Raw genomic sequence first — 144179 nt, forward strand, 5'->3', positions numbered from 1 at the left:
CCTAGTCATAGACTGTTCTCTCTGCTACCGCATGGCAACCGGTAACAGAGCACCAAGTCTAGGTCCAAGAGGCTTCTAAACAGCTTCTACCCCCAAGCCATAAGATTACTGAAAATCTAATCAAATGGCTACCCAGACTATTTGCATTGCCCTCCCCACCTCTTTTACGCTGCTGCTACTCTCTGTTATTATCTATGCATAAGTCACTTTAATAACTCTACCCACATGTAAATATATTACCTCAATTACCTCGACTAACCGGTGCCGCCGCACACTGACTCTGTACCGGTACCCCCGCATATAGCCTCGCTCTTGTTATTTTACTGCTGCTCTTTAATTATACATTTTTTATTTATCTTAAAACTGCATTGTTGGTTAAGGGCTTGTCAGTAAGCATTTCACTGTAAGGTCTAAAACACCTGTTGTGCTCAGCGCATGTGACAAAATGTGATTTGATCTCGGAGATTCTATGGTATCGTCAACCTGAGTTAAAATGAAGTTTGACATTTCCAAATAAAACAATGGTTTCACCTGTGGAAGTTCAGATCCCTTCCTTGACACTCCCACCCAAGGGGTTCTATAGACACAGCAATCAAAAGTTGCATTGATGTTATTTGTCCATTCTGTGAGACATTTTGTTTGTGATCTTGTGTGCAAATGTCACATCCATAACACGGGAATTGCTCCTCTGTCTTAATTGTCTTTCTTCTTTCCATTTTTGTCCTGTTTTATTTCTTTGTAGATGTTCATGGTCTTGGCTCAATTTGTTTCTAAAGCTTTTCCTGCAGTCACTCTCCTGTGTGTTAAGAATAACCTTTGCCTGTTAAGAGTAACCTTTTAATTTAAGCTTGTCCCACAGTCACCACAGCTAAAGGGTTTCTCTCCTGTATGAGTCCATATGGACCTCTTCAGGGGCCCCTTAAGATTGACATTTTTTCCCACTGAGTTTTTTTTTTAGACGTGGTGCTGCGTTTAGTGCTGGGTTTCTTCAATGGAGGGGTTTGGAACCCAATGGTGGGCTGATGTCAAGTCCTACTGGATCGCTGCTTGCGGCTGATCTGTGGCTGGAGGCACAAGAAAACATTAGTAATGTTCAGAGAATGTTATTTAAAAACATAATCATTCCGTTCTCAGCATGAACAAAAATCTCTCTATCTCGTTAAGTGCCCACTAATTGGCCACACCTGATCTAGAGTGCTTGTTTCCTTTGAAATGGGGTTTGTTTGAATAAACTAAAATGAACAGCTTTGTATGAGTTACAAAAACATGGCATGCTAGCTCCATCCTGACGGCGCAGTGGACAATAGAGAAAATAAGATCATAGGTTTGAATCTCACTGATGCCGTGCCACAATAACAAATGTATGTTTGTATGATTAATGCCGAAGCAAATTAAATTCCATATGTACTATCTGTGCTTGTTATTAAACGTTTTATTGAAACATGTTCTCAGAATGTTAATTATTTTCAAATAACTTATAATTTCCATTCTCAGAACGTTACTAAAACCTTCCAGGAATTTTTTTCAGGGAACCATAGTAAAAAGTTCTCAGAACCTCCCTGCAACCTAAAAGTTCACAATCCCAGCACAGGTAAATGTTTTACTTCCATTCTAAGAATGTTTAAAACATGTTATTTTTTACTGGTCAGGAAACGTATGGCTTTGTTCCCAGAACCAATAGGAAACCAAAAAAAAGGAACCAAGGAAGCAAATGTGCTAGCTGGGTAGTGGCTGTTTAAAGAAATCTGAACCATGATTACAGCTTCTCTTGGCCCATAGACCACTTTCAGGGTGAGGAACAGTCTAACATAAAGTTGTAAAATCCTGAGCTACTTCTTTAACATCCTTTCAGAGAACTTACTGGGGTAATAATAACCAGAGTTGATTATCTTGTGATGGTATAAAAATCCCACTCAAGTGAATACTGATGCAAAACAAAACAAACACCAATTCAATTAAGAAAGCAACATTTACACCAATCATCCACAGCACAATGAGGAGAAAAATGAATGATGATATGTTATTTGGTTATTTATTTGTAAATGAACAAAGATAATATATTGTGGATTGTTGGTGCGTACATGAGCTCTAGGGAGATTCTCAATTGGGCTTCTCAAGTCCGTCCTCTCCTCGACTCATCCATCCTCCTCTCCTCTGTGACCCAGAAACTGAGGGGATTCGATTAATGCCCCAGGTGAACCGGGTTAGCGTTGATTGCATGCCTCATGACACGCAAGTGGAGACACCTCTCCTCGATTACCTTTTTCAAAAGGCGAGGAGAGGACAGCGGTGAGGACGCGAGGAGTCAAGCACCCAAATTGAGATTCTCCCGTTGTTTGCATCCCAATTCTCCATACTTCTCTCAAAGTGTGCACTTGAACACTCCCGGTAAAGGATTTCAAAGCATTGAGTTGGTGAAAGCATTGGCTGGAGGGAGTTTCCATTATTATTAAATCCATCAGGACTCTAGAGAACATAATAGAACAGTGTTCCTCAATACATTCCCGGGGGATCCCCAGGGAGTGCATATTTATGTTTCAGCCCAGCACTACCACAGCTGTTTCTAATGAGGGACTTGAATCAATGATTGGTTCATTAGTTCACCCCCCCCCTTTCCCCTGAACATTATAACATGTTTAATATGTTGATAACGTCAGTCTTGCCATTCTCTCACAGCCCTGAGAGACATAAAAAAACCAACCAGGAATTCCTGTTTCTAATAGGGTGAAAACATCAACATACTTTGAACAACAGACGTGTGAGTTTCCTCACAGACCAGGACTGGTTTCCTACAATACTCTGTACTCTTTGACCATGAAACTAAATCTCACTCATTTTATAAAACTAAATGAATCACACATACAGTATATTTATCTTAAACCTACAACATGAATGATCCAGAGTTGCTTTGCTTTCCTAACAGAGTTGTTCATATCCAGCCTTCTTATTCCCATCTCCTGATACTCCCCTGATCTCTGTCTTCCTTGTCTTTATTTTATCCAATTTTTTCACTGTTTACTTTCTTTGTGGATGTTCTATATATTACTGTCCAGGTTCAATTAGTGTCTGAGGCTTATCCCACAGTCACCACCGCGAAATGGTTTCTCTCCTGTACCTTTGTGAGTCTGCAAATGTGTGCATTTGCAGACTCACAAAGGTACAGGAGAGAAACCATTTCGCTGTGGTGACTGTAGGTTTTCCTTGAGTCTGAAGCTTTTCCCGCAGTCAACACAGTTAAATGTTTTTTCTCCTGTGTGTGTCAGTAAATGAACAGTTAGGTTCCCCTTCTTGATGAAACTTTTCCCGCAGTCATCACAGCTAAATGGCTTCTCTCCTGTGTGAATCAGTGCATGTTTGGTTAGGTCTCCCTTATGCTTGAAACTTTTCCCACAGTCGCAACAGCTAAATGGTTTCTCTCCTGTATGAGCCCATATATGCCTGTTAAGGGTAACCTTCTGTCTGAAGCTTTTCCCGCAGTCACCACAGCTAAATGGTTTCTCTCCTGTATGAGTCAGTAGATGCGCAGTTAGGGTCCCCTTGTGTCTAAAGCTTTTCCCACAGTTCCCACAGACAAATGATTTCTCTCCTGTGTGAGTCTGCATATGCCTGTTAAGGCTAACCTTCTGTCTGAAGCTTTTCCCGCAGTTACCACAAACAAACAATTTCTCCCCTGTGTGAGTCAGTACATGCCTTTTAAGAGAAACCTTTTGATTGAAGCTTGTCCCACAGTCACCACAGCTAAATGGTTTCACTCCGGTGTGACTCCGGATATGCTCAGTTAGGTTCTTCTTGTGTCTGAAGCTCTTCCGCAGACATCACAGCTAAATGGTGTCTCTCCTGTATGAGTCTTTATATGCTCATTTAGGGTCCCCTTGCGATTGAAGCGTTTCTCACAGTTACCACAGCTAAAGGGTTTCTCTCCTGTATGAGTCTGTATGTGCCTGCTTAGGGTCCACTTGCAATTCAATCTTTTCCCGGTGAGAGGTTTTTTAGACGTGGTGCTGGGTTTCTTCAATGGTGGGTTGGGATCCAATGGTCGGCTGATGTCAAGTCCTACTGGATCGCTGCTTGCGGCTGATCTGTGGCAGGAGGCATTGTCTTGATTATCTGGAGGGTCACAGTGATTGTCAAGGTGGGTCACAGTGACAAAAGGTTTGAGATTCACTGGTTTAGAGGTTTATTCACTGTACTCCACCGTTTGGTGAAGAGTCAAGGACTGAAGTTGATCCTCCTGATCACATTCACTTTTCACACAAGGAGGAGTGAATATGAACTCTATGATGTCAGCCTCCTGTTCCTGAAGCTGCCCTACTTCCTGACTGGTCCTGATTTCCTCCTGTTCCTCTTTAATCTGTGTGGGCGCTGTGTCCTCCTGCCCCAGACTGGGGCTCCACTCCTGCTCACAGTGTTGCTGCTCGGGGGTGGGGTCCTCTTCCTCAGAGAAAGCGGGAGAGAACTGGAGGGGGTCTATTCTACATCGTTTTATTCCGGGTGTGATCCGCAGCAGTCTCCCTAGCCGGTCATTCTCCTCTTTAAATTGGGAAATCTCCACCTGGTACTCCTCTACCACTTTCTCTATTACTCCCAAAATCTCTACTGCAGCCACTGTTAAACGCTCACTAGCAAACACACTCAAAGACTGTAGTTTAGACATCTTCAGTGGATTGACAATCACTGGTTTAGGGTCACTCTCTCTGTGCTTCCCCGTTTGGGGAAGAGTCAAGGACTGAAGTTGATCCTCCTGATCACATTCACTTTTCACACAGGGAGGAGTGTATATGAATTCTACTGGGTCAGCCTCTAGCCCTTGAATCTTCCCAACCTCCTGACTGGTCCTGAGATCCTCCTGTTCCTTTTTAACCTGAATGGGAGCTGGGTCCTCCAGACTGGGGTTCCATTCCTGCTCACAGTGCTGCTGCACAGGGATAACCTCCTCCTCAGAGACAGCGCGAGAGAAGTGGAGGGAGTCTATTCTACGTAGTTTTATTTCTGGTGTGATCCGCATTAGTCTCCGTAGCCGGTCATTCTCCTCTTCAGATCTGGAAATCTCCTCCTGGTCCTCGGCGACCACTTTCTCTACAACGTCTAAAATCTCCACTGCAGCCACTGTTAAACGTTCATTAACAAACACAATCAAAGACTGTAGTTTAGCCATTTTCAGAGGACTGGTAGTTGGGCATTCAGTCGAAAACAAACTCGCCTCGACTTGTAGAATTGCTTGCGTTGCCGTCTTCTTTTGTGCTTTCAGGGGGGTGGCGAGCCCAGAAATAGACAACAACGCCACCCGCTGGATGGTGTTTTGAGCTGGGCTAGATAAAAAAAAGCAAATTGGAAGGGTGATATTGTGAGTGTGATGTAAACGGAATCAACATAATAATCTATTTCCCGTATATAGTAATAGTTCAGATGAATGATAAGGCTGTACAGATATCGTTGAAATACAAACAATTGTATTGGGCATACAATAACAGACTTAGCAAGAGAGAAGATGTTACCGTGTCATTCTGTTTTCACTATTTTACAACTTGATGTTAAACTGTTCCTCACCCTGAAAGTGGTCTATGGGCCAAAATAAACTGTAATCCATTGGGGTCTCTGTACCTTACTTAACCTTTAACTTCACTACATTCCAAAATAAAAGTATTTCTCCATACATTTTCACTGACACCCAAAGGTACTCGTTACATTTTCAATGCTTAGCAGGACAGGAAAATGGTCTAATTCACACACGAATCAAGGGAACATCTCTTGTCATCCCTACTGCCTCTGATCTGGCGGACTCACTAAACACATGCTTCCTTTGTAAATTATGTCTGGGTGTTGGAGCATACCCCTGGCTATCCGTAAATAAAATAAAAACAAGTAAATGATGCCGTCTGGTTTGCTTTAGTCCCAACAACGAATATTCCAAATCAAAACTCGCCTACACCGATGTATGCTCGCTTCCAATTCTACTTTTGCGCTGTCGTCTTCTTTTGTGTTTTTCATCGGATGGCGAGCATCCAGCTGGATGGAGTTGTAGCAAAGAGTGTAGTTGTAAATTGGTGGTCGGGCACGTCATTCTGTAAACTTAAGCAGATCTTGCGGTGTTTTTTTTTATACTTCTCTCCAGTCTCAAAGTATTATTAATATAGATTTTAGGGAAGAAAATAAATGTATGTGTATGTGCGTGGCAAACGTTCAGCTCAGATGATAAGGGTAGGTTCTATTGATTCACAAAGGGGCCTGTTTGCTTATCATATAATTACAGCTAGTAACAGTTTGAATATTTACACATTTCCATGACACTAGTGTGAGTGAATACTGTAAGTCATTGGCCAATTTGATTCAATTTAATTAAACTTGGTCTGTTCAAAATTAAACTTTTAGGCAAAACACTGACATTCTTGCAACGTAACGTACCATTAATTAACCATCCGAGAGCCCAAATAGTACCTTATTCAATAGGGGTTCCTTTGCCTGTACATTTGTTTACAAATATTGTACACATAATTACAGTCACTTTGATATACTCCTTACATCTGTGTGTGTGCATTTGAGGAAAAACATAACAGTATTGATGATGAGGTTCTCTTGTGCAAGTAACACTACTATTTTATATCACTCCGCCTCCTTGAACAGGGAATGTAATGGCTGACACTGTGCGGTTAAGCGTACATTGACTGAGGGGATTCAGCAACAACACCGAAACGACTTATTTGTATTAATTGAGAAACCAGCCTTCTCATGGCTCTTAGAATGGGGCGTTGATCATAACGTGTGACGATAATTTCTTAAAAACTCACTGAGGTAATTAATTTCTTTCCACTAATTTTATTAGCCAAGGCAAGTGGCTAGTTCACCACCAGCTAACGTTAGCATCATCACGCAGCTCGCTAGCAAGTTAGCTACCCCCTTACCCAAAACAAAACTAGGTTGGTGCTGTATTTTCGAGTAGACATGATTAGCTAATGTATTTAACAAGCTACGTGTACTAATTTTGAAACTGTTATAGCCAACAATAACTAAGTAGGTAGCTAGCTATCTTGTCAGGCTGTGAAATCTTGTTTGTTTTTAGTTGGCCAGCTAGCTGCCTAGATAGGTCACGTTAGCTACTAGCAAGTTGACGTTACCTACGCAAGTGCCAGCAAGGTATTGTAATTCCTAGCTAACTGTAATTCCTACTAGCAAGTGACAGTACTTCCCCCTCCGAATTGAACATAAGCTTTTGTTTTGAACATCAATTGTTCAAACTTCCCAAGGGCAGTGAATGCAACAATTAACGTTAGTTAGCCTTCAACGTATTTTCCATTATCGGAATTTCACCCCCAGTTTTCGCGGGGAAGGTAGAGGGGGCTCAAGTGTTACCATGGCGTTCAACTTCATGTTGCCAAACAGTGACAAAGCCAAATGTAAACTAGTTTAGAATTGCATAGCTACATTTGGTATCCCAAATTATGAATACGCCGCATCGATTTGTCCCTATACTTTCTTACGTTAGAAGTTCTCAGAGGGGGGCTATTTGTTGCTAGTGACAGTTGGCTCCTGCGAACTCACAGAAGTGGAGGGAATTTCGTAAACTTTACCGGGAATTCTAGCGGTCTACAACGCAGAGGTTTAACGCTAATCCATCTAGACTAAACCGTGCCTTTTGTCGTGAAGTTGGCAAACTAACGTTACAGTTAGTCATCAAGAAATCCTTACTCAATCTGCTACCTCTCCAATAGCAAACCAACCAATTAATAGTGGGTGACTGAATACACCGCACAGGTACGTAATCAATAGGTAAGGTAACGTTATTGAAATCGGTATCGTTTATTACTATTAGCTATGTCATAAATAAGTCATACACTGGTTTGTAGCAAGCTAGCTGTAGTGTTTTGGATTATTAACGTTATGCTTCACATGTTATGGTTTAGTTTACTGTAATACTTGTCATAAGGGAAAGGTCGGTGAATGTTGACTGTTGCTTAGTTGCAGGAACATTCCGACGAACAAGGCACAGTTTCTGGCTTGAGGCTGTTTCTGAACGCAACAAACGCCTCTAAAATCATGCACTCTGTTAATGTCATTACGGTGTAGCTACTTTGGAAATACACCTCTGTATTGGTTTCCTTGTTTGTTTTGACGTGTGTGTGTCAGGGGTTCCATTTGGAAAATGTGGCCCAGACAACAGTGACCTGAAATATTTTAACTTGCTGTCAATTTGAGAAATGTTCCTGAGCTATAATGTTATGCATTGTGTGTGTATAACCCATTAGGACGTCCACTCACAGTGCTCAGAATGACAAACATTTTGATTATGGTATTCATCTTAACAGAACATCCAACTCCTGTAATGAAGCAGACACTAAAGCATTATTTTCAAAAATGTGCTAAAATTCAATTTGTGGGAAAACAAACAGTGCACCTGATGCCAGCGGTTCTATATGTGACTGAGATGACAATCTCTGTTAGAAACTTAGGTTGCTAATATAACTGGGATTTGATATGAAAACCAACAGGAGAGATGCTGGTTTAAATGGCATATGAGGAAGTATTTTTATAAAATAATTGCTTCCACGTTTCTATGGTCAGGTTTTTCCTAGACTGCTTTGTAGCAAGGTAAGACATGCCTCATAATATGAATAAAAACCTTCAGGTTTCAGACAATTATGGATGTTTTCCAAATGCATACTGCCGCCAGCTCACATTGCCAAGTGGTGGGTGCCGCACTGATAGCATGCCTACCGTTACCTTTGTACTTAAATGGGAGGCGCGTTGCAATTGCCAGTTGAGAAATAAAAGTATTACATATTTTTAATTGTGGCCATCAAAACCGTTTTGAACAGGTGACTGCGTTAGAATTGTTGCCCAATGACTGGTCTTATTAAAGTACATGTTTTACTCCAGCAACAACAAGCTGAGGAGCTGCTGCTGCTGCAGCTCTAGCGCTGTCTGACAAGTGATATTCTGCTCAACATAGGCTCTGTGTGCTGTGCGCAGGTAAGAAATTATATATTACAACCAATGTTCCCTCGTTTTCTTTGTCACTGAGCAAATTTCAGATCTGCTGAGAACAAATTTGAAAGTTGTGAAAATTTTGTGCAACTTCTAACGCGCTGTTACTCTGAGCACTGAGGTTGTATCTGCTGTAAGTTAGTTTTAACAGTGGCCATGTGTGTCGGCAACTGTGGCTATTTGATCATAATGTAGGCCTGCCAGAGTTGCCTAGCATCAATAACCATGACGAAAATGCGTCCCATAACATTTTAACATGGAAATAGCTGTTCTCTCTCAGCCTACAGTAGCAGCCAATGTGTGGTATTCAATGTAGGATTCCATGAGACTTTTGGAAAAAAAACATGAAGGGCTTGACAATAACCTCTTCATCAACTTGTCCTTCAGGCAAGGTGACTGAAAATGCTGTTTGACGCAAGAAACGACTTTACAAAATAAAATGCGTTATTGTCATACCATTATTACAGAGAATCAGAAATGATGATACCCTCTGCCTATAGGCTTGAATAAGCTAAGTAGCCAGTCTCAATTTTCTTTTTATACACAAATTAATGTTGTTACTCCTGTGGACAGAGTACATTGGAGGTCGATCATGTTTGACCGGTTGGTGACCACTGCTCTAGAAAGTTGAGTGAAGTTATCTGTGAGCTGGTATTTCCGCGCCGCAGTCGCGGGGGAGCAGACTCCAATTTTATTTCCACTAAATTTAACAAAATAACCTAATGGACGATAAGCATGACTGTGAAATGTATTTCCATCAATTAATATGAAGCATTATTTTTGCACGGTGAGGATTTTATTTTATTCTCCTGCTCAATTTGGCTGGCAATAATTTTATCGGCTTCATTTTCTTTATTGTCCTAAAGCCAACAATTACCGGCTAACGGAAAACCTGGTGAGTGTGTGTGAGTAAATGAGTTGTTTACAGTATGCCAGTATGAAAGAGTCTCCAGTCCAAAGCTGTTCTAGAGTGTTGACTGACGATGCATGTCAACGACCCAACAGGTGCGGAGCGGAGGAGCACATGGCGACCGGGGGCTCTCCCTTTGACGACTGCGCAGACGAGCAGGAGCTGCACAACTGGACCGTTACCAACGGCAGTAGCCTGGAGGACAGGCTCAACAACATGGTACAGAGGAGATGAGAGTGACAATGGTTGTGTCCCAAATGGAACCCTATTCCCGATGTAGTGCACTACTTTTGACCAGAGCCCTATGGGTCCTGGTTGAACGTAGGGTACTGCTGAATAGGGTGGCATTTGGGACCATTGAGAATGGACACTAAAAGGCTAAATCCTAACTGGAGATTTGCGAAAGTAACAAAAATCTTTGTGATTGCGTAAGTCGTTTGTGGATATATAGCCCCACAGTGGAGGTGTCATAATACCCATAAAGCCTAGAGGTCAAACAGGGAAATGGTTCCAATCATTTTCCCACCATTCATCTACACGAAACACAGTCCTTATTTGACGTGTTTCTAAAAACCCTTATGGGGGGGAAATGAATGGTGCAAAAACAGTTGGAACTATTTCCCTGTTTGTCCGCTAGGTTTTATGGGTATTATGACTCACACTGTGGTATCTATAGCTTTAGTAAGGATTCATCCCACTCACTGACTAGCTCTAGAGTCTTTCAATCTACCTACAATGCTGACCAAAGCAAGACATGGATTTGAAATAGTGTATTACAAGTTTATTGTAGTGTGTCCTCTTTGGGCAACCATGATGTGCAGTACATGGTATTACATAAAACACATGTATATGAGCTTCTGTCCTTTTAAACTCCAGGTTGAAGTTTCCCCTAGGTAAATGTCAAGGATCAGCTTCCCCCTCCCTCAATCCTAACCTGAACCATTTGTGGGGAGGAAATGCAAAACTGACCCAAGATCAGTGTTTAGGGATAACTTCACCCTACACCCCTTTTGAGCTTCCTGTCCCCTCTCAGGACTGGGGCATCCAGCAGAAGAAGGCCAACCGCTCGACGGAGAAGAACAGGAAGAAATTCTCAGCCGGCGGCGTGGCGGAGAGCCGGCTGACCAATGACATCTCCCCGGAGTCCACACCTGGCACGGGGCGGAGAAGGACAAACACCCCTCACACATTCCCCCACGTCAAGTACACCACCCAGATGTCGGTGCCTGATCAGGCCGAGCTGGAACGTCTCCGGCAGAGGATCAACTTCACTGACCTCGATGAGGTGAGAGGATTCTCCTTAGAGTTTTCTGAACTATGCATTTCTTGGCGGATTCATCTGTGATTGTTGGGGGTTGGTGTCTGGAAGGGGGGTAATAGTTCATCCGGTAATGTGTAAAGTAGTGATGCGCCGATATGACATTTTTGGCCGATACCGATATCCAATATTTTCCCTGCCCAAAAAAACGCTAATACATTTTTTTTAACCTTTTTATTTAACCAGGTAGGCCAGTTGAGAGCAAGTTCTCATTTACAACTGCGACCTGGCCAAGATAAAGCAAAGCAGTCCGACAAAAACAACACAGAGTTACACAAACAAACGTACAGTCAATTACACAATATATATCTTTTTTGAAAAATATATATACAGTGTGTGCAAATGTAGAAGGGAGGTAGGCAATAAATAGGCCAGAGGCGAAATAATTACAATTTAGCATTAATAGTGGAGTGATAGATGTGCAGATGATGATGCGCAAGTAGAGATACTGGGGTGCAAGAGGGTAAGTAATAATATGGGGATGAGGTAGTTGTGTGTGCCATTTAGATTGGCTGTGTACAGGTACAGTGATCGGTAAGCTGCCCTGACAGCTGATGCTTTAAATTAGAGAGGGAGATATAAGACTACAGCTTCAGTGATTTTTGCAATTTGTTCCAATCATTGGCAGCAGAGAACTGGAAGGAAAGGCGGCCAAAGGAAGTGTTGGCTTTGGGGATGACCAGTGAAATATACCTGCTGGATGTGATACAACCTGGATTCAAACCATGGACTGTAGTGATGCCTCTTGCACTGAGATGCAGTGCCTTAGACCGGTGTGTCCGTGTGTGTGATAACTTTTTAACTAGAATGCTTAAAATGCCACAAATTAAATATTAGTTATCGGTAAGGTTGCAAAATCAAATTCCAAGCTTTTCAGAAATCCCAGTTGGGAGATTCCTGGGTTTCCTGCTTATTCCAGGAGTTTTCACACCAGTATTTCTGGAAAACCTGGGAATTGAGAAAGTTAACGGAATTTTGCAACCCTAGTTATTGGTCAGGTAGCCTAGTGGTTAGAGCGTTGGGCCAGTAACCGAAAGGTTGCTAGATCGAATCCCCGAGCTGACAAGGTAAAAATCTGTCGTTCTGCCCCTGAACAAGGCAGTTAACCCACTGTTCCTAGGTCGTCATTGTAAATAAGAATTTGTTCTTAACTGACTTGCCTAGTTAAATAAAGGTGAAATGTAAATTAATAATTAACATTCGGCCGTGGTTGGGAGTCCTATAGGGCAGCGCACAATTGGCCCAGCGTCGTCCGGGTTTGGAAGGGGTAGGCCGTCATTGTAATTAAGAATTTGTTCTTAACTGACTTTCCTAGTTAAATAAAGATTACACACACACTGACCAAAAAGTCATTTTGTTGGCATTTACGTATGTCCCCATTACCAGTAAAACATAATCAAAACCTATTTCTTTCACTTGCTGTGCTGTTTTGTTGTTCATTTGTTCAGTCGTTTCATTCTCAACCAGGATTTCATCATACATGTCAAGCAGTGAAGTTTCAGCTCTCTGTTTGTGGCCTCTTCCTCGGTGCGCACTGTCACCATGTCTGTTTCCATCTTGTCCAGCTGTGTATGTAACATTTCACGTAAACCCTGTTTCTTGTATGCATCGAAGTAGCGGTCCTTGTACATAGCATCGAGCATGGCGGTGACACCTTAAAGAGCGAATGCCACTGACTCGCTTGTTCACAGCCTGTGTTGGCAGTTTTTATAAGCAGTCGTTTCAGTGCCATGTGGTGGTTCATTTCTTTACTATCAAATGAGGAGAGACAAACTTATCACACAAGTCAGAGTTATACTTTAACTAAATCTTGAATCACTTATTAATAATAGAGGTCAATACAACGCACACATATATATATATATGTGTGTAACTCCGGTTGGGCAACATCTGAAATCTAGCGCACTTGGTATTGTGTGTGTGTGTATATATATATATATATATATATATATATATATATACATACAATATATATATATATATATATATATATATATACACACAATACCAAGTGCGCTAGATTTCAGATTTCATCGTAAATCTCCTGTCAGTGTTATCTCCCAGAGGCCCATCCTCAGTAGAACACACACAAAAGTTAAGAATACTCTATTCTGTTGAATAAAACAACCATTTGATGCAATAAAAGTATTATAACATAATCTTGCAATTTTGCTCTCACAGCCATGACAGAGGGTATCACGTCTGCTGCAGGCGCAGTTGATGAGCTTATTTCTCGAGTCAGTTGTTCGAATGGAGCTAGCTAGTGTGTTCATGGTTCCAAGTTTCAAACATGTTCTCAAATGCCATTGAAATGGCAGCAGCGGAATGACAACCAGCATTTTCATGAGCATGCAATACGACTTTCCTCAGTACGAAGTCCTCGACGACCCATTGTGATGTCAGACTCGGCATGCTCATGGTGTTGATATCGCCGGTCCAAATGTCAGTCGTGAAGCTAATAGCAGTGACGCTATTAGTGTGTTACTCCGGTAGGGCAACATCTGAAATCTAGCGCACTTGGTATTGTGTACCGGTGCTCAACCAGTCGGCAAAAGCCAACCTCACCCACGACAGAGAACTGTTGATTGTCAAGGGCAAGAAATTCCAATATCTTGCCGTTAATGGATTTCGCCTTTGAGTTGTCTCGCTGAACTTTTCTTACTCTTTCGAATGGCTGCTCGACTTGTTGACTGCTCGATCCACACAGCAGACGTTGTGTGGGCTAGGTTAGGAATGCTGTGTTGCATGTGTAGCGCCAAATTTTACGTAGCGTCAGTATGTCATGTTATATAGGTATGCACGTCAGCTTTGACATCGGGCGGTGAACTAGACATCGGGCCGATACCGATGTTGGCATTTTTAGCTAATATTGGCCGATTCAGATATATCGTGCATCCCTAGTGTAGATTTCACCAAAGATGTTGTGGAAGGGTACTGTTCTTGTTAAAAAGGCACACTTTTCTTGTTGTCTTTAGGAATGTGAATAGTTGAAAACTTTCAATGTTCCAAATAACCTTCTTTCCAGCTTTTTACATCGCAGAGGTTCTGCTGCGTTCTGTTTCATAGTACTGTAATATAGATTGGAAGCCAGGTTACTGTAATATAGACTGGAAGCCAGGTTGTGACACATCCCTCGCTCTCTCTTTTCCCAGAGGAGCGTCGGCAGTGACTCCCAGGGCCGCGTCACAGCAGCCAACAACCAGCGAGAGCTGGCAGCGGAAAACAAAAAGCCCTTCAAGTTCCTGCCGCTGCACGTCAACACCAACAAGAGCCGGGAGGCGCCCTCAGCCTCGGCCCCCGCAACCCCCTCCGTCGCCGCCACCGCCAAGAAGCAGAGCCCTGGCCTGGGTCTCAGGGACGCGTTCACCCCCTCCCTGCCCAGCAATGACACCCCCAGGCTAGGTAGAGGGGCCGAGAGAGGGCTCCTTCCCCCTAGGGAGGATGGGAGAGGAGAGCTCAGCATCGACAGTAGCCAGGTAGGCAACGTCTAGGCACTTGGGATTACTGAAGGATTAGGGCTTTTCAGGACTTCTATTTTAGACTACACACAGACAGTATATGTTTTGTTTGATCAACTTCTTATTGCACAATGCAAATGATTGAAGTTTGTAGTTTTCAATACTTAGTTAAAATAGAACAGACAGGACAATGCATACGATAAAGGTAGTTTAGTTGTGGGTAAATTTGTCCTACTCAGTAACCCATTTTGGACAAATCTATATAAATAGCATACCTTGGAACAGCATTTTCACCATTCAAGTATGCTTGCACTGAACTGATCGTCATGTACTGTCTGCAAACGATCACATGGTGTGCTGTGTTCTCGCTCCTGTAAGAAAATAAATGGTAGAACAAGGATGGGAGCCTAGGCGAGCAAGATGACGATGAAACCAGTGTGTATTGAGGGCAATTAAAAAAAAAAAATATGCCACCACCGCAGGTTCCCAAGTGAGTTCTGCCCTCGTTTAGCTCAGTCTGCAGTGAGCGGCCTGGTATCCGCGCTCTCTCACACTATTTCTCTGTCTCGCTCTCTCTATCATTTACACTCGCAGACCTGCACGCACACATGCTCTCTCTCTCTCTCTGTTGTCACACTATCTCATACACACCCTGTCCCTCACACACCCTCACACTCTCTGGTGTCCCTGTCAGGTGGTGAGCAAGCTGGTTCAGATCCGGGAGTACATCGGCAAGGCCAGCTCCATGAGGGATGACCTGGTGGAGAAGAAGGACATCCCGGCCAACGTGGAGCGCCTCACCCACCTCATCGCCCACCTCAAGGAGCAGGAGAGGTCCTACCTCCGCTTCCTGCAGAAGATGCTGGTCAGTACAGTACACTGGCTTATCCCGGCTTTCTCGCTGTCTCTCTTTCTGTGTCTCGTTGTTTTTCTCCTTTTCTCTCGCTTTGCCTTGATCTGTCTCATTTATTTTTTTTATTTTTTTGGGCCCATCTCTCTTTCCATCCTTCTGTCATTTAAGGATGAAAGGGGCTGCTTTCGGAAGACTTTTAGTTTCAATTCACTTTTTCTATGGTATTGATAGTAAAAACAAGCTACGCTAGCCTTCTTGGGCTTTTGCCTGTTAACTTATGGCTGCATCCCGCTACCGGGATCGATATGACAGCAGCCAGAGAAAGTGCAGGGCGCCAAATTCAAACAACAGAAATCTCATAATTAAAATTCCTCCAACATACATGTGTCTTATATCATTTTAAAGGTATTCTTGTTGTTAATCCCACCAAAGTGTCCGATTTCAAATATGCTTTTCAGTGAAAGCACTACAAACGATTATGTTAGGTCACCATCAAACCACAATAAGCACAGCCATTTTTCCAGCGAAAGATAGCAGTCAGAAAAAGTCGAAATAGAGATAAAATTAATCACTAACCTTTGATTATCTTCATCAGATGACACTCATAGGACTTCATGTTACACAATACATGCATGTTTTGTTTGATAAAGTTCATATTTATAAAAAAAAATCGGAGTTTACATTGGCGCGTTACATTCACTAGTTCCAAAAACTTCAAGTGATTTTGCATAGCCACATCGTTTCAACAGAAATACTCATCATAAATGTAGATGATAATACAAGTTATACACATGGAATTATAGATATACCTCTCCTTAATGCAACCGCTGTGTCACATTAAAAAAAAACTTTACGGGAAAAAGAAAATCATGCAATAATCTGAGACGGTACTCAGAACAATAGCCAAATTAGCCGCCATGTTGGGGTCAACAGAAACCAGAAAATACATGATAAATGTTTCCTTACCTTTGATGAACTTCATCAGAGTGCAGTCCTAGGAATCCCAGGTCCACAATAAATGCTTGATTTGTTCGATAATGTCCGTTATTTATGTCCGTTATTTATGTCCAATTAGCTACTTTGGTTAGCGCCTTTGGTAGACAATTCCAAAGTCACAAAGCGCCTCCACTATAACGTGACGAAATGTCCAAAAGTTCCGTAACAGTCAGTAGAAACATGTCAAACGATGTACTGAATCAATCTTTAGAATGTTGTTAACATACATCTTGAATAACGTTCCAACCGGAGAATTAGATTGACTTCAGAAGAGCGGTGGAACGAACGTCCTCCTCATGTGAAGGCGCATGGTGAATGGGTGATCAGCTCGTGGCAGTGGTGACTAATTCCTGTCTCCTTCGGCCCCCCTTCACATTAGAGTCATCAGACAAAGTTCTATTGACTGTTGACATCTAGTGGAAGCCGTAGGAAGTGAAAACTCATCCATATCTCGCTGTAATTTGAGAGCTTGGTTGAAAATCTGCCACCTCAGGAAGAAGTTCAAACAGGAAGTGGAACTTCTCAGGTTTTTGCCTGCCATATGAGTTCTGTTATACTCACAGACATAATTCAAACAGTTTTAGCAACTTCAGAGTGTTTTCTATCCAATACGAATAATAATATGCATATATTAGCAACTGGGACTGAGGAGCAGGCCGTTTAATATGGGCACCTCTGTGCACCTTTCATCCAAGCTACTCAGTACTGCCCCTGCAGCCATAAGAAGTTAAAGAAGCCTGCAGTCCACTGCTTCTTTCTCACATTGCTGTTGATAGTTCAAGTTGTTGTGTTTGGGAACTTTTCACTGCACCCTGGTCATGTATATATTTTTTAATGCCAAGGTGTCTGAAACACGCCGACAAGACAGTCGTGTGTCTTGTTCCATTTGGCAGACAAATCTAGGACATGACACGCATTGCTTCTGAACTGCTGGATGGCACGTGTCATTTGATCTTGCTATCAATATTAAATAGGTGACCCCCCCTCTGGCATTTATGTGAGTAATTATCAGCAGTCCTTCTATTTTCATTATTGTATACTAATTTTATTACTCCAACCACTGTTCAAGTATTACATTGAAAGGGAAGGAAATGCTTGAGGAGACCTGGTTTCCATAGCCACTACACAGTCAGTATAGGTCAGGCCAAAGAGGGAGCCCGTGCTTGCAGTACGTGCCTACTATTTTACTGACCGCCCCCTCTTCTGTAGGCGAGGGAGAACGAGGAGGACGAGGCGGGAACACTGGACTCGGCCGTGGGTTCAGGCTCATTGCCAGAGAGCGCCTCCCTCAACATGGAGGTGCGCTCCTCGGACGCCTCCAACGCCACCGTGAGTAGCCATTCCTTTAGTTCTGACAGCCCCTCCTGCTTCAGCTAGTTTTTAAAAAAAAACAATTATTTATTATTATTTGCTTTTGTATTAGAGGTGTTTATCTCGTTTGTGACCAATCCAATCTGATACGCTGACTAGGGATATGCATTACAATCTCTACCAGATAGTAAGACGCTGCTTCTAGAAGTAGTCACCCAAGCAGACCGAGGCTAATCTTATTGCCCACCATCCCTCACTCTCGTCATTCCTTGCTCTCCCTCCCCCTCTGCATCCCTCCATCCCCCTTCCATTGCCGGTGTAACACCAGGAAGTCTGCGCGGTCAGCATCTGACGCACAACCAGATTTGCTTGTGCTGGCGATTTTTTTCTAGTGTGTGTGTGTCTCCAACAGGGCCGTGTTGCAGGCCGCAGTGAACAGAAGGAGGAGCTGGAGAACTTGAGGAAGCAGCACGAGCTCCTGAAGAAGATGCTGGAGCAGCAGGAGCAGCTCAGGGCTCTACAGGGCCGCCAGGCAGCACTACTGACCATGCAGCACAGCTCCCAGCACGCCTCCCACACCATGGCTGACACCGGTGAGACACGGGCCGTATAGAGAGGGCGCATGCAAAGGAGCACACACACTGACTGGACACACAGCGCACATGCAGAGCCGGTAGGTACACACACATACGTAACCTTTTTCATTTGGTGTGTGTGTTCCAGTGCCGACAGAGACCACAGGCAGTGTGTCAGGGCTGAGCATCACCTCGGAGCTGAACGATGAGCTGAACGACCTCATTCAGCGCTTCCACAACCAGCTGCACGACTCCCAGGTACCAGCAACATACAATACCGGGTCGTAGGAATTAGGGCACACCGTAGCCAAAAGTATTAGCGTTTTCTTCTGTCTGATGCCTAATGAATACAACCCTGGCAAACATCAAAAGGTAGCACTTTACGGCACAGGCTGATGTGGTAATAACAAGGTATTGTTACCCCTCTATTACAGACGTGGTGTATAACCCTGTAACTAGAATGATTACATTTAAATGAAGGGATAACTGGGCAAAATGAAGTCTTCATGTTGAGTAATTAGAGCTTGTTACCATTTTATTGTCACTTTATCCTGTGTGGTAATGTGAAGTGCTACCCATCAAAGTAATATATGCTGAGTTATTTGTGTTCATGCACCTACTAACATCCTGTGTGCCTTTCCTTCCTCAGACTAAGGCAGCAGTCCCAGACAACCGCAGACAAGCCGCGAGCCTCTCCCTCTCCCGGGAAGTCTGCCGCTCTCGCTCCTCCCAGCCGTCCCCTCCTCCCCACTCTGCCGCCTCCTCCTTCCTCCGTCCCCCCCCTCTCACCTCCCTGACCTCCATCACCCCTACGTCGGCCTCGGCGGCGAGCGCGAAGCTGACCAAGCTGCAGGAGCTGCAGGACAAGAAGCAGACCATGGACAATATCCTGCAGGAGCTGCACTCGCTCCGCGACCAGACCCTCAACAACAACTCCTGTAAGTTATGGTTTGTCTCTGTAACTGACTAGGAGTAGGTTAACACCGTCAGGGATGGAGGCCTGGAGAGGGGGGAAGTTATATTTTATTTTTTTGCTTATTTGAACACCTGCAACTGCCATTTCCTGCAATCTAGAGCAAAACATTGCCTTCAATCATAACAAACTTTTACATGTTTTCATTTTTTTTGTGGCGCAGCTCCCATCTTAGGTTCTTTGGGGAGAACCCTGGTGCATATGATAGAAGCTTGTAAGTTTGCTGTTGTGCATGTGTGAGTGATGTGTGGGTTGGTCCCTCAGGTCGCAGCGCCAGTGTGTCCCTGTCCTCTCAGCATAGCCTGGCTCTGGGCGCGGGCCCCTCCTCGGACCGCCCGTCTGCCCTGTACAGAGAGCCCAACGGGGCCTCAGCCATAAGACGGGACGCCTCCACCTACCACCCCTCCACACACACCCAGCAACCCCAGCATGAGGACGCCCCAGCTGACAAACTCCGGTACTAAACTCAAACTATTATTATGATCAGTGCACATCACACCACAGTTGTATTCATGGGGGGAAAAAAGGAAGAAAACTGACAAACGCAGAGGGACTTCCTGGACTTGCCCAAATCAAGTTTTATTGGTTGCATACACATATTTAGCAGATGTTTTTGCGGATGTAGCGAAATGCTTGCGTGCTCCAACAGTGCAGTAACATAAAAAAATTCGCAACAATACACACAAATCTCTAAAACAATGGAAATGTATAAATATATGGACGAGCAATGTCCGGAGTATAGGTATGTATGTACACTACCGTTTAAAAGTTTGGGGTCACTTATACATTTCCTTGTTTTTTAAAGAAAAGCATATTTTTGTCGATTTAAAATAACATCAAATTGATCAGAAATAGAGTGTAGATGTTGTAAATGACTATTGTAGCTGGAAACGGCAGAATATTTTTTATATGGAATATCTACATAGGCGTACAGAGGCCCATTTATCAGCAACCATCACTCCTGTGTTCCAATGGCATGTTGTGTTAACTAATCCAAGTTTATCATTTTAAAAGGCTAATTGATCATTAGAAAACCCTTTTGCAATTATGTTAGCACAGCTGAAACTGAAGATTTCGTACAAAGCCGTGTACTACTCCCTTCACAGAACAACACAAACTGTCTCGAACCAGAATAGAAAGAGGTTTGGGATGCCCCGATGCACACCTGAGCAAGAGGACAAGTACATTAGTGTCTAGTTTGAGAAACAGATGCCTCACAAGTCCTCAACTGGCAGCTTCATTAAATAGTACCTGCAAAACACCAGTCTCAACATCAACAGTGAAGAGGCGACACCGGGATGCTGGCCTCTAGCAATTTGATGTTATTTTAATGGACAAAAAATGTGTTTTTCTTTCAAAAACAAGGACATTTAGAAGTGATCCCAAACTTTTGAATGGTGGTGTATGTGTACAGTGCATTCGGAAACTGTTCAGACCCCTTGACTTTTCCACATTTTGCTACCTTACAGCCTTATTGTAAAAGGGATTAAATAGTTTCCCCCCCTCATCAATCTACACAGAATACCCCATAATTAATTACAAAGGAAAAAACGTTTTTTAGACATTTTTGCAAATGTATTAAAAATAATGAAAATATTACATTTACTTAAAGATATACTTCTCCTTAATGCAACCGCTGTGTCAGATTTCAAAAAAGCTTTACAGCGAAGGCACACCATGGAATAATCTGAGTACAGCGCTCAGAGACCACAACAAGCCATACAGATACCCGCCATGTTGTGGAGTCAACAGAAGTCAGAAATAGCATTATAAATATTCACTTACCTTTGATCTTCATCGGAATGCACTCCCAAGAATCCCAGTTCCACAAATGTTTGTTTTGTTCGATAAAGTCCATAATTTATGTCCAAATACCTCCTTTTTGTTCGTGCGTTTAGTTCACAAATCCAAATTCACAAGGCGCGAGCACTAGGTCCAGACAAAGTCAAAGTTCTATTACAGTTTGTAGAAACATGTCAAACGATGTATAGAATCAATCTTTTGGATGTTTTTATCATAAATCTTCAATGTTTCAACCGGACAATTCCTTTGTCTTTAGAAATGAAAAGGAACAGAGCTCGCTCTCACCGGCCGCGCGCCTGACTTAGCTCATGGCATTCTGCCAGACACCTGGTTCAAACAGCTCTTATTCTCTCCCCCTTCACAGTAGAAGCCTGAAACAAGGTTCTAAAGACTGACATCTATTGGAAGCCTTAGTGTAAATTTGGTCTGATTGCACTTCCTATCTTGGATAGGCAAAGACTTGAAAACCTACAAACCTCAGATTTCCCACTTCCTGGTTGGATTCTTTCTCAGGTTTTTGCCTGCCATATGTGTTCTGTTATACTCAGACATCATTCAAACAGTTTTTGAAACTTCAGAGTGTTTTCTATCCAAATCTACTAATAATATGCATATCTTAGCTTCTGGGCCTGAGTAGCAGGCAGTTTACTCTGGGCATGCTTTTCATCCGAATGTGAAAATAGCACCACCAACCTTAAGTTAAGTATTCAGACCTTTTACTCAGTACTTTGTAATCCCTGCCAAAGCTGCTTCAACAGCCTAGAGTCTTCTTGGGTATGACGCTACAAGCTTGGCACACCTGTTTTTGGGGAGTTTTTCGCATTCTTCTCTGCAGATCCTTTCAAGCTCTGTCAGGTTGGATGGGAAGTGTCGCTGCACAGTTATTTTCCGGTCTCTCCAGAGATCTTCGAGCAGGTTCAAGTCCGGGCACTGGTTGGGCCACTCAAAGACATTCAGAGACTTGTCTCAAAGCCACTCCTGTTTTGTCTTGGCTGTGTGCTTAGGGTTGTTGTCCTGTTGGAAAGTGAACCTTCCCCCTAGTCTGAGGTCCTGAGGACTCTGGAGCAGGTTTTCATCAAGCTTCTCTCTGTACTTTGCTCTGTTCAGCTTTCCCTCGATCCTGACTAGTCTCCCAGTCCCTGCCTCTGAAAAACATCCCCACAGCATGATGCTGCCACCACCATGCTTCACTGTAGAGATGGTGCCAGGTTTCCTCCAGATATGACGCTTGGCATTCAGGCCACAGAGTTCAGTCTTGGTTTTAACAGACCAGAGAATCTTGTTTTCTCATGGTCTGAGAGTCTTTAGGTGCCTTTTGGCAAACTCCAAGCGTGTTGTCATGTGCCTTTTTTTTACTGAGGAGTGGCTTCCGTCTGGCCACTCTAACATAAAGGCCTGATTGGTGGATTGCTGCAGAGATAGTTGACCTTCTGACAGGTTCTCACCATCTCCACAGAGGAACTCTAGAGCTCTGTCAGAGTGACCATCGGCTTCTTGGTCATCTCCCTGACCAAGGCCCTTCTCCCCGATTGCTCAGTTTGGCCGGGCGGCCAGCTCAAGGAAGAGTCTTGGTGGTTCCTAGCTTCTTCCATTTTTAAGAATAATGGAGGCCACTGTGTTCAATACTGCAGATATTTTTTGGTACCCTTCCTCAGATCTCTGCCTCTATATAATCCTGTCTCGGAGCTCTACTGGCAATTCCTTCGACCTAATTACTTGCTTTTTGCTCTGACAACTGTGGGACCTTATATAGACAGGTGTGTGCCTTTCCAAATCATGTCCAATCAATTGAATTTACCACAAGTGAACTCCAAGTTGTAGAAACATCTCAAGGATGATCAATGTAAACAGGATGCACCTGAGCTCAATTTTGAGTCTCAGCGAAAGGTCTGAATACTTATGTAAATTATGTATTGTGTGTAGATTGAGTTGTTTTTGTTGTTGTATTTAGTACATTTTACAATAAGACTAACATATCAAAATGTGGAAAAAGTGAAGTGGTCTGAATACTTTCCGAATGCACTGTATGTTATGGGATGTATAGACATTGCGGATCGTATGTGGATAGAATATTTAGTATGTCTGTAGGATAGAATATTATATATTCTGCAATAGTTGAATAGGATGGCATTGACTAGAGTACAGTATATACATCTGAAATGAGTAAAACAGTATGGAAACATTAAAGTGACCAGTGTTCCATGTCTATTGGGACTACCTGGACTTGTGTGCCCTAATGAATACAACCCAGTGCCAATGAAGCAAAGGAGACGAGTAGAGGGAACCAACTCAGACTATTAGCATGCACCCTTTGTATCTCTCTGGTACCGGCAGCTGAAGATCCATACTGCACTGTTCCTTCAGACAAACTCTACCATCCATCACCCTTATCCCTCTTATTCATTCATCAGTCGGCGCAACAATAGATCCAATTAGTTAAGTGTCTCTCCTTCATTGATTTCAGTTGTCCGTGTATCAACCTTGGTCTCTTTCCCACATTCCATTTCTCCCTATTCATTCCCCCACATTCTCTCTGAAATTTGACTCAAAAGAAAGACTTGTGGTGCTTTCAATTCTTGAGGGGGGTGCACACTTTGGGCAGAAGGCCAATCCAATGCTTTTAAATCCTCGAGGTGGAGACATTTAAAACAGAATCAGGCCATTTTTAAAACAGAATCCCCCTCCCACCACAGGAAGCTGAAGGAGGTGCACAAGCGTCTGAACGAGCTGCGTGAGCTGGTGCAGTACTACGAGCAGACATCGGACATGATGGTGGACACGGTCAACGAGAACGTGAAGGAGGAAGAGGCGGAGACTGAGGAGGACGGCTCCATGCTGGAGACAATGTTCGACTCGGAGCAGGAGAACCGCCGGCCCCCCATCACAAACATCAGGTACTTGAGGGACAGACGGAGTAGGGTGAAGTCATTATTACTACTCATTAGAGCTGTTTATTAGTGGGCCTTGTCCATTTGTTACTAAGCATCATTCGAACCGGCAACCACTGACAGTAACTGGTTAGCTTCAAAGCAAGCATATAATCTGTTCCCTTCATGTGCCCCACATTACCAGGTCTTTATTGTAAAAGATAGCCAGGCAAGTCATTGAGAACAAACTAAGAAATATTATTAAGGTTTAGATGAATACAATTCCCAAGGGTAAATCATGGCAGAAAGTGAAATTGAGTCTTGACCCTCTTCTCCATCTCTCTTTCCCCTGGTCAGAAACCCACAGCATTCTGGGAACTGGACAGAAATGAACAGTCTGACCAACGGCCGAGGAGGAGGCAGCACCAACAACCACGCTGACGGCAGGCTCAACACCGAGTGTGAGATCAACAACCGCTCTGCAGCAGCCAACCTCCGCAGCCTCAACATCCCCTCAGCCATAGGTAGCGCAACGCACATTACATGCTGTACACCTGTACACACACATCCCCCCCCCCCCCCCCCCCCCTATCCCTGCTGTTCTCACACATACACACAACCCACTCATCTCACTAACCCTGATTTGTCTATGCCTCCACCAGAGTGCCAGTACAACCGGCCCTACAACCAGGTCAATGACGACGATGATGACGATGCCCTGGAGGATGAAGAGGTGCGGGGGGCCAGGGGCCGGGACAGCGAGGGCTCGAGCAGGAGGAGCAGCCTGGGGAACGAGGACGCAGACTTCGCCCACAAAGTTCACCGGCTGCAGACGGCCAAGCAGAAACTACGGCAGCTCCAGGAGCTGGTGGCCATGGTGCAGGTGAGAGGACTGACTAGAAGCAGAGAAACATAGCATAGCGCAAGTCAGTAATGGGACCAATCTCCTCCAAAAAGTTTACTCAAGTTTGCCAAAAAGCACCTGGATGATCATCAAGACTCTTGGAAGAATTTTCTATGGACGGATGATTCAAAAGTATAACTTTTTGGATGGCATGGGTCCTGTTATACCTGGCGAAAACCAAACACTGCATTCCAAAGTAAAAACCTTATACCAACGGCCAAGCATGGTGGGGATAGTATGATGGTTTGGAGCTGCTTTGCTGCCTCAGGACCTGGACGACTTACCTTAGAGCAGAATTCCTGTTCCTTCCATTATCAGAATTCAACAGGGAACTGTCAGGCCATCTGTCTGTGAGCTGAAGCGCAGCTCGGTCATTCAGCGAGGCAGTGAGCCAAAATACACAAGTCGACATGAAAATGTCTAAAAAGCAATACATTTGATGTTGTGGACTGGCCTAGTCAAAGTCCATACCTAATCCCAATTGAGATGATGTTGTGGCAGGACAAGAAGTGAGCAGTTCATCCTTGAAAACACACAAATGTCACGGAGTTACAGCAGTTCTGCATGGAAGAGTGGGCCAAAATTCCTCTTCAGCGATGTGAATGACTGATCAACAACTACAGTAAACATTTGGTTGGAGTCATTGCAGCTAAAGGTGGCACAACCAATTATTGAGTGTAAGGGGGCAACACATTTTTCAAACAGGGGCTTTGGGTGTTGTATGTAATTGTTGTGTTATTTGTTCACTCAGGTTCCCTTTATCTAATTATTAGGTTTTGGTTGAAGATCTGATAACATTCAGTATAAAAAAAAGTGTATATATATATATATATATATGCAAAAGCAGATCATATAAAAGGGGGGCAAATACTTTTTCACAGCGCGTGCGAGTAGAAACATATCAACACACACAAATAAGTCAATAATACAAAATAGACCACATGGTACAGAATCTAAAATGACCATGGTGCAGCTGACTGGTCTAGACAGTTAAGAGTGGAGGAGGACCCTTTTACAGTCCAAGAAAATAAAGAGCTGGAATTTGAGCCGTTCAAGATGGGCAATGGCCTTACGGAATAGTAACCATGTGACTTTCTGTCTCCCAGAGTGACGATACAGACGCCACCACGGCCAACGAGGACGAGGGCCTCCACCAGCAGCCCAACAACACCAGGGGTGCTGCTGCTGGCTCCTCTGCAGCCAGGAGCCCCAGAGACCTCACCCTCACAGACAAGGCCAGGTAGGAAACTCACTCACACCCATACGGAGCACTAACACACACACCCGCGGTAGAAGCCGTTGAACCATCATAAGTGTATGAAAGTACCTCCGTCTATTTATATCTGAGTGAGTGCATTTCTGCCTTTAAGCGTGTGTGAATTACACCGCCGGTGATTCTGTTTGTGAATCTAAAATAAGTTGTGTGTCTCAGGGAGAAGCTGTATGAGGAGAAGCTTCGTCAGCAGCAGCAGGAGTTGCAGCAGCTTCACGAGGAACGCCAGCGGCTGATGGAGATCCAAGACCAGATCCAGGACCTGCAGTGGGCCTGCCCCGACCTGCAGGTAACACACACTGAGCACACACCACTCTATTTCCTGATTGATTGTGTTGAAAGGCTTTGGTGTCAGAACTTGTTTCTGACTTTTTAACCTTAGTGCTCTATATCGGGAATAGGGTGTTATTTGAGAGAGCCTCGCCCTTCCTCTCTCCTATCATTCTCTCGCATACACGCTCTACCTCTCCCTCCCATCTTCTCCTCTCCAGTCATCGGTGTCCAGCAGCACAGTGAGTCAGCAGGCCCTGATGAGGAAGGTCCCGGCTGCAGCTTCCACCCCAGCCCCTGCTCCTGCTGCAGCCCCCAAAGCCAACGCTTCTCCTGCCGCCACCGCCGCGCTCAAACCCACAGCCCAGGCCGCCGCGAACGCCTCTGTCACCGACAACGAGGTGGGTTCTTGATTTGTTTTGATCTGACAGTGTCAATTCACAGTAACGTCAAGGATAGTATGCTCATCCCACGAACTTGATGGCTCGCCAAAATCATACAGAAGACTTGAAATCACCCGCTCAGTGCAAGGATTTACCTGAGGGTTAGCGTGACCGAGTTAGCCATGGCTGGATGTCAGGGAGCTGTATAGGAGTGTGTGAGTTATCATGCAGACGTAACCATGAAAATGACAGCGCTCATTTACCTTCATGTTTCCCCAGCAGCTGTGGTGTGAGATGCGGCGCCACCAGATCCTGCGGGAGGAGCTGCGCCAGCGGAGGAAGCACCTGGAGTCCCTGATGGCCGAGCACCAGAGGAGGAGCGGCCTCAGCGACTCCCCCTACAGGATGGAGGACTCGGAGGATCACGCCGCCTCCGCCACGCAGCCACTCGGCAGAGACGAGAGGTGAGCGAAGCGTTACCCCCCCCCCCCCCCCCCTAGATTAAGACCCCCAAATAATCGGGTGAATTCCATGATGTGAAGCGTTCTGAATGTATCAGATGGAAGTAGATTGATGCTGTTAGCCATCAAATGCTTTCATATCTACATGAAGTGCCTAGAGGGATTGGTTTTGTCTCTTGGTTGGGCCTTGATTGACTTTGTTACCTTCCTCAGGACCATGGCCACATGGGGCGGCTCCACCCCGTGTCAGCTGGACGAGGACGGCTACCCCTCTGAGTTGGGCGCTGAGGAAGAAGAAGAGGAGGAGGATGAAGAAGAAGACGGAGCAGAGTCCAGCTCCAGTGATGACCTCCCCTGCTACACTAGGAAGCAGAGATCCTACAGCAACAGGAAAACACTGGGCAGGTCTGTGAAAGAGGCATACAAGGAAACCCATTGTTTTTCAATTACGCATAAATATACAGGGCACAATAGTCTTAACCTCAAAGTCTATTTGATTTTGAATTTTAGGAACCCTTTAGGTATAAAAAAAACTATAATATACATCTAGGCACATATTTAACCCCTTATTTTTTGGGGCACAAAACTACCTTTGTGCTTCCATGTGTTTGTAAGGGTTACCTTCAGACGAGTCACGTGACACTTGTGGGGGTCGTAGAGCAAAGCGGGGAACACCAACGCGTTCGGGAGTCTCGTCTTTCCGTCGCAATAGTTTGTAGGCCAAACCGTTCCGCCGCCACAGACGTTTTCGTGAGAAGACCAATTTCCGGGACGTCTCCTGGTCTGACTGACAACGCTGTGGCTCAGCCACCTTCCACCGCAGAAGCGAAAGGTCGACATGGGTGGATTGAGATGCAGCCCATGTAAACTGATACCACTAGCTTAAACTGACCTATTTGTTTTATATATATATATTTTTTATTACAGGTTTGTTAATAGACTCTTAAGGATGAATCCATTGTAGTAGTGATATGAGGGGTTAGGGTTAACCTTAACCTAACTCCAGTCCAAGAGATACTGAGTCTGCAGGCTTTTGATCCACCCCGTATGATTCTATTGATATATGGTTGAATACGGTATTCTACTGCTATTTATGTTCGTTTTCATATTGTTTTTTTATTGTTGTCGAGAAGGAACCTGCAAGTATGGACTTCGTTGGACGATGTATACCATATGTAGCCCCCATACATAATACAAATAAAACTTGAATCTTGGCATCATGAGAGTTCTGTGGGGAAAATTGGGTCTTGCATTCACAGCAGCACCCACAACTCGCTGGACACCCAATAATACAAATATATCACTCTCCCCCTTTGTGCTTTTTCTCCAGCAACGTTCTGAAGCCGCCGCAACAATTCGCATCCGAAGCTAGTGGCCGTCCCTCTCCCCGTTCTCGAGCCAAAGAACAGCAACAAGCCCACGGCGGCGTTAGCATCGGGGGTGCGAGGCGCCAGGAGAACCTGCGCTGGGCGGCCGAGCTATCCTTCCAGGAGGGTTCTGGCCCTGGGTCTGGGTTGGCATCACGCCACTGGCAGGAGCAGGTGGGCACACTACAGAGGCAGCTGGACTTCAGCACCAGCATGTGTCAGACCCTACTGCAGGATCAGCAGGTTGGTATAGCAGTTGGCCCACACTTCAGTCACCTAGGCTTATCTCAAACGTTTGACATGGTTGAGGCGTGCCTGATTTAGCCTGTCAGGTACGAGGCTAGCTGGCATGAGTAGTTTGGTTCCATTGTACCTGACGAGCTAAGCTATATCAAGGGAACCTCGCATGTTCACTTTGTGGAATGTATTGATTTTAGCGTGTCTGGCATGAGGGGTTTGCACCATTTTTGTTCTTTGTACCTTCCAAGCTAAATTAAGTACCTCAAGTATTTTAAATGTTTGGAGTACACATCCGAACCAGGTCTCTCTTACCAAATGAGGTACTTAAGGTTCATTTAGCTTGCCTGGCACGTGGAGATTGTTTCCATTTTACATGACCAGCTAAGCCAAATAAAGTACACCAAGTATTTCAAATATTCTGAATATGATGTATTCGCCCCCTGGTCTGTTTCACCCAACCTATAGAGAAGGTAGCAGCAACCTAAGGCTTTAGGCACACCGCCAATTTTTTTGGGGCATTTCTGCTCACTTTCCTTTCTGTTCAACGTCTATTACGTTTCACTAAAGTAAGTTAATAAAGAAAATGTATTACTCACGCCAGTCTTGTGTTAGAGGTGCCTAAATGGATTTTCTCCACGTTGTCATTGATATAGCACGGTGGCGGTGACACTTATTAACCTATAGGGCATGGTGTTGAATTTATTCAGCGTGTGTCGTCCTGATGGAAATGCCAACGCTGCTATTCCTTTATAGAAATCAGCCGTTGGCTTGAGTTCCTATTTGACTGGGTGTCAGAACCTGTATGGGGAAACCAACTGACGGACAGGTTCATGAATACCATTCTGTTCTCTCTCTCCCCCCTCTTTCTCCTGCCCTTCTCTCTCTATCCGTCTTTCAAACTTTCTTTCTCTCTCTCTACACACACACACACACTCTTTCTACATCTCTTCCTCTCACTCTTCTACCCCCCCCCCCCCCCCCCCCCCCCCCCCCTCCAGACGTTGTCCTACATGCTCCAGACCCTGCTGACGGGACCGTACAACGCGCTGCCCAACAACCTGTCCTCCCCTCAGGTTCACCTGGTCATGCATCAGCTCAGCCAATGTTACACACAGCTGGCCTGGCAGCAGAACAACGTCGAAAGGTAGACCGAACACACCGCTACAGACCAAAACAAATCGACTAGAAAAACGTATTCTATTGGTTTATTTACATTTTTGTCATTTAGCAAACGCTCTTATCCAAAGCGACTTACAGTAGTGAGTGCATACTTGTTCGTACTGGTCCTCCATGGGAATCAAACCCACAACTCTGGCGCTGCAAGCGCCATGCTCTACCAACTGAGCCACAAGGGACCCATTTGACACAGATGTACAACAAACATTGCACCATATTTTAGCAATATACTGCAGCTAATTCTCATCTGAAGTCCCCAGAAACGTTACTAATATGTTAATGTCACTGGCTGAATGTACTGCATGAGGGAAATTATCAGCGTCTGTTTTCCAGACCTCACAATTCAGTTTATGAACATTTTATTTATTGCAGCTTTGGGTTGTTAGGTTCACACGCATGTCATGTCTACGTTAATGTATAGTTCTAAATGCATAGTCAATTAACCGTGATTGGCTATCTGCAGTATATGTGAACATGACATCAGGCTTAAACTTGGGAATACATGAATGTGATTTAGGTTTTAACACTAACTTGCCTGTATCCCGTTTGTCCCCAGACTGAAACTGGTGCTGAGCGACCTGCTCCGTCAACAACAACAGCAGCAGCAGCCGTCCTCGTCGTCAGGTCAGCAGAACCAGGGCTCCACGTCCCGGGACTCCGGCAGTGCCTGTCCCCCCCTCTCCCCCACCAGCCTCTTTCTCCCCTTCACCTCCTCCATGCCCCCCTCTGTCAACCAGGCCCTCAACCTGCCTCCCGGCCTGGCCGGATTCTCGCCCTTCTCCTCCGGTACGCCTTCCAACACCCCTTCAAACTTCCATCCTTCCATCCAATGTTTTTAGATCCTTCCTCGATGTTATGAAGTATCTGTTTTTGTATGAGTGACAGTTTTCTCAAAGGAATGTAAAATCCAAGAATGTACACAGACTATAACAAACATACACACCCCCCCCCCTGTCAGAACAGCCTCAATTTGTCAGGGCATGGACTCTCTAAGGTGTCGTAAGCGTTCCACAGGGATGCTGGCCCATGTTGACTCGAATGCTTCCCACAGTTGTCAAGTTGGCTGGATGTCCTTTTGGGTGGTGGACCATTTTTGATACACACTGGAAACTGTTGAGCGTGTGAACCCCAGCAGCGTTGCAGTTCTTGACACAAACCGGGGTGCTTGGTACCTACTACCATACCCCGTTCAAAGGCACTTAAATTCTTGCCCATTCACCCTCTGAATGGCACACAAAATACATGTCTCAAGGTTTAACCTGTCTCATAGCTTTCACCTGATCAGTCTGTCATGGAAAGAGCAGGTGTTCTAAATGTTTTGTATAGTTAGTGTTCAAATGTTTCTTTCAGGGACTGGGTGTGCAAAAATGTATCAATTGCTTTTGTAATAATGTTGTAGAAGGCAGTCTTCTACAAATACCTGTCACCTTGACCCAGTTCAATTCAGAGGTTAGCTTTAGAAATTGAGAAGCTCTGGCATAGAGGGCATACTGGAATACTAGGAGAAATTCCTGATTTGATACACTTGTAACGAAGTTGTTTCCAGATCACAATATACGCAGGTTGATGTTTATTGTCATCAGTCTTGTCCAGGAGGCAGAACTGAGCTATTTTATTTTTAAATGTATTTTTTTCCCCCTTAAATAAGCCAGCCAAAATGGTCTATATTGTAAAAATTCTCTAAGAGCTTTTTGTTCTTAATTTAAGGTTAAGGTTAGGCATTAGGGATAGCAGTTGGGGCTAGATTTAAAATGAGATTTTATGACTTTGGTCACTAGCTGGCACAGCCGCACTCTGTAGATCTGCCTCCAGAACCAGATTCATAATGGAAAAACCGCTAACCTGCACAATATACCTCAATATGTGTGCTCACTTCGTTTCTTTCTCTCCTCCACAGGGTTTAACTTCAACCCCCTGTTCCCTTCTGCTATGGGTGAGTTCCTTCAGAGTGCTGGTAGCCAAGCCAGCCCAGACAACCAGCAGCAGCAGCAGCTGGATCCCAACACCTCAGTCAAGACAGAGTACTTGAGCTTCCCCCCGCCCCTACAACGCTCCCCACTCAACACTGTAGACAAAAGGTGTGTGTTAGTGATGGGAGGAAAAAATCCATAGTTGCATGTCGTGATATTATTTTTGGACGAAATTGTAACGATATTATCAACGTTTGACTCCCAAGTATCGATTTTGTAAAATCGATGTAGGTTGCGTCAGCTAGCGCTAGTTGGCTGTACATGTGCCCAAAACTCCAGTATTTTTCATGTTCTGTCTTTTTTAAGTAGTGAGCCAACATGTTTTCAGCACTTCTATTTCCCTGACTGATCAAAACGAGTTTTCTCATGCTCTCTCTTGTCCCTCTGTAGCAGGCATAAAGTGAGCAATATGTTTGGAACATCAAATCGCAATACAATCTCTGTCGAATCGCAATACATATTGTATTGGCCCCTAAGTATCGTATTGTGATGTCCCTGGCAATTCCCAGCCCTAGTGTGTGTGTGTCTGTGTGTGCAAAGAATGAAAGGCATACTTCATTACTACTTAGTTTTCTGTTACTCTCACAAAAAAAAAAATCCTTCATTAGTCCAACCGTCTTTCTCTGTCTGTATCCATCCCACCAGGCCCCAGAGGCAGAATGAAGGAAGCAGCAGTCGTGGCCATGAATCTGGCTGGCTCAACGTCTCCCAACCTCCAGCTCCTATCAACGAATCCCCCTCCCCTCTACCCCATAGAGGGGCTAACATCCCCCGGCCCCAGGCCTTCGACCAGGCCTCCCAGGAGAGCTTCAGCAGCATGCCGGACCCGGCTGACCCCACCACCGTCACCAAGACCTTTAGGGCAGGACGTAAGGTCTCTGCCCAGGCCTGCCTGGCCTCCCGCGACAAGACGCCAAACTCCAAGAGGAGGACCCGGCGGGCCAAGGGACACCACAAGAACACGGGTATGGGGACAGTGTCGGGACATGCAATTCTCAGTGTCGGGACATGTAATGATTTATATTGAGCACTTTTTCTCGAACTTTACATTTTCCTTCCTCTCCGGCAGCTCAGTTAGGAAGGTCGGGAGGTAACTCGCTCCAACCACCACCATTGTGTAGCACCTGCCTGTTGATATATTTAAAACATAAGAATGGATATTTGAAGACCTCTTAATAATTAGGAGACACAAGCTGAAATGGTGTTGACCAAGTCGCCTTGAGCAATAATTAATTGTAATTGTTTGTTTCTGTTTTATTTCACACGTTCTCCCCTCGATTTGTTTTGAATGTTTCTCTTTCCTTGCTTGTGTGTATCTCCAGGAGTGGAGAGTGACAGCGTGTCCAGCACGGCCGACTTTGTCCAGGAGAGGGCGCCGCAGCCCCATCGCCAGCGGGACCAGAACCAGAGCCTGCTGGACAAACTGACCCAGGAGAAACTGGACAGCAAGACCAAGACAGGCAACAAGCCCAACGACCTCTCCTCCGGTACAAAACCTTGACCCGATCACACCACACCTTGTCCACTCACATCTTTAGTTTTATTATCATTTTTTATTTGGTTTATGTCCCTCACCTTTTTGTTATGTGACCACATTTTACTTTTACGTTTATTTATGTCGTCACATTTTTGTTGTTGATTTTCCTCACAGCGTATGCTTGGAGAACACCTTTCCTTTCTAACAGAATTGCATGCACTGAAGCGCCAGGTAAACTCACCCCTAGCACACAGCTAAGCACCAGCTAACACTGATTGTCACTGATTGAAGTTCGGAGTGTTTAAAAAAATAAAATAATAATAATACTTTTGTTTAATATCGGTCTTCCAAGCACCTCTTGCATGTAATACAGTTAAACTTTTAACGAACTCAAACTAGATCCCAACCTTTAACCTTAGAATCTCTAGCTTGATCTAATATACTTGGCATTCTAATTGGCTTTAAAATATATACATTTTTCAATGCAATTGCTTTTTCTTTTACATTTAAGAACATATAACCTGAAATTTGGTACAATGTATTGGATTGTACAGTATCATTGCCTTTGATTAAAGCCATTGCTCTTAGAGAACTACTCGGTGTGCAAGCTTTTTCTCCAACCCTGCTCTTGACACATCTGATTCAGCTAATCAAGGTCCTGATGAAGGTATGTTTTAGCAGGGCTGGAGCTAAAGCCTGCAATGCCACCGCTTCACTACTGGATGGAAACCTGAGATATAGACTGCCACATATGACTGCTTCTTATTACTTGCGACAACATCTTCTAGAGTGTCTTGTCTTGCGGTTTAACACCTCCAGGTGCCAGCAGTGACTTCTCCCTGTTCGAGGCCCTGAGGGAGACCATCTACTCGGAGGTGGCCACGCTCATCTCCCAGAATGAGTCGCGGCCCCACTTCCTCATCGAGCTCTTCCACGAGCTGCAGCTGCTCAACACCGACTACCTGCGCCAGAGGGCACTCTACTCCCTACAGGTGAACACGTCCGAATGAGGATCTAGTGCTGATTCTGGACCAGCACTCCTACTCTGAGACTGTAAATAGTATTTCATACAATCTATGGGTGAACCTCCTAGGAATGGATACAAGCCACAAGGAGCTGCTGATAAAGACCTGAGGGGTTGAAATGTTGTCAAATTATTGTTTATTTTTATTTTCTCATAATGTACAGCTCCTTGTAACCTTCTTCCTTGCTATTGGATTTTCATGTTTAACCATGTCTCTCTGCTGTTGACCGCCAGGACATAGTGACCAGGCACCTAACGGAGAAGAGTGCGGCCGAGGACCAGGCCTCCTCCCTGGGTCCCGTGGCCTGGGCGGCCGGCTCCCAGTCAGAGCTCACCCCAAGCGAGAGCCTGGCCACCAGCGACGGGGTGAGACAGACGGATATACGCGCACAGGCATATACACACACACACACACCTGCCGCCTCATTAAATCACGTGGCTGTCATATCTCCCACTCCCTCCTTTCTTTTTTCAAACTTTCCCCAGCTCTTTTCTCTAGCTCGCTCTCTCCCATAGCTCATTCCCGACACCTCTCGCTCTCTCCAGCCATCCATCTAAAACACTCTGCCCGTCGATTTCTCTCTCTCTCTCATTACCTCTACCTCTCTCTATACCTCTACCTCCTTTGTTCTCCACCCCCCACTCTCGTCTTTGATATTCAGTGTTCCAGTTGTCAGAAAGGCTGTGCCTTGCGGCCCATCCGTCAGTCTGGGCAAAGCGTTGCGGTTGCTGCCTGCCGGACAGATTAGATGTGTGGCTGTGCAGGTCTTTGTTCTAGCCCAGGTCCCCGGAGGTTTCGCTCAATTAGAACCATCCCTTTTGTAAATCACTCCTTTGTTCCCCAGTGATGGATGAGATGCCTGATTTCCCCATGTTAGGAGAAAAGGATACAAGGGAAGATCCTCTGCCCATTGTTTTTAGTCTTTTGCATCCCTCACTGATTTCACGAGAGAGAACAGGCGAGAAATACGTCAAGGGAGTTTAGCAGAGCTGTCTCTGAAATGAATCAACGTGTTTTTTTTGTTCCCCCCCCCTCGTTCGAGACAATGATGGATGAATGGGTTCTCATTTTGGAAATGGTCTTTTTTTTTCCTTTTCTCGAAATCGTGTTTGTGGTTGAGTAGTGTAACTGAATTCCCTTTTTACCTCTGTCTCTCAGGACGTGTCGGAGAAGAATATCCGGGTCATCAAGCATCACGACCCGAGTAAGCGGCGGAATGACGCAGAATCGGTGGACAACGAGAGCACCCTGTCCACCACCTCCAACCTGGAGCCATTCGCTAACGACGACTTAGGTAAAAATAATAATGCACAATCAAAAATGGACACAGTGCTCTAATATACAGCACATTAGGTCAAAAGACAACTTCAGCTTGTGGTAACTTGAATGTATTATCCCTCATTGCTCTTCTAATATCCTTCTCTTGCTCTCTCCCACCCCTCCTGCCCCTTGCTCTGCTGCCAGGTAACACAGTGATCCACTTAGACAAGGCTCTAGCCAGGATGAGGGAGTACGAGCGCATGAAGCTCAAGGCTGAGCTTAGCCCCAACACCACCACTGCTACTGCCTCTGAGGCCTCTGCTAACTCTTCTGCTAGCGCTGCTCAGCTGATGGAAGGTACACATCTTTCTCTCGACGGCTCTCTCTCGACGGCTCGCTCTCTCTCTCTCGACGGCTCGCTCTCTCTCTCTCTCGACGGCTCGCTCTCTCTCTCTCTCGACGGCTCGCTCTCTCTCTCTCTCGACGGCTCGCTCTCTCTCTCTCTCGACGGCTCGCTCTCTCTCTCTCTCTCTCGACGGCTCGCTCGCTCTCTCTCTCGACGGCTCGCTCGCTCTCTCTCTCGACGGCTCGCTCTCTCTCTCTCTCGACGGCTCGCTCTCTCTCTCTCTCGACGGCTCGCGCTCTCTCTCTCTCGACGGCTCGCTCTCTCTCTCTCTCGACGGCTCGCTCTCTCTCTCTCTCGACGGCTCGCTCTCTCTCGACGGCTCGCTCTCTCTCGACGGCTCGCTCTCTCTCTCTCTCGACGGCTCGCTCTCTCTCTCTCTCGACGGCTCGCTCTCTCTCTCTCTCGACGGCTCGCTCTCTCTCTCTCTCGACGGCTCGCTCTCTCTCTCTCTCTCGACGGCTCGCTCTCTCTCTCTCTCTCGACGGCTCGCTCTCTCTCTCTCTCTCGACGGCTCGCTCTCTCTCTCTCTCTCGACGGCTCGCTCTCTCTCTCTCTCGACGGCTCGCTCTCTCTCTCTCTCGACGGCTCGCTCTCTCTCTCTCTCGACGGCTCGCTCTCTCTCTCTCTCTCGACGGCTCGCTCTCTCTCTCTCTCTCGACGGCTCGCTCTCTCTCTCTCTCGACGGCTCGCTCTCTCTCTCTCTCGGCGGCTCGCTCTCTCTCGGCGGCTCGCTCGCTCTCGGCGGCTCGCTCGCTCTCGGCGGCTCGCTCTCGGCGGCTCGCCATCTCCCTCGACGGCTCGCCATCTCCCTCGACATCCCTGGTAGAAATGTGTAAAGCTTGCTCCCCAAAGCCATGTGCTCCGTCTCACTCTCTGGTCTTGTGGTTGGAGGGTGTGAGCACTCCCACTAGTGGTTCCAAGTGCAAAGCACTTTGGCTGTCTGCAGTCTCATGTAGAGGCCTTAAAGTGTGCCGTCTCACCTTCTTAGTAAAGAAAAATAGGACGTGGCAATGGTGTGCTGAGCTGTTTCGTTTCCTCTTGATGCCAGCTTAAAAAATGCACACCTCAGATGGGAGATAATAAGTGTGTGTGTGTCTGGTCAGGTGACGTCCACTGTCCCCAGATCGACACCCAGCAGCTGGATCGACAGATTAAGGCCATCATGACTGAAGTCATCCCCTTCCTCAAGGTAGGACACACCTCAATACTCTATAGTGGTCTCACTTTTGTCTCCTCTCCATTTATACTAGGGGTGGTCATTCCTCATCCTGGAAAGCTACTGGTCTGGATGTGCAGGCTTTTGTTCCAGATTTATTCTACATTTGGAGTGAGAGTCACAATATACTTATGTTATGTCTTGTGTGACTTGAGCAATGATTCACATTATGTTCTAAGAACAGACATTTTCACTCTTGGAATGAAATGCTTGGTAATGTTAGAAGCCCTTGTTTCTGCCTTAGCCAACCTGTTGATGTCCCAACAAACAATTTGACAAAGCTAGCATGATTGAATCCAGCAGCAATGTGGTACACAGGCTAGCAATGTAATATGTTGTTAAAGGCAAAGCCCTGAAAGAGGTTGTTGTGGTCTGTCAGGAGCACATGGACGAGGTGTGTTCCTACCAGCTGCTGACGTCGGTGCGGCGCATGGTGCTCACCCTCACCCAGCAGAACGACGAGAGCAAGGAGTTTGTACGCTTCTTCCACCGACAGCTGGGAGGCATACTGCAGGTATGATAAGCATTGTGATATTATAGCAATTTAGGGAGAGGTTTTCCCCACTGCGACTCTCAAACCTCAGATTAGTCTGGTAACTGTTTATTTTGGTAGAATAAGAGCTGAAAACATCAACCCGAACAAGTTAACGAAGTGCAGACTAACATAAGAATATATATATATATATATATACAGAAATATTGGTTCAGCCATTTTAAAATAAGTAGTATCAGCAAAGATTTCTATAACTAAACCAAGATAGACCACAGCCTGTTGTTTCCAATGGGAACAAATGAGCCACAGTGGGCAGAACAAGCAAGGCTGGGGGCAGAGCCAAGCACGAGCTAACAAGATCCTATTGGTTCAGCCATTTAAAAAATAATAAGTTGTATCGGTGTGCAACTTTCATAGATTTCTCAACACCTATTCTGTCTATTACCTAGTGCTGTTTTTAGCTTAGCGTTATTGTCAAAATGGAGCCCTAAGTTTCTCCCTCCCCCTCAGGACTCTCTGAGTAAGTTTGCAGGGCGTACTCTAAAGGACTGTGGCGAGGACCTGCTGGTAGAGATCTCTGAGATCCTGTTTAACGAGCTGGCCTTCTTCAGACTCATGCAGGACCTGGACAGCAACAGCAGTAGTACTGCTACTATAGCTAACTCTCAAGCCAGACACAAGAACCACAGGAGACAATCCCCTAATAATAACCAAGTCAAGCGTGAACACAGGAATAATGAGGTAGGTGGGGATAGGGGTGAGTGTGTTTTCATATTGGATTTGTGTGTGTGTGTGTGTGTGTGTGTGTGTGTGTGTGTGTGTGTCATTCGATCTGACTAAATGAGGGAATCCATTTCAAGACTGAACATTTCCGTCTACTTTCAGGAGAACAAGTCGCCGGCGGTCGAGAAGTCCTTTTCCCCAGCATATCTTGAAGACAAAGTGAGGAAATCAACATTCAACATCTGATTTTCTAGTGTGGTTTCAAGCCAGGTCCCTCTTTTATGTGTTATATTTCTGTCGTCAAACTTGACCCTCCCTAAATGTGTAGCTTTCATTTCAGTGATTATTAGCTGGACACTATGAATGTAGGTCCATTATAATTTTAGTTTCAATTTGGTTTAGTCATTTTAAAGTATATTGAGTTCGTTTTCTACCCCAATTTGTTTTTAATAAAATAAAAAAAAAAGGTCATTTGACACCCCTAGTGTAGTCTAAAGGTTGGGGTTAAGGATAGTGTAAATGTCTTAAATAACTGTTTACATCTCACTCTGTGTGACAGGATGAAGACGAGACAGAGCAGAAAGAGAGGAAGGACAGCAGGAGCAGCGAGGCCTCTGAGATGGAGGAGGAGGATGGAGAGGGTCTGCCTCTCTCTATTAGTGAGTGAACACTACAATACGAGAAGCCAAAATTAGTCTAAAAGCTTCTCTGCAAAGTGAGTTAGTTCAACCACAGCAAACATTGCTAGTGACCGTAACCACAAGAGGAAGCTTGTGATCGACTGTTCGGCAGGTTCACAATGGAGGATTTGTTGTGAATCTTTATGGTCACGTCGTTACAACTCCCGCCAACTTATTTCCAACCAAGTACACCCCTACTAGGATTTATGATGAGTGCCACACCCTAGACTAGTCATCTCCCAGTGCTTAACCCTTCATGGTTGTTCTTTGCCAGGTCTGTCCAAGGCGGAGACCCAGGCCCTGACTAACTACGGCAGTGGGGAGGATGAGAACGAGGTGGAGGAGATGGAGGAGTTTGAAGCTGAGCCCCAGGACGTCCAGACCTCCCTGCAGGCTAGCAATGACGGAGTTGAGAAACGGGTTAGGACACGTGCCCACACACACTCAGTACACACACTTCCACTAGACTCTCTAGTTACCATCTTCTCCTGTATTTCAGGGAGCAGCAAATGGAAACCGAGAGACAAAGTCCGACCAAGAAAGCTCTGAGAGTAACGATGGTAAGAACGCTCACTGTTGTTTTTTCTGTCTCTTTAGCTTTTAGTCAGCCACAATACTACCCGTTTTTCTTTTCATCTACCTTTTGATAAATGGCTGTCAGATGTTTTCATTATAGCAATGTTTGGTCTGATGGATGACTGTGTTTTCAGCCCCTCTGATTCTCAATTAACCCCACCCCCCCCTATCCTTTGTCTCTCCCTGCTTCCTTTTTCCCTCACCTTCTCCTCTCTATCCTAAACTTTCCTGCTTGCTTATCCTCCCGCACCCGCCCAGTCAAGAGCAGTAAGTCCGAGTCCATCGAGGTGGTGGACTCCCCAGAGGAAGAGGGGGAGGAGCACAGGAGACCAGAGGGGGAGAGCCAGGGAGGTGTGACCTCCGCCACCACCAACTACCAGGAAGGCTCCCACTCCCAGGGCTCAAACAGCAGCAGCAGCCCTGACACAGAGTCACCCGTCATGGTCAACATAGATGTAAGACCACCACACAGACCTATGGTCCTTTTTTTTTTTTTTTCAAACTACAACAATCTATAAAAAAGTTGATTATGTATATTTTTAAATGTGTATTCCAATGTCTTTATTACGTTTCCAATTCTTTATCATTTATATGCTTTCATTCATGCAGGAGGTGGGATCAGGAAACACGAGCCAGAAGTCCGACGAGGAAGACTTTGTCAAAGTGGAGGACTTACCCATGCAGCTCAGTGTCATATGTGAGGTGAGACTAGCCAGACCATTTCCCCCGTTATCAATACGTCCACTTCCCTTCTTCCTCTTCTTACAAACTCTGATCATTGGTCTTGTGAAATCTAATAATCTGTGTGTGATGAACAGGAGGCACTCCAGAAGAGGATAGTCGAGGAACAGCAGAATAATAATCTGTCTGCTGAGATCCTCAATGGGAACACTGACACACTGGCTGGACTAGTGGGCAACGGACACACACTCAAAGAACCAGGTAGGTCTAGCACAGTTTTCATGAAACCGGTGGAGTGCAACTTCTTCACAGAATGTCCAGGTAAATAAATGTATGTTGCAGAACTGATATTATTCTGTCATGTAGACAAGTAAATGTTGGCTATAATACTATTTTATCCATCTGCTGTGTTTGCGATATCTCTAGGAAGAATGATTCTTCTACTTTTTTTTCTCTCCATCTTTTACAGAAACGATAGGTGCACAAAGTGCATGAAAAGACTCTTGTACAAAACGTTGTCGAATGACCACTACAGAATCATCCTAAAGATGTTCAGACTCCTATTTGTACTTAATGATAGCAAGGGTTGGCGAGACAATGTCATGACGTGCTAGTGACCTGAGCTTTGCTCGAAACGGTTAGAACAACTACAACTGTAATGTAACCAACACTGTTTTTGTTTATTTCTACTCCTGAGGCTGTATCTATTAAGCACATCAGAGTAGAAGTGCTGAAGATCTAAGATCAGTTTGGTCTTTTAGATCATAATACATATTGAGTGTATGGACAAGTTAGACCTGATCCTAGATCAGCACCCCTGCTCTGAGACTGTTGATACATATTGCCCCTGATTCCTGAATGTGTTCTATGATTTGTTGCTGATTTGGGGTTTTAGGGCGGGGTTTCTCTCGCTCAATGCTGCTGTGTTACAAGCCTCGTTTGAATCCTCTAGTCTAGAAAACTTGTTAAATCGCCTTAGTTCTGTTTTTTACGGATATGGGATCAGTTTGGAATCGGTTTGTCATTTTAAATAGTTTTTTGTTCTGTCTTCTTGGCCTCTTCTCTTTCGCTAGCTCCCATGCTTTAAGCATCTAACCCTTTGAACTCAAGAAATACAACTCTAAAGTACGACTTCAAACTAGATTCAGGCTGCTGGTGAGGCGTTTCATCTTCGGCTGTAAAGACATTGGCACCTAACATATAATTTCATGGGGCTGTCGGTAATGTTTACCTTCCTTGTTGACATTTTGTTTTGCTTGTTTCTCATGTAATTAGATGTTAACTACTGTACGTAGTTAAGAATAAAATGATGGAACTTTTCAAAGTGGTGGCTTGTCTTTGTGTAGTCTGGAGACCCAAAATCAGTTTACTTGAATGCAAATAATGTGAACTGATTGATCAATGCTTTCATGAGCCCAGTTTATTCCTGGGCACTTTATCAATTGGGTGAAAATCATTCTCTTCTCCGTGATCTGTATATAATTGGTTAATGGAGATGTTTCCTTGTCATCCCTACCGCGGTAGAAAGGCATGTTAATTTGGAACAAAGCAGTTAGGTGCCATTTGGCCAGTAAAATTGAATCTAAAACAAACAAACTAGACTATTCTTGGAAAATGTGGGGTGACAAGTGTTAGGCAATTCAGAGAAACAGTGCGTGTGCAGCAGTGAAAAACCAAGGGTATGTGTCATCTTGTAACTGTACATCAAACATTGACACAGTGTATAGGCATGATTTGGAAATGTTAAGTGCGCATTCACTCACAGGTGTTTTGGGTTGCTTGTATGACAAAGCTATTATAATCATCTTTCACAATATAGTCCTTAATTTACAGTATTTTCCTCAGTAAGACCAAAAGTTGCCCAACTTGTTGCGCAGTGCAAGTTCAAAATGGCTGTCAACCCATACAGAGCTCTGATGTCAGGTATAGCATGTTACTGTACATCCACTATGTTCCAATGTAGGTGCTTATTAGTGCCCACGGGTTAAGCAATTGAGGTTGAGGCAATATTTGGATCGGCGCAGTTAGTGCAAAGACTTGAAATATGTACAACATGATTATCCAGTTGTTTCTGAATCAGTTAAGCCCATCACCACCGTTCTGTGCAATAGATCATTTAGAAACCGATCTGAGGTCTGTGTTGGAGGCTTCACCAGGGCATGCAGGGGTTGGGGCAGTCACGGATGTAGGATTCCAGTTTGCCCTCGTTCACGTCCATCAACGTGGTGTATGTGGTCAACTGCAATGACAAGAAGTCAATGTCACTCAGGTGGTCTTTTTGAAAAATACTGACAGGATTTACGCATTAAATTTATTTACTTTGGGAATGGTTCAAACTGATAACAGTAAATAAGGGCTCACCTTGTTCAAGACTGGTTTTGTCGACAGCACGTCGTACACTGTCTTCAGTGAGATGTTCTGAGGAGAAAGGATAGAGGGAAAATCTTAGCACAGACCTTGACTGAGTCAATAATGTAAGGAGCAGAGCTGATCCTTTTTGGTCAGCCAGGAAATGGTTATAGTACTCACTGCCTGCATGGTCTGGTTCATACACTTCATGGCTGGAGTCCTTCGGTTGTCCAAGAACAGAGGCTCCTTCCAGTGATCGTAGTTGGTTTCCAGAACGTACCAGCGGCCCAGCTTCAGCTCAATCCTTCACAACAGGAGTACAATGTTTAGGAATGTGATGCTTCCTGATTAAATCAAATATCTAGGCATCCCCGTGCTAGAGGCGTCACTACCTATCCGGGTTTGATCCCGGGCTGTGTTGCAGCTGACCAGGAAACCCATGAGGCGGCGCACAATTAGCCCAGCATCATCAGGATTAAGGGAGGGTTTGACCGGCTAGGATGTCCTTGTCCCATTGTGCTCTAGCGACTCCGTGTGGCGGCCGGGCGCATGCACACTGACTTTGGTCGCCAGCTGTATGGTATTTCGTCCGACACATTGGTGCGGCTGGCTTCCTTCCGGGTTAAGTGAGAAGTGGCTTGGAGGGGTACCCGCGGCTCTTGACCTTCGCCTCTCCCGAGTCCGTATGGGAGTTGCAGCGATGGGAGAAGACAAAAAAAACGACCTACTTGACATGCATCCTTAGGTTAGTTTATTACATATCGGCTAGACATTTCAGATTTCCCTTTTGTAGTCTTGATCACATCCCTGAATGTTTTACAAACCCAGTATTTTAACAATGACTATTGTGATGTAAGGTGATCTTGGGCATCATTATCTACTTTCATTAGTTGAAATTTGGGCTCTAGAATTTCCAACAGCATAAATGTGGGATTTCGTTCCACCCAAGCACCTTCTCAAATCAGACATGCTGGGCTGTAACAGGAGCCTGCCCATCCAGTATTTCTCCATGACAAGTTAGAGACCCCTGCTGCACTAGTAATGTGTTATTGATAGGGTAGTTGAAATTGGATACTAAGTGTTTTTAGCCACTCACTCCCAGATGTCGAGGCTGAGGACTCTGGAGCGGGTGATGACACAGCCCTGGCCCGTCTGGTTCCCTCCCAGGATGAAGTAGGCCGGGGCCAGCAGCTTGGTCTGGGCCAGAAGTTTCTTTGCCTCCTCGTAGCTGGACACACACAGGGTTAAAGAGAGGGTGTGTTTTTGTGAGACCAAAGAAATGTCCGTTTCAAAATGCTGGTCTTGAATGTGCTCAGGTTCTCCTCCATTATACAGCCCTAATCTCCGATTCCACTTCGTTAAGTATTGCCATCATTAAAGCAAGAATGTATTATTACCTTCAATAACAAAAAATGAACATTGTCATTTGATACTTCCATGAAAGTAGATCCATACCTGGTAGCATTCTCTAAGACGGAACGAGTGAGGAAACTCATCCACATCCCATCTCTATGCCCCAGGATCCACTCCACGATCCCTGAGAGAGGACAGACACACTTAACATTCCCCGCTGCTCATTCATCACAGGTCTATAATGTACTGATTGAAAGCCCGGGAGTCTTGGGTAGCTCACCGATGTATCCGCCATCAAGGCTGAAGCGCTCATTCATGGTCAGAGTGAAAGCATGCTTCAAAGAAAATGAGAAATTAAAACAATTCAGTCAAACGTTACTGTTGCACAACTACCATGATATTAAAACAGATGTAAGAAAGCAATTTTGTCATCATTGGTTAAAAAGAGCACTTCAAGTTCAAGAGATAAAAATGTTGATTTCTTCCATTTGTGCCTGCTGAATGCAGCCCGGAGCAGATGAACTCACCGGTTTGATGCCAGTCAACATGCCCACGTAGCCAGCAAAGTTAGTGGACTTGAAGACCGTCTTGTTTCCTCTCTGGAAGTCGATGTTGACCACCAGAGGCTTGAGTTTCTCTGTTATTAACCAGGACCTGTTTTTCATGTCCCACCTGGTAGAGAAAGAAACAAGCATTACTTTCCAGGAAAGAATGTAGCAACTGGAAAATAGTTTACAAAAAAACCATGATTGGTTAAAGAGGTATCGTTCACCCAAATTACAAATGCACACATGATCTAAAAATCAGTGACTGACTAGCGATTTGGGTTTGTAATAGCTCTTAGCACAACAAAATGCGTGGTAGAACCCTTCGTATGCCTTCCTTTATCACTAAACCGTAGCGGTGACATTCTTACCCCATGAATAGTCCAAAGTCCATATTCCGCCCATGGATAAGGTTACCTATGACAATGCAAGGAGAAACCAAAATGCTGTGTGTACATGAGAACTTCAAGCATCACGTCCTACTATTATGACATGTACTTGCTGCATGACTAAAGTATTGATTGAAATGTGTCATAACAAACATGAGCTATTTACCATTTGAGTCCTCTGCCACTAGAGAAGTGCACACAGTAAAGACCTCATAGAAGATGTTGAAGAGGACAACCTCGCCTGGAGTGAAACATGTATAATAAAATCAGAATAGAGGCCGGTGAGACAAACTAGAGACTGAATGAGAGTGACATTGTGGTCATGGGTTGGAATAAGGCAATTGTGGGTTAATGTATATTACCAAGGGGAACACCAGAGGCAGTCGCGATTCCTTTTATTTCCTCGTTGAATGGGTAGGGAAGAGTATTCACTATCAAAGGCTGCAGAACACACAAAACAATTAGTCATGGATCAGAAAGAGTTACATGATTAAATCAAACAATAATTGAAATGATATGATGTGACGAGGTGTAATAGTTTTCCAGTGAAATGATCAAACGCTCTCACCAAGTCCTTGTCGACCAAATCTATCAGTTTCCCACTAGGAACGAAAGCATTTGCCAAATCCCTGATAGCCTGGATCAAGGTGACCAACTGAAGAAAACCAGACAAATAGTGAATAAGAAAACAGTAAAAGTATTGATCTTATTGCAAATACATTTACATAATTTAAATGGATACAAACAAGACATGGAATACTCTCACCTCAGCTTTTTTGTCAGTGATGATTAGCTTCCATCTTTCGCTAGGGGGCAAATCCAGGTCTATTGTGTACCAGGTGACAGACCCTTTGAATCTGATCAAAATCGTGACATGATAAGTGTTAGATTGATGCATAATGACATTGAGGTCACTTTACTATCCCCTGAAAGTGGTATTGCACAATATTGTAATGTGAGATTCATTTTATGAGGCTACAGTAGTCACTACAGTAGTCAATGTTGCCCTATGGACAGAGGCAGGTAGCTAATGACAATAGGCACCTGTTATACACAATACAAAAACACTTCCTGTTAACCTTCCATAATGTGTGCCTCCTCATGCATGAACTTGTGCCAGGTGTTACACAATGTATGCAAGTTGTTTAGATGTTATGGACATTTGACAGCACCTTGGACAACTAGCTAACATACTCTAATGGCAAATACTTACGTTGGACCTTTGGGAGGGTACATGCCCGTCTGACATTCTTCGGTATACTGTTAGAGGGCGAAAGAAAGAAAAGCTTTGTTCATGTGCAGACGCATTTTCTAGCCAGCACTCAGGCTAACTAATATTTGGCTGACAGTTTATGATTACAGAATAGTCATTATTTGGATGCACTTACCGGTGGCACAAACTGTGTCGATACTCCAGATAACGACACCAAGAGAATCCAACAAAACCTATCCATATTGTGCCCCGTTGTTTGTGTGCATGAAGCTTCTCCCGACTTTTAGTCGGCTTCAAAATACGGAAGTGCATGCTATCCTCGTGATTTGAGAGGAGCGTACCATTACACTATGGGCGGGCGGTTGTAGCCCATAGTGTAAGATTTTATACATGCATTTTCTCGGATTCAGATACATTTTGTTTTGTTTATGTCGCGTATTAAAAATATAAAAGTAAAGTGTATAAATAGGCTCCTACTGACGTGAAATTATATAAATATGTCCTCCCACCCCTGATTGTTATACTGAAGTTAGGTTTCCTACTGATGTGAAATTATATAAATATTTCCTCCCACCTCTGATACTGGTACATTCCTGATTGTTATACTGAAGTGAAACAAGTGCACACATGGCATGACTGGCAATTGAAGATCAATAGAATGGGATTATTGTAGTTAAAGTTGGGCACAGGTTACTCATAAAACAACTTTAAGGGGTTGTGACAAATGACTTTTTAAAGCTAATTCGCTTGTCAACAAAAGCTGTTCAAAATACTTTGAAAGGTATATGAGGCAAAACTGAGGCCTTTTGTCATATTCACACCTTGAATTATTAGGGATGAGGGGGTAAAATTGAGCTGCCTTTCTTTTTCAGAAACCGAACACAAAATTAATAATTTGACCAAATATTTAGAAAGAGGTAATAATTTCATAAAGTATGTGAATTAAGAAACCACATGGAAATATTAAGCAAGTTAGGTTCAAAAAACAGATTTTGAACTAGTCGAATTCATTTGTTTTAGAAGTTTCATGATGCTTGTATCAAAACCAAAGTAAATCATTTTAAGATTGTTCTATACATCAGTTGGTGTCTCTATTAGCTTCCATATGAGGTCATAAAACTAGCATTAAAGTGCATCCTTGTAGCTGTGTGGGCTAATATAGTCCAAATGTTTGTTTTGGGATAAGTTGAAGTGTGTTTTCTTCCCAGGCGTAATGCAAGCCATTACTGCTGGGATATGAGGCAACAACAGGGCTTGGCCTATGTTAAAAGTACATAGTGTTTGTTAGGTCTTAAGCCTGTGTTAAAATATGGTTAAAATGATTAAGACAAAAAAGTGATTGTGTTGAATTGTGTCTGGGAAATAAAGATAGATATGGTTTAAAAAAAAAAGTTTGATGATATTTAATTCCGTACAGACATTTTTCAGTCGGCTTAACTTACCTTGTGGCTCAATTTACCACATACCCAGGGTAAGTTTTGCCAAGAGACCACTAAGCTATGTTTTCAAAACTGTAATTAAAAAAAAAAAAATATTTCCAGGGATACACAACATCCTAAAATATATGTAGATATCTTTGTTAGAAAGAATACTATATTTCCCTTGATGTAGTGATGCTGAAAGCAAAAAATGGCTCAACTTACCCCACTCTCCCTACAGTATTGCCTAATACACAAACATCAATGGACTGTCCCAAATATCTAACAGATCTACTGATCTGCAGTTTTTTTGTGCAAAACAAAGATAGTGGTGGTAGGCATGTTAGCAATAATTTACAGGAAAATGGGTCACTGGGTAATCTCTCGAATACAATCCAGTTCACCATAACCACTACTGCTGTTTATTATCTGAGATACGACGCATAGGGAAACTCAGTGAAACTATTCAGTCTTCTGAGGAGCCAGCTAGGGAAGGGGTTTAGGGATTGAAATTACACAATAATCGCACAGTTTTACTTTCTCTTAACCAAATAAAATGTATTCATGATAAACAGATTCATCAATGCCAGTCAAACAATCAAACTAATTAAAAAAAAGAGAGCCTTTTTGATTTTAACATAAGGAATTCAAAGACGAGTGGACAATCCATAAACTCTTGTATCTTCACTTGCAGTATCGGTCTGCTTTCATCTTGGCTCTCCTGTGGACAAACAGAAAAAGTCACGAGTGGTTATTTTTAGTCCTTACATCACCACTATACACCAGACAATGTAATTAGCTATCATGTGACAAATCAGCTTGTTGAATCACATGTTGAATTGAAACAGGTTTGCGCAAATAGGTTTAGAGTATGTTGGCAGTTTGACCAGTTATGTGACCGAATCCTGCTATTAAATGGCCATCAGTAGGAGTCATGTCAACAGTAATTTGGACCAGTTCCAGAGCGATTTCTTGGAAAGGAAGTTTGTGTTGATCATTAAAACCAATTTGTGTGCGGTTGTTTCCTTTGGGGCAGCTACCGCCACTGAAATCAAAATTTCACTTAGTCATGCATTGATGTCAATGGGAGACTGAATGAAAATTAGACTCAAGTGGAAGTTTAGGATTTGCCTCTTTGTGAAGATGTTTTTCCCACCTGTCTAACAGCTCTTCGTGGAACTTCCCGTCTTTCCGGGCCATCTTCAGTGTGGTGCTGTCCTCCTCGTTCACCCTCAGCCGCCTGTCCTGGAAACTCTGGAACTTCTTTCTGTAATATCCGAAATCCGTGTTCAGTGAGACATTACACATGATAAGACACGGAAGGACCAGTCACACGCCACTATCAAACACAAAGAATAACATCACTGAACAAAAATCTAATCACAGGTGTAGTGAAATGCTTATGTTCCTAGCTCCGACAGTACAGTAATACCTAACAGCACAAAACAAAAAAAACATGCAAATCCCCAAAATAAAATAATTAAGAAATATTAGAAAGAGCAATGTCAGAGTTAGGAATATAAATAACAATGCACTCTCTGTGGCATAAACCTGACTACTATTATCAATGACAAATGTGTATACAAATGTGTATAGAGCAACTTACACTCGCAAGTACCGTGCCATTTCCATTGAAGTAAACAGTCCTGATAGTAGATACATACAGAGTGCAATAGGCCCTCTAGCAGTGGTTAAAGTCTGTCAGTGGTTTATGATTCACGGGCAGCACTCTGTTCATGCAACACGCTCTGGGATGCTAAGCACTACATCACAATGACGGGCTCAAGGGCAGCCATTATCGGCACGTCAACATGATGAGTCCATTTCCCCCGTGTTTTTTCCTCCTCTAAAATAAAAAACGATGGAGAGAGGGGGAAGATAAAAAAAATGGAACATGAAGTTGAGGTGGGAAGAGGAGAAACGGAACACAATGACAGCCTTGTTCACGCTTAGCCCTCAGAACTTAATGGGCCGCCGCGGGCCGTAAAAGCGGCGGTTCCGTTCTCGTTCCAATTCCATCCCCGTAGCGTTGGCCCATCAATCGGCCTTTTAAGGGAGCGGGATTGATGAGGTGGCGCCTCTACGCTCCCCCCACCAGCACCCTCCTCCTTGTGCATCCGGGCCTGTGAATTAGTTGTCAAAATCTCACAGAAGCAGAGTGGAAGGTTGTCGGATGAAAATGGGAGGGAAATCACTGTCTGTCTACGGAAGGTCACAGTGTTCAACCCCTCCACCTTCCTGGCTGTCTTTTCTACATAAAATGCACCCCCACTGTGAGAATTGGTAGGTGAAGTTTAAAGGAAAAATCCACCCCAAAACTAATCCATTGTTGACATAGTCCCAATATGTTTTGCATGTCAACAATCAAGTTTAAGATATAGAACTTTCAAAATACAGATATGCAGCCAGTATGAACAATTTCGGTATAATTGCAGTACTCCACAGTCATTTAGGATAACAGTCCACTGTTGATCCTTGTTGGGCATATCTGACAAAAAGGGCTGTGTCACGAACCGGCTCAAAGCCCGTAACAAAAGGGAGACAACGTGGAGAAAAGGAGTAACAAAATATATTTATTAAATAACGAAACTAGGTATAATATACAATGGGGTGTGTAATCAGTAATCAGTAGTGTAAGTGAATGTTTTGCATGCATGAATGTGATAATGCAGGGTGTTGAAAGATGCTAAAACAAACAACCAAAAAGCACCATGAAACATAACCGAATCTATCAAGGTGTCTACATGGAGAGAGTCTCCTCTCCATGAATGGGGAAGTGGTGCATTTATCCTATGACAGTGGGCCCAGGTGTTTCCCATGTAGCTGACGACCCTTCCAACTCCGCCCACCGGCATCCTAATAAGGAAACAAGAACAAAGAGAGAATACGGCAGACAGAGTGGGAGGGTCGTCACATCCCCCCCCATAAAACCGGGGACCAACAAGGACCCCGGAACAACATACCTGCCCCCCCAAATTGACACAGGCCTCTGCGTCCCAAACTGACACAGGCCTCTGCGTCCCAAACTGACACAGGCCTCTGCGTCCCAAACTGACACAGGCCTCTGCGTCCCAAACTGACACAGGCCTCTGCGTCCCAAACTGACACTGACACAGGCCTCTGCGTCCCAAACTGACACAGGCCTCTGCGTCCCAAACTGACACAGGCCTCTGCGTCCCAAACTGACACAGGCCTCTGCGTCCCAAACTGACACAGGCCTCTGCGTCCCAAACTGACACAGGCCTCTGCGTCCCAAACTGACACAGGCCTCTGCGTCCCAAACTGACACAGGCCTCTGCGTCCCAAACTGACACAGGCCTCTGCGTCCCAAACTGACACAGGCCTCTGCGTCCCAAACTGACACAGGCCTCTGCGTCCCAAACTGACACAGGCCTCTGCGTCCCAAACTGACACAGGCCTCTGCGTCCCAAACTGACACAGGCCTCTGCGTCCCAAACTGACACAGGCCTCTGCGTCCCAAACTGACACAGCACTTGCGTCCCAAATTTATGAGGGGTACGTGTTCCCACTTCCAAATTTGCCCCAGCCAACCTCCTCTCCAGACCTCAGCAACCTTTGTGCACGGGAAGCAACCTTTAAGAGGAAAGAAGACTCCCCAGACCTCAGCAACCTTAATACATAGGAAGCAACATTTAAGAGGAAAGAAGACTCCCCAGACCTCAGCAACATTAGTGCATAGGAAGCAACTTTTAAGAGGAAAGAAGACTCCCCAGACCAGGACGGAATAGACAGGAAAGACAGAACCTGACCATACAAACATTCAGGAAGAGGGCGCACGAGACCACATCAGCTACAAACTCCAACGAAAAGAACAAAGTCCTTAATTTTTTAATTCCCAACGATTCATAGCCACTTCCCAACGTAACAGACTACTCATTTCAATCTACCCTTTTTTGTACGAGGCAAAGGACCCACACAGTCAATGATCAAATACTCAAAAGGTTGGCTGAGTACAGGAGTAGGAAACCGTGGTACCGGCTTAATAGCTTGATTAGGTTTACCAGTTAATTGACAGGTGTGACAAGTTTTGATGAAATCAGAGACATCCCTCTTTAATCTAGGCCAAAAGAAATGTCTTAATATGCGATGGTATGTTTTCCTCACACCCATATGTCCCGCAACACCATTGTGAGAAGTTGTCAAAACCAACTCACGAAGCTTTACTGGTACCACAACCTGACTAATCGCCTCCCCCAGAAAACGACTACCATGAGACACCCACTTTCTCATCAGGACATCCTCTTGGAAAAAATAGCAATGGGCGACATCTCCCAACTGTTCCACAGGCACAATTTGGTCACGCAACTCTTCCAATGTGGGGTCAGTCCACTGCGCACTGACTAGATCTGAGTGGGTAACAGACAACGGAATAACAGGGAAAGCAGTGTCATACTTCTTTGTGGTATTCTCATCAGTCGGCACAGTGACCAGTTCGCCACGGCTCATAGAACGCGTCACTGCACACGCACGGAACATCCCTGGGGAGCTCTGTACACTCTCATCTGGAATCTCAACAACTGACGGCTTTATGGAAACTCGAGATGGAAACACGACAGGCCATACACGATCACCAGCCAAGTTATTCCCAAGAACAACGTCAACACCCTCAATAGGCAACGAAGGACGCACCCCCACAACAACCTCACCTTTTACCAGCCCACAATCCAACATCATTTTATGTAATGGAACTGAAAGAGTGTTCAAACCTATTCCCCTAATTAGAACACTCTTCCCCGAATCAGTCTCAGCTGAAAAGGGTAACACAGACTCCAACACAAACGATTCGGAGGCACCTGTGTCTCTCAAGATCTTCACTGGCACCAATTCCTTACTCCCTAATATAGACACAAAACCTTCCGTAATGAAAGGTAAATAGCCTGGGTGAATATGGACTTTCACCTGCGCCTGAGACCATGTGTCATGAGTGAACTGATGTGAAACATGCGCAGCTACCGCCGTAGGCTTAGATTTAACGTAATCACGCGTACTGAATTTGTCCTTTTCCCTGAGAACCGGACATTCGTTTTTCCAATGACCTGAATCATGACAGTAATGACACTCTTGCCCAAAGTCAGCTTTTCCACGGGATTCAGGCTCAACCCTAGTTGAATTGAACTCTGCCCGTGAACCAAAGTATCTCGGTGAGCGAAGCCCAAATCTATCCGAACGCCCCCACTCATTCCGAATACGGGGCTCTGCAAAGACACTTTTGTGAGTCAACACATACTCATCCGCCAAAACCGCAGCTTCAGAGACATTCTTTACTTTTCGTTCGTTAATATATGTGGCAATACGTTCAGGGATTGTGTCCTTAAATTGCTCTAACATAATCAGATCACACAGCCCTTGGAAAGTCACAACTGCAGAGGCAGAACACCAGCGATTAAACTGTATAGATAATTGTCGCGCAAACTCAACATGAGTCTGTTTATCATCCCTTTTTAAAGTTCTAAATCGTTGGCGGTAAGCCTCAGGGACCAATTCATAAATCTGTAACACAGCCGTTTTAACCTTATCATAACTGGCACTGTCGTGTACACTAAGAGCTGAATATGCTTCCTGCGCTTTACCAGTCAGCACACACTGCAACATTAAGGTGCGGTCAGAATCAGGCCAACTCCTAGCGTCAGCAACACGCTCAAACAACGAAAAGAATGTCTCAGGGTCCTTTTCATTAAACTGAGGCAATAACCGTAAGTTCCCAACAATATCAAATGTGTCCGGGGCACGACCAAAAGAGGAACGACTCCTAGGTAAATCTGGGTCACCTTCCCAGAACAAACTCTCCCCTGAAATCTTTCCTTCCCTAATCAACTCTATCCGTTCTTGTTGCAACTTGATTTTAGCCATCTCCATATCTTGTTTAAATGCTAATTCCTTTTCATACTTTACACGATCATGCTCTAGCTTCTCACGATCATGCTGCATATCTAATTCCTTTTCATACTTTACACGATCATGCTCTAGCTTCTCACGATCATGCTCCATATCTAATTCCTTTTCATACTTTACACGATCCCGGATGAGCCCCCAATGTGACGACCCTCCCACTCTGTCTGCCGTATTCTCTCTTTGTTCTTGTTTCCTTATTAGGATGCCGGTGGGCGGAGTTGGAAGGGTCGTCAGCTACATGGGAAACACCTGGGCCCACTGTCATAGGATAAATGCACCACTTCCCCATTCATGGAGAGGAGACTCTCTCCATGTAGACACCTTGATAGATTCGGTTATGTTTCATGGTGCTTTTTGGTTGTTTGTTTTAGCATCTTTCAACACCCTGCATTATCACATTCATGCATGCAAAACATTCACTTACACTACTGATTACTGATTACACACCCCATTGTATATTATACCTAGTTTCGTTATTTAATAAATATATTTTGTTACTCCTTTTCTCCACGTTGTCTCCCTTTTGTTACGGGCTTTGAGCCGGTTCGTGACAAGTAGCTGCAGCTGTAACAGAAGCAGTTCTTTCTGCTGTTCAAAAAGAAGACTACTAGGACTAACCGATGGAATGGCCATTGTAACGTTACGGGGAGATGACCCCTCAGCAGAGACTGGCCCAGTGATAACTTCAAGAATACCACTCTCCATCAGATTGGCCTTCAATATCAACCTAATAGAATTCTTTAGACGTTTATCACTAATTTCAACCTTGTAGTATTCGGCGATTTTCAACAGCTGTTCTTTAGTACCTAATTCTAACAATTCCTCTGATGGAAAGCGAATGAACTCATCTACAAAAGACGCCATAGTTACAAAAAAAAATTCTCACTCTTCCCCTCTGCTGAGCACACCAGACCACAACTCAAGAAATGACAATCACCCTGAGCACCACAGAAGAGAGATGAGATACGGAGCTTCCCCAAACCTACATTAACTCAACCCTAGTCTTCATGCGGATTTGCGGTGGGTATTTACGCACTGTAGCCCGCTGGCAAGGAAATAAACCCCCCAGCACGCTGGCAGATTCCACCAAGCCACGGATGTGCCCCCGAGACAACTGCTCAGTCCACAGACACCACACAAAAATAACAAACATTAACCATGCCCAACCTATTCCAAAAATGAAACACGTCGCTAAACCTATCAGGGGTAAAAGGCTATAGCTCCGGGTAGTAAATAGTACTACCCTATCCAAATCTCCCACTGAGGTACACAGCCGATTACTCACCTCAGACCGATGTCCCAACAGAAAGTAGAACAAGAGTTTCCAGGCTGGGCAGGGCCTGGAAACTAACCAATGTACTCTCTCCAACGCAGCACACCAACCAACCAACTAAGGCAACCAATACTGGGCCTAACAACTCAAACAAAATATTTAAACCAAACACGTACCTCCACGTTCTCCCAAACAAATACGTTCAATAGATCCCGGACGAGCCCCCACTTGTCACGAACCGGCTCAAAGCCCGTAACAAAAGGGAGACAACGTGGAGAAAAGGAGTAACAAAATATATTTATTAAATAACGAAACTAGGTATAATATACAATGGGGTGTGTAATCAGTAATCAGTAGTGTAAGTGAATGTTTTGCATGCATGAATGTGATAATGCAGGGTGTTGAAAGATGCTAAAACAAACAACCAAAAAGCACCATGAAACATAACCGAATCTATCAAGGTGTCTACATGGAGAGAGTCTCCTCTCCATGAATGGGGAAGTGGTGCATTTATCCTATGACAGTGGGCCCAGGTGTTTCCCATGTAGCTGACGACCCTTCCAACTCCGCCCACCGGCATCCTAATAAGGAAACAAGAACAAAGAGAGAATACGGCAGACAGAGTGGGAGGGTCGTCACAGCTGTCTTAAAGTTGTTCATAAATGCATAAAACATTGTCGTGATATAGGGCAGGCCATGGCGTTTCCGATACCTTTACTTATGTTCATTTGGACAAGATCAGCTGTACAACAGGGGTTTACAACCTCTAGACTAGAGAGCATGGAATCACAGCCTTGTATGATTGCCGCTGCAAATGTTGCTGCCACTGAGTGTGATTTAGGTAGACAGACAGTACATACACGTAGTTGAGCTCGCAGTTCTTCACGTTGCCCCTGTCCTCGTCGGCAATGTCGTCGTTTCGCTTGACCTCCCTCTCCGCGCATGACCGGATCTGTTCATCATCATCATCGAGAGAGAGAGAGGCAGAAGGAGAGAGGGGGAAAACACAAAACAGTTGCATGTTGAATAGCAATATCCTGGCCCCCCCTAATGTTCAGAGACATTTTGTTTTTCCCTTCCGTCACCAACTTCACACTGCCCCATTGGGATGTAATTTCTATAGTATAGATGGGGAGAGGTGGGGTTATGGAGCGACCTTGTGAAATATATACATCACCTTAACCATCTCATCGTCCCCCGCCAACTTGCTCTTGGCCTCAATGTCCCCACTTTCACTGTAAGAGATGAAACAGCTATTTGCTGCCATGAGAGCCATTTTTCCCTGGAACGGGGGAAAGAGAAAGAAATTAGTCCCCAAAAAATGGAAGACAAACAGGAATGAAATTAAGAGATTATTTGACAGATGAGTTTCACCTCGCCAGGTAAAATCTCAATCATATGCAGAGAGCATCAAGCTCTCACTCCGAACCGCATCAACAAAGCAACAAGCTGTGAGCAAAACGAGGCTTATCTATATTTAGGGTTACTATGAAACAAGTTCTATATGACATGGCATTATATCACAGTCTTTGTATGCATCGACTTTGACATTTTTTTTTTGATTGACAGTTGCTTCACTCACGTTCTGGAAAACAGGCTCCCACTGTTCTCGGGAGCCGATGGCGTCGGAACGCCCCACCACGACCCCCTCCGAGGTGATGCCTAGATACTTCCCATAGCCAGACTTCAGGGCTACCCTAGGGAGAAAAACACAGGAGAAACAAAATTCATTCCTGGATACTGGCAGGTTGATTTGAGTGTCTAAAAACTTTTTCAAAGACAAAGAGCATTTGAACGACAGAAGTTGATGCTCCTTTATAACGTTCTCATTTAAATGAAATTTTGTAGTTATAAAATTGTGAGACTGTAATTGTTCTTCCAAAGTCTATTATAACTCACCAGGGGACACTTTCTATTCAGATAAGTCAACATAGAATGTGCGTAGGTGATATTTACTCCTTTCATACGTACCTAGAGTCTGACAACTTGATGGCAGTGAACTGCTCCGGGGGGTCTGGCCCTTCGTCGTCTGGAAAATATCAAAGAAAACATTTCCCTTTTAAGAGTCACGAAGTCCTGATTGATATTCTAAAATCAGAGCATTTTCACTTTTTTACTTTCCTTATTTCTATCCGAGAGGAACATTCGTTTTGGTTTAATGAGGATTAAAAACAAGATGACTCTATTATCGCTTCAAACATTTGGGAGCTTGGCTCTGCCGACTTAACATTCAGAGTGTCGCGACGTCGGGCACGATTAGCATTTCTCACATTCTCTCGCCGGGGTTGTGATCTTGAGGAAGAAAAATGAATCTGTTTCAGTGGTGCCAATACAATGCATTTGATCTCAGATGTATTAACGTACAATAACGATGTGTCATTCTGGAAAAACAGCCCATTTGCATAATTTCCTCTACCCTTGAGACGTAGAGCCTTCATGTTTTACTAATGCTTCATGGTCCTTAATAACACACAACCTCGGGCTACACGATGTTGCTGCTGTGTGCTATCGATCGCCTACACCCACCCTACTCTCTGAAACCCAGACCTCAAATCTTGCGTAATTGCATCAGATGCTCGATTAGGTTCTGGGGGGGGGGGAGATGTATGAGAACAGATACTATAAGACTAAAGAAATCTCCACCCTCTTAAAAACAGAAACTCTCAGCTAAAGGCTCCACCCCTTCAGAAAATGTTCCACCTGAAATCATTGCCCCAATTTAAGCACCACCCTAGATGCGGTGGCACCCTGTGGAGATCGGCCACGGGAGTGTTTCGGTTACTCTCAACTTATCGTTTGATTGGTCAATGGCGGTTGGTTTTGGGTTGAAAGGTTACACCTTCAGATGTTATAAATGGAATGCCTTTGTCCTCTCTTATCCTGTATCCAGTCCATGGAGGAAGGTTGCATGATCAATTCTCCTTCCCTAGACTTCTAGGTCTCTGGCTTAGTAAGCCTTTCTTTGTTCACGCGTTGTCCTGCAAGTTAAACTTAGGATCTATATGCTTGGAAAATATTGCCTAATGCTTGCTTGTATATATTCATTATCTTTATGGAGTCAGATAAACATTTTAATAGGCTAATTGCTGAGTCGCATGTGATGTATACTGTATATTCACATAATACATATTATCAATATATATTACTGCCCATTATAGCTTCATGCCCTGGTGTTCTTTCCTTTCTCAGTGATGGATAAAAGTTGTGGATACCCTATTGCTTTGTCCTGCCAGATCAGGGGCCATTGATGAAAGGAAGCTAGTTAATCATACAGTGAAACACACACCGTAAGGATGTGACCATCACAGGTTCTCACAACTTTAGGGAAAGTTAAGGGGGGGGGGGGGGGGGGGGTCTGTCAATTTCAAGGACAGACTGATGCAAATGTAAATTGGGAAACCACACCTCTGTGTGCAATCATTGGGCATTGGGATAGCGAATAAAATCCCTAGGCTCACATACCACCATGTTTCTCAGACCACAATAGCCAGACGGACAGGTTAAATTCTAATTATATTCCATCCCCTAAAGCAGGCCTATATCTCCCCGTGACCCTTGACCTTAGAGGGCATTCACAACGTCTCCTGCATCCAGTGACTAAGCATCTTGAGGGCTTTTCTCAGCTTGAGAGGGCTAAATTATTCTAGACGGGTTTCCTTCTTACTGAAAATCCCATAAAAGTGCAGAAACATCATCTCTCTCTCTCTCTCTCTCTCTGTAACTCCATTTCTCTTTCATCTCATTTAAATGAGCCTGCCTCCCAAGTTCGAGCCTCACCAAGGGAAAAGGAATAGTTCACGTTTTATTCTCCTGGCCATTTTTCCCTCTTTCTCCCTCTTCAATGAAAAACCGTGAGCTGAATCCCAGGTCCGCGTTTCTGTCTTTGGGTGGATGGTGGAGGGTGGATGGGTTTTATTGAACATTTCTCAAAACATGTCTCGCCTTAGGGCAGAGAATATTTGCCTGGAAACTCCCATTTAGTCTAGCTTGGCTAGTTAGGTTAGGTGTTCCACCCCCAAGTCGAGGCCTTTTCCCTGAGGCTCAGGGGCTGGTGTAATGGGGCTCTGGCTTGCTAGTCAGTGGGGCTAACGGTGGGGAGACGAAGCATATCGTCTGTGAGCCTGGATTCAAAGATGTGATTCCAGCACACGTTGGCAAATGTCCCTCTAACTTGTCATACTTGGAATGGTAAACATACAATCGAAATGAAATGGTTGGTGCCAATCTTTCCCGTTCATTTTAGATTGTGGACTACACTTTTCACCTTAAACTACCCAGTGGGTCCGGATACTCGCGCTCAGATGCTATCTATTGTGGACCCTAGACACAATACCACTTGGTGGTATGAAAACGTGACCAATTTAAATGTTGTGCTGAAAAACTATGCATTTAAGAGGCAAAGAATCACAATGACATTAGGTCAATGATACTCATTTGGATCTTGATATCCATAAACCATGAGACGAGAGAGCTCTTTGCCTGTTACCTTGTTGCATTCTAACCCATCACAGAGCTGTGCAATACATTCCCTCCAAATATTTCATCGTCTTCCTGCCTCTGCAAATGGATGGGCACCATAAATCGTAGCTAGCACCGGATTCATATTGATGATATCCAATAACGTGCTTGAGTGGACAAAGAAATAGATTAATGCCTGGTGTGTGTGTGTGTGTGTGTGTGTGTGTGTGCAGGAGCAATTCCAGCTTCCTCGCTAAACCGTTACCCGGCAAGCTGTGCAGAAATGAATGTCCTAATAGCTTCTGGAACAACATAGTAGTTCAGTTCTCCCTTTCATTTTCCGTGTCCACTCTCTCAGAGTGTGATTTCAAATTGATTTAGAACGAAACGCCACTAAATCCTATACCGTTTAGGACAAAATTGGTTTAGATTTCAAAACGCTTGGTACCGCACGCAGGCAGCCATCGAATGCGGCGGTCATCGAAAAAGCAAGAAAATAAAGTTGGAAGAAACAATTAGTGAACACCCCCATTCTCCACAAATGAATGACACAAAAAATTCTCTGCCACTTTGCCAGGCTAATGGAACGTGACGTCCATTACGGCTCTTTGGTTTCCTCGCTTCGTATTGGAATAGAATGGAACATGAGAAAACTGGGCTTCATGGGGGAGATTTCCTTCCATTCTCTTCTGGGATTCATTAAATTTCAGACGATTACCAGCTCCATTTGCTCTGTCTATAATGCCGGATTACAGAATCCAACAGAGACCCAAAAAAGTGCATACAATTTTTGGGGTGATATCAAATTGGTAGTTACAGTCTTGTCCCATCACTGCAACTCCCATACGGACTCGGGAGAGAAGGCATCCGCTGAAACACGACCCCGCCAAGCCGCACTGCTCGCTTAACATGGAAGCAAGCCGCGCCAATATGTAGGAGGAAACACTGTACAGCTGGCGACCAAAGTCAGCATGCATGCGCACGGCCACCACAAGTCGCTAGAGCGCGATGGGACAAGGACATCCCAGGCGGCCAAACCCTCCCCTAACCCGGACGACGCTGGGCCAATTGTGCGCTGCCTCATAAGTCTCCCGGTCGCGGTCGGCTGCGACACAGCCCGGGATCAGACCCGGATCTGTAGACCGCTGCGCCACTCGGGAGACCCCGACGCAGACAATTCAAGTAAATGCAAGTGACATGCTGGGCTGGCTTGCATTTCAAAAACGACTTTATAAGAGGGAGCAATCAACAGGACCACTTTAGATTTTTCTCTCTCTCCTTCATTTCAATCTTGTCAGTTTGAATTACAAAGTGAAACCATTTAAGAATTTACAGCCATTTTAGAGTGACTCATTCTGACAACTTGAGTGAAGTTGCCATCTAAAACGGCTGCACAAGACACCACACCGCCTTGACTTAAGCAGATTAAGTTCACAAACAACGTGTGCATCAAGCTACCAGTTGCGCGACCACCAATAACCATAATTTATGATAATCATAATGTATGATGATTATAAGTAAATCAAGTTCCAATTGAAACTACGGTCCCACAAGTTTTTTTTGGAGACATGAAGATGCCTTTAGTTTAGTGCGCCAACCTGTTTTGAGTTGTGCAGACCACCCAAGTTGGTAACATTGGTGCAAGTCACTTGAATCACAGTTGATTTCAGCAGCTGAGCTGCTAGGGATGCTACAGAGATGAGGGGATTCAAGAAGTGTTTTGGCGATAGCTTGCCAAACTACCCTCTCAAAGCTCCTGCAACATCTGGCTGACATTTAACTGTGTCTGTGGTTACTAGCCTGGCTCCACATCTACACCAGCGGAAGAAGGCAGAAGGTGATGATGAATGGCACATTCAGCCCCTGGTCAGAGGCCACTTCTGGTGTGCCACAAGAGGGCGTCGTCTCACCATGTCCGTTTATCCTTCACATGTCCAACCGAAATGTTCAGTGACACTGGGTGTGCTGATGATGTAGGGCTGTCCCGAGCCATATACAACTAACCAGCATCCAGGTGGACACTTCCATGGGCTTGGAGGCAAAAGCAGCTGGATGATAGGGCCACATCCAACAACATGCTCCTGAATGGGAAAAAGTCTGGAAATTCGGATATGTTATTTTAGAGACCATCCACAACCCGCACCACTAATCCTAGAAGGACAGGAAGTACCAGTGGTAACAACAACTAAGTATATTGGTTTTCATCTAGACTCTAACCTCAGTGGTGACAGACATACTACACTGGTCAGACCTTGTCTGGAATATGGTGGAGTGCTGTTAGTTGGATGCAGTAAAAAGCAGCAGGCCCAACTAGACAGGGTGCAGAGGGCCTTGAGGATCATCTCCAGAGTTGGAGCAGTCCAACCACAGCGCTCCTCACTGCAGAGCAGGTGAGAGCAGGCTGCAGTGCACCTGGTGAAGGTACATGCACACTCTGGAGGTGACTGCACCACCAGGCTGCTGAGAAACAGACTGTCCTGTGTTACTGCCCGTATTATAAAACAACAAAAACACCACTCTACCCACAGCTGTCAGACTGTACAATAACTTTAGCTCTTACAGACCTAATCTTGGAAAATTTCCGGTAAATTTCTGGAAATCTTTAGAAAATATTCCATGGGACGTTAAGCCCGGGAATTTGGGGAATTTTGCTTGATATCAAAAAAAGTTAGCTTATAACAGTGAACCTTTTTTATGGGATACACATAGGGCAATTCTAGGTCTTGTGGCATATTTTGGTTAAACTATCCCCAATTCAATGGAATTGCAACCCTCTGCATGCACAGTGCATTCTTCCATCACATGTACAGCTGATTCTCAAGATCTTGCACACTAATGAGATGCTATTGAGCCCACAATACTACACTGTCTGAGCCAAGGACTACATGCTTTCTGGTAAGTTTTGATTACAATACTGGGTAGGGTGAATATATTATATGACATACATGATTTTTTTGTAACTAGTAAATAGTAGCCTACAGCAAAGTGTGTTTAAATCATTTATAACTTGTTAACAATTTCTGCTAGTTAGTTTTTGCTACCATGTGGGTTTTAGCTTGCTTGAGCCTGCTAACCGGGGAGTGTTAATACACCTGTTTCCATACCTGTTTCATTTTAAAACATTTATCTTACAAAGGAGTTGTTTAATCTAACTGCTTAACTATTTATCTGTACATGGAATTGTATTTGTTTTGCTTTTTAATTTTTTTTCTTCTAATCTTTATAGGAAAATGTCACTGGCACTATCTGATGTGTTGAGACATTTCACTGCAGCTAATGTAGAAGGAAAAGCTGTGTACATTTGCAAATACTGTGCCAAATCATATGTGAAGAATGCAACAAAGATGCCAAATCATCTGGCCAAGTGCATAAAGTTCCCTCAGTGCTCACAACAAGCAACCTCTGACAAAAGTCCCTCTACTTCTATTCGAGGTGAAAATGATGAATCAGACACCTTATCGATATTAACAGCTCATGGTCCTCCTGGAATCAGAAGTTTTTTTGACTCAATAGCGAACGTAGTCAGAGAAATGCTGAGGAATGTCTTGCTCGAGCTGTATATGCAACTGGTTCACCTCTGATGCTCACAGGCAATGTGTATTGAAGAGATTTTTGAATGTTCTTCGCCCAGCATACACCCCTCCAACCAGACATGCTTTATCTACTAATTTGCTAGATACAGAGTTCAAGTGAAGGTCAAGCAAATCATAGAGAAAGCAGACCGTATTGCAATCATCTCTGATGGGTGGTCGAATGTCCGTGGGCAAGGAATAATTAACTATATCATCTCCACCCCTCAACCAGTATTCTGCAAGAGCACAGACACAAGGGACAACAGACACACCGGTCTCTACATTGCAGAAGGCAGTCAATGACTTTGGACAACAGAAGATATTTGCACTGGTGACAGACAATGCTGTGAACATGAAGGCTGCTTGGTCTAAAGTGGAGGAGTCCTACCCTCACTTCACACCCATTGGCTGTGCTGCTCATGCATTGAATCTGCTTCTCAAGGACATTATGGCACTGAAAACAATGGATACACTCTACAAGATAGCCAAGGAAATGGTTAGGTATGTGAAGGGTCATCAAGTTATAGCAGCAATCTACCTCACCAAGCAAAGTGAGAAGAATAAGAGCACCACATTGAATCTGCCCATCAACACCCATTGGGGTGGGGTTGTCATCATGTTTGGCAGTCTCCAGGAAGAGAAGGAGTCTCTCCAAGAAATGGCCATATCTCAGTCTGCCGATATGCACAGCTCCATCAAGAGGATCCCCCCTGGATGATGTATTTTGGGAGAGAGTGGTAAGCAGCCTGAAACTCCTGAAACCTATGGCAGTAGCCATTGCACAGATTTATGGAGACAATGCCATCCTATCTGATGTTCAGACTCTGCTTGCAGATGTAAGAGAAGAAATCCATACCGCCATGCCCACTTCACTGTTGCTCCAAGCAGAGGAAACTGCAGTTCTGAAATACATCAAAAAATGTGAACACTTCTGCCTGAAGCCCATACATGCCGCAGCGTACATGTTGGACCCCAAGAATGCTAGCAAGAGCATCCTGTCTGGTGCAGAGATCAACAAGCCATATGTTGTCATCACTACCACGTCTCGCCACCTTGGGCTGGATGAGGGCAAGGTTCTTGGCAGTCTGGCAAAGTATACTTCCAAGCAAGGGCTTTGGGATGGAGATGCAATATGGCAGTTGTGCCAACATATCTCATCAGCCACCTGGTGGAAGGGACTTTGTGGATCTGAGGGTCTTTCCCCTGTTGCCTCCATCATCCTCCAAATCAAAGCGCAACTGGTCCTTGTTTGGGAACACACACACCAAAGCACACAACAGGCTGACCAATACAAGGGTTGAAAAATCGGTGGCCATTCAAGCAAATTTTAGGCTTTTTGAGCCTGACAACGAGTCATCCTCAACAAGGTTGGAAAGTGACAGTGAAGATGAGGCCTCAGAGTCTGATGTTCAAGAGGTGGACATTGAGGAGGTCCAGGGAGAAGACATGGAAGCCTGAGAGGAAGACAACCAAAGCTTTAGTTTCTAGACTATCATTTTACAGATGTATGTTTAAAACGTTTTTGGGAGATGCGATGGATCATTGGGGATCATTCAATATCCCCTTTCTTTTGTTGTTCAGTGAAATCATCCCATGTGAAGAGTCAAATCATTTAATTAAAGTTCAATTCATAACTAAATAGTTTTTAAAATTATTTCTATTGGAATGATTTAATAATTTGAAATTAAGTCTACTTATGATAAGGTAAAAGGTTTATGTTTCTGTCTCCATATGATATGGTAAATATATCCAATGCAAAACACATCTACATTTAAATGGTATTAATTTGCATATATATTTTCATTAATTCCCATATATTCCCATTCATTCCCGTTAATTCCCACCTCTGAATATTCCCCAAAATATGCAACCCTACTCAGTACTCATGTCTTGTGATGAGTAACCCTGCCCCAAAGATTTGTGTTAGGGTAAATCCATTTAAACAAAACTTTCCATACATGTTTGCCCATGGAAACATTTGTCAGAAAGTGACTTTTTGGACCTGAATGCCAAAACATTCAGGAGATAAAGGTGTTCAAAGTTGACACATTTTGCACATCACACCATACCATGAGGCATCCATGTCTTCATCACTGGAAAAGATAAACGGTTGAGTTTGATATCATTTAAAAGCTGTCAAACTATTACAAAAAGTAACTTTCTGAGCACTTCTACAAAGGGCAAATATGTATGGAAGGTTTACTTGAAATCAAAAGGGGTGCTGTCAAAAAGTGATTGAATTCAAAAGGATTTACCCTTCGGTCTTGAATTGTGCATAAGCCCCCTAGTTGTTAAATCAAATCAAATCAAATTTTATTTGTCACATACACATGGTTAGCAGATGTTAATGCGAGTGTAGCGAAATGCTTGTGCTTCTAGTTCCGACAATGCAGTAATAACCAACAAGTAATCTAACCTAACAATTCCACAACTACTACCTTACTACCTTACAAGTGTAAATGGATAAAGAATATGTACATAAAGATATATGAATGAGTGATGGTACAGAACGGCATAGGCAAGATGCAGTAGATGGTATAGTGTACAGTATATACATATGAGATGAGTAATGTAGGGTATGTAAACATAAAGTGGCATAGTTTAAAGTGGCTAGTGATACATGTATTACATAAAGATGGCAAGATGCAGTAGATGATATAGAGTACAGTATATACATATACATATGAGATGAGTAATGTAGGGTATGTAAACATTATATTAAGTGGTATTGTTTAATGTGGCTAGTGGTACATTTTTACATAATTTCCATCAATTCCCATTATTAAAGTGGCTGGAGTTGAGTCAGTATGTTGGCAGCGGCCGCTAAATGTTAGTGGTGGCTGTTTAACAGTCTGATGGCCTTGAGATAGAAGCTGTTTTTCAGTCTCTCGGTCCCTGCTTTGATGCACCTGTACTGACCTCGCCTTCTGGATGATAGCGGGGTGAACAGGCAGTGGCTTGGGTGGTTGTTGTCCTTGATGATCTTTATGGCCTTCCTGTGACATCGGGTGGTGTAGGTGTCCTGGAGGGCAGGTAGTTTGCCCCCGGTGATGCGTTGTGCAGACCTCACTACCCTCCGGAGAGCCTTACGGTTGTGGGCGGAGCAGTTGCCGTACCAGGCGGTGATACAGCCCGACAGGATGCTCTCGATTGTGCATCTGTAGAAGTTTTTGAGTGCTTTTGGTGACAAGCCGAATTTCTTCAGCCTCCTGAGGTTGAAGAGGCGCTGCTGCGCCTTCTTCACAACGCTGTCTGTGTGGGTGGACCAATTCAGTTTGTCCGTGATGTGTACACCGAGGAACTTAAAACTTTCCACCTTCTCCACTACTGACCCGTCGATGTGAATAGGGGGGTGCTCCCTCTGCTGTTTCCTGAAGTCCACAATCATCTCCTTTGTTTTGTTGACGTTGAGTGTGAGGTTATTTTCCTGACACCACACTCCGAGGGCCCTCACCTCCTCCCTGTAGGCCGTCTCGTCGTTGTTGGTAATCAAGCCTACCACTGTAGTGTCATCCGCAAACTTGATGATTGAGTTGGAGGCGTGCATGGCCACGCAGTCGTGGGTGAACAGGGAGTACAGGAGAGGGCTCAGAACGCACCCTTGTGGGGCCCCAGTGTTGAGGATCAGCGGGGTGGAGATGTTGTTACCTACCCTCACCACCTGGGGGCGGCCCGTCAGGAAGTCCAGGACCCAGTTGCACAGGGCGGGGTCGAGACCCAGGGTCTCGAGCTTGATGACGAGTTTGGAGGGTACTATGGTGTTAAATGCTGAGCTGTAGTCGATGAACAGCATTCTCACATAGGTATTCCTCTTGTCCAGATGGGTTAGGGCAGTGTGCAGTGTGGTTGGGATTGCGTCGTCTGTGGACCTATTGGGTCGGTAAGCAAATTGGAGTGGGTCTAGGGTGTCCGGTAGGGTGGAGGTGATATGGTCCTTGACTAGTCTCTCAAAGCACTTCATGATGACGGAAGTGAGTGCTACGGGGCGGTAGTCGTTTAGCTCAGTTACCTTAGCTTTCTTGGGAACAGGAACAATGGTTGCCCTCTTGAAGCATGTGGGAACAGCAGACTGGGATAAGGATTGATTGAATATGTCCGTAAACACACCAGCCAGCTGGTCTGCGCATGCTCTGAGGACGCGGCTGGGAATGCCGTCTGGGCCTGCAGCCTTGCGAGGGTTAACACGTTTAAATGTTTTACTCACCTCGGCTGCAGTGAAGGAGAGCCCGCAGGTTTTGGTAGCGGGCCGTGTCAGTGGCACTGTATTGTCCTCAAAGCGAGCAGAAAAGTTATTAAGCCTGTCTGGGAGCAAGACATCCTGGTCCGCGACGGGGCTGGTTTTCTTTTTTTCTTTTTGTAATCCGTGATTGACTGTAGACCCTGCCACATACCTCTTGTGTCTGAGCTGTTGAATTGCGACTCTATTTTGTCTCTGTACTGGGACTTAGCTAGTTTGATTGCCTTGCGGAGAGAATAGCTACACTGTTTGTATTCGGTCATGTTTCCGGTCACCTTGCTCTGGTTAAAAGCAGTGGTTCGCGCTTTCAGTTTCACGCGAATGCTGCCGTCAATCCACGGTTTCTGGTTTGGGAATGTTTTAATCGTTGCTGTGGGTACGACATCGTCAATGCACTTTCTAATGAACTCGCTCACCGAATCAGCATATTCGTCAATGTTGTTGTTGGACGCAATGCGGAACATATTCCAATCCGCGTGATCGAAGCAGTCTTGAAGCGTGGAATCAGATTGGTCGGACCAGCGTTGAACAGACCTGAGCGAGGGAGCTTGTTGTTTTAGTTTCTGTTTGTAGGCTGGAAGCAACAAAATGGAGTCGTGGTCAGCTTTTCCGAAAGGAGGGCGGGGGAGGGCCTTATATGCGTCGCGGAAGTTAGTATAACAATGATCCAAGGTTTTACCAGCCCTGGTAGCACAATCGATATGCTGATAGAATTTAGGGAGTTTTGTTTTCAGATTGGCCTTGTTAAAATCCCCAGCTACGATGAACGCAGCCTCAGGGTGTGTGGTTTCCAGTTTACAAAGAGTCAGATAAAGTTCGTTCAGGGCCATCGTTGTGTCTGCTTGGGGGGGAATATATACGGCTGTGATTATAATCGAAGAGAATTCCCTTGGTAGATAATGCGGTCGACATTTGATTGTGAGGAGTTCTAGATCAGGTGAACAGAATGACTTGAGTTCCTGTATGTTGTTATGATCACACCACGTTTCGTTAATCATAAGGCATACCCCCCCGCCCCTCTTCTTACCAGAAAGATGTATATTTCTGTCGGCGCGATGCGTGAAGAAACCAGCTGGCTGCACCGACTCCGTTAGCGTCTCTTGAGTTAGCCATGTTTCCGTGAAGCAGAGAACGTTACAATCTCTGATGTCTCTCTGGAATGTTACCCTTGCTCGGATTTCATCAATTTTATTGTCAAGAGACTGGACATTGGCGAGTAGTATGCTAGGGAGTGGAGCGCGATGTGCCCGTCTCCGAAGCCTGACCAGGAGACCGCTACGTTTGCCCCTTTTACGGCGTCGCATAGGGTCGCCGACTGGGATCAGATCCATTGTATTGGGTGGAAGGCAAAACACTGGATCCGTTTCGGGAAAGTCATATTCCTGGTTGGAACGATGGTGAGTTGACGTTGCTCTTATATTCAGTAGTTCCTCCCGACTGTATGTAATGAAACCTAAGATTACCTGGGGTACCAATGTAAGGAATAACACATAAAAAAAACAAAATACTGCATATTTTCCAAGGAACGCGAAGCGAAGCGAGGCGGCCATCTTGGTCGGCGCCGGAAGTCGTTTTTTCTGGTTTTTCTGGTTACCTGTGGTTTGCAATCTCTTCCAGTGTTTGTCTCATAACAGTCTAGAACAGTAATCTGTATCTAAACAAATCAAAAGTTCCACTACCTTCAACCTCCCTCCCTGCCCCCTGGTAACAGGTGGAGCAGGAGAGTGAGAGCTGTAACAGGGACTCGACCCCTAGCTCATTCGGTGCAGAGGTGAAAGCCTAACGGACTGTACCACAAAAGCCTCTGGGTTGAGGCAGTACAACGCTCCCATACGCCACTTACTCAAGCATAACATTTTGATCATGCCCCACACACATCACCAACACTTCAAAATGAACCCTATCGACTCAATGATGTAACAAATGGCAAAATGTCTCTCGAAACACTTCCCCCTGTCCAATCAAGTAGCATAACAACCTAGTATGGCATACAGCAAATTGTGTGCATCATCATCATGTATTAATGACAAAACACATGACACCCTACTCCCTATATTATTGTGCACTACGTTTGACCAGAGCTCTACGTGACTTGGATGAGAAGTAGTGTACTACAAAGGAAATATTGAGTGAATTTAGCTAAAGATAGTCTCTCACTTTTCTTACCTTGATGTGGTGCACCAACTGTGAACAGACCAGTATCCAGGGCATGGATGTAGGAATCAGTCTGCATCTCTATTGCAACTGTTCCTGAAATCTCCCCAAAGCCACTGATACACCACCATCCACCTAGAAAGCAGAAAAAAACATGATTGTTTGCTACTTTGTGGAGTATCATAGAACCCTTTTCAACTAGCTAGCTATGTAGCTAGCTAGCTGCCAAGAATGACAAGCAAACAACATACCAACAATATCCGGTTTATCTTGTGCATCGTCCCTTTTTCTTTTCTTATCCTTGTGCTTCTTCTTCTTTCTACAAGACAATTGTGGATTAACATTAGCAAGGTCAAATTAGAAATTGGGAAAAAGGAAAATAGCAAACAGTTAGCTAGCTAACATTAGCCAGTAGCTAACTGTTAATGCCTGGTCAGAGTCGATGAACGATAGCTAGCTAGATAGCATTATTAGCCAGCTTGATTCGCCATCTTCTACACAAACAAATATTGAATTCGAAGTTGAGGAATAAACTCACCCCTTGTTATGTCCTTTCAAAACAAGTTTTGTTATTTTCACTTTTGAATAGTCAGCCATATCTTCAGATTATGGGAAACTACCTAGCCACCAAGCGAACATAAACAAACAAACGAAAACAACATGCGAGTACGGTGGCTGGCGAGGTAAAAACAAAATATCAGTTACCAAACGAGCGACATCTATTCTTTGGATAATATATTAACATTGTATGTGTTCATAAAATACATTGAATAATGCCTTGTTTGTTTTGCAGCATTTTTTTTTGTTCAATGTAAAAGGTGATGTGTTACTAATTATGTGTTACTAAGTGTGACAGAGTCGTACACGCTCTATATAAGCTCACAGTAATTTAATGGGTAAACCACCAACGTTTCTTCTGGATTACTATGGTCATTGGTTGCACTAATTGCACTGTTTGTCTACATAACCTGGTTCAAGCATTCATGACATTACCCTGAAGAAGGCACAGTGATGCCAAAACATGTGTGGTTTACCCAATACATTACTGGGAGATTATATAGAGGGTTTGTGACTCTATTTTCTATAGCCTACAGTTTACTCACTGTTACAGTAGTCAGCACCTCTACTAACATTTTTGGGTGTGCAACAGCTCATGCTTTTCACTAGACTAAGTGTGCCAGAGAATCACACACACACACACACACACACACACACACACACACACACACACACACACACACACACACACACACACACACACACACACACACACACACACACACACACACACACACACACACACACACACACACACACACACATACATAAACTTGCACACACTCACAATATCACCCCAACTCCACACACATCCATCCATGCCGTAGTCAAGGAGCAGCTTAAGTGGCCATGTTTAGAGTCTCTGCACAGTCTCACATAGAGTGTATCTCTGTAAACTACCTGAGTCCAGGCCAAGGCTGGCAGTGAGTGCAAGGGAAATTGACTGTCTGTCTCCTGGCTCAGAGGGGTACTGGAGTTTGGCTTTTCTCTCAATAGACTGTGTGTCTGCTGTCTCTGACCAGCAAATTACTGTAAATTACTACCCAGACGTTGGTTCTGTTTTTTCATTCACCAAGACTCCTGGAGGGGCTGAAAGGGAGCATGAACACAGACCAATGCACGCACACGCACACATTCTCTCCCATTCACACACTGGCACTCACACACGCACGCACGCACACACATTCTCTCTCATGCACACTCTCACACACTGGCACTCACACTCTCTCTTTCACACATGCATGCGCACACACACTCTCTCTCATGCACACTCACACACAAATTCATTCTACTTCAACGAACACACATATGTGTGCTGCTCAACATCATACAATGCGCCAGAAACGTTAAACACTAACTCCACCGACTGCTAACAGGTACATGGCGTTGTGTCAAATTCCTGCACCAATTCCTCCCAGAGTCTTCATTGAAACAACCAACATGTGAGCCATAGCAAGTATCGACCTAGGAGAGAGGGGTGCACTCAAATTAATGTTTATACTAATGACACCCCATTAAGGAAGAATAGGCCAATCAGGAAGCCTGTGACAGGAGGTAATAAATCATTGGATGACAGTGTCAGGAAGTAAAATTAATGAGACAGAAGCCTGCCCTTTGTGGTAAAGCAAAGCGCTACCAGGCAGCGGTGTCTCTCAGAGCTGAAAAGTCACACCGACAAAGTGGAGAGACTCAGATGATGTGGGATCACCGAAGTCAATGAAATGCTTTCAGTGATGATAAATGGTCATTTTAGAGAGTTGTATAACTTATGATCAATCAATCAAATGTATTTTATATAAAGCCCTTTTTACATCAGCAGTTGTCAAAGTACTTTAAAGATACCCAGCCTAAAATCCCAAAGAGCAAGCATTGCAGAGGCAGAAGCACAGTGTCTAGGAAAACTCCCTAGAAGGCAGGAAGCTATAAGAAATTTAGAAAGAAACCAGGCTCCAAGGGTTGGCCAATCTTCTTCTGTCTATACTTGGTAGAGATTTAAGACAAATCACATATTTTGTTTCACAAACTACTATACTCTATCATATTAGCTAGTATAGCCATCGTACTCCTAACCAGTTACTAGTGATCTGCAAGGACATGCCAGGGTGCAAGCAATATGGTGGAATTCCCTCACACCCTTCCACTTACCTATAGTTTGGAAGGAAATTAGGAAATTTGATTGGATCACAGCCCAGTAACATTTCTCAAATGGGAAGATTGTAGTGAATGTTCTCTGGATGTCAGACTTAAAAATAATTCTGATATATTGCAGTGATAACAAAATTTGATTATAAACATTGCTGCTTTTGAAAATGTTTGCAATGTGTTTGAGTCGGAGGAGCGAGTAATACCACATACATTTGCAAACATGAAAGTTAGTCTTGTTTTCATAAATATTTTTTGACATTTAGAGTAATATGCGAGTGTGAATCAAATGAGAATCAAGATTTAAGCCTCAATTAGCCAAACGCTCGGACAAAACCAAAGATGTCGCTGGATGGAAAGAGAAGTCACTGCAGCTTAGATTTGACTGTTTTTGACAAAGTTATTAAATCGGTTTCAAGCAAACACACAACTGAAGACGCTCTCTGTGGAGGTTTAGATTGGTAGTGTCCCAAATGGTACAGTGTTCCCTTTGTAGTGCACTTCTTTTGACCAGGGCCTATAGGGCTCAGACTCTGCCTCTTGGTAGGACTCAGACTCTGCCTCTTGGTAATTGAGCTCTGTGATGTTCCCTTTCTGTCCTTTGTCTCTTTTTCATGTCCTTAAAATGCATTTGATCTAATAAGTCCGCCTGCTCCATTAGCTGCCTTTCAGCTGTGAAGGAAAATTCATCGTCCTTTATGTGGCCAAGACCCAAAACAAGGATAACAAAAAATTGGTTTAGGAAATAGTATTTCAGAGAGAAGAGAGATGTTAGTGGTATTTGGTTGTGGCATTTTAGTTTGACTTCTAAGCGTGAAGGGATTGTGAAAGTAAACTATGACAAACCATTGAAAGTTAATATCAAAGTGCACGCACTGGCATGAGCACCCACAAATATACACACGCACGCACCACAGTAAACTATGAACCCTATGATGATGGCTATGCACACAGTAAGTAGTTAAACTCCCAGGAAAGCAATCCCATTTGTAAAATGATGAGATTGACCAGAGGTGTTCCTAAATAACAGCTATCCAGTAAAAAGCCTCTGGAGGACTGAGTGTTCCGTCAGATAACGGCAGACAGTTTCGAGACGTCTCAATTGATAGGAACTGACATGCAACACTCCCCTCTCTCTCTGTCTCTCTCTCTCTCTCATTCTCTCCCTCTACCTCTCTCTCTCTCTCTCCTTCTCTCCCTCCTTGTTCCACTCCTTCTCTCCCTCCGTTCCTTTCCCCCAAACCATTAGCACTACAGTCCCTCAACTCCTGTTCAGCCCGACTTGCAAACATAAGTGCCATCTACTCTCCCTCGCAACCACCTCCCTCCCTCCTCTCTCCCCGCTGTCACTCAAACCCTTCCTGCGAGGACTCGGGTGAGTCAGGGTGAAGTGACTGACAGCGACCGAGCAGGTATCCCCGACTCCCTGTTAAGTGACGGCGTGCAGTTACGCTCCCCTATGGGCCCCTCTCACTTTGTCAATGTCACCGTGCCCCGCTGACGGCTGCTCTTCAGGGATTACCAACTCCTGTAGCGCTCTTTAATGTGGGTGACATTGGTGAGACGGAAGAGACGGAGAGAGCTTGAGTAACGGATTCTTAAGATGTGGTCCCTAGGGGCCCACTGAGTAAAAAAAATGACACAGTGATGTCATCTCCTGACCGGATGGTGGTGGTGGGGGCCCCCCCCCCCCCACACCACCACCAGGGGGGTCTTTGTCATTTGAGAGGGGCGTAACCTCTGACCTGATTATTATAGTAGCTGTTGGGGACTTCCCAACCTATGGATACATGGCCCAGTCCAAAAACAACCCTTAGCCTCTAAATCAAAGGCACTTTCTGTAGACCTGAAAAAAGTGTGTGAGTATTCCCTGATAATGGGCCTCTGTACGCCTATGTAGATATTCCATTAAATATCAGCCGTTTCCAGCTACAATAGTCATTTACAACATTAACAATGTCTACACTGTATTTCTGATCAATTTGATGTTATTTTAATGGACAAAAAAAAATGCTTTTCTTTCAAAAACAAGGACATTTCTAAGTGACCCCAAACGTTTGAACGGTAGTGTACATTTACTTCAAGCTTCACTAAGCTCAAACAAAGCTAGCACTTTGTGTGTGGCCCCATGATGTCTGTGGGCCCTGCATTTCCAATTCTGTTTCAAGATAGAAGAGAGAGTGCAAATAAAAAGCTAATTAACGTTAAACTGAAGATGTGCTGCGCTGTATACTCCCAAGTTGAAAAACCGATTAACTCAGGAAGAAAAAGGGGTTCAGACGATAAAAGAAGTAAGAAGCAGTCTAGGGGCTAGTGTTTTGGAGCGAGTAGAGTACTCCTCTCATGGTGTGCTGGACTGTGGCATTGCCTGACTTCATGGGGCTGTACTTCTGGAAATTGACTACAGTCTCTAGTCATTTGTGGGGCTTATGGCAATTTGGCCGCAGGCTATGGAAGATGGGAGTTCAGAAAATGGATAAACAGCCGTGAAATGTCCTTTCAGGACCTTGTTGGAGGTAACAGACAACCCATTTCCGCTTTGTTTCTCTCCCCACCCTTCCTTTTTTCCGCCTGTATTTTTCTTAACGCTCACTCGGAGCCTAGGGAGGACGAGAGACGTTGCACTCTCTGGGGACGAGTGTCGCTAGCGACGCCGCAGGGAGGAAAACAGAGGTAACCACTTTATGCGTTCCAGGTGAAGAGGTCGGATGTTGGTGATAGGGAAAGAAACGAGTGGTAATTCTCATAAGGCCAAGTGAGAGACAAGTCAACGGTGGTCTCACTTCGCTAGACATGCCATTTCACGGTGGCGCACCTGACAAAGCCATTTCAAACAATGGACTTGATGGAGAACTGACATATGAATGGCTGCCAAACAAAGGTCCGTGATGAAAATTGTAATTATGAAAATGGCTCCATCCACGGTCATTTAAAACAGGGTCGCTCCTAATTTTAAGGGTTCCTACATAAGGACTTCATTACACATTCATAATTCCAACATTATACATTCATGACAGTAGCCTACTTCAGTATTTCATAACAACACTCGTTTCAGGTGACCAAATGAGGGTGGCTCATTTCATTAATGCTTTTGTCAACAAATGCATACTGATAATTGCAGTAGTAGTGACATTGATGTACAAAAATATTAGTTCCTCATATTAGGGGTTTGGAGAAAAACAGTGATTTGAGAATATCCCTTTACAACCGTCTTCTCCGATTCCATATAGTGCCACGGACCACAGTTAAATTTAGGCCTGTAGCTGGCTCTCTGTAATTACAAACTGTGCAGTGGACATTGAAGAAACCAGTCATTTTGGTGTCCAGTAAAAAACACGAAAAAAAATCATAAAAATGTCTTCCCTTCTCTTTGTCAGAGTACAGTAATACTCCATTGGACACACTAGTGACACTCCGGTTTCTCGCAGGTTACCCTGCGGTCCTACAGTACGCATTCATACAGACAGACACACACACTCCCTGTACACCTCAGCATGCCTTCTCCCTGGCAGGTGCTCGCTGTGTGGGGACTCTGAATGCCGTTGGCACACACTCCCGTTCCTGCTACACAACCCCCTCACCCTCTGTCACTCTCTCCTTCCCACCCTTGTTCCACTCGTCTTATGCTGGTCCCTCGACCCTTTCATCCTTCCAGACCTAAAGGTTGTGCTTCATCAGTTGTGAATGTTAAAGTGATTAATTTAGCAGCCAAATGGGTCTTGTTGCTGCTGGGCCAATGAGATTAGGCTGTAGAGTCCAGTCAATGTGTGTGTGTGTGTGTGTGTGTGTGTGTGTGTGTGTGTGTGTGTGTGTGTGTGTGTGTGTGTGTGTGTGTGTGTGTGTGTGTGTGTGTGTGTGTGTGTGTGTGTGTGTGTGTGTGGGAGAGTGCATGTTTGCGTGTGTCTGTGTGTGTTTAAAATTCAGTTTCAATATTTTATCATAGTCTACCCTCACCCCTGTCTGTCACATGCCAACACTAGGGGGCAGTGCCACCTCATAGATACTGTACGTACTAACCACTAAGGTCAGTGCTATCTGAGATCCTTGGGATGTCCCTACCCTAAACCCTAACCTTAAGCCTTACCCTTACCCTAACCTTAACCATAACCATAACCCGGTCTTACCTAACCCTCACCTTAACCATTTTACAATTCTACTTCAATGGGGTAGGGATGTCTCAAGGATCCAGGATTGCAGAGACCTAACCACTACCAGCCCAAGCCAAGTGAAATTGCTCATGCACAGTGCTTCATGCTGCCAGCCTGCCACAGAGTGTGCCACTGGGAATTAGGTAGCATTCCAAAGTAAATCATACTGAAATGTATTTGGGCTATGCATATCTGAATGTGTAATTCAGAGGAACATCATTATATTTCAAGGAAATCTTATATGGCTTGTGATTGGAGTGTTGTGGAGCGTGTGTAGAGGGTGCAGGACCAGCCACCTGGAATGAGAGGAACTGGTTTAAAAAGCACACATGATTTTCATTGAGGCCATTTTCAATGGCATAGGTACAGGTTGTAGGAGGTGAACAGATCCATGTTGTGATAGAGTTTGAGTTTGTCTACTGCTGATTGTTATGAAAGGGTTAGTTCCAGCCACACAATCTGATTGTTCAGTTGATAGTACTGCTGTGATTATATATTGCAGTGTGGTAAGTTACTTAGACCTCGTAAAAAACAACTAACAGGTCTACATCAATTATTGTCGACATCCTATAGACATCCTTAAGGTTTTGAGAAAAATACTGTATAGGGTTGTGTTCAGTAGGGTATACTGCAGCAAAAGGTTTTGCAACGGAATTTATGATCTTCCAATCAAAACAGTCCTCCACTGTAGGAGGCCCTGCAATCACAAGCTTTCATTGTGTGTGTGTGTGTGTGTGTGTGTGTGTGTGTGTGTGTGTGTGTGTGTGTGTGTGTGTGTGTGTGTGTGTGTGTGTGTGTGTGTGTGTGTGTGTGTGTGTGTGTTAGGGTTGAATATTTTCTCAGTATTTTACAAAATTTCCAATAAATCACTTTTCTCCCCTTTCTCCTGGGAAACCCAGTATTTCCCGCCAAAACCGGAAGTGTCATTCAAAAGCATTATAAAGCATATGCATGTCTGGATCTGATTAAAGCTTTGATCAGAATGAACATTCAAGCCTGATGCTACCTGAGCCTGATGAGCCATACATTAAATACATTTTATGAGCCCTTCATTAACAACATTTAATGAGCCCAAGCCCAAAAAAAGCCCAAATAATTGTGCCGTTATCCAATACATATATGATATAGGCTACTGCACATTATGCACGACAGAAAAACAGAAAAGCCCATAGATGTAATTTGCTATACGCTCTCTTTGGTAAATAAATGAAACTAGCTCCAGTAGGCTAATCTTTTTGAGCGTGGACTGTATTACTGTACTGTTCTGTATTATATGGACTGGAATTACGCACATCGTTCAAACCATGATAAAAACAGAAGAGAATATGCAATTCTGGTGCAGCACATGCAGCCTACAAAGTTACAAGTATAGGCTAGCGAATTTGATTTTAATCTTGAAATATAATAGGGCCTATTTTTATAATTAGTAGGCCGACGCATATATACCTTTCATAATATTTCCCCTAATGTTATTAGCCTATCTCCTCTTTCTCTCTCTATTGTTGCTTCGTTTCTTCCACCTTTTCAACAGTTAGGCAAAATGAAATAAGTGAATCATTCGAATGACATCCTTGAATAATATAATGTGAGATAAGAATTAGATGCAGAAGGCTTTCACTTCTCTTCACAAAGATTGAATGGTTATGGTTCTGAATAAATAACTGCTGTAGCCTACCGCCATTGCGTTCGCTCTTCTTTCAAACTACCCGTGAGTTCTATTGGCTGCTGTAAAAATTGTCTATTGGTAGAAGAAACGCAACAAAAATAAATAAGGTCCAGCAAGCTATTCTAGTCTAGCTTTTCCTGCATGGGACTCCAAGAGCTAAGGAGCATTGTTTAAGGAGAGGCCAGCGAAGCACAGGTGCTTGCATATTGTGCAAGAGACAGTGGCTATAAGCTAGAAGCTTATTATGCATAACCCATCATTAATTAGCTAACTATAAGGCTAATACTGTATTGAATGTATTACCTGAAAAAGGTAGGCTAGGACATCTACAGTATATATAGGGTTATGTATATCAATCTAGAACAGTATTATTTATTTTGAATGGAGTTGATGCGTGCACTGTTTTAAAGCAACGATTTTCGAGTGATAGGCTATTTTAAAAATCTGCAGCGGCAATAAAAAAAGAAACAATCTTTACAATTAAAAACAAGGTGACCTCCGAAAGCCAGATGAATATTGGTAAATAAGACTCGCATTCGGTCTTTATATTACTGTAGCGTAGACCATGCTGCAGCAAATGTAGGCCAACCTGTCAAAAGAAAAAAAGTTACCATGAGACGATAGGTCTACATGTATTGTGAACTGTGCTCCATACTGAGATGGGTCTGTCCCCACCCTGAGCGTTGATTCAGAAGCCAGATTTAGACATCGCATATAATTTAACAGTTCCATTTCACGCTATGCTGCTCATATAAATAATTTATACAAATGTACCGGTTTCTCGCAGTTATTTATCCCTGAAAAAGGGAGTGGTTTTGGCCGGTAAATCCCGGTAAATCTCAGTAACCGGGTTCCCGCCATTCAACCCTAGTGTGTGTGTTGCATGCATATACATGTGTGTGTGTGTGTGTGCAAACCTGGCGTGAAGTGAAGATACACTGAATGATTAACAGTATGTCAGTCTCATAGCAGCTGGAACATGATTCACAGCTCTCTGCATTATAGATGTATGGTTGGAGGTTTAAAAATACACAGGTTGGTGAATAATTCAGCCCCTCCCTCTCACTCTGAGTGATTTTATCCTGAAATGTTTGTTTGTGTCCCAAATTCCCTATGTAATTAAAAATATATATATTTTTTTACCACTTTTTTCTCCCTAATTTTGTGGTATTTAATTGGTAGTTACAGTCTTGTCTCATCACTGCAACTCCCATACGGACTCGGGAGAGGCGAAGGCCGAGAGCCGTGCGTCCTCCAAAACACAACCCAGCCCAGCCAAGCCGCACTGCTTCTTGACACAATGCTCACTTAACCCGGAAGCCAGCCGCAACAATGTGTCGGAGGAAACACCGTGTCAGCGTGCACTGCGCCCAGCCCGCCACAGGAGTCGCTAGTGTGCGATGGGACAAGAACATCCCTGCCGGCCAAACCCTCCCCTAACTGGGTCTCCCGGTCGCGGCCGGCTGCGACAGAGCCTGGAGTCAAGCACTGCGATGCAATGCCTTAGACCACTGCGCCACTCGGGAGGCCCTAGTGCACTACTTTTGACCAGGGGACATAGGGCTCTGGTCAAAACTAGAGCACAATGTAAGGCTTTGGGTGAATGGGAGTTGCAAAATTTGGAATAAGCAAAGGCTTTGAATTATTGTGAAACATATGGACAAGGGCATGTCAAATTGGGTGTCAAATTAAAGCAAATATACATGTTTCAACCAATTTCCATCCTAAAAATGAAGAATAAGCAAAGACTTTGATTTCTTGTCAAACAGGGTCAACCAGAAAACATCCACCGGAAAAGTCTAAAAAGGTTTTAGAAACACATCAAAAGACAATAAAGTTTATGTAAAGAACCCTGGCATCTAATATTAACACTAACACTTTTTATCTGCCTAAGTTTAAGAAACATTGCCTTGTGCCTTGAAATTCCGTTACCAAAAATCCACACATCTTTAAGATACAGTATATATAGGAGGGAGGAAAATGGAAGTTCACAGGAGTAACAAGTAAAGGTAGACCTACCAATTAGTTAGTGTTTTTACTGATATACATTTTGCTTATGAATTATTAAATAATTAAAACTCAAAATTCCATTACCAAATTGACAACAGAATTCCCCCCCCCCCAAAATTGGTAACAGAATCCCCCCCCAAAAATTGGTAATGTAATTTCTGCAATTTAATTGGCTACAGTGGGATATCATAAAAGTTACAAATCATAGTTGGGTTCACAAGTTGGAACAGCACAGTACACTACAGTAAAGCACAGTACTACACAGTAGAGTACAGTAAAGTGGAGTATAGTTTAGTAGCACAGAACAGTACAGTAAAGAAAACTAGAGTATAGTTCAGTATAGTACAGTACAGCACAATAGAGTTGAGTACTCTATAATGTACTGTATTGTACTGTACTGTATATAGAAGTGTACTCTACTTTACTGTACTGCACTCTAGTCTAATGGTCAGTACTGTACACTGTACTCTACTCTACTGAGCTCTACTGTGCTGTACTTTGATGTCCAAACGTGTGAAATACAGACGTCTATGATTTTTTTCAGATTTGCTATGGTCTGGACCAACCAAATTGGGTCTTGTTTGGTAGTGGAGCTCATTCAAATAATAGCCATTGTGTAGAATAATACCCGAGTATGCAAGGAAGGATATTGCATATTTCTACCTTTGTGTACCTATTTCATGAAGACAATAACGTTCATATCCATAATCATGCATTTACAGTCGAAGTTTACATACACTTAGGTTGGAGTCATTAAAACTTATTTTTCAACAACTCCACAAATTTCTTGTTAAACTATAGTTTTGGCAAGTCGGTTAGGACATCTACCTTGTGCATGACACAAGTCATTTTTCCAACAATTGTTTACAGACAGATTATTTCACTGATAATTCACTGCATCACAAATCCAGTGAGTCAGAAGTTTACATACACTAAGTTGACTGTGCCTTTAAACAGCTTGGAAAATTCCAGAAAATTATGCCATGGCTTTAGAAGCTTCTGATAGGCTAATTGACATAATTTGAGTCAATTGGAGGTGCATCTGGGGATGTATTACAAAGGCCTACCTTCAAACTCAGTGCCTCTTTGCTTGACATCATGGCAAAATCAAAAGAAATCAGCCAAGACCTCAGAAAAAAAAAGAAAAAAAAGTCTGGTTCATCCTTGGGAGCATTTTCCAAACGCCTGAAGGTACCATGTTCATCTGTACAAACAATAGTAAGCAAGTATAAACACCATGGGACCATGCAGTCGTTATACAGCTCTGGAAGGAGACGCGTTCTGTCTCCTAGAGATGAACGTACTTTGGTGCGAAAAGTGCAAATCAATCCCAGAACAACAGCAAAGGACCTTGTGAAGATGCTGGAGGAAACGGGTACAAAAGTATCTATATCCACAGTAAAACGAGTCCTATATCGACATAACCTGAAAGGCCGCTCAGCAAGGAAGAAGCCACTGCATATGGGGGCAAAGATCATACTTTTTGGTGAAATGTCCTCTGGTCTGATGAAACATAAATAGAACTGTTTGGCCATAATGACCATTGTTATGTTTGGAGGAAAAAGGGGGAGGCTTGCAAGCCGAAGAACACCATCCCAACCGTGAAGCACGGGGGTGGCAGCATCATATTGTGGGGGTGCTCTGCTGCAGGAGGGACTGGTGCACTTCACAAAATAAATGGCATCATGAGGCAGGAAAAATTATGTGGATATTTTGAAGAAACATCTCAAGACATCAGTCAGGAAGTTAAAGCTTGGTCACAAATGGGTCTTCCAAATGGACAATGACCCCAAGCATACTTCCAAAGTTGTGGCAAAATGGCTAAAGGACAACAAAGTCAAGGTATTGGAGTGGCCATCACAAAGTCCTGACCTCAATCCTAACGAACATTTGTGGACAGAACTGGAAAAGCGTGCGAGCAAGGAGGCATACAAACCTGACTCAGTTACACCAGCTCTGTCAGGAGGAATGGGCCAAAATTCTCCCAACTTATTGTGGGAAGCTTGTGGAAGGCTACCCAAAACATTTGACCCAAGTTAAACAATTTAGAGGCAATGCTACCAAATACTAATTGAGTGTATGTAAACTTCTGACCCACTGGGAATGTGATGAAATAAATGAAAGCTGAAATAAATAATTCTCTCTACTATTATTCTGATATTTCACATTCTTAAAATAAATTGGTGATCCTAACTGACCGAAGACAGGGACTTTTTACTAGGATTAAATGTCAGGAATTGTGAGAAACTGAGTTTAAATGTATTTGGCTAAGGTGTATGTAAACTTCTGACTTCAACTGTATGTGTAGTACAGATCAGGGACCCACAATGTAAAGCCCTTACCATAATTCTGTTACCAGGTGTAAATACACATATCCTGAGGCTGCATTTATTGTAGCTGGGGATTTTAACAAGGCTAATCTGAAAACAAGGCTCCCTAAATTTGACCAGCATATCGAATGCGTGACCCGGGCCGGCAAAATCCTGGATCATCGTTACTCTAACTTCCCGAGACGCATACAAAGCCCTCTCTCGCCCTCCTTTCGGCAAATCTGACCACGACTCCATTTTGTTGCTCCCAGCCTATAGACAGAAACTAAAACAGGAAACACCCGTGCTCAGGTCTGTTCAACGCTGGTCCGACCAATCTGATTCCACGCTTCAAGATTGCTTCGATCACGTGGACTGGGATATGTTCTGGATAGCGTTAAACAACAACATTGATGTATACGCTGATTCGGTGAGTTTATTAGCAAGTGCATCGGTGATGGTGATGTTGTACCCACAGCGAGTATTAAAATCTTCTCCAACCAGAAACCGTGGATTGATGGCAGCATTCGGGCAAAACTGAAAGCGCGAACCACTACTTTTAATCAGGGCAAGGCGACCGGAAACATGACCGAATACAAACAGTGTAGCTATACCCTCCTGCGGGCTCTCCTTCATCGCAGCCAACGTGAGTAAAACATTTAAACGTGTTAACCCTCGCAAGGCTGCCGGCCCAGACGGCATCCCTAGTCGTGTCCTCAGAGCATGCGCAGACCAGCTGGCTGGTGTGTTTACGGACATATTCAATCAATCCCTATCCCAGTCTGCTGTTCCCACATGCTTCAAGAGGGCCACCATTGTTCCTGTTCCCAAGAAAGCTAAGGTAACTGAGCTAAATGACTATCACTTCCGTCATCATGAAGTGCTTTGAGAGACTAGTCAAGGACCATATCACCGCCACCCTACCTGACACCCTAGACCCACTCCAATAGGTCCACAAACGACGCAATCGTAATCACACTGCCCTAACCCATCTGGACAAGAGGAATACCTATGTAAGAATGCTGTTCCATTCTTACATAGAACCCTCCAAACTCGTCATTAAGCTCGAGACCCTAGGTCTCGATCCCGCCCTGTGCAACTGGGTCCTGGACTTTCTGACGGGATGCCCCCAGGTGGTTAGGGTATGAAACAACATCTCCACCCCGCTGATCCTCAACACTGGGGCCCCACAAGGGTGCGTTCTCAGCCCACTCCTGTACTCCCTGTTCACCATGACTGCGTGGCCATGCATGCCTCCAACTCAATCATCAAGTTTGCAGACGACACTACAGTGGTAGGCTTGATTACCAACAAGGACGAGACGGCCTACAGGGAGGAGGTGAGGGCCCTCGGAGTGTGGTGTCAGGAAAATAACCTCACACTCAACGTCAACAAAACAAAGGAGATGATCGTGGACTTCAGGAAACAGCAGAGGGAGCACCCCCTTATCCACATCGACGGGACAGTAGTGGAGAAGGTGGAAAGTTTTAAGTTCCTCAGCGTACACATCACAAACAAACTGAAATGGTCCACCCACACAGACAGTGTGGTGAAGAAGGCGCAACAGCGCCTCTTCAACCTCAGGAGGCTGAAGAAATTTGGCTTGTCACCAAAAACACTCACAAACTTTTACCGATGCACAATTGAGAGCATCCTGTCGGGCTGTATCACCGCCTGGTATGGCAACTGCTAGGCTCACAACCGTAAGGCTCTCCAGAGGGTAGTGAGGTCTGCACAACATATCACCGGGGGCAAACTACCTACCCTCCAGGACACCTACACCACCCGATGTCACAGGAAGGCCAAAAAGATCATCAAGGACAACAACCACCCGAGCCACTGCCTGTTTACCCCGCTATCATCCAGAACGCGAGGTCAGTACAGGTGCATCAAAGCTGGGACCGAGAGACTGAAAAACAGCTTCTATCGCAAGGCCATCAGACTGTTAAACAGCCATCAATAACATTGAGTGGCTGCTGCCAAACATATTGACTCAAATCTTTAGCCACTTAATAATAAAAAATTGGATGTAATAAATGTATCACTAGCCACTTTAAACAATGCCACTTCATATAATGTTTACATACCCTACGTTACTCATCTCATATGTATATACTGTACTCTATACCATCTACTGCATCTTGCCTATGCCGTTCGGCCATCGCTCATCCATATATTTATATGTACATATTCTTATTCATTCCTTTGTTGTTGTGAAATTGTTAGATTCCTTTTTCTATATTACTGCATGGTCGGAACTAGAAGCACAAGCATTTCGCTACACTCGCTTTAACATCTGCTAACCATGTGTATGACTAATACATTTGATTTGATTTGACTTCACTTAGTGTAGTTAAATAACCAAAACATATTTTTTCAAAGTCAATGTATTATGTCCTAGCTGACACTCCATTCTTTCTGCAGACATCTTTGGGTCTTAATTCAGATCAGATATTTAACCCTTAAGGATCCACCCCTTTCAATTTTCGCCTAAAAATGACATTCCCAAATGTAACTGCAAGCAAGGATATACATATTCTTAATACCATTTGAAAGGAAACACTTTGAAATTTATGGAAATGTGAAAGGAATGTAAGATAACATAACACAATAGCGCTGGTTAATTGATAATGCAAAGAAAAAAAACAACGTTCTTTTGTATTTTTTTTGTACCACCATCTTTGAAATGCAAGATAAATTAACCATTGCAAATCTGTTACATTTTTTGTATCAAGACTTCCCAAATGTGCCCAATTTGTTCATTAATAACTTTTCATGTTCAAAATTGTGCTTTCTCCTCAAACAAAAGCATGGTATTATTTCACTGTAATAGCTACTGTAAATTGGACAGTGCAGTTAGATTAACAAGAATTTAAGATTTCTGCCAATATCAGATATGTCTATGTCCTGGGAAATGTTCTTGTTTCTTACAACCTCATGCTATTCGCATTAGCCTACGTTAGCTCAACCGTCCCGTGGACGGGACACCGATCCCGAAAAAGTTAACAGATTATTTGGAAAATGTGGACACAAAAAAACGGAGGGAGATTTTACCGAAATTCTGTTACCAAACTTTGCATCTGCACAACTCTTCCAGTAAATGGGTTTTTGTAAAATGTTCGGTGTAAATGATTAATGGTAGTCCTGGTGCAGTGGTGGACTGGCCGTCGGGAGCACTGGGACGGTGGCCTGAGGGTCGTTTTGGCCTGCCGTGAGTAGTCAACTTGACCAGTGATAATATAGCAAGCAGTAATGAGTTGACGGAGAATCCACGCATCAGGCGCGACTCTCACTCTCTCGCTGCAGTGTCCCCGCGCCAAAAAGGACATCAGGTCGCACGGCGAATTGGACGGTCAGAAAAGGTAAGGTGGAGCAGAGAGGGAGAGAATAAAAAAGAGAAAGGCCCTTGCCACAGACACAGCTAAATGCTGCAAAATAAGCGACATGTTCACCAGTAAGGGACCAGGTCAGTCAAAAACACTGGCTAAAACATACACTGACACACGACACCCAACATGGCTAGCTAAGTAGCCTAGCTAATAATAGTGACACAACGTCCGGTAGGCTAAACAGTTTGCACGTCTTATGTTTCCGTTTAGGAATTATATCATAGCAATGAGTGCAACATAGCGATCATAATATGACATTGAAGGGAATATGTTTCAACTTGTCACGCCCTGACCATAGATTGCTTTGTATGTTTCTATGTTTTGTTTGGTCAGGGTGTGATGTGGGTTGGCATTCTATGTTGTATGTCTAGGTTGTCTTTTTCTATGTGTTTGGCCTAGTATGGTTCTCAATCGGAGGCAGGTGTCAGTCGTTGTCTCTGATTGGGAGCCATATTTAGGTAGCCTGTTTTCCTTTGGGTTTTGTGGGTGGTTGTATCCTGTGTTAGTGTTTTCACCATACGGGACTGTTTCGGGTTGTTTGTTTTGTACTTTTGTTATTTCGTTCAGTGTTCGTTTTGATTTATTAAATATATCATTATGGACACTTACCACGCTGCAAATTGGTCCGATCCTTGCTACTCCTCCTCAGACGAAGAGGACGAAACCCGTTACACAACTAGTAAAAATAGTAAACCTAGACTATGGACTTGCCAGCATTCGGTCATGACTCATGCCACATAAGCTAGGGAAAGTGAACTACAGAAATCTCTGAAACTGGAAACACTTATCTCCCTCACTAGCTTTAAGCACCAGCTGTCAGAGCAGCTCACAGATTACTGCACCTGTACATAGCCCATCTATAATTTAGCCCAAACAACTACCTCTCCCCCTACTGTATTTATTTATTTATTTAGCTCCTTTGCACCCCATTATTTCTATCTCTACTTTGCACATTTTTCCACTGCAAATCTACCATGACAGTGTTTTACTTGCTATATTGTATTTACTTCGCCACCATGGCCTTTTTTTGCCTTTACCTCCCTTATCTCACCTCATTTGCTCACATTGTATATAGACTTATTTTTCTACTGTATGTTTGTTTTACTCCATGTGTAACTCTGTGTTGTATGTGTCAAACTGCTTTGCTTTATCTTGGCCAGGTCGCAATTGTAAATGAGAACTTGTTCTCAACTTGCCTACCTGGTTAAATAAAGGTGAAATATATATATTTTTTAAAACATACACTGTACAGCGAAACAGGCTCCAGTATTGTAACCATAATACATCCATGAACGTAACACAGTAGCCTGTGTGACACAGCACAGGCAATGACAAAGCTCATTAGCTCCATTAGTACCAGCATAACAAGTTACTACAATAATATACGGCTCTGGGAAAAATTAAGAGTGGTCTCTTCATTTTTTCCAGAGCTGTATATTATTGTAGTAACTTGTTTTGCTGGTACTAATGACGCTAATGAGCTTTGTCATTGCCTGTGCTGTGTCACACAGGCTACTGTGTTATGTTCCTGGATGACAATAGATTATTTTGTTTGCAAAGGTGGAGAAGGAAACAGCAGCAGCACTAGAGCTTCAGGTGCTCCTGCAGAACTGGAGATGGTGGTAGTTCAGAGTCAGACTCAGAGCAGGAACCTTCAGGTACAACTTAAGAGCACAAACCTAAACATGTAGGCTATGATTTTAGATGAATATGTGCTTTATTTATGAGATTATCACTAGGACTGTGATCGGGGGGCATACAATCGATGACTGCACAAGTAATACAAGTTTAGGTTATTTTCAATGTTAATCTCATTCTGCAGAGCAACCAGATTGGGGGGGGGGGGGGGGGAGGGAGAGAGAGAGAGAGAGAGAGAGAGAGAGAGAGAGAGAGAGAGAGAGAGAGAGAGAGAGAGAGAGAGAGAGAGAGAGAGAGAGAGAGAGAGAGAGAGCCCAGTACAGGGCAAATAGAAAGGGACAGCGAATGCACTGAAAATCCATTTCATTATTTTGCCCGTCCTCAGTCCAAGAATTTTGACTTATTTATTAAGTACCACCCAAAACAAACCCCTCAAAGAGTAATTTCCAATGTATTCCCCTCCAAAGAGTAACTCACTCCTTGTTCTGCTCAGTATGTCTCGCGTTCGCAAAACCTTCAGCCAGTAATAGTGCATTTGTCAAAGGAGGCATGCAGGCCTGGAAACATACTCATCAGAGAGTACAGGAACATGACAGAAGCAAGACCCATAGAGAAAGTGCAGAAGCCCTTTCCCTCAGAGCCAGAAAAGCAGACATATGTACCCTTCTGAGTGATAAGCTAATGTCAGTTCAACGAGACCGGGTCAGAAAGAGGCAGGTCATGGAACGTGTGATTGATGTAGTTAAAGTTATTGGTAAATGTGGGCTTAGCTACAGAGGACACAGACACGAAGCTGCATATAACTTGGAAAACATGGCCGTCGATCATGGCAAGTTCCTTGACCTTATATTGTTGCTAAGCAAATATGATGTCTGCCTACAATAGCATGTTAGTGATTGCATTGAGAAGAGCAAGAAGCAGATGGGAAGTAAAGGAAGAGGGTCCTTGGTAACTATGACGTCCAAAACAACAGCAAATAAAGTAATTGAGGTCCATCAGAATGTTGATTCAGCAGACAATTGCTGTTGAAGTGAGAGAGGCAGGGATGTTCTCAATACAAATGGACACAACACAGGATTTAACATCCAAAGACCAGTGTGCAGTAGTTCTGTGACATGTCACTGATGTTGTCCACCAGAGACTCATTGCGGTCATTGGACTGTGAGTCATCGACTGGACAGTACTTTGTGGACCTTGTGAAACAGACCCTTGAGAAGATGGACATAGATATCAAACAGTGTGTTGGTAATGCAACAGACGGAGCAGCTAATATGCAGGGGCAATACAAGGGCTTCTCTGCATCGCTCACAGGAGAGTCTCCTAACCAACCTATGGTGTTACTCACATGTCCTCAACCTTGTGCTAACTGACACCACTGGGGTTGTTGTGGCAAGTGAATCCCTTTTCTCACTACTGAGTGACAGTGCAGTGTTCATTCGAGATTCCTACAAGCGCATGAAGCTATGGGAGGAAACCAGTGAGGACCAGGAGACACAGACGGCTTGATGTAATTGGTGAAACACGCTGGTGGGCCAAAGACGAGGCCTTGAGGAAAGTATTTGGAAGCTTTGCAAAGCCTGACCTTGCACTTTACACGGATGTGGTCATCACTATGGAAAGAATTGAAAAGGATGTGACCATAAAACCTGTCATCCGAAGCAAGGCCCAAGGGTACAAGGATGCTCTCCTAAAGTATGAAACCATACTTACAGCTGAGGTTTTTCTTAGGATATTTTAGCAGATGTTCCCTCTCTTTAAATACTTGCAAACAAGTGGCATGGATATCGTAACAACACAGCACTTGGTGACGGGAACGGAGGATAACCTGAGAAAGTGTACCCGATACTTTGAGGGTGTGAAGAGGGCAGCAGACAACTTTGTTGAGTGGGCCAATGACATTCTGGGGGAGCAGCAGGACTGTGATGCCGAAGCTCAGACTGCTCTCCCAGAGAAGGGAGAAGGGAGAAGGGGAGAGGACCAGGTGAGTTGGCAGAAGATGTGCCCATTGCTAATGCAGACATGAATTACAAAATCAAGATCCACAATGTGATACTGTTGTTGAAAGCATTCACCGCTGTTACGCAGCAAATGCAGTGCTGTGTGCAGATGTCTCCTGCATGAATCCAAAGCATTTTCCTGAGATCAGAGAAAAGGGCCTTCCAAAGACAGCCATGAAGGAGCTCAGCAATGCTAACTGGAATTTGATGAACATGCCACTGTTGAGGCATTGCAGGCTGAATTGATCAGCCTTGCACAACAGTGGGAAAGGCTGAAACAGTCAGCATTGGAGGAGTACAACACCAGGGCCGCCTCCGCCAGTGATGAATCAGGGGAAGGCTTTGAGGATCTTGATGAAAGTGTGGAGTTGGTGAGTAGAAGTTGTTTCACATGTAAAACACATGTAAAACATGTAAAACATTGTAATCTACATTTTTTTGTAGATGAGTGCTTTTTTGACTTTAGTGTTATACTTACATTGTTGTAGCTTATGTTCAAGTTCAGTGAATGTGTGTGTGAACTTTTTTGATACTTTTGATATGCTTGATGCTTGAATATAAAGATAATCATTTGAACATTTGAGCTAACTCTGTATATCTCATTCTCTTTTTAAAAAGTTTTGTGTTTTGTGTGTCTAGCCTTGTATATTTGTATGTGCTATGATTGGTGTATTCCTAGTGAGTTTTTGAGGGTGCACCCATAGCCATAGCCTTGAAAACTCAGTGTTCAGATAGGCTACTTGTTGGTCAGTCCCAAATGTTTGTATTTTGTAATGTGGCTAACTTTCCTCCCAGATGAACATATTGGCCAAATGTATAACTAATTTGGTACCCGTTACATCAACAAATAGGGTTAGCCTACAAAATGAGCGGTCTGGTGGTTTGCGTGAACAGGGTGGCCTGGGATGGAGTCAAATTCCCGGCCTGAATTATTGTTTCAATACGCCCCTGTCCTAGTGCATAGAGTTTTATGGTTTGTTAAACTTTGAAATCAATGGTTTTTATTTGGAATACATTTTAAGTGAACAATCTGAGTCTCAGCACAATTCTGTTACTGTGGAATTACAGATAACTGGAAAATGTGGTGAAATGGAGAGAAAAACATATTTAAACAAATAGTCCTACATGTTCTCCGTTTGGTTTAACCTCAATAGTCTAAAGTGGCTCCCTTTCCTTGCCTCCTCTCCTTGCCTCCTCTCCTGCACCTGATTCTGCACTGATCTCAAAACACAGGATGGGTGAAAGCAACATGTAGGATGCCTACCAGGAATGATATCTCACCTCTCCATTTCTTTATGTCAGTGCAGATGGTGAGGAGGCCACGGATACCTTTTGATGCTCGTTCAGGTACTAGAATGTCCTCCTGCCCTCTCAGCCTGAAAGACAGCTCTTCAGTCGCTAATAAGGCAGGCTACATCTCTTACCCATGACCTTTTCCTGACAATACTGCACTGTCCAATCAATAACCTCCATTCAGTTGAACATCGTCCAATAAATGGGCTTTGGTCCTTGTGCATGGAGTATTGTGATGCTATGGAGTCAATATTGAAAAAAACAGTTTGTATATTACGGCATGATGATGAATATCCTTTGTATTCTCCCAAGGTTGATTTTGTTTGACAATTGAAATGTTGAAGTAAGGTTCTGGACGACAGCTTCAATTATTTTCATTTTACATTCCTGTGACTGAGCACCTCTTTAGCAGTCCAGAAAATATCTGAAGTCCTGGTTAGTGTCAGTACACTACAACTATAAAGATTGATTAGACAATTGTTAAGCTCCACTGTTCTCAGAACAGAGAATTGTCTTATCAAATCCTCATGTCAGAAGCATTTTCTGCAATTAATCGAGGAAATAGTAGTGTAGAGCATCACATCCACTATTCAAAACAAATTACAGAGAGCTACGGCATTGCAAATGCATTATTCATCCCATTCTGAATCAGACACACGGCTAGGCAGCAGGTAGGCTCATTTGTATTTCTCTCTGCTGCATTTGAGATGATGCAAACATCCACTCTCACTCTAAATGTCAACATTCTAGAAACAAAAGGCATATCTGAGACAACTGAAGTGTTTTAATACTCGGGTTAAGAAACTCTTTCGATCTGATCTTAGATCACCTTTGATTCTGAAGTTGTATTCTGAGAGGAGAGATGCCGAGAATGGGTTGGAAAGAGAGATAGAGTGAAGGAAAGACAGAAGGGAAGGAGAGACAGAGAGAAAGCCAAGAGAGGAAATGGTGGGGAGTGAGAGGCAAGAAGAAAGACTGGGAAAAGGGAGATGGAGCGAGAGTGGGGGGAGGGGGTATTGAGAGAGGGAGTGAGATAGGGAATGAGAGGAGAAAGCGGAGAGGAAGAAAGTATAAGCCTTCTGCAAAATAAATAGTCTACTTCAAACAAAGCCAACAGAGAGGATGTGCTGTGAAAGGTAATGGTGTGAAGGAGATCCAATCTGACATTAATTTGGTGTCAATGGAATTCAGCGAGTCTAATGTTTGGCTGTGTGAACCCTTTGCTTTGCACAAATAGTAGTGTTATATGGACAGTACATGATGAAAACACAGACTTAGAGCAAGAGAATTCCAGTAAAATAGGTTATCAGATTTTGTCATGTTTGACTTAAAATGTTTAATGTATTCCAGCATCTCCGCTCAATATTAGGAAGATGTTCCTAATGTTTGGGATTCTCAGTGTATATGAAAAGCTAACCTGTGCTAAGATAGGCTATACTCTGAATCGCTATTCACAATTTCCCCACTGTGGGGGAAAACATGGGTGAGTTCTCATAAACCACCAGCAAAAAAAGCCACAATTTACATGTTGCTTATGAGTGCATTTCAGGCTCATATGAATGTCCTGCTTAATATAATGTTTGTGTCATCGTCATAAATCAACTACATTATACTTAAAAAACACTTAAACTTTAATCAGTAAAACGGTTGTAGCTTTTAGCCTATCCTATGTCAATGAGCGTTAGCATTCTAGCTAACAACTGCTGCATCCAAAATAGGTATTTTGCTATCCCAGACAAACACAATCTTATCAGCTCTTCAAGCAATAATCTAAACAACATTGTAAGCCTGTGAGAACCCCAAAAAGTTGTCTTGTTTAGAAGTAATAGCTACTTAAATCTAGGCTATGTTGAATGGGCGTAAATGGCGAAGGGCAGTTGTTCTCCTCCAGGGTGGCCGTTGTAGGCCTTGTTTATGAGGTGAATAGCGACTTGGTGTATATCAAGTTTCTATGGTTACCATGGTGCGGTGAGGAAGCCCTGGCAGAAAGCTCTATAAATATTGAATATGTGTGTTATTTCTAAGTGTTTGTTTTGTGATAACTTTTTGAGGGTTGAGTTAAAATATCTGGTGGCGCCGCGGGATTTATTTAAGATACTCTTTAAAAGAAGTAGAGTTTCAGATGTTTTCAGAAGATGGGAAGGGACTCTGCTGTCCTGACATCAGGGTTAAGCTTGTTCCACCATTGGGGTATCAGGACAGAGGAGAGCTTTGACAGGGCTGAGTGGGAGATGCCCTCCCGTACCGGGCGCCAGGATAAAGTGACTAAGGGGGCAGTTGAAATCGGCGAGGGGACTAAATGTTTGGAGTTCTTGCATTGGAATTATATTGAATCCTGCTTATATACTGTAATCACGCTATAACACAAGAAACATCAAGTTTAAATGCAGAGACTCTGTGATCATCGAGTCCTTTTGAAATTCTCTGCTGCGCTGTACTAGCACAATGGACAGCACCCTACAGCTAGGCCATTTTGGTAATGAATATAGGCTACAAGATAGATAGACCAATTCGCCTATTACAAACAACCTATTTGAATGCAGCCGTACACAGCTGTTTTTCCAAAATAATGCAAACTTAATCCTGAAAGTAGTAGCCTAGTTATTCATGAATGCAAACAAAAATACCGAATAGCAGTTTGGCTTAGAATACCGACACAACTGCAAATGCTAATTAATTTAACTAAACAAAACACAGCTACCAAGTAGTAGGCCTAGTAAACAAAATATCAGATCGATAAAGGCATGACACAATCTATATTTAGGCTAGATTTACAGAAAACAAACGCAGTAAACAAAAGGCGAATGGAGATCCAAATAACCAAAACATGGCCTACAGCCTACTACAGTGAGATGCAGCCATGCACAGCTGTCTTGACAAATAAATAGGCCTAGGCCTAAATAAGCCTTCAAACATGGAAAATCACGCTGCTCGGTCATGAGTTCAGCAACACATTGTGGCACAATACACTAATGTGACTCAAATTTTACCCAAGTAATGAATTTGGGAAGGTTGAATACCAGGCGTGCTGCTGCGTTCTGGATAAGTTGCAGGGGTTTGATGGCACAAGCAGGGAGCCTAGACAACAGAGTTGCAGTAGTCTAGATGGGAGATGACAAGTGCCTGGATTAGTACAGTTTTTACATTAACATTTTAGTCATTTGGCAGACGCTCTTATCCAAAGCGACTTATAGTTAGCGACTTACATTCATCTTAAGATAGCTATGTTGGACATCCACATATCACAGGCATTAAAAAGTACATTCTTCCTCAATAACGTAGCTATCAGCAGAGTCAGAGTTAGAAGGGGGGTGGGGGGGACAAGTTCAAGTGCTGGTTAATTTGTATTTTTTGTATTTTTTTTAAATGGGGGGGGGGGGGGTCGAGGTGAGGAGAAGGATTATTTAAGATACTGTTTGAAGAGGTAGGGTTTCAGATGTTTTCGGAAGATGGGCAGGGACTCTGCTGTCCTAGCTTCAGGGGGAAGCTGGTTCCACCACTGGGGTGCTGTCACGGCTGTCGTAAGAACGGGACAAAGGCGCAGCGGATGTTGAGTTCCACATATTTAATTCAAAGAGAAACTTAAACAAAACAAAAAATATAAATAAACAAACAACTAAACGTGACAATGTGGTGCACATGCACAAACACAAAACAATATCCCACAAACACAGGTGGGAAAAATAGCTACTTAAATATGATCCCCAATTAGAGACAACGATTCCAGCTGCCTCTAATTGGGAATCATACAAAACACCAACATAGAAAATATAAACTAGAACACAACATAGAAATTATAAACTAGAATACCCCCTAGTCACGACCTGACCTACTACACCATAGAGAAACAAGGGCTCTCTATGGTCAGGGTGTGATAGTACCCCCCCCCCCCCCCCCCAAAGGTGCGGACTCCGGCCGCAAAACCTGAAACCAAATGGGGGGTAACTAGTGTCGGTGGCCGCTCCGGTGCGGGTCGTAGCCCCCCCCCCCCAGACCCCGGATCCGACCATGTGCCGTGCTGAACGCCGTGCCTGGACTGGGCACCGGCGCTGAGGAAGGCTCCCGCCTTGGAGCTGGGCTGGTCGCCGTGCCTGGACTGGGCACCGGCGCTGAGGAAGGCTCCGGCCATGGAGCTGGGCTGGCCTCCGTGCCTGGACTAGGCATTGGCGCAGAGGAAGGCTCCTGAGCTGGACTGGACACCGTGCCTGGACTAGGCATTGGCGCAGAGGAAGGCTCCTGAGCTGGACTGGACACCGTGCCTGGACTGGGCACCGGCACAGACGAAGGCTCTTGCCATGGAGCGGGACTGGACGCCGTGCCTGGACTGGGCACCGGCGCAGAGGAAGGCTCTGGCCTTGGAGCTGGACTGGACACCGTGCCTGGACTGGCCACCGGTGCAGAGTAAGGCTCCTGCCCTGGAGCTGGACTGGACGCTTTTCCTGGAAGATTCGGACCGTTGACCCTCGCTGGAGGTTCCGGACCGTTGACCGTCGCAGGAGGTTCCGGACTGTGGACCGTCGCAGGAGGTTCCGGACTGTGGACCGTCGCAGGAGGTTCCGGACTGTGGACCGTCGCAGGAGGTTCCGGACTTTGAACCGTCGCCGGAAGCTCCGGACTAGGGACCGTCGCCGGAAGCCCCGGACTGGGGACCGTCGCCGGAAGCCCCGGACTGGGGACCGTCGCCGGGAGCTCCGGACTTGGGACCGTCGCCGGGAGCTCCGGACTTGGGACCGTCGCCGGAAGCTCTGGACTGTGAATGCGCACTGGAGGCCTAGTGCGTGGAGCCAGTACAGGTGGCACCGGACTGGTGACACGCACTTCTGGGCGAGTGCTGGGAGAAGGCACAGAACGTACTGGACTGGGAAGGCGCACTGGAGTCCAGATGTGTGGAGCCGGTACAGGTTTCACCAGACTGCTAACCGGATCCTCTGGTCGAATGTTGAGCAGAACACACTTGCACAACATCTCTCTCCTCTCTCTCTCTCCCAACTTCTCCATCGCCTCCCTGACGGTCTCTGGCTCTTCAGGGAGAGTGCAGGGAGCTGGCACAGGATGTACTGGACTGGGGACACGCACATCAGGACGAGTGTGCTGCAGCATTCTCATCACTACCACCTCTCTCCGGAATCTTTCATCGAATTCCTGCTCCGACTCCCACACAGGCTCTGGCACTCTCCGCTGCTCGACCGCCAGCTCCATGTGCCCCCCCCAAAAGAATCTTGGGGTTTCTTTGACAGCGGACTGACGACACGCTCCTCATGGCGAGTGCGAGGAACCAGCACAGGACATACCGGGCTGAGGAGGCGCACTGAAGATCTGGTGCGTGGAGCCGTCACATATGGCATCGGACTGATGACCCGCTCTTCAGCACGCTTGCGCTGCCGCATACTCCCAGCCAACTCCATTCTCCGGTATCCTTCCTCACACTGTTCCATCGACTCCCATGCTGGCTCTGGCACTCTCGTTGGGTCGACTGACCACTTCTCTATTGCCTGCTCCATGTGCTCTGGCTCTTCCCGCGGCTCAGCCGGCCACCCCTTGTTCCCCCCAAATTGTTTTGGGGGGGTTGTCCTTGTGCTTTCTGTGGACGCGAACCCTGGCGTCGTCGCTGTCCTCCATTATTACCTTCCGCCTGCCGCCAAGGAAGGGTCTCACATCCACCCATCACTTCTTCCCATGTCCATAACTCCTTTACCTTGTGGATACGCTGCTTGGTTCTCTTTTGGTGGGATATTCTGTCACGGCTGTCGTAAGAACGGGACCAAGGCGCAGCGGATGTTGAGTTCCACATATTTAATTCAAAGAGAAACTCAAACAAAACAAAATATATAAATAAACAAACACCTAAACGTGACTACGTGGTGCACATGCACAAACACAAAACAGTATCCCACAAACACAGGTGGGAAAAATAGCTACTTAAATATGATCCCCAATTAGAGACAATGATACCAGCTGCCTCTAATTGGGAATCATACAAAACACCAACATAGAAAATATAAACTAGAACACAACATAGAAATTATAAACTAGAATACCCCCTAGTCACGCCCTGACCTACTACACCATAGAGAAACAAGGGCTCTCTATGGTCAGGGCGTGACAGGTGCCAGGACAGAGAAGAGCTTAGACTGGGCTGAGTGGGAGCTGCCCTCCCGTAGGGGTGGGAGAGCCAGGAGACCAGAGGTGGCAGAACGGAGTCCTCGGGTTGGGGTGTAGGGTTTGAGCATAGCCTGAAGGTAGGGAGGGGCAGTTCCTCTTGCTGTTCTGTAGGTAAGCACCATGGTCTTGTAGTGGATGCAAGCTTCAACTGGAAGCCAGTGGAGTGTGAGGAGGAACGAGGTGACATGAGAGAAATTGGGAAGGTTGAAAACCAGGCGGGCGGCAGCGTTCTGGATAGATTTGCTTGGGTTTGATGGCACAAGCAGGGAGCCCAGCCAACAGCGAGTTGCAATAGTCCAGACAGGAGAGGACAAGTGCCTGGATTAGGACCTGCGACGATTGATGTGTGAGGAAAGGTCATACTCTAAGGATGTTGTAGAGCTTGAACCTGCAAGAGCGAGTCACTGCTTTCATGTTTGCAAAGAATGACAGGGTGTTGTCCAAGGTCACGCCAAGGCTCTTTGCATTCTGGAAGGGGGACACCGTGGAGTTGTCAACCATAATGGAGAGGTCTTGGAGCGGGCAGGCCTTCCCCGGGAGGAAGAGCAGTTCCATCTTGTCGAGGATGATTTTGAGGTATGGGCCGACATCCAATCTGAGATGTCTGCCAGGCATGCAGAGATGCGCGTCGCCCCCTGGGTGTCAGAAGGGGGGGAAGGAGAAAATTAGTTGAGCGTTGTACGCATTGCAGATGGAAGACCATCTCCCATCACTGCAAGGTTCCTTTAAAAAAAAAATGTAAGTGACTTTGAGATTCTGTATGAAAAGAACTATATAAAATAATACATTATTGTTATTATTGTTATTGTTATATTTATTATTATTATTATATCATCCAAAAGGGGACTCCTGAAAAGAAAGCTTGTACACTGTAAATGCTGTAAATGCAACGTTGAAGTTTTTACAGTAATCGTGCACCCCCTTGGGTGCAGACTATGTGCTGTGCACACTTTCTTTCTTCTAAGTCTGTTTTCGACTCTGAACCTGTGTGAATATTTGGGATGTGCACAGAAGGGCTTCAATATACAGTTGAAGTCGGAAGTTTACATACAAATTAGCCAAATACACTTAAACTCAGTTTCTCACAAATCCTGACATTTAATCCTAGTAGAAAAATCTGTGTCTTAGGTCAGTTAGGAACACCAATTTATTTTAAGAATGTGCAATGTCAGAATAATAGTTGATTGATTTATTTCAGCTTTTATTTTTTCATCACATTCACAGTGGGTCAGAAGTTTACATAAACTCAATTAGTATTTGGTAGCATTGCCTTTAAATTGTTTAACTTGAGTCAAATGTTTCGGGTAGCCTTCCACAAGCTTCCCACAATAAGTTGGGAGAATTTTGGCCCATTCCTCCTGACAGAGCTGGTGTAACTGAGTCAGGTTTGTAGGCCTCCTTGCTCGCACGCTTTTTCAGTTCTGTCCACAAATTTTCGTTAGGATTGAGGTCAGGAATTTGTGATGGCCACTCCAATACCTTGACTTGGTTGTCCTTAAGCCATTTTGCCACAACTTTGGTAGTATGCTTGGGGTCATTGTCCATTTGGAAGACCCATTTGTGATCAAGTTTTAACTTCCTGACTGATGTCTTGAGATGTTGCTTCAATATATCCACATAATTTTCGTCCTCATGATGCCATATATTTTGTGAAGTGCACCAGTCCCTCCTGCAGCAGAGCACCCCCACAACATGATGCTGCCACCCCCGTGCTTCACGGTTGGGATGGTGTTCTTCGGCTTGCAAGCCTCACCCTTTTTCCTCCAAATATAACGATGGTCATTATGGCCAAACAGTTCTATTTTTGTTTAATCAGACCAGAGGACATTTCTCCAAAAGTACGATCTTTGTCCCCATATTCAGTTGCAAACCCTAGTCTGGCTTTTTTGGAGCAATGGCTTCTTCCTTGCTGAGTGGCCTTTCAGGTTATGTCGATATAGGACTCGTTTTACTGTGGATATAGATACTTTTGTACCTCTTTCCTCCAGCATCTTCAAAAGGTCCTTTGCTGTTGTTCTGGGATTGATTTGCACTTTTCTCACCAAAGTACGTTCAACTCTAGGAGACAGAACGCGTCTCCTTTCTGTACGGTATGACGGCTGCGTGGCCCCATGGTTTTATACTAGCGTAATATTGTTTGTACAGATGAACGTGGCAACTTCAGGCGTGGACAATGCTCCCAAGGACGAACCAGAATTGTGGAGATCTACAATTCTTTTTCTGAGGTCTTGGCTGATTTCTTTTGATTTTCCCATGATGTCAAGCAAAGAGGCACTGAGTTTGAAGGTAGGCCTTGAAATACATCCACAGGTACACCTCCAATTGACTCAAATTATGTCAATTAGCCTGTCCAAAGCTTCTAAAGCCATGACATCATTTTCTGGAATTTTCCAAGCTTTTTAAAAGGCACAGTCAACTTAGTGTATGTAAACTTCTGACTCACTGGAATTGTGATACAGTGAATTATAAGTGAAATAATCTGTCTGTGAACAATTGTTGGAAAAATTACTTGTGTCATGCACAAAGTAGATGTCCTAACCGACCTAACTATAGTTTGTTAACAAGAAATTTGTGGAGTGGTTGAAAAACGAGTTTTAATGACTCCAACCTAAGTGTATGTAAACTTCCGACTTCAACTGTAACTATATGACCTGAAGTCTATCATGAACACGTTTTCAACCTATTTTGACAAATGTTTTTTCCTCTGTTACACACATCACAGATTACACACACACTCTTCAAAAGGTATCTCCACCTTCTACAGTCATTGGTCTCCACCCAGAGCATACAATACCTCCACTGTAGCAAACACACAGGTCACAGGGAGGTAACTCAGGTGTGTATACAGCCATTGCTTAGAGACAGAGGGGAGGAGTTGCAGTGTGGTCTTTATAACTGAACTTCAGTTACATCAAATTCCATGTAGTTATTTCACGTGGCTATAGCCTTTACAAAGGGAACATACACTACATGACCAAAAGTATGTGGACACGTGCTTGCCGAACATCTCATTCCAAAATCATGGCCATTACGGTAATATGGAGTTGGTCCCCGCTTTGCTGCTATAACAGCATCCATTCTTCTGGGAAGGCTTTCCACTGATGTTGGAACATTGCTACAGGGACTTGCTTCCATTCAGCCACAAGAGCATTAGCGAGGTCAGGTACTGATTTTGGGTGATTAGGCCTGGCTCGCAGTCGGTGTTTCCAATTCATCCCAAAGGTGTTTGATGGGGTTGAGGTCAAGGCTCTGTACAGGCCAGTCAAATTCTTCCACACCGATCTCGACTAACCATTTCTGTATGGACCTCGCTTTGGGCACAGGGGCATTGTCATGCTGAAACAGGAAAGGGCCTTCCCCAAACTGTTGTCACAAAGTTGGAAGCACAGAATCGTCTAGAATGTCATTGCATGCTGTAGCATTAAGATTTCCCTTCACTGGAACTAAAGGGCCTAGCCCGAAACCATGAAAAACAGCCCCAGACCATTATTCATCCTCTACTAAACGTTACAGTTGGCACTATGCATTCCTGGCATCCGCCAAACCCAGAATTGTCCGTCAGACTGCCAGATGGTGAAGCTTGATTCATCACTCCAGAGAACGTGTTTCCACTGCTCCAGAGTCCAATGGCGACGAGCTTTAAACCACTCCAGCCGACACTTGGCATTGCGCATGGTGATCTTAGGCTTGTTTGCAGCTGTTCGGCCATGGAAACCCATTTCATGAAGCTCCCGACAAACAGTTATTGTGCTGACGTTGCTTTCAGAGGCAGTTTGGAACTCGATAGAGTGTTGCAATCGAGGAGAGATGATTTTTACACGCTATGCACTGAATCACTCGCCGGTCCTGTTCTGTGACCCTCTGTGGCCTTATAACTTCTTGGCTGAGCCATTGTTGCTCCTAGATGTTACCACTTCACAATAACAGCACTAGCAGGGCAAAAAACGACTTGTTGGAAAGGTGGCATCCTATGATGGTGCAACGTTGAAAGTCACTGCCCTCTTCAGTAAGGCCATTTTATTGCCAATGTTTGTCAATAGACATTTCATGTCTGTGTGCTCAATTTCATACACCTGTCAGCAACGGGTGTGGCTGAAATAGCCGAATCCACTAATTTGAAGGGGTGTCCACATACTTTTGTATATGTCGTGTAGTTCAACATACACTACCTCACTGCAGCAAACACACAGGCTAGAGGCAGATAAGGTGCAATAGCCATCGATTAGAGGGAGGGAGCAGTTGAGTTTTTGTCTTTATCCCGAATTTAATGTGGTTTAACAAGTTGACTCTACCCAGACCATACTATGTCTTTGTAGAGGTGGAGATGTGTCCCGAGGCAATCAGAAAATGTTAACTAATCACATTCTATCTGATTTATTGCTCTTGGGAAATAAGTAGGCCTGTGGATTTAGTACCTGGTTTACTCATAATCTGACACACCAAGACATCAACACACAAAATTATATACAGTGCAAAATTATTTCTATACTGTATGTCTCATTCAATTCTACATAAGCGGCTTTAGCGCACACTTTGAAGAGATAAATATAGGCCTATATGAAATTGAACATTGCATACGTTGTCCATATTAGGACAGCCTCAGTGTCCGCAGGTTGTCCTAATATGAACACCGTACATTACAGACTGGGTCATGTTGGCCACATCCCACTGGGCACACAGTGGTTGAATCAATGTTGATTCCACGTCATTTCAATGAAATGACGTTGAACCAACGTGGAATAGAAGTCTGTGCCCAGTGGGATTGTTCTATAAATACTCTACCAGCTATTTTCCCCCCTCAATCCTAATTCCATGGGAACTGTGTTGGGATTATACACAAAAGGCGCATCTTTGACATGGATTTGCATGTTTGGATTAGTAAAGCCTTGTAGTAGAAGCTTGCAGAAAGCCATCATCTTGTTCTGACATACATTAACGTGATGCTTGGTTCCCTTTTTATACATTTTTTACAAACAGACGCTACTCATCTGAGCCGAGTGTGAGGGCCAGGATAATTTCTCTTCTGAAAAAGAGAACATCATTTAAATATATTTTCTTGCTTCTATCTATGTGAGGCAGATAAAGCTCCTCACCTTCGACTATCTACCGTAAAAAACAGACAACCAGATCAAATGGTCCAATTTGTATCTCGGACTCCTCAGAAATGAGCGAGACTGGGTGAGATACCGTGGATTGAGGATTCTTTGAGCTCGAGTGCTGTCGAACTGTTTCTCTGTTTTGCACAACATGTGTTTTCCTTACACATATTCTGTACACATTTCCAGTCGATTCTTACTCTGCCTACAGCATATCCTTTCACAAATCACGGTGAACAAAACAACAAGTTGTGAATAGCAGGTGCTCTTTAGTAGGCCTGTGTTTATTCAAGCTACACCATGATATTCTCTTCTCCTTATTCCCCCTTCCTTTCTTTGACAAAAACAAGCCAAATGTACAGTAGTCCTCTGGGCGATCATGTATTATGCATCTCCACACACATTTGCTTATCTAATAGGAGCGTATCGTCTCTGTTATTTAGGACGCTTAGGGAAGAGAATGCCCCTGGGCCTCGCCTGGTTCTAATCTTCAGATCTGGCTCATGATGTCACATCAGTCCGGGGAACGAGAAGCTACTCAGCGGCTCAAGGCGACGACTCTGGTTTCGTAGCGTAAAGTGAAGAGGCTTTATGTTGCTTAAAGTTACAGTCTGCAATTTGAAAACAACAAAACAGGGTGCCCTAGATGCAAGGACTGACAGTCCATGACACCCAAGACATTGTTTGTTTACGTTCCTGTTTTTTTGTTGTAAAAGAAATAGATCATATAACCTTTTAAATTATTAAACTCATGAGGCATTTATGAGTTATATTCTTCAAGAATCAATAAGTAAATCTCAAGAATTTAAATGACCGTTAAACAGCTTCGCAAATCCCAAATTTCCCCTTTTAAACTCAGAGAGAGAAAAGACTCTGAAAGGCCTTATGACAGTCCACATGATTGGGGTTTTGGTCCTCATAGTGCCTGTAGGGCGAGATAATACTCCCTGTATCATCACATCTATCTCTAGACTAAAGACACGCACCATATTGGCATTACAAAGGATTTTTCTTCCAAATCACTAGTTGGCATAGATCAAGGGCTGACGTCTGTGAAACGTAATAATTAGCATCCCATGTGAAACCTTTAAAAGGACAGTCATTTGTAGGTTAATTAACACGGGTTTATGAGAATATTGACGTATATAATGTCTTTGTTTCAAATATTAAAAAGCTGCTAATTTGATTAGCCTTCCATTGAATTGTTCAATTGGTATGTCTTCCGTAAGACATGCTGTGTTGGCTTATATCTTGTATGCACTTGAATAAGTCATTCCAAAGATCAAGAACAGTCAAGTCACCCACAAACGGATCTGATATGACATTGGCTCAATGACATCTGTGTCTATGTCTATTCAACTCAACCAGATTTCGTTTGAATGGGTACAGCGTCCATATTAGTACATCTGAATGAGACAGAATTAATAATTGTTCAGGGGGTTAGTAATTAAGCTAACATTGAAAACTCATAGACCATCCCCTTTAGCTGAGTTGCGAATTCACTTCCTTGAACATCCTCCCAGGCCAACATGATACTGCCTTCAGCGTTTCCCAGTAACCAGTCTTAAGGAGCACACCTCTGGGCAATACAAAGGGTTAGCTGTTCTCCCGGACAGTATTTCTCAAACTCTTTGGTAGACCGAACAATGCACTGTTTTGTTCTACCTCACCAACAACAGCTTAACAGGTCATTGTGAAAGACAATTTGTTTTCGTTGAGTCACCTGGCAAAAGTACGATTTAAACACCTGATTTAACAAGTCAACTAATCACCTGATTCAACTAATCAACGCATCATCAAGCCCTTGGTTCAACCAGGTGTGTTAGAGCTGGGCTAGAGTCAAAACGGCCAACCCAATGGATCCTGTTTAAGATTGAGGATGTGTACTCATGTTACATCAAGTGTATTCATCCATTCCAGCTGGGAGGACAGGTGCAGTCGTCAGGACTATAGGCTGTTCAGCACATACAGTAGTAGGAGTGGATTACTGTTTATTTGCGTGCAGTGGGGGGGGGAGTCCCAGCATATGACCCAGCGCTGGAAATCACAGCCGGGGACAGAGAGACAAATCAGTGGAGCAGCATGGAGACGGTGGCATTCATCAATGATAGATGCGCCTCACTCCCAGCCAGCAGCCAGCACACTGTGGAGACCATAGTACAGTAGAGCATGCTGAGATGCACACAGAGATGCATTCACACACAAAGGCATAATTACCTATTCTTCTTGTTTAAAGGAGATCCTACTTTGGGGCCGTATCAGAAAATATCTGATGTACGGTGTCCATATTAGGACAGTCTCAGTCTCAGCAGAAGGCTGCCATAATAGAGACACTGTGTATTTGTGCCATGAAAAACCATTATGTCCAGTCATTATTATAAAAAGGGCCATCAGGTTTGAGCTGAGACCGGTTAAGCCTCAAGTTCTCCAGTGTTTCATTGTCACTGACTTTAACAAGGTAACCATGTCATCACGTAAAAGAACCTAGAACAACATCCCGATGTGACAAATTGGCTTATCAACTCCTGTCAGAATGCAAGACCTTCAGACTCGGGCGAAAACGCTCAGCTCTATTTTTCCTTAAAGGAACATTCCACCCAAAAAGTATTTTTTGGTATTTGTTTCATTATATATATATATATATATATATATATATATATTTAATTAATGGCTGTTAACCACTTTTCTAAGTCCTCTTCAGCCTCTGGGCACCATGGTATCCATATTAGGACAGCTTTGACTGCTGAGACCGAGGGAGTTCTAATATGGACACCATGCTGGTAGAAGATGGTCTTCATCTCTGAAGCAACTGCAATTCTAAAGTCTTGAATGAATTTTGAGGTGGAATTACTTCATGACAGCATACCACACAGTAACAGCACTCCTGCGGAAGAAAATAAAGACAATAATGTGAGCAAGACAAGGAGAGGTCAACACCGCAAGGCACAAAAGGCAAACTCTGAATATTCTCAAATGATCCTGCAATTGCTTGCCACACTCCAGTCAAATATTCCATGCTGCTGAACAGACTTCCTACTCATTACCTAAGGCCCTGATAAAACTTTCTCTACTGATGCAAACTTAACTTAAGCAAATTAGCCTTGTTCTACTTCGAACACAATCTGTCATGCTGCACATGTATTTGCTGGAGCTTAAAAATGGATGAATGACTTGTAACCACAAGATCTGACACCACAAATGAAGTTCCCTCGGGAAAAAGAAAGTCCATCTAAAGTATTCATGTAACTTCAAGTAACTTCCTTCATCTAACTGTATTATTGTGAAGAAATGTACACAACGTTTCAGGTTTATCTATACTTAGAATCATGTGGAATATACACTGCTGCCGGTAAAGGAATCTCCGGTACTTAGTAAATGTTTATCGCAGCTTGACAGGTACTTGCAGTGTGTCGTCAGGTTAATATGGGGATACAAAGCATCAGTCTCAGTAAGGTTGCAGATTCTGCTCTGGGTGCATGTCAATGCCTCTGGAAATGCTGCGGCCATAGGCTACGTCCCAAATCGCACCCTATTCCTACAGAGTGCACCACTTTTGACCAGAGCCCTGTGGCCTGTGTTCCAAATGGTACCCTATTCCATAAATAGTGCACGAAAGGTTGCTGGTTTGAAACCCCGAGCTGAATTGGGGGAAAATCTGCCGATGTGCCTTTAAGCAAGGCACTTTTTGCTCCTGTGAGTCGCTCTGGATAAGAGCGTCTGCTAAATGACTAAAATGTTTAAATGTAATAGGAAATAGGATGCCTTTTGGGACGCACACATGGAATTCCCCTGAGAGTGTGTTATATCTTACAGATTTATGTTAAACCTATGATATATGATATAATGTTAAACCTATGATATGGGTTCATATGGAAGTTAGGACACTTCTAGAGTTAAAGGGGGGTTTAAATTGTGTGGGGAGTTTTGTTTTCATGCAAGCTAAGAATCTCGATGTCAGGACGTTGTCCATGATAACAATAGAGACCCACAGTGGAGGTGTCATAATACCCATAAAACCTAGCAGTCAAACAGGGAAATGGTTCTAATCCATTTTTCCCATAGGGGATTTTAGTAACACTTAAAATGTGTACTTTGATGCTAATTAGCGTTTTCGAATCTGAGAGTAAATAGAACCGAATATATTGCTAAAAGTCACCTTGTCCTAGAGAGTTTTACACGGTTGTTAAAACGTCATGCCAGCGTAAGCCTACACGAAACACAGCCCTTATTTTATGGTGGAAAAACCGCTGTTTCCCTGTTTGACATCTACATTTTATAGGTATTATGACTCATACTGTGGTAATATATTCATGTTAGGACCTGACGTGGGTACATTTGTCCATAATATCGGTTTATGTTAGGATCTTGTAGTCGGTATCGATATCAATTCACTGACCGCACACAACTCTAGTACATTATTGGTGGGAACTTAGGCATGTGACTTCTCGCTGGGTCCAACATTGAACGAGAACTTCCATCAGAGCAGCCCACACTCAGGCTCTTTATACCTGGTTTGAGGTGCTAATTCCAGTACTCTGATTGGTGTTTCCACACAATCACAACTAATGCTTCTCTACACTAAGTAGGCCCCTTTCTTGAGCAGGGGGAGGTACCCCTAAGCAAAAACACAAAACTTGTAAGGGCACAACCCACTGGGCACACACTGTTTGAATCAATGGTGAATGAAATGACATTGAACCAACGTGGAATAGAAGTCTGTGCCCAGTGGAAAGACAACATAACGGAGGGAATAGGAGGTACGGACAAACACAAACCCATAAAGACACTCGCACATGCAAACACACACACACCACACACCACACACCACACACACACACACACACACACACACACACACACACACACACACACACACACACACACACACACAGAGAGACACACACTTTTGACACCAACATCATGCAATTCTAATCCACAAGAGCCTATGCTACCTTATTGTTTTGATTGTCACAACCTTTTCAGATGTGGTGTACCTCCTCAAGTCACCACCTCTCAAAAAGAAGAGTCAACAAACAGTGACTGGCTCACATCTTCAAATGAATTGGTAATTAAGCCTACAGATGTCTGTCCACTTTCTACCTGCCTTCTTTTCCCCTCCCTCCATCATTTCCACCTGCCCGACTTTGCCTCCAACAATCTGTGTTTCCCTGCGTCCCCTGTGTCTCTCGCATTTGTAACCTTTCAGGATGCTAATTGTGGCGGGGAGAGTGGCAGGAAGACAGCTGCGAGATCAGAGAGAGGGAAATAAAGAGAGAGAGAAAGAGTGTGAGTGTAGAGAAGGGGTGGAGAGAGAGGGAGAGAGAAGGAATGAAGAGAGAGGGAGAAAGAGAGGGGGAGAAAGAGAGAGACAACAAGTAAAGATGGGGGAAAGAGATGGAAAGAAAAAGGGAGGAGAAACGGGTGGGAGAGAAAGAGAGAGAGCATGGACGAGAGAGAGAGAGAGCGAAGAGAAGAGAAGACGACAGCAAAAAAGTGAGAGCACATGGAAAGGTTATGATCCGACCCTGATCCCCACACCTGTCTCTTCCAACTGCTCCTTCCACTACATAAATCTGCAATTCAGCAGGCATTAAGAATGACCCTCATTAGCGTTAATGACTCGTGCTTTACTCAGATCCTAACAGTATACAGTGTAGCGACGCTATCATCATACGATCACATCACAATCACATACAATTATTCAAACACTATTGAACACATTCATGTGCTTACTTTAAAAAAGTGAGTCTTGAACCAGGGGTGGCCAACCCTCCACCTGGAGATCTACTAGGTGACTCGTGTTGCCAGTTTTACAGTGTAGCCAGGGGTGGACAACCCTCCTGAATTCTACTGGGTCTGCCCTCTTTTTCTCCAGCCCTTCCTGTTACACTTGATTCAGCTCATCTTATGGGATGATAATTAGTAGAATCAGATGTGATACTGTAGGGCTGGATCAAAAGCCTGCACATCCAATAGTTCTCCAGGAGGAGGATTGGCCACTCCTTGCCTTAAAGGTCAAGTCTGTGACCTTCTCCAACTGAGAGGATCGATGCGATGCTTGGCATGGTGTTGAAATAGACTGCTGTTTACTTTAGGATGGTCTTTCTCTCACTCAGTGAGAAAGGTCAGGAGACATTGTTACTACAGTCCATTCAGACCCCTTCACTTGTTCCACATTTTGTTACGTTACAGCCTTATTCTAAAATGTATTAAATTGAGGGAAAAAAATATACATCTACACACAATACCCCATAATGACAAAGCAAAGACAGGTTTAGAAATGTTAGCAAATTTGTTAAAAATTAAAAAATGAAATATCACATTTACATAAGTATTCAGACACTTCAATCAGTACTTTGTTGAAGCACCTTTGGCAGCGATTACAGCCTCGAGTCTTCTTGGGTATGATTCTACAAGCTTGGTACACCTGTATTTGGGGAGTTTCTCCCATTCTTCTCTGCAGATCCTCTCAGGCTATGACAGGTTGGATGGGGAGCGTGCGTCAATGCGCAGCTATTTTCAGGTCTCTCTGGAGATGTTCGATCGGGTTCAAGTCCGGGCTCTGGCTGGGCCACTCAAGGACATTCAGAGACTTGTCCCGAAGTCACTCCTGTGTTGTCTTGTGTTGGAAGGTATACCATCGCCCTAGTCTGAGGTCCTGAGCGCTCTGGAGCAGGTTTTCATCAAGGATCTCCCTGTACTTTGCTCCGTTTATCTTTACCTCGATCCTGACTAGTCTCTCAGTCCCTCCTGCTGAAAAACATCCCCACAGCATGATGCGGTCACCACTATGGATCACCGTAGGGATGGTGCCAGGTTTCCTCCAGATATGATGCTTGGCATTCAGGCCAAAGAGTTCAGTCTTGGTTTTATCAGACCAGAGAATCTTGTTTCTCATGGTCTGAGAGTCCTTTAGGAGCCTTTTGGCAAACTCCAAGCGGGCTGTCATGTGCCTTTTACGGAGGAGTGGTTTCCGTCTGGCCACTCTACCATAAAGGCCTGATTGGGGGAGAGCTACAGAGATGGTTTTCCTTCTGGAAGGTTCTCCCATCTCCACAGAGGAACTCTGGAGTTCTTTCAGAGTGACCATCAGTTTCTTGGTCACCTCCCTGAGCAATGCCCTTCTCCGCTGATTGCTCAGTTTGGCTGGGGGGCCAGCTCTAGGAAGTGTCTTGGTGGTTCCAAACTTCTTCAAATTAAGAATGATGGAGGCAACTGTGTTCTTGGCGACCTTCAATGCTGTAGACATTTTTTGGTCTGTGCCTCGACAGTCCCGTCTCGGAACTCTACGGACAATTCCTTCGACCCCATGGCATGGTTTTTGCTCTGATATGCATTGTCAACTGTGGGACCTTATAGACACGGGTGTGCTTTTCCAAATCATATCCAATCAATTGAATTTACCACAGGTAGACTCCAATCAAGTTGTCGAAACATCTCAAGGATGATCAATGGAAACATGATGCACCTGAGCTCAATTTCGAGTCTCATAGCAAAGGGTCTGAATACTTATGTAAATAATGCATTTCTGTTTTAATACATTTGCAACATTTTCTAAAAACTTGTTTTAGCTTTGTGATTACGGGGTAAGATGTGTAGATTGATGAGGGAAAAAAATCCCAAGGCTGTAACGTCACAAAATGTGGAAAAAGTTAAGGGGTCTGAATACTTTCCGAATGCGCTGTATGTTGCTGAGACACAAAAGGGTAGACAGTGAGGTGGGAAGCCATACAAATCCATCCCTAGAATGGGCAAGGTCCCATCTCAGAACACTGAATTGAATGAGAATTTTGGTTCTAGTCATTCGAATTCGACAGAGCAGCGCTGGTGCAGTGAGGACACAGGTACTTCAGGGCCGTGTTCATTAGGTATGAAATGGAAGAAAACTGAGTGAAACGGGGAGGTACTACCTGAAGTTGTCCAATAAGAACAGCTTGCTTTCATTTTCAAAATGTTTTGAAAACATGTTTTGCCCTGATGAACATGCCCCAGGTCTTTAACTTCTTATGGCTGCAAGGCAAAGTGTTGAGTAGCCAGTGAAATCGTGCCCATTTCAAACGGCCTCCTACTCAAATCTTGCTCGTACAATATGGATATTATTATTCTTTTTGGATAGAAAACACTCTCTAGTTTCTAAAACAGTTGGAATTATTTCTCTGAGTGAAACAGAAGTCCTTCTGCAGCACTTTTCCTGACCAGGAAGTGAAATGTCAGAAATCGATGCTCTTTTCAACTTGATGCCTATACATGGTCTTGACACTTAGGAGTCTACTTACACTCCATACGCCTTCCTATTGGTGTCAAGAGGATGTGAGAGAAGAAATTTTGTGCTCATCTTGGTCTGTGGTGGAAAAAAACCTATTTCTTTGACGTGACCGTCCACTTCCGGTACTCTGAAGGAAGTGGGATTGACTTCTGTTTTGCTGCCGTAACGGACGAAAACTATCCCCGGCTCAAATTTTTTTTGATACATGTGACCATATCATCGTAATGTATGTTTTTTCAATATAGTTTAATCAGATTATTGAAATTTTTTCGGGAGTTTTGCCGTGTTCCGTCCTCTGACTGTGTTTACGTTGGAGAAATTTGTGCCACTCGGCTAGTGCCAATGCTAAGTGAAGAGGGAAATTTGCCATTCTGAATCCAAACAACGACTCATCTGGACGGAGGACACCTTGTTCAACATTCTGATGAAAGATCAGCAAAAGTAAGACCCATTTTATGATGTTATTTCATATATCTGTCGTGCATGTGAACTGGCCGTGGGCGCCCAAGTGTTTCTGTCTATTGTGGCTACGCTAATATAGCGATACATTTTGTTTTCGCTGTAAAACATTTAATAAATCGGAAATATTGTTTGGAATCACAAGATGCCTGTCTTTCATTTACTGTACACTATGTATTTTTCAGAAATGTTTTATGATGAGTAATTAGCTATTTGACGTTGGTGTCTGTAAATATTATGGCTGCTTTCGGTGCAATTTCTGATTGTAGCTGAAATGTAAACTATGGTTTATACATGAAATATGCAAATTTTTCGAACAAAACATATGCTATACAATAAATATGTTATCAGACTGTCATCTGATGAATTTGTTTCTTGGTTAGTGGCTATTTATATCTTTATTTGGTCGAATTTGTGATAGCACCTGATGGAGTAAGAAACTGATGGAGTTAGAAAAGTGGTGTCTTTTGCTAACGTGGTTAGCTAATAGATTTACATATTTTGTCTTCCCTGTAAAACATTTTAAAAATCGGACATGTTGGCTTGATTCACAAGAAGTGTATCTTTCATCTGGTGTCTTGGACTTATTAATGTGTGAAAGTTAAATATTTTAAAAAAATATCTTTTGAATTTCGCGCCCTGCACTTGAGCTGGATGTTGTCATAGGTGTACCGGTGTCAGGCTGCAGCCATAACAGGTTTTAACCTACAACCCTTCAAAAATAAATTAAACAAAGTCGTCTTGTTATCATCCCTGCCTACTGTAATATCCTTCCTCAAAGAGACAAGTCCAAACACAGCTTTATCAGCGAACGGAGCGGCTCCTCTTTGAAGACCTAGAAAACATGCCAGGGTTTGTGTGCAAAACACCACAGCCGAGTCACTGTGGGAAAAGTGGCAACAGCGGCAGCCATTGAACTGTGAGGAGAATGAAGGCTGAGGATTAAGCTCTTTAAACATGACAGTTCTGTGTATGACTGGGAACACGCTGTACTAATATAACCTGATCAATTATTTGACTGTTATATTAGACATCCTTTTCTTATTTCTTTTAAATCTTCTTTTATTCATTTATTTTATTGCCTTGTTTTTAGATCTCAGTTATTTGACTGTTGTAATGTAAAGTGTTTGGCAATTTGAAATGCACTGCAAATAAAGTTAGATTAAATGTGATACATTTTAACCTTCAGGCAACTGTAGTCTCAGAAACCCTATCCAGATCCCCTTTCACACAATAATCTTTGCTATCTGAATGTAATGGGTGTGTGTCAGGGAAGTCAGGCGCAGGAGAACGAACTTGGTATAAACGGAGTCGTTTAATAAGTGCTCATAAAACTCCAAAAACCAAAATATACAAAAAATAATACAAGTGGGTACAAACTCCGCCGCACACCGACACATGACTTGCACATAACATACAATAAAACAATCTCCGACAAGGACATGAGGGGAAACAGAGGGTTAAATACACAACATGTAATTGATGGGATTGGAACCAGGTGTGAAGGAAGACAAGACAAAACCAATGGAAATGGATCAGTGACGGCTAGAAGGTCGGTGACGTCGACCACCGAACACCGCACGAACAAGGAGAGGGCCCGACTTCGGCGGAAGTCGTGACACTAAAACTTGAATCACAGGTTGCTGGTAATCTGTATAGAATCTCTGTTCCTCTGTGCTCTCTTGTAATCTCAGCTCAGACCATAAATATGTATTTACTGTGTTTTGTGTCAGAGAGGCAGCTCTCCTCCATCTCCACAGAGTGGAGCAGCTCTAACTGGTCTTATCTGGCCTGGCTGCTGTCTGGATGGCTGTCTGGGTCCTCAGCTGCCACAGCGGGAGATAGATTCATCTGGAAGGAAACTTTACATGTTCAGGGGAGGGAGGAGAGGATGGAGAGTTAGGGGGAGACAGGATGGGGGTGGAGAGGGTGAGAGAGAACAAGGTGAGAGCACGACACATAGTGAGGATGGGGAGAAGAGCTAGGCATAAGGTGAAAGGGAGAGAGATAGAGACAAACAGAGGAAATGGGATAAAGCTTCAACTCGGAGCAGTGTAGCGAGAGACTGTGCTGTATATACGGAACCAACGGATCTTTTCCATTTTGTTTTGTATTTGTGCAATCTTTGCTTAGTTTCATCATGTCTAGGGTTGCACAATTCCAAGGGTCCTCCTTTATCAATCATGGATAGGCACAAATCTGTGCATAAACCATGCCTGCGATCATTTCCACGCAAAGTGTGAGATTTAGCAATATGAGCGTTTGCTTGAGTGTGCGCGTAGATTTAGACACAGCCATGGCCATGCGTACACACAGTGCCATGTGGTGTAATAAGGGAACTGCTTGTCAAGCGTAGAATACGGAAAATATATGTTGAAAATGTGTGAAACTGTGAGAGTAATAATTGAATACCTTTTCAAATTAATTGTACTGTATTTCCATTGTGAATTTATGCAACATATCTTGACAGGCTATATATAATTGGTCCACATCAGTACAGTAATTTGTTCAATTAGAAGCATGTGTGAAAGTGAAACCATTGTTGAAATACTATAAAAGGGGGAAATGGAATGAGAGATGGCTGATCTTACTCTGTTGGAAGATTTGGCACATGCTGCATTTCGCAGAGAGTGTGTTTATCGAGCCAGGTGGGACTTTGCAGAAAGTATAGATTGGCTCATCAGATATTGATTCCCAAAACCAATCGTATAGGATATTTGTGAGGATATAAGGCCTACTTTAAAAAGGCAAACACATGCCATTCCGATGCACATCCAAGTGCTATCCACCCTCATGTTTTTGGCAAAGGGCACTTTTCAAACGGGAGCTTGCCGGATCGACATTTCACAGCCCTCCATGAGCCAATGTTTTGGATGAAATCCTCAGCAAAACGTACAGTAACACATACAATTTCCATACACAGTCGCACAACAGGTTGAAATCAAGAGGGGTTTCTTTGCCATGATGCCATCAATGGGTTCCCAAATACGAACGGAGCAATAGACGGCACCCACATCGCCATTCCAAGATGATTTCAACTTTGCGAACAGAAAAAAAACATAATCCTGTCATAGCATGCCTCAAATGTATTCATAAATAAACACACTCTCCCACAGGACTGCTTGTGTTCAGGTAAAGGCTTTTAGAGACAACACTCTGAACTAAACAAGCTCTTCACTCTGAACGGCCCCACGAGAGTAAATATACGCTCTCCATGTTTTGTCTCTGTGTAGCAACGCTTCATAATTGTTGAGGTGCTGCACTTTCAGGGCTGCCTGCTCTGCATGGTGCTCTGTACTAATGTGTGTGTGTGTGTGTGTGTGTGTGTGTGTGTGTGTGTGTGTGTGTGTGTGTGTGTGCGTGAGTGCGTGTGTATGCCTGTGTGTGAGCTGCCTGCTCTGCATGGTGCTCTGTGCTAGTGTGTGTGTGTGTGTGTGTGTGTGTGTGTGTGTGTGTGTGTGTGTGTGTGTGTGTGTGTGTGAGCTGCCTGCTCTGCGCTAGTGCTGCCTGCATCAAGGTGTTGTGACAGTCAACTCCCTGCTGTGGAAGCCACTCTGTATTTATGTCAATTTAACAAAACAACGCTTAGTTTTCTCCCTCCCAGGCTGCCGCAGACAACAACGACAATATTTCCAATGGAAAATGTCAATAACATCATATTGGATTGTAGTGAAGACCAGGACAGAACTTGTTTAGCGATGTGTCATCGGCGTTAGAGAAGAGGAGAGTTCCTGGAGGAGGGAAATCCAATAGAGATGTAAATATCCCAGGAGCATCAGGGTCAAATCATCTCTGGACTGTTGGTCTGTTTGTCTGCTACAAATGAAAAGACGCCAGTGGTATGTATTCATGGATGCGGAGGGAAGCCAGGCTTCCCCCCCAAAAATTGAGAAAGATAAAAAAATATATTTTTGTGTCTCTGTTTTATCAATTTCCTTCAATTCGCAAGAGGCTGAATGTATCTCACCGGAGAAGGCATCTGAGCGAACAAAACAGCTCCCCTCTGTCTCAGTATGTTTAGGCCATCTATCTGATGCTGTCTGGTCAAAAAGAGTATGACTATGTTGCCGCCCATAGCATTGAATGCAAGGGAAGCCAGCGAGCATTTGGCCAATCGGCGTTGAGCTAAAATGAGTGAGTGCAGCTGTGAAAAAAAAGTGTCAAGGGAAGCCATTTGGGATTTGGCCTCAGACCAATCACATCACATCAGAAGCCAAACTTCATTGACAGAAAAAAAATGTGAATTTTTGCATCTCGTTGTGTTGTCCTCCGGTGGCTAGCTAAAATCGTCTCTTTTCTAAATGAACCATGGATGGAGATAGGGATTTGGACTTGTGGTTTTACTTAATTCTCCGTACTGGCCAATGATTATAACGGCAATTCTGATCCAACCATAAATTCATACATTATAAATTCATACCCATGGCCTGAGGGGATGGAAGTTCAACATGTAGCTAGATGTAGTAGGCCTGGCCCATCGCTGTCCATGAAAGGAAGTTAGGCTAGCTAGCAAGCATTTTAGCCAGGTAGCCTAGGACAACAAAAACTACAAGTGTGTACTGTATGACAGAGTCATAGACCGTTTAGGCAACATGAAAGAGGATGGCATTGGTGTTTCTCTACAAGTAGGGTGAGTCAACATGTGTTTTTTCTACTTACACACAGAGAAATCAGTACCATGGACAGCCACATCATATTTAGCTTACGTATGATTGGACAAAATTATTTTTGGCATCTTTTAGTTGTCACTGAATTGGACTAAGCATAGGTGATTTGAGGATGTTGAAACGTCGAAGTTGAAATGGTGCTGGAATAGTGGAGGCAGCTCCTGTTGTTTTCTTTGCGACTTGCGGTCACTCTCCGTGGTTCTAAATCAATAGTTGTTTAGTAGTCTGAAAATGTCCGAAACATTACCTTACGTGACCATGCTGTAGGTCAAACAGTTACATGCAATATGTTTTGTGGACTTCACCGGACAGATGTTGCTCTCTGGTTTTGTGATGAAACAAAAAGGTGTGGTTTAATTGATTCTGCCACTGTCTTCTTATTATCTCAGCCTTAGGTCCATATATCACGGTGTCAAGGCATATGAACTAACAGGTTACAGAGCAAACGACGCAATTATCACAGCACATAGGCTGTAATATGGCAGTTTTCTTCTGGCTTAGCTTCCCCGGGGATTTTACCCACGCACTGCTACTGAAAGACGCGGAAGGAGATTGGACCAGAACCTGAGGAGATATCATCTGTGGGTTTACAGTAGTGTAGTCTTGTAGCATACCTTAGGGGATTCAATAATGTGTTGAGGAGATGCAGTCATCCCCATATGAATTTTACATTTGGCTCTATACTCCTGCATTTGAGAATGAATGTATTAGGCAACAGTACAGAATGTCACCTTTTATTTGAGAGTATTTTGATGCGTATCTGTTTCACTGTTTAGAAACAAATGCACTTTATGTATCTAGCCCGCTCATTTGAAAGTGTAAAAAGTATTTGTGATAAAGCAAATAATTGAGGCATCATCGTATAGCTAATGAGTCGACTGTATGTTTACGTGAGTGTGTTTATGCTCAAACTGAGCTCACAAGACCTCTGAGAAGCTAAATAATTTTGACTAACTTCTCCTCATTACCATGACTGGGGTTGAGCGTACCATAGCTGCAGTGTAAATCTACTGTGGGAAGAAGAAATCAGATACAGCGTTTACACAACAGCAAAATCATCACAAACTGCCGAGCTAATAAACTGGACACCAGGATATGCGCTAGTAGGTTCAGCTGTACCAAACAGGCACTCACTGTGGGGTTGCAGAGAGGACGGATATGTAGGCTGGGAATAATAGGGCTTGTCATGAATGTCTCCCTCCACTTTTCAGCTATAGATGTATTTCTATAGAATCTGTGTCTCTCTCTCCACTCTCCAGGTGTTCATGTATTTCTATAGAATCTATCTCTCCTCTCTGGTAGAGATGTATATCTATAGGATCTGTGTCTCTCTCTCCACTCTCCAGGTGTTCATGTATTTCTATAGAATCTATCTCTCCTCTCTGGTAGAGATGTATATCTATAGAATCTGTGTCTCTTCTCTGGTACAGATGTATTTCTATAGGATCTGTGCCCATTGGAACAACCCAGTCTTCAGAATCAGGGGGATAAGCTCTTTCCTTGCGGTTCTACGCCCAGGGAGACATATGTGCAGCTAATAACATCTGAGCAGCTTCCCAGAGCAGCACTGCTGTTCCTCCTCCTGCCAAAGACCTGTCAGCAACACACTGGAGCTGGCAGGACAGACAGATAGACAGACAGAAGCTAGGAAGAGGGAGACACACACACAGTATTGTTTTACTAGCCTTGTGGGGACACACAATTGACACACACACACACACAATCAGAATGACAAGTGTGCATTTCATGTGACCTTTGCTCTACAAGTCACATCCTCAAATGGTTTCAGAATGGACATAAACTCAATTTTTTTCCCCACTTGCACCATCACTCATAACCTTCAGCTGGTCCAGTGTGTTTATTTGGCTTTTGCAGAAGCAGCAGGGGTCCTTCCTGGGGTCCAGAAAAAAGATTAAACATGACAAGTAACACAACACAGATACACTAATAGACAAGGACAGTCACACAAATGTAAAATACAAATGACTTGTTTCATGAAATGCACACAGCTGTGATGAATACCAATAGTGAACTCTTTCTAAATGGCTTCCGATATGATGATTCCTGTGGCCTGTAAATGGGCGGAGTCAGTCTTGCTGACCGACCTGCCACAACAATTGGATCAAACAGGCTCTAGTCAGTCTAGTAAAGCAATTAGTATGTCGGTCCCCTCAGCGGTCAGAAAGGGCCTGAGTGTGTGTGTGTGTGTGTGTGTGTGTGCCATTTCTTTCTGGCGCATAACAATAAGCACTTAGCCATCTCCTGGGAGGGGGGTGAGTCAGTGTGTGTGCGCGTGTGTGTGTTTATGTCGTGTCGTGCTCCTCCGCTGCCACAGAGTTGCGAAATAACGAGGTTAGAGTGTAAACTCAAAGGCAAGGGGAAGAGCGAGAAGAGTATATAGAGAGAGTGGTGTATGGGTTTCTCTCAAGTCTCACCTTTAAACGTAATTTGTTCTTTTTACAGGAAACAAAGTGCTGTTAGCACCGCTATAGAGCTACTCCTGTCTGGAAAGGACAAAGCTGTTACTCACAAAGTCAATATTTTTCAAATATTGGAAATTCTTCATGTTATTTTAGTAGGCCTTCAGGGAAATCACAGGCCTATTTGTCAGCCATACTTTTCCCATTGGAGACTGTATCAACATAGACACGTCTCTCGTGTAAAATAGACTTTTAATCTCAATCGATTCACCTGAATAAATAAAGGCAAAAATAATGACAAACATTTGAAATAAGCTATTTAAAAAGGTTTTGTAGGAGGTGAGAAGCTGTCACTCCGTCGTTGCATATGTTTGACAGTGCTGTTTGTCTCTGTCTATTTTGAGTGGCTCTCAACTTCTCACAGCAGACCACTCTGTCTGGCACAGCGACTCCACATATTCATATCTGACTAATAAACCTTAAACTGTAATAACTGACTCCAACTTAGGCATGACTTATGGGCCCGCCTCCACCTCTCATCTGCCATCAATTGGCACATCTGTCAATCAATCATCCCGCTGCTCTCTGTAACACTCGTCCAGTTATCATTTGGTTCCAGCTATTCTTCAGCAGCTGTCTATCATTCATCAGGATGGATGAACTGATTAACGATGATGCTATCCCTCCTCACGGCATACTGCCCACTATACGTCTACTAGCACTGCATGTTGTCTTACTCTCTCTCTCTCTCTCTCTCGCGTCTCAACGAGGAGCTTGGTGTTACAGCAGGCTTTCTTAATCCTAGCGTTGGGGTGCACATTTTTGTTCTTACCCAGCACTAATTAACACTTGGTTCAGCTAATTAAGGGCTTGAGGATAAGTTGAATCAGGTGCATGTGCTACCACTGGCTGCCATTGCATATACTGCAGTACGGTGTGTTATTTTAGCCCAACTGTATTGTATATAATTGCCCATAGCCTGAGGCTCGTTAGCTTCCTAGCCTAGTGTGCTAGCTCATTACTACTGTATGCTCGCTGGCCCTGTTTGTATTGTGTGCTATGTTAGCTTCCGTTGTACATAGTGTGCTATTGTTTATTGCTACTTACCGTACTGGCTGTTGTGAGCTATGTTTAGCCTGCTACAGGTATAGCCATTACCTATTACTGCTTATGCACACGTACCAATACCGTTAGCACAGCACTGTTATTATATTGTAATTGTATAGCACTGCTACTGCTATTACCACAGTCTAATATATATGATCTTGTCTTCTCTTGTAGATGCCTTGCGTGTCCGTTTTGCCTTGTGTGTCTGTTTGGTCTGTGGTAATAAAGTGTGAATTATAACATCCGTGTTCTCTGCTGGTCATTTCCATCCTCTTATACCTAAACTGACACCTCTTTTCGGAGACCACCACAAGGTGGAGCTCTTTTTCACAACTGATGGATCAGTTCAGTGCGAGGCCGGCCACATTTGTTTTGCACACTGATTAGAGGACCAGTACATATCACATGTTTCTATCACAGTGCAGCATACCAGCTGTGTTACAATGCATTGGTTTTTGACTGTATCCCCCGTTGTTCCAACATCAAGACGAACCGTTCGATCCTTCTCCGCCGTTCATCTGAACCCCTCATTTCAACTCTAATTGGTCTCTCTCATAATGGACCTGCGGGGACTCAGGCGGCAGGTAGCGGGTAAATGTATCTCCTGTCTCTCTTTCTCTCTCTTCCTGTCTGTAAGCAAGTGAGATGGAATCCCAGGTCTACAGTGAGCTCTCCCCCACGATCCTATAAGGCCCAGACCGAGTAGGAAAAATGGGAAAGGGGGATACCTAGTCAGTTGTACAATTGAATGCATTCAACTGAAATGTGTCTTTCGCGACCCCTCTAAATTGGAGGGCTGCCTTAATTGCCCGGGAAACAGTGGGTTAATTGTTTTGCTCAGGGGCAGAACGACAGATTTTTACCTTGTCACCTCGGGGATTCGATCCTGTAACCTTTTTTACAAGCCCAATGGGTTTGCTTGAAGAACCCCTCTCCCCTCCCCCTCTCCCCTTATATAGGTAATGAATGATGGGGCGATGTGGTAAAACATGAGAGCCAGACCTGTTGAGCTGCCTAATAGGGCGATGTGGTAAAACATGAGAGCCAGACCTGTTGAGCTGCCTAATAGGGCGATGTGGTAAAACATGAGAGCCAGACCTGTTGAGCTGCCTAATGGGGCGATGTGGTAACAAAGGAGAAATCGGTCTCTGGCACTAACGCAGTGGCCAAGTGTTTCTCCCCCTCCAGCCGCCGTCCCTCAGGCCGTGCATACAGGTGATGAGGGGGTTGAGAGAGGCTTCGGTTATGTGACCTATCACTACCACCAGAACAGAGATGTGTGTGTGTGTGTGTGTGTGTGTGTGTGTGTGTGTGTGTGTGTGTGTGTGTGTGTGTGTGTGTGTGTGTGTGTGTGTGTGTGTGTGTGTGTGTGTGTGTGTGCGCGTCTTACTGGGGAAGCTGCAACATTTATAATTGAAAACATCCAACAGCACTCAAAACAACAAGTGCCGATTCCTGGAACCTTTTGAATGGAGGCCCTCGTATCCGAGGTAAAAGTAAAACTACACCTAGTTACTACAAGGAAAAAGGCTTCGTTTTCCCCAGGAATCCATAAGGAGGATAAGTGAGAATCTCAGGTGAAAATGCATATGATTTCTGACTTAATTACAGTCTTTTGGCACCTTTTTGCTGGTAGTACATGGCGCTACTCCTTCAAGATAGACTTTGCTCTGACGGTGCGTCCCATTTTTGGTATCTATTCCTAGTGTGCACTACATTTGACCAGAGCCCAATGGACCAAGGTCAAAAATAAAACACACTATATACAGTAGTGAATAGTGCCATTTGAGGGAAGTCACTCAGAGAATGAAATATAGAGGACAAAATAATAGTGTGATTATGGTAAAAGGAGACATGTAGGTAGAACAGCCAACTGTAATGAATAATTGGATTCTAAGATGAATTTGTTTAGAATATAGACAATTCCTGACATAAAATGAAACATATTTGAGATTCATTCCTTATTGCTGAATATAAGCCAAGCTATCCTTATCAATCCCAATTCCTCAATGTACAGTTTGAGAAATCAGTGCCATTTCTTGTTTGAATGAGTACCACTTACTGAATACAAATAGCATTCAGGATAGTGGTGGCCATACATTGCTTGTAAGTTCTCATATTCAACAAAACAATTATTGATAGGATACCAACTTTCAAAATGTCACAATCAACATGACAAAAAGGAACACTGTTGATTTAGGGGTCATGTTCAGTAGGTTTCAGTAGGTCATGTAACGTTTTCAAACAGAGTGAAACGGGAAGGTATTACCTCAACTGCTATAGGGCTCCTGAGTGGCGTAAAGGTCTTTATAGATCATTATCTATATACACAGTCAGTGTCTCTGGAGCCCAAATCTGCAACTGCAGATTTAAAGGGGAATTTCAACCTGGCTCTGCCACGGCATATAGTCATTACTATATGAACAACGTTACGTTTTTATCATAAACATCACAATTATCCAACTCACAAGGTAGAACTAACACATTTTCATTTCATTTCCATCATAACTACTGTGCACTACAAACCTGGATGAATATGGACCAGCGATCAATAAATCCATTCTAATTTTATCAGACGGTGTCACGCCCTGACCTTAGAGAGCCTTTTTATGTCTCTATTTGGTTTGGTCAGGGTGTGATTTGGGGTGGGCATTCTATGTTCTTTATTTCTAGGATTCTATGTTTTGGCCGGGTATGGTTCTCAATCAGGGACAGCTGTCTATTGTTGTTTCTGATTGGGAATCATAATTAGGCAGCCTGTTTTGCCACTTTAGGTTGTGGGATGTTGTTTTTTGTTAGCTCTGCGTAGCCTATGGAACGTGACGTTCGTTGTTCTTTTGTTTGTGGTCCCGTGTGGCTCAGTTGGTAGAGCATGGCGCTTGCAACGCCAGGGTTGTGGGTTCATTCCCCACGGGGGGACCAGGATGAATATGTATGAACTTTCCAATTTGTAAGTCGCTCTGGATAAGAGCGTCTGCTAAATGACTTAAATGTAATGTAAATGTTTGGAGTTCGGATTTAATAAAGAATCATGAACACGTACCACGCTGCACCTTGGTCTCCTTCCGACGAGCGTTACAGACGGTGCGGGAAAACTGCAAGGTCAGTTGCGTAGAGTTAAACTCTGGCACGGTGTACGTTTTAGGATGCCCCTATTCCCTTTGACATAATGTCCATGACATATTGCCTGGGACATATTGCATATGAAATGGTTACTCAGCCTTTTGCTAACGTATTAAAATGTGCCCACTGTCACGCCCTGGCCTTAGTTAACTTTGTTTTCTTTATTATTTTAGTTAGGTCAGGGTGTGACATGGGGGATGTATGTGTTTTGTATTGTCTAGGGGTTTTGTATGTTTATGGGGCAGTGTCTAGTCTAGGTGTATGTATGTCTATGGTTGCCTAGATTGGTTCTCAATTAGAGACAGCTGTCTATCGTTGTCTCTGATTGGGAACCATATTTAGGCAGCCATATTCATTGGGTAGTTCGTGGGTTATTGTCTATGTCTATGTGTAGTGTTTGTACTATTTGTTTATAGCGTCACGTTCGTTCGTTCGTTTGTTGTTTTGTATAGTTTGTATAGTGTTCTTCATTTCTCTTATTTAAAGGAAGAATGTATTGTTATCACGCTGCGCCTTGGTCCTCCTCTCTTCAATGTTACGACGAACGTGACACCCACGTGTATAGTGGATAGCAAAAGGTTAACCTGTTGTGCCTGCACGTACATAGCTAATATTTTGCGATTCGAACAACGTGAGCATTTCTTCTGAAAGAAAGTTTTTCTGGCCGCAACCAACTTACGTACAAAGTGTATTCTGCAATATTCACAAAGCTTCATTTCTGCATTATAACATATCAACGTAACCATTCCCTGTAAAGGAACTTTTAGAATAGCTAACAAAACAGTTTCTCCATTGTTTAGGATATGATTGCTGTACAAACCGAAACAATTTTAGGTACAATTTCTTATATTATATCCTTATCTTATCCCTACTTCCAAGCCTACTTGCTGTTTATTGCAGGCGAATATAACAAGAAATGTAGCCAATATTTAACGCTGATAAATGTGGAGAAGGAGGTGGGAGATGAATAGAATGAACACAATACGGAAACAGTATATTGTAGTTGCTCATCTTTTTTGTATGACCTTTAAAACCTTTTAAAACTGATGTTGTCCTTCAGGGCTAGACACAAGTTGAACAAACCATGTTCTGAGTGAGGCAAGTTGAGATAAGGAACTTGAACTAACAATGACTTACATTTCAACTAATTGAAGTACAGTTTACCGGGATCTCGATCTGAAAAAAGAAAAAAAAGGAAAAAAACAAGGCCAAGATGCAAGAATTTACTTAATTTAATCCATTCTCGTAAGAATACAAAAGGTGTAAGTGCAAAATGCGAAAAAGAGCTCAGCAGAAAAATTAAGCGGAGATACATTTCTCCCACGGACTAGCTACTGTTCATTTTAGCCTGAGTGCTGACCCTCATACTGGCTTTCCAAACTAATTGATTAAAGATTTTTTTTTCTTCTATCTTGAGCTTTTGTTGAATTTGAGTATAATTTAAAAATATATAGTTTATTTACAAGCTAAATAACGTTTTCCCCTGAATAGGTGCGACATTGCATTGAATTAGACATGGATTTCAATCTATCTGTGAAACTAAAGGCACTGAACAGAAAGGAGAAATCCTATACAAGGCCAATAATCCCAGTGAATTCCTTGAAACACATTCAACATCACACAGAAATCACAAAAATAGAAATAACTTTATATTGACAAATGCCTTAAATGCTTCTCAGCTGTATATATTTACTGTATATAAACATGTCTCAGGAGATAGAAACATTGTATAAGTATATCACAATTTAAATAAGCAAATAGAACAGATATTTTTTGTCATTACTGTAGCCCAAATGGTCCCTTTTAGCAGGTCATTGGTGTTCAACCTTATCAGTCCCCTGGTTGGTTTCCAGGGGTGACCTTCAGACACTACTTCCCCCCACTCTCCACTCATCAAAAGGAGCAGCCAGATAAGAGCTGACTGGGGAGGTAGAAGCCTGTGAGTGTCCGGCCTGCCCATAGAGATGGATAAAGGGCACATTTGTCACGAGCCTGTTTTAGCAGTGAAACGGCGATAGCCCTCAATGCTGTCACAGACGTGATCAATGGCAAAGACGGGATTGGCCTCTTTCCATCTCTATGGGCCTGCCTTATACAGTCAAACTTCCCATGGCCACACTGGCCTTCTCTATCTCTATCATAGAGGGCTTCACCGCCCACAGATTTAATGCTCTCTTCTGCCATCAAGGGAATATCCTCACATGGGGTACCATTTATGTAGGATTGCCCAATTTGTATTGTTCAACACATGACATTAAACAACACGTCGCTAGGTGACATACAACTAATATGTAAGCAAAAGTTACTACAATGGTTAAATATCAATATTTTAACATATCCTAATGAGACCACGTTGCAGAGACAAAGTTGATCCACAAGGCTTTTGTTCACAGCGCCAGAACAAACATTGAATGTGACCTTGGGTTCAGATAACAGTCGGTTGAACTCAGATAAGCTCAGCATGTTGGCTAATTAATTTAATTCAAGCTCATAAACACTTTGGGACTTCGACACCCAAACTTTCTCTTGCAGGAAATCAATCAGTTTATTATGTAAAACTTTGTTTTGCCACATAATACTTTATTTGAAACCAAAATGGAATGACAAACGCAGCCAAGTTTCTGAGATAAAATGATCCACCTTTGTCAAAATCTATGAATAGTCAATTCCACCCAGGAGATAAACTAATCTATTTGAATTAAAACATGGAGGTGAATGACATTATCTGGGATGAGGCAAAACTGAATGCTTTTTGCATGTGGGCGCACACTGTGAAAGTCAATGCAATTAAGATAAAATGAGAAAATGATGTGTTTGTGCTAATCGTCAGTGTGGGACACCTGGAGATACTTTTCGGAGGCAGCCATTTTGTGGATAAAGATGGCTTCTTCTCTCTGTGTTAATGAACCTGGAGACAACTGATCAAAAGGAAATGTTTTGACCAAACTTGGCGAGGGTTTAGTCAAGTTCACTGACATTTCTCCAACTGGGTTAGACATTCTTTAACTCTCATGTGGCTAACTAGGTTCTGTGGCAAAGGTAGAGACATACTGATTGTCACCCCTGGATTCTCCTCCAAATGGGATCTTCTCTGTGAAGGCAATCACCTTAATATAGGAGTCTATTCAGATAATGAAATAACTAGTTGCTATTATAGCTGTTTAACTGTATCAGTGAGCCGTTCACTTATCGTCTCGTATTACGTCAATATTTATACTGCTTTATTGTCTCCTATTCAGCTCATAAACGAATAAACGAATAAATAAATGACAAACGATGGCGCCTCTATGTCTAGAGGTAAGATGACAGTGGCATTAGACAACAGCTATTTCAACCATGAGATGAGGACAAATGAATCAAAATACAAATGGAAGCAAAACCAGATACATACTCAGTAAGATTAATAGTAATGATCGGAGGAGAGGGGGGGGGGGGGATCACCCACACAGCAGTATTTCTTGCAATTAAAAGATGGAGCCATGGAAAGGGCATGGTCATTTTGTTTAATATTAAAAGGATGAGGTTCAATTAATGACTTGTTGGTTGCGAGGAGCCCGAAGCGGCGCTCCAGTGGTCCTGATTTATGGTCAACGGCTGCTAGCACGTTGACAGATGATCTGTCATGTGACTTTCTCCTCCATTAGTATGCTATCCTGTTAACTCTGACTGTGATTTTCCAGAGTAAGGATTCCAATTCGACTACTTGTATTAAGAATGCCAGTGTTGGCATAAGTATTGAAAAAGGCACAACATATCTCCAAACTGGAAACTTAGAACATTGCCTCTTCTTGTCACCATACTACCATTTCTGGTAAAAATGTGCCATCTGTTTGTTAAACATTATGAATGGACTAAAAGCTACAGTCTGTGATTCAAAAAACAACTAAAAGGCCACCCATCATTTGTTTTCAAATTGGAAGACTGTTGCTTTAAAGTGCCTAACAGTGCATTTTATGACTTCCTACAAGCATTTAGCTCAGAGGCTCCTTTTTAGCGGGCTTTGTGAATGCATAAAGGCAATATTTTTTTTTATTTCAATTTATTTTATTAGAAACCCCATTAGCCAAACTCCAATGGTGACAGCTAGCCTTACATTCATTGAGTATTACACACACAAGGGATAATATGTATAATAAAAAAGCTCATTGCTACTCATGAGAAATGTATAAGTTAAAATATCTATAATGTATATAAAACGGGTGACACATAGAAAGCGTCTGAGTGTCATTGGCTGTCTTACACAGTGTAGCCTAATATGGTCAGCAGTGTATTTTTACTGAAAATTCTTCAATATCCAAACCAAATTCTAAATGTAAGCGACAATTCAGTGGGTACACCCGAAATAGGTCACAGAAGCAACTTGCGCTTTTCCTTCACCAATTACCTAAATCACCGTGGAAAGGCATCAAAGGTATCATGGATTAGGCCGTCATTGTAAATAAGAATTGGTTCTTAACTGACTTGCCTAGTTAAATAAAAGGTTAAACAAAATACATCTAAATATCCTGATCGATCTCCTTGTTTATCACTCTGTTGAAGTCTCATCGTTAGCTTTCTCCGTATTACAGGAGCTGTGTTTGGGCCAAAGGTTTTTCACTTCCTTTCCTTCCTCCATTTTCTCCTCTTTTATGATGAGTGGATTATGGGGGAGGCTGAGTGTGGTCCGGGGCTGAGGAAGAGGTCTGCTGATTTACGCCCAAGAGGGTTGTTTGTTACAGGGATATTCACCCAGTGGAGAGCTGCTGGGGAGATTGCTACTGCACTTCACTGGGCTGACTCATAGCCACTGCTGACTGTAGTCATCGTGGACATTCACAGCACTCTTCAGTGGGATATACTGGAGTACATTCTGGGTCACAATTATAGGGCTTTCGATTTTAAAGGATTCTGTTTACCAGGTTATGCAAAGTATGACCCAGAAGTGATAGTACATTTCAGTATATATTTAGAGATTTTGACAGGTTTTACAAATGAAAATGTGTTATGTTGTATTGCTGGTCGCTATTACGGAATACGATTGCTTACCGTTTGTTTGATTACAGGTCACAGTGTGTTAAAACGTACAGATTCCTATAGTAAAAAAAAAAAAAAATGTATTTCTTTTTTCAGCGGGTGGATCAGCTTTAATATTGCGGATAGATTGTTGCGTCCGTCAATGTAATTGTCTGCATCCTTTCCAATCCCCCATATCTTTTTTTTTGGTAAATATATCTGTCTATCTATACACACACACACTTTTCTTTTAGAATATACCTTTATTATTCCCTGCAAACCCTACCACCCCTCCCCCAATTGGAGTAAACTAAGAAACAATAACATTAAGGCATCTACCTTCAGTTTATACATATTATACAGATTTTACAGACACAATCTATTTTACAATAGTTCTATTTTGTTTGTTTTTAGTCCTGGCCTTCCTCTGTTTCTGATGTCGTTCCACTTTGATTTCTATTTGTGCTATTTCGCAACATTTCTGAACCTATACACATTTTACAGACCCCGTATGTTTTAAATGGCTTATCTTGTTGTAATTAGTCCCACCCTTCAACTCCGTTCAACCCCTCCCATCCATCTCTTAACACCATTCATTTTGGATTTCTACTTGCCATATATTTTTCAACTGTGCTGTCATGCTTCACAAAAGTACTGAACCTTTCTATTCTCATAGCTTCTACAGATTGTAAATTAAAGATAAACATTTTTGCTAAAATAATTATTATATTATTGATCGATTGACTATGACTTTTCAAATCACCCAGTTTTGCTATCTGCAGCGTTAGTTCTAGGTAAATGTTGCAATTCTTCAGCCATTCCTGGACCTGTGACCAAAAACGAGCTACATATGAACAATACCAAAATAAATGATCTAATGACTGCCTCCTCGCATCAAAATCTGCAGAGCTGGGAAGATTGTATCTCCCATATTAGAATTTTGTATGCACATTTGTGGCCTGCTGGAGGTCATTTTGCAGGGCGCTGGCAGTGCACCTCCTTGCACAAAGGCGGAGGTAGCGGTCCTGCTGCTGGGTTGTTGCCCTCCTACGGCCTCCTCCACGTCTCCTGATGTACTGGCCTGTCTCCTGGTAGCGCCTCCATGCTCTGGACACTACGCTGACAGACACAGCAAACCTTTTTGCCACAGCTCGCATTGATGTGCCATCCTGGATGAACTGCACTACCTGAGCCACTTGTGTGGGTTGTAGACTCCGTCTCATGCTACCACTAGAGTGAGAGCACCGCCAGCATTCAAAAGTGACCAAAACATCAGCCAGGAAGCATAGGAACTGAGAAGTGGTCTGTGATCACCACCTGCAGAATCACTCCTTTTTTGGGGGTGTCTTGCTAATTGCCTATAATTTCCACCTTTTGTCTATTCCATTTGCACAACAGCATGTGAAATTTATTGTCAATCAGTGTTGCTTCCTAAGTGGACAGTTTGATTTCACAAAAGTGTGATTGACTTGGAGTTACATTGTGTTGTTTAAGTGTTCCCTTTATTTTTTTGAGCAGTGTATATTACACTGGATCTTTCTTGAATAAGTTCCTTGATTTATTTTTCCTATAACTTATTCTGTGCCTCTATGGTACAGTTTTTATTGCTATCTAACTACTGTTAGTCCTTCAATTTCCTTTGTTAATATGGACTCTTTTGATCTAAATTGATTTTGTTTTATAGATGAGTACTGAATTGCATGGCCTCTAAAGGCACAATTAAAATTATGCCATACAATAGGGGAGCTGCTGTACCTATGTTTTGTCAGGAAAAGTCAGTTTTAAATTATTCTGTCCTAGTTTAAAACAAGTTATCATCCAGTAGGCTTTGATTAAATTTCCAATATCCTCGCCCACGTGGAAATTCTGCAAGAGTAATATATATGCCAATTATGTGATGATCCGACCGCATTCTGTCCCCTATCAACACTTTTAAAACTTTTGGTGCCAGAGAGAATGACATAAGAAAGCAATCAAGGCTTGATTAAGCCTCCATCATGTATATCTCACTAGGTCAGGGTATTTAAGCCTCCATATATCCACTAATTCCAATATATCCATGACATTCATGATTTACTTAAGTGCCTGAGGGTGATAGTTTGTAGTGTGATTTCCTTTACGGTCCGTAGAGGCATTTAAAACCGTATTAAAATCTCCCACCATAATAATAGAGTCTTGTGTTGCTTGTAGAGTTGATACATTCTTATATATATTTTCAAAGAAGCTTGGATCATCATTATTTGGACCATATAGGTTAATAGGCCATATCTGTTTATTGTCCAATAACATATTAAAAATAATCCATCTACCTTGATGATCTGTTTGGACAATTTGCACATTTGGATCAAAATTACTGTTAATTAATATCATCACCCCTTATGAATTTCTTTGCCCATGGGAGAAATATATTTCGCCCTCCTAGTCCTTTTTCCACAAAACTTAATCTAAAACTGTTGAATGGGTTTCCTGTAAACAATAGATATTATATTCCTTCTCTTTTAGCCAGGTAAATTCTGATCGTCGTTTCTTATTATCTGCTAAGCCATTACAATTAGAACTTTCCTATTGTTTTTGGTGTCGAAGAAAAGGTCAGTGCTCTCCTAATCGTCAAACTACTGTATTTGTGTCTATCACGACTCAGGATAAGACCCAGATGCAGACACAGGTGGCGGATAGTTTGAATCTCAGAATGTTTTTTTTAACACAGGGCGCAGGCAAAGGGAAAGTCAAGGGCAGGCAGAGGTTCGAAAATCCAGGAGAGTCAGTCAGGTACAGGATGACAGGCAGGCTCAGGACAGGCAGAAGGGTCAGAACTGGGAATACTAAAAACAAAAATGTGAGACAAGGAAAACGGGGGGGAAAAAACACTGGTACGACCTGACAAGACAAACTGGCAACAGACAAACAAAAAAAAACGCAGGTATAAATACACAAGGGATAACGAGATAAAATGGGAGGCACCTGGTGGGGGTGGAGACAAGCACATGACAGGTGAAACAGATCAGGGTGTGACAGTGTCAGTCTTCCCTTAGACAGACTAATATTCCATTAATATGTGGGATGGCTTTTTCAGAATATTCCTCAATTCGCTTTTAAAATAGACACCTAAGAGACAGCCTGGTAAGAGCAGATGAATATGTACCTCCTCAGCATTTTCCATCTACCCTCCTCTCAGGTAATTTTCCATGTCATATTTGTGCAAACTGTAATGCAATTATTAAGGGAGATTTTTCTTCGCCTCCATACAGCTAAGAAAATGTATATCAGAGGTAGAATATCTTGTAAAACAACATTTGTGGTCTATTTATTGAAGTGTGGCTATTATGTTGGGAAGCCTAAGAGAGAACTGAAAGTCTGTATTACAGAGCACAAAAGCAACATCAGAACTGGTGACGTGAATTCTTCTGTAGCCAGACACTTTAATGCAGCGGGACATAATGTGTCCCATCAGATTCTAGGGCTTAGAAGATTATACAGTTAGCAAAGAGGGGAGCTGATAAACACTGGTTACAAAGAGAGGCATCCCAGCTAGCAGTGATGAATCCGCCCCGAAGTGTCCTGAACTGATTGAATCGGGCCGGAATCGGGTGTCGGACTCGGCCCGGAATCAAAATAATTGACTGCCCAGTACAGCGGGCCGTTTCCGTCTACCGGAATTCAGCTGATTTTAACGGCATCTTACCAGAATCCCCCCAAAAGCAGCCCGATGCAAATTTAATAAATGTATACAAAATTACCCGATTTAGTAATTTTAAATGTTACTATTATACATTTTATGCATACAAATTATACCCATCCACCTCAAAATAAATGATGTCGGAGGAAACACCAGACACCTGGTGACAGTGTCAGCGTGCATGCGCCTGCCCCGCCACAGGAGTCGCTACAGCGCGATGGGACAAGGATATCCCGGCCGGCCAAACACTCCCCTAAGTCGGACGACGCTGGGCCAATTGTGCGTCGCCTCATGGGTCTCCCGGTCGCGGCGGCACGGGTATTGAACTAGCCAATCGGGAGGCTCCATCCAAGTTTTTAATGCTTCTCAACTGCCTTGCACAAAGTATCAAAATACTCAAATGCAATTTAAACAAGACTCTTAAAGAATTTTATTTAAATGTTAATTGTATTTTTTGATCATAGAAACAATGAGAAAATATGGCAAAATAAATATATAATGACATTTTACATATATCTAGCAGCCCGTGTAATCATTTACCAGAGAGGAGCCCCCAAGAAGCAGTACCACCATGTGACATCATCTATAAATATTGGTGAATGCCTTCTGTTATCCAAACGCTGATGAAGCCTGTCGCCGAAACACGTCCGTTTGCTCTGACCTCAGCTTCTTTATTTAATTTTATTTATTTAACTAGGCAAGTCAGTTAAGAACAAATTCTTATTTACAATGACGTCCTCCTGCGGGAACCGGGGCCAGGATTAAAAATAATAAATAAATAAAATATAAATATAGGACAAAACACACATCACGACAAGAGACACCACAGCACTACATAAAAGAGAGACCTAAGACAACAACACAGCAAGGCAGCAACACATGAAAACACAGGATGGTAGCAACACAACAACATGGTAGCAACACATGGCAGCAGCACAACGTGGTAGCAGCACAACACATGGCATGAACATTATTGGGCACAGACTACAGCACAAAGTGGAAGAAGGTAGAGACAACAATACATCACGCGAAGCAGCCACAACTGTCAGTAAGAGTGTCCATGATTGAGTCTTTGAATGAAGAGATGGAGACAAAACGGTCCAGTTTGAGTGTTTGTTGCAGCTCGTTCCAGTCACTAGCTGCAGCAAACTGTGAAGAGGAGCGACCCAGGGATGTGTGTGCTTTGGGGACCTTTAACAGAATGTGCCTGGCAGAAAGGGTGTTGTATGTGGAGGATGAGGGCTACAGTAGGTATCTCAGATAGGGGAGTGAGGCCTAAGATGGTTTTTTATAAATAAACATCAACCAGTTGGTCTTGCGACGGGTATACAGAGATGACCAGTTTACAGAGTAGTATAGAGTGCGATGATGTGCCCTGTAAGGAGCATTGGTGGCAAATCTGATGGCCGAATGTTAAAGAACATCTAGCCACTCGAGAGCACCCTTACCTGCCGATCTATAAATTACGTCTCCGTAGTCTAGCATGGGTAGGATGGTCATCTGAATCAGGGTTACTTTGGCAGCTGTGGTGAAAGAGGAGTGATTACGATAGAGGCAGCCAAGTCTTGATTTAACCTTAGCCTGCAGCTTTGATATGTGCTGAGAGAAGGCCAGTGTACCATCTATCCATACTCCCAAGTACTTGTATGAGGTTACTACCTCAAGCTCTAAACCCTCAGAGGTAGTAATCACACCTGTGAGAAGAGGGGCATTCTTCTTACCGAACCCCATGACCTTTGTTTTGGAGGTGTTCAGAACAAGGTTAAGGGCAGAGAAAGCTTGTTGGACACTAATAAAGCTTTTTTGTGGAGTGTTTAACACAAAATCCGGGGTGGGGCCAGCTGAGTATAAGACTGTGTCATCTGCATATAAATAGTGAGAGAGCTTCCTACTGCTTGAGCAATGTTGTTGATGTAAAGACGTTAAGAATATCCCAGTGAATGTGGGCTTTTCCTTTTCTCAGTTCAATGTTACACAATGGAAGAAAACAGTAGGTAGAGGATAATGAGGTGATAGGTAAGATAGAAGTTAATATGAGAGAGTAGGGTCAATCAGGGTCAGAATTGATATTGTGAAATGTGCAACATCTCTTTTCAAAGCAAAGATAAAGTCATGACAAAATATGGACCTGAAAATCTATTAAGATACCATATCTCTGAAGAGTCGACCGTCGACTATGTTTCTTGCTAGGTGAATTCTCTTTGTCACAGGTGATCTTTTATCTACATAAATAGCATCAACAAGAGTATTTAAGGTATCATATGACTGCCAGCAGAGGGCTTGTTAATCGACCTATACTCTTACGAAACAGTGATATCAAAATGCATCTGATAAGACTGCGATAGAAGTGTACATACACCACCAGTTGCGAAACAAGACGACGTGTGTTCATTCGGCACTATTTTTCCGAACACCCCATGTCACCATCTCAGTACGGTTGACACTAGACTTCCAGGGGGTAAATTCAGGTGCAATCTGACTGAGAGCTACATCACTGCCAACATCACCCTCTCCATAAATGATAGTTATCGGCCTGTAACTTTATTAAAATGGTAATTATAAGATATAATCAAATATAAGATTAAAGCTAGCCGCACTGTGGATCGTAAATAGTATGTGTCCACGAGGTAATTCTCACCAAACGTGCAAATAAACCAGTACCCAACAGCCATCTCCTGCGTCATACAAACAAACATGCATTTCTGATACAAACACTTAATTTCCAAGGTGCAGATTCATGTGCAAATGTGTTTCTGTTTACTGATGATTGATGGAGTTGCAGAAATGCAACATGAGGCAACATGCTCACGGTTCGGTTCCCTGTCTCCCCAGAGTGTGGATGTGGCTGGTGCAGCGCTGCAGCCCCAGATGGTTTATCAGGGCGAACTGTTTGGGTCACCACGCTCCAATAAGGTCACGCTTCACAGCCCACCTCAGGCAGATCGTCATCCCAGAATCACTGCAGCGGGAAATGGCACCTTTTATCTGATGCGTCTCATTTTAGCTCTCGAACAGATTGACGTTTTCATTTTGTTCTCAGATTAAATGAACAGAGTGAAATAGGGTTTTGATCTGCTCTTGTAGGCTGTATCCTTGGCTCATGTTTCAGTGTGGAAATGCTTCAGTTTTGTGCTGACATGGTTCATATTGAAGCTGGTGTAGTTGCCATTGCTATAATGGAATTTTTAAATATAGACTGGAAGAAATGTATCAGACATGATAAGTAATTACAAATTAATTAATAATTCATATAAAGAAACAATAAATCAGAGGTACTGAACAGAGTGGTATAATTACACTAAATAGTGAGTCCATATTGTGTATCTGTACAGTATAGTTCTTCGGGATACTGAATGGCCAATTAAGCAGTCAGATATTCCAAATGCTAAATAAGTCATCTCACCTAGGGATGTGGCGGTCGTGAAATTTTGTCAGCCAGTGATTGTCAAGCAAATACCTGCTAGTCTCACGGTAATTGACCTTTAATTATCATAAACACATTTAGCATCTCCTGGCTTCCACGCATAGGCTACAAGCCACTGATGCAGACCTTTGGAACTACATTTAAAAAAGTCTACTTAATCCATTTAATATAGCCTTCACCATCACAATAAATCCATATTTTTTTTTTAGACAGGTCTAAAGAAACATGATAGGAAGAAAATGTAGTCTATTTCAGAAGAACAGAATAGCATATTCTGAGTTGTCCTTATGTTCAACCCTGATCTGGCTATGCCATATGGCTGTGGGCTACACTAATTAATTTAGCAGACAAGATTTGCTTAGAATTCCATGGCATTATTTTATAGTATGAAGAATACAATTGAACAAAGCTGAATAAAACAGAAAGGATATTTTCTCCAAACGATTTGAGGGAGTGGGCACATGCAGCTATTCTGTGTTGAGCGGTTAACAAAGAAACAGGTACTCCTATATGCTTAATTTAGAGTTATTTATGCAACTTTAGTTGTAATACAAATCTTGGGCTACATGTTTTGATTTGTAATACATTCTAAGGCTGCATGGTGCGACTAATGATAATTTGAAAAAAGTTGCATGAAAGGCATGAGCTCTGCTTTGCTTCTTGCACAGGCTGCACACTTCATTAGTCTCTCATTCACAATCCGACATGCACTTGATAATGCCTCGAATTTCCCTGCGGCATCCCCCTAGTGTGGCCGTAATGTCCCCTAAAAAAAATTATGCCTTTTGCGTCCAGTGTCTGTTGTGCCCTTGGGCTGAATATAACAATTATAATTCCTCACATGGTTCTCTTGGATATCTCAATTCTTATTAGCCAATGCCGGTCATGTGATCTGGTTCGTCTCACAGGCATCTATCTGAGCTCCTATTTTATTGGTCAACTTGTCCTTCTGTGAGAGAAATAAATATTTCAAATTTAGTTTGGGGCAGTTGTGGGATGCGATAGAGCCCACTACAACCACTTACATCAAAAAAACTTTTAAAAGCAATGAGGCTGATGCAACAGATCAGAACGTTTAGCTTATATTTTTTATAAACTATTAGACTATTTCTTCACATTATAAGCTCAGCAATGATCACACGGCAGTAGGCTGTAAGTGTGAATGTTCCAAAATGCAGTCAATTAGCGGGAAAAGACCACTCTCAAAAGTGGCAACAAATGCATGTAATGCGTTATGCTGAACATGATCTTCCCCGAACTTGAAACTCGCGTGCCGCCTATGTATGCCAGTTAGGCTCTACACTGGTTGTAAAGCGGATTAATGTGCCTAATTTTAAGAAGCTATTTGGCCACTTTAGTTGTGATACAAACCTAATCAAAACATAGTGGCTTGCAAAGTATTCACCCCCTTGGCATTTTCCCTATTTTTGTTGCCTGACAACCTGGAATTAAAATATATTTTTGGGGGGTTTGTATCATTTGATTTACACAACATGCCTACTACTTTGAAGATGTAACATCTTTTTTTGTGAAACAAACAAGAAATAAGATTAAAAAAACAGAACTTGAGCGTGCATAACTATTCACCCCCCAAAGTCAATACTTTGTAGAGCCACCTTTTGCAGCAATTACAACTGCAAGTCTCTTGGGATATGTCTCCATAAGCTTGGCACATCTAGCCACTGGGAATTTTTGCCCATTCTTCAAGGCAAAACTGCTCCAGCTCCTTCAAGTTGGATGGGTTCCGCTGGTGTGCAGCAATCTTTAAGTCATAACACAGATTGTCAATTGAAATGAGGTCTTGGATTTGACTAGGCCATTCCAAGACATTTAAATGTTTCCCCTTAAACCACTCAAGTGTTACTTTAGCAGTATGCTTAGGGTCATTGTCCTGCTGGAAGGTGAACCTCTGTCCCAGTCAAATTTCTGGAAGACTGAAACAGGTTTCCCTCAAGAATTTCCCTGTATTTAGCGCCATCCAGCATTCCTTCAATTCTGACCAGTTTCAAAGTCCCTGCTGATGGAAAAACATCCCCACAGCATGATGCTGCCACCACCATGCTTCACTGTGGGGATGGTGTTCTCGGGGTGATGCTAGTTGTTGGGTTTGCACCAGACATAGCGTTTTCCTTGATGGACAAAAAGCTACATTTTAGTCTCATCTGACCAGAGTACCTTCTTCCATATGTTTGGGGAGTCTCCCACACGCCTTTTGGTGTTCACCAAATGTGTTTGCTTATTTTTTTCATCAAGCAATGGCTTTTTCTGGCCACTCTTCCATAAAGCCCAGCTCTGTGGAGTGTGCGGCTTAAAGTGGCCCTATGGACAGATACTACAATCTCCCTTGTGGAGCTTTGCAGCTCCTTCAAGGTTATCTTTGGTCTCTTTGTTGCCTCTCTGAATAATGCCCTCCTTACCTGGTCCGTGAGTTTGTGGGCAGCCCTCTCTTGGCAGGTTTATTGTGATGCCATATTCTTTCCATTTTTTTGTAATGGATTTAATGGTGCTCCGTGGGATATTTTTCATAACACAACCCTGATCTGTACTTCTCCACGACTTTGTCCCTGACCTGTTTGGAGAGCTCCTTGGTCTTCATGGTGCCGCTTGCTTGGTGGTGCCGCTTGCTTAGTGGTGTTACAGTCTCTGGGGCCTTTCAGAACAGGTGTATATATATTGAGATCATGTGACAGATCATGTGACACTTAATTAGATTGTACACAGGTGTACTTTATTTATGTGACTTCTGAAGGTGTCACGCCCTGACCTGAGATATCTCTGTTTTCTTTATATTTTGGTCAGGTTGTGACTAGGGTGGGTACGTTAGTTTTTGTATTGTCTAGGGTTTTTTGTATGTCTAGGGGTTTTGTAGGTCTAGGTGATTTGTATGTCTATGGTGGCCTGATATGGTTCCCAGTCAGAGGCAGCTGTTTATCGTTGTCTCTGATTGGGGATCATATTTAGGTAGCCATTTTCCCTTTGGTGTTCGTGGGTTCTTGTCTATGTGTAGTTGCCTGTCAGCACTCGTTTGTATAGCTTCACGTGTCGTTTTGTTATTTTGGTTCGTTTGTTCAGTGTTCATTCTTATTATAATAAAGAATCTACACATACCACGCTGTGCCTTGGTCAGATTCATACGACGAACGTGACAGAAGGTAATTGGTTGCACCAGATCTTATTTAGGGGCTTCATAGCAAAGGGGGTGAATACATATGCACGCACCACTTTTACGTTTACATTTTTTTAGCATTTTTTCAAACAAGTAATTTTTTTCACTTCACCAATTTGGGCTATTTTGTGTATGTCCATTACATGAAATCCAAATAAAAATGCATTTAAATTACAGGTTGTAATGCAACAAATTAGGAAAACACCAAGGAGGATGAATACTTTTGCAAGGCATTGTATAGGCCCAAGGTGTGGGACTATGATTTGATAAAGTTGGCATGCGCTGTTTCTTGCCCAGCTTGTGTGCAGTGATAATGTATCATTCACAAGTGATAGGCTAATATTATCACCCATCAGACTATTCTTGATTTAATCTTGTCTTTACATATACATGTGAAATTAGTTTTGATTTAGAATAGAGCATTATCATGCTCCTGTCTCAGAACAGGGGCAGGGTCAAAAATACATGTAATCTATGCACTTAAACAGCGAATGGAGGATGCTTTTCCCATGGTTAATTTTCATGCCAGCCAGGTAGACTTTACGCATGTTGTAAATCGAAGCAATGTGCTTAATATTAGGAAAGTTGAGAAATAAATAGTAGGCCTAGCCTATAGAAAGCTGATGGGATCCTCTTTTTAACAGAGGCCATCAAAACTCTCGTTTCTCACGCAATTGCATTGCCTATAGAAATGTTGTGCAACATGAGCTCAAGGTTTCTCATGAAGCATTTGATTTTCAATTAGATTTGCATTGATGTCAGAGTGGTTAGAGTGACAATAGAGTTCTTAGCAACTGGCAGTTAGCAAATTTGGTACGCTACTAGTGACCATCAGTAGCATCAGAGCTTGGAAAAGCCTAATTACTGTGACTAAAATGTCATGACTTGTGACTGCCAGTGTGGAGGTAATACGGTCACAGTAACAGCCTTAATCTCACCTTGAGTTCCTTATCTGACCCTCTTATAAAGTTTGAATTCATTTCTGCATCCTGTTTTGAAGAACCTTTTTCCATATGCCTCAACAAAGTACATGTACTGTATGTTAAAGTACCACATGGTCAGTCTAGTACTTGTATTCGAGAAAAAAAGTCCTCCACATTTCTCACCCACTCCTTATTTACAGTCCCACTTGTCCAATTTAAATTGTAATGATTAGACTGCATGCATGCAAAGCAGTATCTTTAAAATTGGTTTAATAGCCTTAAATATATTCATGAGATTCCCAGGAGAGTCTTGCAGCAGACCTGTCATTGTGGGAAACCTGCCAAAAGAAATTACTGCAAATACCCCGGTCTTCGTGCACAAACAAGGAAGCAAACTGCCAATGAAGGTGAAAATGTGCTATCTGTAGTGTACAGTGATGCTTCTTTCAGGCTTTTTAGGCTCTGGGCATATTTTTTATTCCATTAAAATAACCTCCCTAAAAGTGACTTAGACTGCAGATGCACAGTAATGCCTTGATCACACCGACATTGTATTAATGTTGCATAGCAATTTGCGCAGCTATTTAACTATACTGATTACAGGTATCTACACATGTGTTGCAGAGGGTTCTCAAAACCGTGTTTTTTTTGTTACACAACTACAGGGACGTGTGTGTGTGTGTGTGTGTGTGTGACAGAGAAAAAGTCATACAAATTATGCTAGTTACTACCCCTGATAATTTGGCCAAATAACTGTATGTACAGTAGGTGACATGTCCATGTTAGCGATCTAATAACTATAGTTATGTTAGGTGGTGGTTTGGCTTATGTTCATGTCTATGTAGAAGAAGACTGTAGCAGGAAGTGGAGAGGACTCAGGGACAGGTGACAGAGGGAGATAAGGGCAGAGAAGGAGAAGAAGAGGTCTGGGTCGGCAGCTTCAGGCCAACGGCCTTGGCGCTTCTGCCACATTATTTCTTTTCTGGATCCATTTATTGTGCCTAGGGCAACGAGTGGCAATTCTACAGCCAGACCCTCTACAACATCTACGTCATCCACAAGTGTGACCACGTGGATACAAAATGTACCATTGAACTCAACACAGGTAGTGTCATAAGTATTGCTACTGTGAAGTAAAGTGGGTCATTTTTTGCAGTACACTCATGTAGGCGAATTGGTATTTCAGATCAAAAGATGAATATGAGGCAAATGTATAGCTGTTGTTTCTTAGTAAGAAAATACCCCAAAACAACAGTTTGCTGTCTAAATATTTGCCTGTCATATTAATCTTTTGATTTAGCCTGTGTTTGACCAATTAGAATTCCTTGCAATTTTACTGGGCCAATGGCCAAATAATAAGTATCCTGTTTCAGGCGCAATGCCTAGACAAGTTTCTCCCATGTCTCTCTGACCCATTCACCATTAATTCCCTATTACCGGTACTTAAAAAACACGTTAATTCCCTCTTGACCTTTAGTCCTCTACTGACCTCTCGTTCTCTGCGTTCTGACAAGGGTCTGAACACTTATGTAAATGAGAGATTTCCGTTTTTTTATTTTTAATAAATTAGCAAACATGTCTGAACCTGTTTTTGTCTTTGTCATTATGAGGTATTATGTGTCGATTGACGAGGGAAAATAAGTGTAATCCATTTTAAAATAAGGCTGTAACCAAACAAAATGTGGAAAAAGTCAAGGGGTCTGAATAGTTTCCCGAATGCACTGTAGTTAACGTAAATCTCACCTTCTATGGTGCTATATTATGTAATGCTTGTATGTGTTGTTTTTCTCTCCGCTAGCAGAGATGGAGTCAAACTACCCGAATGGACAGGAAGAGGAAATAAGTTGTCTGGTTGTTGTTGTGCCCTCCCTCCCTTTCCTTTCACAGACATGTCAATTCCATTTAAATTCAGTCAATTGTTACTCAATTCTTAGGATAACATTCATTATTAGCTTTATCTTGGCCAGGTCGCAATTGTAAATGAGAACGTGTTCTCAACTTGCCTACCTGGTTTAAATAAAGGTGAAATAAATCAAATCAAATAAAAATGAGCGTGTTTACATAGATCTCTGAATTGAAACACACACAGGAGAATTCAGATTCTCTTGTTGGTCTCTTACAAGACTAACCTTGAATAGATTTATTTCATATAAAACCACTTGAAAACCAGGGTGTTGGAACTTTGTGAACTTTTGTTCCATGGAATGGTCCATGACATCCAGGGGCCATTTGTTTGTTGGCCACACACACACTCACCTCTTCTCCTCAAGGAACCTCACATTTCCAGTGCCCTGCACTTTTATCTCTCTCTGCCTGAGGTGGCTGTTGAGATGAATGGTGGTGGCTAACCATATGGATGGAGCAGAGGCAGATCGAGGGGAGAAGGCAGGCAGACTGGTGAGGGGGTGGGTTGACTCGTTGTATTACTCTTTCTCCATGGGATAATGTTTCCTTGACTCCTCACCTCCTTCTCAAAGCCCATTGGAGAAGGTCAGAGAGAGGGAAGGTCAGGTTCCTTCACTCTGACCTTCTACAATGGGTTTTGAGTCGGAGGTGAGGAGAGAGGATGCGAAGAACCAAGGAAATGCAAGTGAGATTTTTCAACTGTCCTTATTCCGCTTACTATGTCCTTGTTAGTAAGCTTTTTGAGTATAAAATTCACGAAGTAAATAGTTACTCAATACTTAAAAGCATTCATTATTAGTTGTACATACAGTACCACATAACCAGCATGGCTACCACAGCATTCTGCATCAATACACCATCCCATCTGGTTTGCGCTTAGTGCGACTATAATTTGTTTTTCAACAGGACAATGACCAAACACACCTCCAGGCTGTGGAAGAGCTATTTGACCAAGGAGAGTGATGGAGTGCTACATCAGATGACCTGGCCTCCACAATCACCCGACCTCAACCCAATTGAGATGGTTTGAGATGAGTTGGACCGCAGAGTGAAGGAAAAGCAGCCAACAAGTGCTCAGCATATGTGGGAACTCCTTCAAGACTGTTGGAAAAGCATTCCAGGTGAAGCTGGTTGAGAGAATACCAAGCGTGTGCAAAGCAGTCAAGGCAAAGGGTGGCTACTTTGAAGAATCTCAAATATAACATACATTTTGATTTGTTTAACACTTTGATTACTACATGACTCCATATGTGTTATTTCATAGTGTTGATGTCTTCACTATTATTCTACAATGTAGAAAATAGTAAAAATAAAGAAAAACCCTTGAATGAGTCGGTGTGTCCAAACTTTTCACTGGTACTGTAGATTTCATTAAAATTTACTGAACTAAAACTCACACCAGATAATTCAGATGCTCTTGTTGTTATTTTACAAGACCAAAGGTGACATTTGTGTTTACTTGTATTGTTGCTACACGTTCACTGAGTTTTCTGACAAACACACACCTCTCCTCCACTCCTCTCTGCACCTCAGATCTCCAGTGCCCTGCCCTCTCGCTCTCTCTTTGTTTCCATGTCTGAAGTCCCCCTACTACGGGTCTATGAGCAGTCCCTGTAGCTGTCTGCAGTTGTGCCCAAACAAATATGCTCTTGTTGTTCTCTTACAGATTACAGGTGATGGGTGTGTTTAGGTACACATTCAATGTTTCATTTTTACACACACGCAAACACAAACACCTCTTTCAATACTTTTTTATTTTTTTGTAGCATGTTTATAACACACATACCCATCATGTTCTTCCATGTAATTCAAATTTTTTCGTAGTCAGTTGCTTCATTTGTTCATTAGTATCTAATTTAAACTTAATCACCTCAAGCCTTCCCTATTTCTCCTTCTCCCAAATCCAGTCAGCTGATGTTCTTAAAGAGCTGCAAAATCTGGACCCCCACAAATCAGCCGGGCTAGACAATCTGGACCCTTGCTTTCTAAAATTATCTGCCGAAATTGTTGCAACCCCTATTACTAGTCTGTTCAACCTCTCTTTCGTGTCGTCTGAGATTCCCAAAGATTGGAAAGCAGCTGCGGTCATCTCCCTCTTCAAAGGGGGACACACTCTTGACCCAAACTGCTACAGACCTATATCTATCCTACCCTGCCTTTCTAAGGTCTTCGAAAGCCAAGTTAACAAACAGATCACCGACCATTTCGAATCCCACCGTACCTTCTCCGCTATGCAATCTGGTTTCAGAGCTGGTCATGGGTGCACCTCAGCCACACTCAAGGTTCTAAACGATATCATAACCGCCATTGATAACAAACAATACTGTGCAGCCGTATTCATTGACCTGGCCAAGGCTTTCGACTGTCAAACACCACATCCTCATCGGCAGACTCAACAGCCTTGGTTTCTCAAATGATTGCCTCGCCTGGTTCACCAACTACTTCTCCGACAGAGTTTAGTGTGTCAAATCGGAGGGCCTGTTGTCCGGGCCTCTGGCAGTCTCTATGGGGGTGCCACAGGGTTCAATTCTTGGGCCGACTCTCTTCTCTGTATATATCAATGATGTCGCTCTTGCTGCTGGTGAGTCTCTGATCCACCTCTACACAGACGACACCATTCTGTATACTTCTGGCCCTTCTTTGGACACTGTTAACAACCCTCCAGACGAGCTTCAATGCCATACAACTCTCCTTCCGTGGCATCCAACTGCTCTTAAATACAAGTAAAACTAAATGCATGCTCTTCAACCGATCACTGCCTGCACCTGCCCGCCCGTCCAGCATCACTACTCTGGACGGTTCTGACTTAGAATATGTGGACAACTACAAATACCTAGGTGTCTGGTTAGACTGTAAACTCTCCTTCCAAACTCACATAAAACATCTCCAATCCAGATTCCAAGAACACAGGATGAGATGTTACTATCCTTTGTGCAAGCACTTCCAAGAGTTCATGAACAGTGAGACTGGTAAAATTTGGGGAGCGCATCGTCAGTAGTGTACCTTTGGTTCCTAGGGTGTTTCGGCCTTTCACACTATACACCCTCCCCAAAGGCGGCCAGCGACAGGGTGATCAATCCTACGCTTGCGTCCCATTCCCAATTAGTCATAGGAGTTGCCTTGTTGTTGATAGCCAACATCCCATGGGACTATGCATGGCAGGGGCGTCTTCCTCCCTGAGTCAAGCATTGTTGACCGCATACCTCCTGGCCCTCTCACTTCGGGGCACAGCTGGGGTCTTTCCTCTTCATCCAGAGCCATTGACTGCTGCCTTCTGCCGCCTCTGATACAGCTTTGATTGCCGAACGCTGGCTCTGGCCCTTAATTCCCAGGTCTCTAAGCAGTCTGGTTGTAGATGTTGCCACAAAACCTCTGCAGCCCACCTCCACTGGTCGGACTTCTGTGTTCCAGCCATGATGCCGTGCTTCGGCAGCTAGATCGGCATAGCGCAGATGTTTTCGCTAAGCCTCATCTACTAGCCTCATCTACATAAGCCTCATCTACTGAGTCCTCCCAGGGTACTGTGAGCTCAATGATGAAGACCTTCTTGAGCGAACGGGACCAGAGCACCATGTCAGGTCTTAGGGTGGTGGTTGCGACCTCCGGAGGAAACACAAGTTGCCGGCCAATGTCAGCTAGCATTTTCCAGTCGCGGGCCAAGCGCAGCTGGTCTCGCTCTAATGGTGTAGAGCCGCTCTTCGGTGGTTTAGCCCCTTCGCGGACAAAGGTTGTCCGTAAGGGGTGTGATGCTGCTGGGGGTGGTAGGGAGTTGGTGGCAGCTCGCTTGTCCTCCAGGGCGGACGCAAGGTTTTTAAGGACTTGGTTGTGACGCCAAGTGTAGCGTCCTTGGGTGAGGCTTGTTTTACACCCTGTGAGAATGTGCCTGAGGTTGGCTGGCATGGAACAGAGGGCACAGTCCGGATCTTCACCATACCATTGGTGAAGATTAACTGGTGTTGGAAGGACGTCATATGTTGCTCTGATGGAAAAGCTCAACCGCCTCGCTTCCATGGCCCACAGATCCTTCCAGCTGATCTTCCTCTTCTCCACACTGTCCCATCGAGTCCACTGTCCCTGTTTGGCAAGAGAGACTGCCTTGGCCCACCTTGCAGCCTCCTCCTGATGGCGTACTTCCTGCACTACCA

The 144179-nt window shown here is 43.5% G+C and overlaps 3 protein-coding genes and 1 pseudogene across 6 annotated transcripts; 1 reads left to right on the forward strand and 3 right to left on the reverse strand.

Moving 5' to 3' along the window:
- Positions 1-3149: 3149 nt before the first annotated feature.
- LOC120052207 lies at positions 3150-4177 on the reverse strand (annotated as a pseudogene).
- A 2440-nt stretch (positions 4178-6617) lies between these two features.
- LOC120052864 (pericentriolar material 1 protein-like) lies at positions 6618-41944 on the forward strand. 4 transcript variants are annotated; one of them, XM_039000051.1, is made up of 40 exons: positions 6618-6789; positions 9985-10108; positions 10923-11174; positions 14360-14683; positions 15360-15530; positions 17724-17843; positions 18238-18418; positions 18549-18658; positions 19050-19338; positions 19638-19830; positions 23870-24070; positions 24401-24567; positions 24706-24926; positions 26054-26187; positions 26380-26509; positions 26712-26891; positions 27153-27337; positions 27548-27739; positions 28665-28944; positions 29940-30085; positions 30674-30903; positions 32015-32195; positions 32733-33052; positions 33410-33574; positions 33739-33795; positions 34384-34556; positions 34823-34954; positions 35748-35883; positions 36054-36206; positions 37359-37444; positions 37851-37985; positions 38475-38705; positions 38850-38906; positions 39247-39346; positions 39642-39787; positions 39867-39927; positions 40202-40398; positions 40553-40645; positions 40762-40885; positions 41094-41944. In XM_039000051.1, exons 2-40 carry the CDS (start codon positions 10004-10006, stop codon positions 41117-41119), a joined length of 6384 nt encoding a protein of 2127 aa, XP_038855979.1. In that variant the 5' UTR covers positions 6618-6789; positions 9985-10003; the 3' UTR covers positions 41120-41944. The 4 variants fall into 4 exon arrangements, with proteins under 4 accessions (XP_038855979.1, XP_038855980.1, XP_038855981.1 ...); XM_039000052.1 differs by having other exon boundaries at positions 27156-27337; XM_039000053.1 differs by lacking the exon at positions 33739-33795.
- Positions 41945-42022: 78 nt separating this feature from the next.
- On the reverse strand, positions 42023-46792 carry LOC120052865 (acid ceramidase-like). Its single transcript, XM_039000055.1, has 14 exons — positions 46649-46792; positions 46474-46520; positions 46027-46117; positions 45829-45915; positions 45623-45701; positions 45427-45501; positions 45243-45288; positions 44854-44998; positions 44607-44661; positions 44429-44510; positions 44070-44201; positions 43154-43277; positions 42986-43042; positions 42023-42863 (listed from the first exon to the last, which is right to left on the reverse strand). Exons 1-14 carry the CDS (start codon positions 46712-46714, stop codon positions 42774-42776), a joined length of 1176 nt encoding a protein of 391 aa, XP_038855983.1. The 5' UTR covers positions 46715-46792; the 3' UTR covers positions 42023-42773.
- A 1059-nt stretch (positions 46793-47851) lies between these two features.
- Positions 47852-70163, reverse strand: LOC120052866 (protein FRG1-like). Its single transcript, XM_039000056.1, has 9 exons — positions 70037-70163; positions 69750-69817; positions 69511-69633; positions 57049-57106; positions 56660-56774; positions 56255-56359; positions 55938-56029; positions 49048-49158; positions 47852-48612 (listed from the first exon to the last, which is right to left on the reverse strand). The coding sequence occupies exons 1-9, from the start codon at positions 70093-70095 to the stop codon at positions 48576-48578; spliced, it is 768 nt and encodes a 255-aa protein (XP_038855984.1). The 5' UTR covers positions 70096-70163; the 3' UTR covers positions 47852-48575.
- Between the last annotated feature and the right edge of the window lie 74016 nt (positions 70164-144179).

The sequence above is a fragment of the Salvelinus namaycush genome, chromosome 8 (assembly GCF_016432855.1).
Source record: "Salvelinus namaycush isolate Seneca chromosome 8, SaNama_1.0, whole genome shotgun sequence".
NCBI lineage: Eukaryota > Metazoa > Chordata > Actinopteri > Salmoniformes > Salmonidae > Salvelinus > Salvelinus namaycush.

What these genes read in the sequence shown, in the direction of transcription:
- LOC120052866 (XM_039000056.1), bottom strand. Translation starts at nt 70,095, where the DNA reads ATGGCTGACTATTCAAAAGTGAAAATAACAAAACTTGTTTTGAAAGGA. An exon ending in TTGAAAGGACATAACAAGGG is followed by an intron (nt 69,818 to 70,036) that starts GTGAGTTTATTC and finishes ATTGTCTTGTAG; the next exon opens with AAAGAAGAAGAAGCACAAGG. An exon ending in GGGAGCCTGTTTTCCAGAAC is followed by an intron (nt 56,360 to 56,659) that starts GTGAGTGAAGCA and finishes CCCCCGTTCCAG; the next exon opens with GGAAAAATGGCTCTCATGGC.
- LOC120052864 (XM_039000051.1), top strand. Translation starts at nt 10,004, where the DNA reads ATGGCGACCGGGGGCTCTCCCTTTGACGACTGCGCAGACGAGCAGGAG. An exon ending in GGGACACCACAAGAACACGG is followed by an intron (nt 33,053 to 33,409) that starts GTATGGGGACAG and finishes GTGTATCTCCAG; the next exon opens with GAGTGGAGAGTGACAGCGTG. An exon ending in GCCCAACGACCTCTCCTCCG is followed by an intron (nt 33,575 to 33,738) that starts GTACAAAACCTT and finishes TTTTCCTCACAG; the next exon opens with CGTATGCTTGGAGAACACCT.
- LOC120052865 (XM_039000055.1), bottom strand. Translation starts at nt 46,714, where the DNA reads ATGGATAGGTTTTGTTGGATTCTCTTGGTGTCGTTATCTGGAGTATCG. An exon ending in ATTTGGTCGACAAGGACTTG is followed by an intron (nt 45,702 to 45,828) that starts GTGAGAGCGTTT and finishes TGTGTTCTGCAG; the next exon opens with CCTTTGATAGTGAATACTCT. An exon ending in GTCTTAGAGAATGCTACCAG is followed by an intron (nt 44,202 to 44,428) that starts GTATGGATCTAC and finishes GTGTGTGTCCAG; the next exon opens with CTACGAGGAGGCAAAGAAAC.